Raw genomic sequence first — 144,179 nt, 5'->3', positions numbered from 1 at the left:
CCCTGGACCACCTCCCTCCAGGCTTCTCATTACTTGACAAAAGTGAAACGATTTATCAAACCACTAGTGTTTGAGTCCCTGTCATTAAAAGCCAAACAACTCCTAACTGACACAAAATTTGGTACCTGTAAGCAGAATGCTGCAGGTAAGAAGGGAAACTAAGTGTTCGGATAGAGGGCTTTAAAGACCCATCTGTTGGAGGCTGGAAAGATAGTGGTCCCTGTTTTGGCAAGGCATTTGATCAAACTGGCTCTGCTGTACCTTGCTTACTGTGCCTCATTTAGCACTATGATGGCAGACTAGGAAGAGAGAAGGGATCTTGTCCATTGGTAGTATTGCCAAGTCATTCTAGATGAGCTCTGCCACCTCCAGACTTCTTACTGGGTAAAAAGAATGATCCTTTATATTTTATTTGCATTTTACACTATAGAATCCATTCTAGTTAAGGCACATAAATGAGATGAACAACTCCAAGTACTTTGCATGGTGCTGGGTATATGAAAACTATTTCAGAGGAATTTGCTGAATAACTAAATGGAACAATCTTATCATCCTATTTTTGTCTCACTTCAGAATGTGCAAGGATAAGAATCTTGCTTTTGTCGGTTTTACTATTATCTGCTAATTTATTATCCTTGCTTCAGGAAAGTGAACAATTTACAGATTGAATAAATAACTAGATTGGAGGGGCACCTGGCTGGCTCAGTTGGTAGAGAATGTGACTCTTGATCTCAGCGTCATAAGTTTGAGCCCCACATTGGGCATAGAGTTTACTTTAAAAATACCTACCTACCTACCTACCTATATACATACATAACCTACACAAACTGGACTTTCTGATATCCATCCCTAATAAAACACTTTTTGAATACTGTCATGTGCCAGGCACTGTTCTAAGAACTTTAGTAACTGATTTATTCTTCACCACAATGCCATAACATAAGATTATTGATAAGTTAGTTCTGTCAGTGGAAACTATTATTATAATAGTTTTGTATGTACAGAGGGCACAGGTAAGCTAGGTATCTTGTCCAAGATCACATACTTAGAATGAGTGAGTAGCAGAGCCAGGATTAATCCAAGTGTGTTAGCTCTTGTATACCACACTTTAATGTTACATTAGTATTATTTTTCTTCATTCTTTGTCATCATTCTCATTTTGCCTTTGGCCTCTGTGCTAGTTGCTCTTGCCTTATGAATTTGGGCTTTTTAAAGTCTTTGCTTGATCATGCTATGTATTTCTTCTTCTATCCACCTGTGAGGAGGTGGTTCTTGGGTTCAGGCATCATGTCCCCCATGGAGGCAGGCTCTCTATACAAATGATTAATGTTTATACTTGATGCTTTAAAAAAAAAACAAAATTGTAAATTTGTTTTATTATAACAGTGAGGCAGAAACATTTGCTAATTACTATATGACTAGTGTAGCAGAGAATTCTAGGTGTTTCTGTCTACATTGTCCCCTTCTTCTAAAGTAATAGAATCCTAATATTAATATGGGTACATGGCCACCCTGAATGAAGACACTGTGCAGCCATCCTCACACTTAGATGAGGACACTGATTTCCGTTCAATGGGATGTTCAGAAAAGGAATGTATGCAACTTTTAGGATGCATCTCACTTCTTATAGCCTGGAATAGGAACATCGGGGCTTAATGGAATATGTAGACAAAGCAATTTCCTATAGATGGTGGAACCACCAGACAGATGGAGCCTGGAGCCTTGGTGACTATGGAGCAGAGCCACTCTGTCAGTCCAGTCATATACTTGAGAGAAAAATATATTCCTCTGTTGTTTAAGCCACTGGTATTTTGGACCTCTATTGTTGGCTAATAGAGCCAACAATAGAACCTATGTCATAATTAATACAACTGGGATATACAATTTAGACTTCAGAGCCAGACCTAAAGAAATACAAATGTTGGGGCGCCTGGGTGGCGCAGTCGGTTAAGCGTCCGACTTCAGCCAGGTCACGATCTCGCGGTCCGTGAGTTCGAGCCCCGCGTCGGGCTCTGGGCTGATGGCTCAGAGCCTGGAGCCTGTTTCCAATTCTGTGTCTCCCTCTCTCTCTGGCCCTCCCCCGTTCATGCTCTGTCTCTCTCTCTGTCCCAAAAATAAATAAACGTTGAAAAAAAAAATTTAAAAAAAAAAATAAAAAAAAAGAAATACAAATGTCAGTCATATCATGTTGGTATCCTGCATGATTTATCTGAGTTACCAATCTTTAACTGACATCATTGTTGTATAACTCTGGATTGCAGAGGAGAAACTCCACATTTTAACAAAAACAACTCTGAATCTTTCCTGGAATTAGACCCCTCCCTGATGACTTCTAGTCTCAGAGCCTCCAGACCCCTTTCTGTAGCTGTCAGGGACTCTGTTTAAACTATCGGAGAAATGATCTTGCCATTCCCCTTTGACTTTCTAGTTTTTTCTTGTTTGAGTCAGTGTTTGAATGTCTAGACTTGACAACTGGGGTGTGGTGTAAGGTGACAACCATCCCAGTTTGCCTGAGGTCTCCTGAGTTTTAGCACTGCAAGCACAGAAAAACCCTCATTCTTGAGCAAACCAGAATGGTTGGTGACACTAATTATGCTTAAAATATATTACTGTTACTTTTCCCAGAGCTTCTGAGTTTTTATCTATAACTACCTTTCTACTTTCTTTCTTCCTTTCATTCTCAACCAACATTTGTTGATTGTCCATCATAAGCCAAGTAGAATGTTAGGTGTTAGAGAAGTACAGAGAATAATAGGATAAGGACCTTCTCATCTACTAAAAGAAGCAGATGTGTAAATCTAATTACAATGCAGTGTAATAAATACAATTAAAGAGGGAGTGTGAAATACTTGGGGAGTACAGAGGAAGCAAAACTTGAAATACTGGTTGTGTTAGGAAAGGGCTTCATAAAGGAGGGGGCATTTGGTATGCATCTTAAAGATGGTTAGGTATTCACCAAGCAGGGAAATTGCTAAGAAGTTGCTTCTTACTACTTAGTCCTTCCTTTATAATGGAACTGTAATCTGAACAGAAGTTCAATACAAAACAAAACAAAAAAACAAAATAACAACCCTGGAAACGGATGCTGATTATTCATGATTTTGTGAAATTTTTGTCTGAATCTTTCTGCCGCTCAGAAACATGTTATAGTTGTTCTGGTTAAAGAAATGCAAACAGAAGTTGTTGGATGGATGCAAAGACTAATTGAGAGGGACATACAGTTGATTCAAGTCCTTTTGCCATTTCTCCTTTGCTTTCCTGGGATTCCGGGGTGTTGACTGGCACTCTTACAGCCATCTTGGACCATGAGGCAACTTTCAGAATGAGTGCACTAATGATGGCAGATTGGAAAAATAAGAGGAATCTGGCCCGTCATTACTATAGAGCAATCATAGGAGTCCTGGACTATCCACCTCAGGACGTTTACAAAAGAAAAAACTCATCTTTTGTGTATTCATACCATTGCTATTTAGGGGGTTGGGTTAAATGAAGTTAAACCTAATCACAAAGGATATAAGTAACTAGTCAAAATTTTAGTGATTACTGTAATAGCAAACACCCACCACTACTCTGACAGTTTGAGTAAGAATTCTCTGACATACTACAAAATATACAGACTTCATTGTAGATAATAGAAAAATATCAGACAACTTTTGGCCATATCCCACTTCACCCATCTCTTTTCAGATGCTGGGTCCCTCTCCTACCACTTTTCCTCTTCTCAGGATTAGCTCTTTTTTACCCACCATGTCAACCATTACATTCCTGTCCATTTATTTGGTAAATTAGTTCATCTATACTCCAGGTCTCAGTCTTGCTAAGTCCTGATGATCATGTACTTTCTATTCCCAAAAGATATTTTGCTTATTATAGACAATTTTTCTCCCCTAAAAAGAATACTGTATTAAACTAACATTTTCCCTCTACATGTATGTTATCTCAAAATCCCAAAGCTTCCTCAAACAACTTGTAGCTATTTCTTGCAGTTCTCTATAACTTAATATCCATGGAAAAGCTTGGTCCACAGAGGAAATTCCTAACCTAAGATGTATGGATTGAGTTTATCCTGTTAAAAGAGAAACTGAAGCATATTAAATTTTTAAGAGTTTTTGAGCAAAAATTGATTCCAGTCAGGCAGCACTAAACCAGAAGTGGTTAGAAATGCTCCACCAAAAGGAGTCAGGGAAAAGGCTTATAGAGAAGTTGTGGAAACAATGCAAGGAAATTATTTGATTGACTATAGCTTAAGCGGTTGCCTTATTTGGGAAAGCCTCGTTGGCTGTTTGTGATTGGTTGCTATCCTTAGGTTTTGATTTCTTTACCATGAGTAGTTTTCAGTCTTAGGATTTGGTTTGCTTAGTCAGGCCACGAAGGCATTAAAGCTACCTCAGTCTAATGGACTCCTTGTTTAATTAATTTAACAATCTAAAGCCCTGACAATTTCTTCATACTCCATCGGTGCAGTATAAATGGCTTTTCTAAATCTAAGGAGTGTGATCATTAATATTAAAGCTGTGTGTGTTTGTTTATACCCATCAGGTGAGTTAAACTGCAATCCTGTTCAGGTATCAGACTTACATTTTTGTGAGGAAACCTAGAGACAAAAATATTAGAATTTTAGACTGGTAGGGAGGTATTTTTGAGCAGGAAAGCCTCAGCACCCCTCAGTTTCCAATGAATAAGAAGCCCCCACTCCCAACCTTCAGCCTCTAAACAGAGCTGTCTTCGGCTTCCATGTACTGAAAGGTGAGGGGGGAAATGAGAGAGTCTTTAGTGGCATTGGAAAAAGGAGTATATCCCAGCAACAACCACAAATCCTGGGCCTTGGGAAATAGCATTAAGTAGGTTGGTATATCTGCAAAGTTGGGAAGAATCTAAATGGAGAGTTGTATAAACTTTCCTCTCCAAGGCTAAGTCAATTTCCTCCTCTTAACTCCCTGGGTTTACTTGACCTGTTTCTTTCCTCTTCTCTTGGCTTATTCCCCGCTTGCCAAAATCTGCCCTTCTCACTTTTGTTGTATACCTAATATTAATTATTATTTAAAGAAATGAAATATATTTCCAAACTGTGTTTGGGTGTATATCTATATCAATATCAATATAAATATTGATATCTTCTTATTGAAATCTACAAAGAATTATATAGGAGTAGGTGGTTGTAAAATTTGAGGATGAGTTTGGGAGATGTAGCTTAATTAGAAGAACAATGAGACTCTCCAGAATGTTAACATAATAGGAGCCTGTGTTTCAACAGTATATCCTGGGGTGCCTCGGGGCTCAGTCAGTTAAGTGACCAACTCTTGATTTCAGCTCAGGTCATGATCTCATGGTTTGTGGGATTGAGCCCTGCATCAGGCTCTGCACTGACAGTGTGGAACCTGCTTGGGATTCTCTCTCTCTCCCTCTCTCTCTGCCCCTCCTGCACTCATGCATGCTCTTTTTCAAAATAAATAAAAATAAAGTTATATATATATATATATATATATATATATATATATATATATATATTCATACATATATGATTCAAACCATGAAGAGAACAGGCCCTTTTGGGCCAAGCCAAGAATGGTATCCAACTAAATAAGGATCAAACAGAAATCAAGAAATGACCAGAAGGCAGAGAAACTCCCCCACACTCCATGTCCCCTCACCACACTCCCTCAATCCAAAAGAGAAAGCCACAACTGAGCACTAGGCTGATATAGTCTTTACATGGAAATCTGTGAGCAGTGGCAGAGATTGAAAGGACGGGGAATCCTTTGTGAAGAGCCTCTGAAAGCCATCCGTTCTGATTTTGGCAATGATGTAGAGAAAGAACACAGTTTGGCATTTAGACAGGTCTGTGGAATTCCAATTTAGCCCCTTACTAGAAGCTCTGTACCTTGGGCAGGTCTGTGTACTTCATTTTCATCTTCTGGAAAATGGGACTAACAGTATCCTCCTTGCAAAGCTAATGAAATGATTTTTAAAAATATAATGTATATGATATGAAAGTAGATTAGTTGAGAAAGGGCACAGTGATATTTTACTGAGCTTTCTGTTTATGTTCTGGGCACTTTTTTATATGTAAACATATTTGACTTTTGTTAAATTTGAAAGAAATGACATACATAAGGTCCTAGTACTGTGCCTAAGAGATTCTAGGGACTCAATGAGTGATAGTTGTTATTTGTTGTCCATTTTAGATGTGAAAACCTGCTGAATTATATGCGATTGAGAAATCAATAAGAATGAAGCCCGATTTTAAAGGTTCTGATTAGTTTGTGCAGAAGCATAACATGTCATTAACAACCCACATGGGAATTTGAGAAAAACTGTTATTAGCATTACAGAAGGAAGTAGCTGGAAGGTGTGGAAAACTACATTTCATATCATTGAAGAGGATCAATTTTATTGTTATATAGCACTTCACCTAGTTCCTATGTCCTATTAGAGATGCCCTAAAATCTTCCCCCCTCGTCTGATCCATCCACCATTTAGGCCCGCTTCTGTCCATTTTAAATGAAAAATCGGTTTCCACTAGTTAAACACGCAAATTTTGCTATCAAAAAACTGGGATGAGCTTTGATATAATCAAGGTGGTTGATCTAATCAGGCCTTGATTTAGTAGCCCTATTTATTATAACACTGACAGGAGAAGACATTTAAAATGAAATACTCATTTTCATAATTTTCTTTCACTATCACAATTTTCCAAACAGTTTGGATACAGGATTTTATTGATTTGAGTCTGCATTTATTTAGATGTCAGCAATAGGAGGACTCCATAAACCAGAGTAGGAAATAATAACCCAAATATATACTACCCCTTGACTCCTAACTGCCCTCTTGCCCCTACCCCACAATCCACGTTTCCCAGACTGACACCTTTTAGTGTGTCAGAATTAAACTAAAACATTAACTATTGACCAAAAAAAAAAAAAAAAAAAAAAAAAACAGTTATAGAGGAGCAAAAACATATCTTTAAACAAGATCTGGAAGTTCACTTATTTGGCTTAGCCCAGACCCCAGGGAAAATTAGGATCTGGTTGATGTTATCAGCTGAAAAGAACAGATCAACATGAGTTGCCAAGTTTAAATAAATGAACAGAGGTGATTAATAGGGAAAGGGGGCAGAGAAATTTAGCAGGAAGCAGCACTTCAGAGGTAAGGATTGTTATTCCCATTTTACAGAGGCAGAAACTGGTTTTTACTTACAGAATGTTACTAATTTGCTCAGCTGGTGAGTAGCATGAAGCCCCAACTGGATCAACTCACCATTTAACCCCCGTGTGGCAAAAAGGAAGGCCAAGGTATCAGCAGTTTTGGATGTAGTTCCTGCCTTAGGAGAAAAAGGATGGAGGGCCTCCCTCCTGACTCTGATGGCTCTTGGAAGACCCAGGGTTGACAACCAAGGCCCTAGAGGATCACTGGGACACTTTCTTTCACACACCATTTGTCTTCCACCTGTCGCCTAGCCCTAAGACCAAATTCCAGTGGGATGCACAGCAATTTCCGTATTATTGATGTCCACCAGTACTTAGATATCACTATAGGGAAGTGATCTGTCTGTGGCAGTTTTCTCATCCCACCTTCCCTTCACAACCCTGTCTGACTTTATCAAAAGAATGTAACCCACCTCAAGTATCTGCATATCTTTCTATGATACCCTGCAAAGAAGCAATTAAGAATGTTGGCATCAAAGCATAAGAGACTCTTAAAAACTGAGAACAAACTGAGGGTTGATGGGGGGTGGGAGGGAGGGGAGGGTGGGTGATGGGTATTGAGGAGGGCACCTTTTGGGATGAGCACTGGGTGTTGTATGGAAACCAATTTGACAATTTCATATATTGAAAAAAAAACCATAAAAAAAAAAAAGAATGTTGGCATCTGTATGGTGAGCGTGAGTAACTCTAATGACATGCAAGTTAAACAGTTCTCAATTATTTATCTTCCCCTAGTGTGTATTAGGAAAATATCAGAAAAATTTTTCACTGGCAAACATATATCCAATTCCCACAAACAGAATCTAAAGCCATGCCCAACATCCTTTGGGCCCACAGAGAAGATTCTTATCATTTTAATATTTTCCTCTGACCACAAGGAAATGATCATTTGGCAGCTATGGGTAGAAGAGTCCAGGCCAAAGTCTGACAGACCTAGATTCCAAATCTTAACTCTTCTCTATACCGTGTGACCTTGAGAAAATACTTAACCTCTCTGGGCTGCATTTTCCTCATTTGCAAAAAGGGAAAAGCTGTTATGAAAATAATGAATGGAAAAGACCTTGTTAATAATTGTTATAATGATTATAGCAAATAATTCTTTATTCTTTTTCTTCCTTAAAATCTTCCATTAGCTTTAAACAAAATAAGAGCAAGCCTTCATCTAAGAACAAAAAGCCTAACTGGTGTTTGTGTTGCTGCACCTGTCTGTTCACTTACACAGTGTCACCATTTTCCAAGAATCAATACAATTATTTGCCCCTGGACATAGTTTCCCAGCAACACACATCTTGAACCAATTCAGGTGAATTTCCTTTGTCATTTGTGATCACCTGGCTCCTGCATCAAGTGGCTCTTTGCAACCTTCCATGAATATTAGGATTATGCCTACTCAAGGGAAATGAGTTAATGTTATGTTTATACACTGTCTTTCTCTTGGGATTTTATGATACTGAGCAGTCATAGCGAGGCCACCATAGTCTCTTTGAAGGGAGTTTGGCAGGTATTTTTGTGCCATACAAACAGAGCAGGACAGATTTATTCCCAGGGTTTTCTGACTGGAAGGAAAGGCAGGAGTTTCAACAACTATTGATGATCAAGAGACACCCAGGAAATAATCTGATTTTCCTGCACAAGAGGCTACCCTGACATTTTCTCTCTTTCCACTGGGAGCAGGCTGGCAAGTACCTTGAAGGCAAAACAACAGTCAAGATATTGCCAAACCATTTAGCAAATAGTATATAAAATTTCCAGGTTTTAAGTGTAAATATCCTTCACTTTAATTTCCCTTTATTCCTTCCAAATCAAATTTTTTAAACTTTATGTTGTTTGAATTCCTGTAGGCAAGATGTTTACTTTGATATTCACTAAAGTGGTTTTTTGTGATTGCTAAGCAAATTAATCATACTTTTAAATAATAATGTACAGTTTTTATTTGAAAAATGATAATTATTTTTGATAGGGCTAAAATCCCGTATAATCTCAACACAATTGTCATCGATTTGCTGTATTTCTTTTTAATATTTTTAATTTCCTGCATACAAACGGTTATTTTTATTTCACATTGTTATATTCCATTGGCAACCTGCTTTTTTCTTTCACCTCTGTATTACATGAATTTTTCCATGTTACAACAAAATTTTTATAGATGCTTTAAAAACAAGTAGCTTACAAAAAAAAAGAAAGAAAAAGTAGGTTACTATCCAGTTAATTTGATAAATCTTTTATTAACAATAGAGTTCAGAGGCGCCTGGGTGGCTCAGTCAGTTAAGTGTCTGACTTCAGCTCAGGTTATGAGTCTGAGCCCTGCACTGTCCTCTCTGCTATCAGCATGGAACCCACTTTAGATCCTGTTTCCCTCTCTTTGCCTCTCTCTCTGCCCCTCCCCTGCTCACACTTTCTCTCTCTCAAAAAGTAAACATTAGGGGAAAAAAAACAATAGAATTCACTGTTATTGACTATCACTCAAGAACAATCATTCTCAGATGACCTTTGCCAGGGTCCTAAATTTGTACCAGGCATAGATAAACAAACTACTCTTTACTTTCAAGGTACTTGTCCTTATTCTGTACTTAGAAAAATCTAAAGTACAGGAATATTACAAGTGCTGTGTCCTTGCATAAGTTATTTATCCTCTAAACTCAGCCCTTTTGTCTGTAAAATGGGGATGATAATAGAACCCAGTTCAAGAACATGTGAAATCAATTCCTTTCATATGCTAAGCGATCATAAATGCTACTGATAAATGAAGTGTGTATTTGTTAAAAGATTCATTTCCAGGGGCGCCTGGGTGGCGCAGTCGGTTAAGCGTCCGACATCAGCCAGGTCACGATCTCGCGGTCCGTGAGTTCGAGCCCCGCGTCGGGCTCTGGGCTGATGGCTCGGAGCCTGGAGCCTGTTTCCGAGTCTGTGTCTCCCTCTCTCTCTGCCCCTCCCCCGTTCATGCTCTGTCTCTCTCTGTCCCAAAAATAAATAAAAAACGTTGAAAAAAAAAATTTAAAAAAAAAGATTCATTTCCAGTCAAAGTAAATGGAAAAGGAACTGTTGGACTTTTTTTGTTTTTTAAGTATATTTATTTTGAGAGAGAGAGCAACAGAGAGCAAGCTGGGGAGGGGAAGAGAGAGAGGGAGACAGAGGATCCAAAGCAAGCTCTGTGCTGACAGCAGACAGCCCAGTGCGGGGCTGGAATTCAGGAACCTTGAGATCATGACCTGAGCCAAAGTCAGACGCTTAACCAACTGAGCCACCCAGGCGCCCCAGGAACTGTTGGGCTTTTATTAACAGATATTAAATTAGGTTATGACCTTGCCCAAAGCGTAGGGGACAGCCTAGAGAAATATGTCACACAGTAAATGGAAAATGTTAACTCCTGATCCAGCAGTGCCGCGCTTGTCTTTGTGCGCTTGTCTTTGTCAGGCACTGCCAGGCTCCCTCTTTGGTCTGGTCTCAGACCACGACACAGCCACACAGCGGCTCTCTGCACTGGTCAGCTCAGTGCCTCCAGGCAAGCTAGGCCAAGCTCCTTTCAGTTGTCAAAGCAAATCTCAGAAACTCCACCAGACAACACAAGATTGCTCTCCTGCAAAGGGCAGGACATGTTATTTTTCTTTAGCCTTCAAATGTCTAGATGGTATTCTAAGCAAAATTTTATAATGGAGTCCACATTTGAAATTTACTATAAGATATTTTTCAAAGATTCTAAAATGCCTTGTATGGGGAAGAGGAAGAAAAACTATGATATTTTCAAATTTAAAAAAAATTATTTGGAAATAATTTTAAAGACAATTTGCAAAACGAGCACAAAAAATTCCCATAAACCCTTCTATGAAATCTCTAAAAAACATTTTTAAGTTTATTTATTTATTTTGAGAGAGAGAGGACATGTGTGCGAGCAGGGTAGGGGCAGAAAGGGAGGGAGAAAGAATCCCAAGCAGGCTGTCAGTCTGGAGCCCAACATGGGGCTCAAACCCATGAACCGTGAGATTATGACCTGAGCCGAAATCAAGAGTTGGAGGTTTAAATGACTGAAGTCAACCAGGCCCCCTGAGATCCCTAAATGTTAACATTTACCATGCTTGCTTCATCATATCTCTCTCACTATTTCAAGTCACTGAAAACTGTATGAGCTCAGTGTATTTTCTTTCTCTTTTTTTTTTTTTTAAGCAAGCTTTCTGCTCAATGTGGGTCACAAACTCATGACCTGGAGATCAAGAGTCACATGCTCTAGACTGAGCCAGCCAAGTGCCTCTCAATGTATTTTATTTATAATCATTTCCTTCATGTGAACTAGTACTTTTTTCCTATAATTTATAACTCAGCATATGCTTCTATATGTATACATACGTATACACACACAGACACACGCATTTATAGTTTATCAAAGCGATGAACACATATGGCCAAAAAATTAAATAGAAAAGATGACTTTATAATGGAAAGCCATAGGTCTTTTTTTTATTTTTTATTTTTTTAAGTTTATTTTTTTTGACAGAGACAGAGACAGAGTGAGTGGGGGAGGGATGGACAGAGAGGGAGAGAGAGAGAATCCCAAGCAGGCTCTGTCAGCATGGGGCTTGAACCCACAAACTATGAGATCATGACCTGAGCCAAAACCAAGAGTCAGATGCTCAACCGACTGAGTTACCCAGGTGCCCCATGCAAAGCTATAGTTCTACCCTCAGCTCTGCTCCTCAGAGGCAATATTTTAACCAATCCCTTTTGCCTTGGGTTCTCCCGAAACCTACACATCTCTAAATAATACACTTCTGCTATTTCTTACTGATCAACTGTGGACATTTTGTTTTAACTTCCTACCATGAAAAACAATTTAGCCCATTTACTCCCTCTCTCCCATAGAGATATAACTATTCTTGTTTTTCTGCTGGTCACCTCGGTATCCTCAACAAACATGCTAAGTCTCCACTTGTGTTCCAGCCACCATGGAAAGACAACTGGTCTGCCACTTTGTAGGTAAAGGATATTAATATTCTAATTCCTTACCCTCATCCCTTCATCTAAAGGCTGCCCCTTTTTTTACATTGTCAATTTATAACATTTTCATCCTGTTTTAAAACCACCACTCAAATGTCCATAATTTGTCTAAGTTCATCTTACAAGATGGAAAACTAATAAGAATTTACATTTCCATGATGATGTAAACATGAGTCACTGCAGATCAAGTACCATGTTAGGAGTTCTTTTCCACAGGGCCGGGCTCATGACCACCTGTCACTTAGTGGAGAATATTCCCCATGTCAAACTGAGATAGGGATTCTAACCTTTCACCTCCACTAAATCCCTTAATCGAATCTTCATCTTTTTCCAACTTCTCACTACTACCTGGTCAGTCATTGTCTGGGCATCTGATTTTGTCTCTTTGGCTTACTCCTCCTTTCTCAGGCTTGTGAGCACGCAGGAACCCCCTAAATGCCAGAATGTGCTGGCTCTGGTTCTCCATAAAAATTTGCTTACTTTCTTTAGAGCAGCCTTTCCTTTCAATTGGTTGCCAAGAATGAAACAAATTCAGTAGAATTCACATAAATTCTAGGTTTCTCTCTTCTATTGAAAAATTACCAGATTGGGTAACTGGACTCTGATTCTGCAGTAACGTGCAGCAGCCCAGCTTTCTTCCATTTATTTCCTTTACTCGTCTGACCCCCGTGGTAATGGGTGTTCAACCCTTGAAATACAGACTTGCACTTAATCTCCTTGGCTCCAGCCCCACGTCTCCTTCCTGCCTCTCTCAGGTTCCATGGGGCAGGCTGTGCCTCTCCTGAACAGTATTCTGTTCTCCTTATGCGTTCGTTCTCCTTATGTATTCTCCCTCCCTCAACATGTGGTCCACGAACCAGAACAGTCTCAGTGGCATCACCTGGGAGCTTGTTAGAGATGGGGAACTTTGTCACCTGCAGTTTAACAAGATCTCTTAGTGACTCCTAGGCAGATTGAGAAAAGAACGGGTCTAGACTATAGTTTCTTGCACTTGCTTCATTGGGCATCCCCCCCTTTTCTGTCTTCCTAAATATATTGAATTATGCATGGATGTTCCCCACCCTTTTCACTTCATCATTGATTCTTTTTAAGTTTATTTACTTATTTTGAGAGAGAGAGTACGAGAGAATCTCAAGCAGGCTCTGCACTGTTAGGGCAGAGCCAGACTTGGGCCTCAAACTCATGAACTGTGAGATCATGACCCAAGCCAAAATCGAGTCATATACTTAAACCAACTGAGCCATCCAGGTACCCATTGATTTTGTAGATTTATTTACTGTTTTAAAAAAATGTTTTAATGTTTATTTATTTTTGAGAGAGAAAGAGAGGGTGGGGGAGGGGCAGAGAGCGAGGGAGGCACAGAATCTGAAGCCGGCTCCAGGCTCCAAGCTCCAAGCTGTCAGCACAGAGCCTGATGCAGGGCTCGAACTCAGGAACTGTAAAATTCATGACTTGAGCCAAAGTCGGATGCTTAACCGACTGAGCCACCCAGGCGCCCCAATTTATTTGCTTTTTATTTTCATTTCTTTTCCATATTTCATAGGATCTCTAGAGACAAAGGAAAAAAGTTGTGTGGTTGGTAATTCAGCATTTTGACAGCCTTCAGACATAGGTCTTAAAACACTAGAGTAATAGAAAATTTTGCCATGTGCTGTTTTTGTTTTGTTTGCTTGCTTGTGGTTTTCAGCCATCCTCTCAACGAGAGCACAGATGTGAGAGGGGATGACAGATGTTTATGATCTTAGTGGAACAATTTCTCACGCAGGAGTCTCCTGATGCCCTCTGGTTGATTACTTTACACCTGGAAAACTGAGAGACTCTGCTGCCTGTAAGACTGGTGGCCACCATTCTGCCAGAAATTACAATAAAAACAAAAGGAATGGAACAGCTTAGCAGAGACATGCAAAACCATGTTTCTTTGTTGTTCTGGGTGTATTTTTATTTTTAGCATCACTACTGCGACTGTACATTTGTCCCAGCCCGTCATCCAAGTATTTGTGGAAATTAACTGCAATGTTATGAATGTTTCACAGATGGATGAACCAAAGCTGATGAGAAAACAAACTGGTTCTGATCTTTTCACCATTTTGGGGATCTGAGTTTTATCTGGCTGAAAATAGATGTTTTCAATCAGAAACTGTACCACGTAGATTTTTTTTTTCCTGCCAGAAACTGAATACCCTACTAAAGTAGCTTGAAGTAGTGTCTTTCAAAATTGGCTGCACATTGGAATTACCTGGGAAACCTGGCTTCCACCAGGCAAGGTCTGATCTCATTGGTCTGGGATGTGACCTAGGCATTGAGGGTGAGTCTCATGTACAGCCAAGGTTGAGAACCACGGGCTTACACAGAGCAGACACTTATTGTTTCACTTAACCACAAGTCTAGAGATGGCACTGTAGGCATGGCTCAGGGACTCACTATGTCATCAATGACTCAGGCTCTTCCCAACTTTCTCCTTAGTCATTCTTAGCATGTTGTTAGTGTCTCCACCCTGATACAGATGGCCGCTGTAGCTCTAAACATTAATGTGTTCAAACACAGCAGGAAAAGGGAGGACTTGTTCTTTGTCAGCAAGGAAAGCTTTCTAGGAACACGCCCCTCTCCCCCACCTCAGATTTCTTCTTATTTCATCGGCCAGAACACCCTCAGACCAACTACCCAATGACCAGTAAAGAAGAATGGCTTGTATCAGTTACCCTGCTGCCATTACAAAACAAAATGAGGGTTCCATTAAGCTAAGTAAAAAGAGGGGGATGACTGTTAGGTGGGCAATCAACAGTGTCTGTCTCTGCTATCCCAAACACATTAGCGACAATTCATCATTAACCTGTGGGATGCCATCAGGCTCAGTTGGACTTTGTATTAATTTTTATTTTCTTTTTAGTGCAGTTCTATTTGTAAGAAGTAATATTCCATGACTTTAATTCTTTCTTAGGGGTCTTCCAAAGAACAAAGAGAAATTTAATTTAAAAAGAAACAGAATAAAACTCATTCTGTTTTGGTGATTACCATATGGGTTCACTGACACTTTTGTAAATTTAAGTTACATTAGGGGATCTTATTGATCTGATTTTTCTTTATGTTTTGCCATTTCATCATTTAGGGAATTCTTTCTCATACTCTTCAATTTTTCTTAGCTATATTTTTTTAGAAGTTTATTTTGAGAGAGAGAGAGAGAGAGAGAGAGAGAGAGCCCATGCATGAGCAGGAGAGGGGCAGAGAGAGAGGAAGACAGAGAATCCCAAGCAGGCTCTGCATTGCCAGCACAGAGCCAGATGCAGGGCTCGAACCCACGAACTGTGAGATCACGACCTGAGCTGAATCAAGAATTGGACACTTGGGGCGCCTGGGTGGCGCAGTCGGTTAAGCGTCCGACTTCAGCCAGGTCACGATCTCGCGGTCCGTGAGTTCGAGCCCCGCGTCGGGCTCTGGGCTGATGGCTCAGAGCCTGGAGCCTGTTTCCGATTCTGTGTCTCCCTCTCTCTGCCCCTCCCCCGTTCATGCTCTGTCTCTCTCTGTCCCAAAAATAAATAAACGTTGAAAAAAAAAATTAAAAAAAAAAAAAAAAAAAGAATTGGACACTTAACCCACTGAGCCACCCAGGCGCCCCCTCACTATATTTTAAAAAGCAATTACATTTTAAGAAAATGGAAAAATGATAGATTCACCTAAAAGGCTGATACCATTGTAATGTTATCCTTCAGTTTTCTTTTTTTTTTTAATGTTTATTTATTTGAGTGAGAGAATGTGTGTGCGTGCACCACAAATGGGGGAGGAGCAGAGAGAGAGAGAGAGAGAGAGAGAGAGAGAGAGAGAATCCCAAACATGCGCTATCAGTACAGAGCCCGTCTGAGGGCTTGATCTCACAAACTGTGAGATCGTGACCTGAGCCAAGATCATGTGTTGGACAACTAAGCCACTGAGCCACCCAGGTGCCCCTATCCTTCGGTTTTCTTACTGCATTGCCCAAAGTATTGGATCAGTTTTCAAGAAGGAATAAAAGAAGACTGGAGGAACCATTTTATAGTTTGCTTTAACATTTCACAGAACAAGTTGAGATTTCAGAATTTTCCATTTTCCATCCATAGTAGCAAAGGAAAAGGAATTGACAAGGGGAAATGTTTCAAAATTATTAGATGAATCAGAAGATAAATGCAAAGACACAGATAGCAGCACTCTAGACTCTAATGATGGTGGAATTGATCAGATAAATGAAATCTCAGATGAGTTTTCAGATGATGATGTTTCAGATGAATTTTCCCAAACTCAAAAATCAATAAATGAACTATATATTTCTAAGGACAGAGAAGGAAATATGGTATTTTCATCCAGTTAATCATTCATTCGACAAGAAGCATGTTATTATTATACAATATTTTGTGACAAGAACCTGGACTATCTCGTTTTGCTAAAAGGATGTATGATAGTATTCTTTATATTTCTCTTATTGTTTGTACACCAGTATTTGAGTGGTTTGTTGTGTATAAATTCTTTTTTTTTCAATTAAAAAAAATTTTTTTAACGTTCACTTATTTTTTGACAGCAGAGACAGAGTGTGAGTGGAGAAGCATCAGAGAGAGAGGGAGTCATAGAATCTGAAGCAGACTCCAGGCTCTGAGCTGTCAGCACAGAGCCCAATGCAGGACTTGAACCTAAGAACTGCGAGATCATGACCTGAGCTGAAGTAGGACGCTTAACTGACTGAGCCACCCCGGTGCCCCTGTTATGTATAAATTCTTGTTAACTTTTCTAATAAAGTTTTTTTTTCTTACTATCCTTGTATATTTCTACAAATTAACCATAAAATGACTTTAAAATGGTAATAGGGGCACCTGGGTGGCTCAGCCGGTTGAGTGTCTGGCTTCGGCTCAGGTCATGATCTTGTGGTTTATGGGTTCGAGCCCCGCGTTGGGCTCTGTGCTGACAGCCTGGAGCCTGGAGTCTGCTTTGGATTCTGTCTCCCTCTCTCTCTGCCCTTCCCCCACTCACGCTCTGTCTCTGTCTCTGTCTCTCTCTCAAAAATAAACATTAAAAAAATAAATAAAAATAAAATGGTAATAAATATTGTTCTTGGTATATTGACAAAGATTACTCAGATTACCCAGTTGTGGGCTCAGAATCCTTTATCAGTGTCAATGAGGAAAACATACTGTTTAGGAGAGGCACTGTGCCAGGCTCTGAAGATATACAGAACAGGCCTGGTTTTGAAGGGCTTACAACCCTATTGGGAGTCAGGAATATAAATTTTTTCCCATTAGCTACAAATGTCATTGTCAATCGTAGGATATCGTCAGCTGTTTCCCCCCAGCTTCCTCCAATGTTAACTCCTTAAACAACTATAGTAGAGTATCAAAACCAAGAAGTTGACATTGGAACAATTCATGCAATTTATTCAGATTTTACCAGTACAGATTTATTTGTGTATGTGTGTGTGTGTATAACTCAATGCAACTTTAACAGATGTAAAGCCTTGTGAAACCACCCCCGTGATCAAGATACTCAACTGTACCATCACCACAGGACTTGCTCTTGTCACTCCTGTATAGCCATATCCCTCTCCTCCCCATCTTTAACTCTAGCAACCACTCATCGGTTCTCCAACTGTATATTATTTTATGAATATTATATAACTGCAATCATATAGTGCAATGGAAACAAAATATCCTTTCAGGCTGGCTTTTCTTAGCATGATTTCTTTGAGATTAATACAAACTGTTGTATGTATCAATATTTTATTCCTTTTTGTTGCTGAATTGTGTACCATGGGATGAACGTACCATAGTTTGTTTTACCAGTTAGCCATTGAGGGACATTTGGGTAGTTTCTAGTGTGAGGCTATTAAGAATAAAGCTGCTATGAACAGAGATGTACAAGTTCCCGTGTGAAGTAAATTTTCATTTCTCTGGGTAAAGTGCCTAAGAGGGCAATTGCTGGTCATATAGTAAGTTCATTTTAGTTTTGAAAGAAATTGCCAAATTATTTTCTAGAGTGGTGGTACCATTTTACATTCCCACAGCAATATGAGTGAGCCCGTTTCTCTGCATCCTCACCTACATTTGGTATTGTCAATATTGTGCATTTTAGCTGCTCTGATACGTGTGTAGTGTATCTCATTGTAGTCTTAATTTGAATTTCTCTAATGGCTAATGATATTGCACATCTTTTCATGTGTTTATTTGCCATCTGTATATCCTCTTAGTGAAGTGCATTTATGTCTTTTGCTCATTTTCTGATTGGACTGTATGTTTTATTTTTAATGCTGAGTTTAAGAGTTCTTTACATATATATTCTAGATACACCCAGTAACTATTTTTAATCAGCTGATATAGTGTTTAATTTGAGGGAGAAATGATGTCATGAAGAGTCTCTATCTCATTGAACCACACTGATACTCCTCCCTCTTTAGAAAAACCATCTATATCAATTCCAATCCAGCTGTCTTCATCAAGGAACACTCTTGGGGGTGGGGGTGGGGGCAGGTTCCAACCCTAGACAAAACTTTTTATTTGCCATTAATCTGCTTCACACTCTTCTTTAAAAATTAAAGTGCCAGCTCTTTATCCTTCTTTCTCTAGGGTTTTTGTTATCAGAGCCACAAAAGCAGCTGAGATAATGTGGACATGGCAATTTTTCTGTTTGTTTTAACATCTTCCCCCAACTTTTCCACTTTCACTAGATGGGCGTCTTCTTTTTTTTTTTTTTTTTTAATTTTTTTTTTCAACGTTTATTTATTTTTGGGACAGAGAGAGACAGAGCATGAACGGGGGAGGGGCAGAGAGAGAGGGAGACACAGAATCGGAAACAGGCTCCAGGCTCCGAGCCATCAGCCCAGAGCCCGACGCGGGGCTCGAACTCACGGACCGCGAGATCGTGACCTGGCTGAAGTCGGACGCTTAACCGACTGCGCCACCCAGGCGCCCCTAGATGGGCGTCTTCTGCCCACTCATTTCTCTGCTTCCCCACAACCTTAGTTTCCCTCTGCTGTGGTTATGGCACTCACTTCTACGTGCCTATGAAGCTCACTTCCTCTGGTTAACAGATTCTGCGTCTGTGTCCAAATTCCATGTTTCTGGGAGAGAGATTGGGTCCCTGAATATTGGGGGCAGTTGTGCATCTCCAGTGCAGCTGTGGCCTGGGGAAGTGCAGGCAAGTGGTATGGGGTAGGTGTCTGTTCTGGGGATCTGGCCTGTGCAGGTTTTCTGAAACTAAGGAGGTCTGAGTAGAAAATTACTGTCATTTTTATTACAAGGACCAGAGGGAAAAGAAAGTCAGAGAGGTTAAGTGGTTCCCAGAGCCATGTAGCTCCAGTAGAGGAAGTAGAGGCAGGACAGAAACCCTAAACCTATCAAGGCTCCAATGCTTGCACTGTGTCGACTATGCTAACCATCTACCAACATGGTTCCTGCCCTCGAAAACCTGGGTCTCTTAGTGAGACTAACAAGTATGCAGTTACAGTAGAAACACATGAATTCCAACACAGAAATATACCAGGAGAAAACAGAAAACAGAGATCTGTTAAATGAAATACAATTTATAATTAAAAGAACAATAGCATTATTCCTTTCTTAATGAGTTTTCTAGTAGTTTAACTCTATACTTATTTTATTATCCTCCTCATCAAAATACTTTACTGTGTTTATGAGCCCTTGGGTGATGTGGTTCACTGACATACAGAGTTAATTCCGTAAAGTGATAGAAAAAACCAGAATGGCACAAATCCCTGTAAATAAGATACATGCTTTTATGCAATTTTTGCCCTTTAATCAGCTTTAACTAACTTTCTAATGTTAAATCAATGCTATATTCTTAGGATTAAGTCAATAGGATAACTAAATTGTATCTTTTTTTTCTACACTATGGGATCCGGCCTACTAAAATTTTTAGGAGTTTTCATCCATGTTCATCAGTGAGATTTGGTTTATGATTTGCCTTCTAGAACTAACTTTGTCAGGTTTTGATATTAAGATTATGACAGCTGCTGTATTCAATAATTTCTATAAGATTGGAATTTTTGCTTGACTGTTGATAGAACTTGTTTCTAAATTCATCTAGCCTGGTAGTTTCTTTATAAGAAGAATTTTTAAATATTTTGAGAGAAAGAGAGAAAGCATGTGCAAGCAGGGGAAGGGCAGAGAGAGAGAGAGAGAGAGAGAGAGAGAGAGAATCCCAACCAGGTTCCACACTGTCAGCACAGAGCCCGACATGGGTCTTGAAACCACAAATGGTGAGATCGTGACCTGAGCTGAAATCAAGACTTGGATGCTAAACCAACTGAGCCACCCAGGCGCCCCAAATACAGCCTAAATTTCTAAAATTGGTTACAGACTATTCAGATATTCTTTTCTTCAAATCAGTTTTTTTTAAAATAACAACTTCATAGAGACATGCCATACAGTCACCCACTTAAAAGCATACAATTCAGTGGTTTCTAGTAAATCAGAGTTTTACAAACACTGCCACTATCCAATTCCAGAACATTTTCATCACTCCAAAAAGAAACCCTGCAACCATTAGCAGCCACTTACCCTTTCCTCTTAGTCCCCAACCCTAGGCAACCACCCAAACACTTTCTCTCCATAGAGAGAAACTGCCTATTCTGCACATTTCATATAAATGGAATCATATAGCATATGGTCTTTTGTGACTGGCTTCTTATAATATTTTCATGTTTCATCCATGTTGCAACATAAAGCAGTACTCCATTTTTTTTATTGCCAAAATTTTCATTGTATGGATATACCACCTTTGGTTTGTCCATGCATCACTTGATGGACATTTGAGATGTTTTTACTTTTTGGCTGTTGTAAGTAATAGTGCTCTGAGCGTTTATGTACAAGTTTTTGTGTGGACATATGTTTTCATTACTCTTGGGACTTATACCTAGTTGTGGAAATGCTGGGTCATAACTCTGTTTATAATTTTAGAGAGAGAGGGGCGCGTGGGTGGCTCAGTCTGTTAAGTGTCCGGCTTTGGCTCAGGTCATGATCTCACGGTTTGTGGGTTTAAGCCCTGTGTTGTGCTCTGTGCTGACAACTCAGAGCCTGGAACCTGCTTTGGATTCTCTGTCTCCCTCTCTCTGCCCCTCCCCTGCTCGCACTCTGTCTCTCTCTCAAAAATAAATAAACATTAAAAAATTTTTAAAAAATATAATTTGAGAGAGAGTGAGCGAGCAGGAGTGGGGCAGAGAGAGAGAGAGAATCCCAAGCAGACTCCAAGCTCAGCACAGAGCCTGTCATGGGGCTTGATCCCACAACACTGGGATCATGACCTGAGCCTAAATCAAGAGTCAAACACTCAGCTGACTGAACTGCCAAACTACCATTATATGTTCCTATGTTCCACTATCTGAGGGTTCCAATTTCCCCACATCCTCCTCACCAACACTTGTTATTGTACATCTTTTTCATTATAGCCATCTTAGTTGGGGGTGAAGTGATATCTCTCTTTGGTTTTTTCATTTTCCTGATGGCAAAAGATATTGAGCACCTTTTCATGTGTTATAGGCCATTTGTGTACTGTCTTTAGAGAAATGTCTGTTCGAGTCCTTTGACCATTTTTAAATTGGGTTGTCCTTTAATTATTGAGTTTTAAGAGTTGTTTACATATTCTCATTTTTTTAAATGTTTATTTGAGAGAGAGAGAGCGCGCATGAACTGGGGAGGGGCAGAGAGAAAGGGAGAAACAGAGTCTAAAGCAGGTTCCAGGCTCTGAGCTGTCAGCATAGAGCCGACGCAGGGCTTGAACTCAACCACGAACTGGAAGATCATGACCTGAGCAGAAGTCAGACGCTTAACCAAGTCACTGAGACATCCCAGAGTTGTTTATGTATTGTAGATGCAAGTCCCTTAGCAGATACGATTTGCAAAAAAAATTTCCCATTCTGTGGCTTTTTTCACGTTCTTGATAAGTGTTTTTGAAGCAGTTTTAATTTTGATGATGTTGCCTTCGTCTATTTTTGTTTGCTTGTTTCCTTATATTCAAATTCCAGTTAGCTAACATACAGTGTTATATTAGTTTCAGGTGTACAATATAGTGATTCAACACTTCCACACATCATCCACTGCTCATCACAAGTGCACTGCTTAATCCCCATCACCCATTTCACCTCCCCCCCCCCCGCCCACATATTTCTGTTGTTGCTTGTGTTCCTGGTTTATATCTAAGAAATCATTGTTTAATCCAAGGTCACAAAGATTTACACTTGTTTCCTTCTAAGAATTTTATAATTTTTAGCTCTTACATTTAGGTCTTGATCCATTTGGAATTAAATTTGTTTTAAGTTTATTTATTTTGAGAGGCAGGGAGGGGCAGAGAGAGGGGGAGAGAGAGAATCCCAAGCAAGTTCCATGCTCAGCCTGACGTGGGGCTCGATCTCACAACCATGAGATCATGACCTGGGCTGAAAACCAGAGTTGGATGCTTAACCAGTTGAGCCACTCAGGTGCCCTGGAATTAATTCTTTTTAATGGTTATTTATCTTTAAGAGAGAAAGCAAGTGAGAGAGGACAGAGAAAGGGGGACAGAGTATCAGAAGTGGGCTTCGAGCTGACAGAGAGCCTGACACAGGGCCTGAACCCACAAACCACAAGGTCATGACCCAAGCCGAAGTTAGACGCTCAACTGACTGAGTCACCCAGGTGCCCCTGGAATTAATTTTTTTATATGGTGTGAAATAGGGGTTCAATTTCATTCTTTTCAATTTCATCCAATTGTCCTAGCATCATTTATGGAAAAGACTATCCTTTTCCCATTGAATTGTCCTGGCAATCTTGTAAAAAATCAATTGACTATAAGTGTGAGAGTTTATTTTCTAGACCCTCAATTCCATTGCATTGATCTATAGGTCTATTCTTATGTCATGTTGTAGCTTTGTATTGTTTTGAAATTGTGAAGTGTGAATCCTCTTTTTTTTTTTTTTTCCCAAAATTATTTTGGCTATTTTGGGCTCCTTGAATTTCCATATGAATTTTAGGATCAGCTGGTCATTTTCTGCAAAAAAAGCCAGCTGGAATTTTGATAAGGAAAGCATTGAATCTGTAGATCATTTTGGGAGTATTGCTATTTTAATAATGCAATGTTAAATCTTTTGGCCCATAAACACAGGAGGTCTTTGCATTTATTTAGGTCTTCTCTTATGTCTTTCAACAATGTTTTGTAGGTTAGAGTATAAGTTTTGCACTTATTTGTTAAATTTATTCCTAAGTATTTTAGACTTTTGATGTCTTCAGTTTTAATAAGCTCCACTTTTGTAGGTATTCATTTCATCAAAATTTTCCAATTTATTGTCATAAAGTTATTTAGAATAGTCTTGAATTAGTGTTCAACCAGAGAAATAGAAGCAGCAGGAGAAATTAAAAGATTTATTGCAAGGAATTCATTCACACATTGTGGAGGCTGGAAGACAAAGTGTGAAACCCCAGATCCACAGGGTAGACCTCCAAGAAGGGCAGGCAAGAAATCTGGCTTGAGCCGAAACTGCTGTCTACAGGTATAACTTCTCCCTCAGGAAAGCCTCAGTTCTGCTTTTTAGTCTTTCAAATGATTGAATCAAGCCCGCCCATATTATCTTGGATCATCTTACTTCAAGTCACCAGATTATGGAATTTAATATAATCTATAATATACTTTCATAGGTTATACTAATATACTAACATAGGTTAGCGTTTCATTGAATAACTGGCAACTGTGGCTAAGCCAATTGACAAATAAAACTGATTGTGATAGGCCTATGAAAAATCTGTACCATCTGTAGTTAATAAATTCCTCTTCATTCCTAGTATCACTTATCTGTGCTTTTCATCATGATTAATCTTGCCAAGTATTTTTCTAACTTGCGTCTTTCAAAGAACCAACTTTTGGCTGATTCCATTATGTTTATTTTCAATTCCATCACTTTTTGCCTCTTATGATACAGTTCCAGAGAAGGGAGAAATTGGTATCAACCATTAGTCCATTCCAGCAAAAGGCCACACTTAAAATTTTAGGCTTAAGTTTTTTGTTTTTTTTTTTAAACACTTCTTGGGATCTATGTGAAAGAAAAGCACATGCACAGAAAAAAGCCTAATGACATATATCAAAATGTTAAGGGGTTATCTCTGGGTATTAGGATTGGGGATGATGTTTTTCCTCATTCTTCCTGTGTTTAATATGTACTTTTATAGTAATGTGTACATATGTATAATTGCTATGTTATACACCTGAAACTAATATAATACTGTGTCAGCTGTACTTCAACTAAAAAAGTATTATTTCTAATTAAATGTGATGCAGGACTATTTTATTTTTTAATGTAGGTTTCTTGATTGATCCTAGATTGGGGCGGGGGAGGCTAAATGGTACTTTGGGGGAAATTTTAATACGAAATGCATGTTAGGCAATAATATTCTTCTCTTAAATTTCTGTGGCATAATAATGATATTGTGGTTATGTAGAAGTATGTCTCTTTTTAGGGGACACATGTTGAGGTACTGAGGGGTAAAATGTCATGATGCATATTTCAAATGACTTGAGAAAAACACTATTTATAAAGCATGTATAGCAAAATGTCAACAATAAGTCAATCTAGATAAAGGGTGTATGTATGTTCACTATACTACTTGAAATTTTCCAAAATAAAAATGGGAGAAAATTATATACTTCTATAATAAAGCAGTTGGAGGACAACAAAGGCCCATAAGAAACCAGTCACTGATGAAGATACTTTCTACATGGATGGATCTCATCCTTTTGTCTCCAGGGATCTGTTCCATGTTAATGCTAGTGGCTCACCACAGGCTGCTGCACCGACCGGAGAGGCTGTAGAGTACCACAGCCCCCGGAGTTGGCAGGCCTAACTCAGTGCTCACTAACTTGCTCTCTAGAATAATCAGATGATGCCCTTTTGATGACTGTGCAGTATTAAAATTACCTCCTTTTTGAAAAGTCTTTACTACCAGTGAATGAAATTAAGCAAATGGCAATATTCAACAGCACAGAATAAGCTCAGAATAGGCAATATTACTGCCATCATGATGGTGGCTAATATATTCATTTATTTCTGTTTCCACTTTCCCACCATTAAGCACTAATTCTCTGGAAAAGCAGTTTTTTGGTTTTTTTTTTTAGGGTTTAATCATACACAGCAAAGGAATAAGGATAAGGTCTTGGTTTCAAAGTTCTGATTTATGAGTTAAACCAAGTCAATACAAAAATGTTCCTGTGCTTGCTATGGCATATACAAAAATGCTCCTTCAACCAAATAAAACTAGGGGACTAAAAACACTTTTTGCAAATCCGTGGTATTATCAGGTTCCTATAGATCTACAATATAACACTGAAGGATTATATCCTATGTACAATAAGCAAGTTGAGGAAATAACAATACATGTCTACTAACACCCTTTCCAAAGTATTATAAATAAACTTTTACTTCAGGATCTTGAAATAAAAATTCATACAGTATTCACAATGAAACCCAAAGATAAAGCAAGATGAAATAGTCAACAGCATGATTAAGAATGCTGACATTTGGGGCGCCTGGGTGGCTCAGTCGGTTGGGCGTCCGACTTTGGCTCAGGTCATGATATCGCGATTTGTCACGTGATTTGTGAGTTCGAGCCCCGCGTTGGGCTCTGTGCTGACAGGAGCCTGGAGCCTGATTCAGATTCTGTGTCTCCCCCTCTCTCTGCCCCTCCCATGCTCTTGCTCTGTGTTTCTCTATAATAAATAAACATTAAAAAAAAAAATAGCTGACATTTATAGAAAACATTACTATGTACCAGGAATTAAGTGCTTTTATCTCATTTAATTCTCATTAACAATGCTATGAAGTAAAATTATTAAAACCATTTTACAGATGAGTGGTCAAAGGCTAGAAATTTGCCCAAGGTTCATTCAGCTGGTACATACCATAGTGGGTCTTCAGACCCAAGTAGTTTGGCTTTGAAATCTGTGCTCCTAACCATTGTGCTATAATATCTCTCTATACCAGCCACTAATTAAAACATCAGAAATGTATTCCTTCCTAACCTTGGTCATCGTGAGATGAGTATCTTTGGCTTCTACATATCTAAATTTTCAACATATTATATTCCTTCCAACATATAAAACCATTCTCATCCTGAGCCAACTGATTTTATTTTATTACAACCCGCCCCTGACTCTGCCAAGCCCACTCCTGTATTCTGCCCTCATTAAGTGGCTGCATTTGCATTAAGCTCTGCCTAGAATAATAACAAAAAATGTATGAAATATTTAAATCTTATTTGTTCAAAATAAAAGGAGTTAAACACTTTCCCTCTTTACTCCCATATCAAGGCTTCGAAGACTTGCTCAGGAAAATACTGCTGATGTTGATAATCAGAGGATCTTACCAGGGGCACATTATGCCCCGGGATGAAAAACTTTCAAAAGTGTCCTCCATCTTCTCTTCTGTGTGTTATGATGTGTAGCAGGATGGGGGTGATGGTAGAAATTATGGTAATAAATGTAAACTATGTTTTCTAGAAACATTTTCATTTCATGGAAAAATGATAAGACCACAGCAAACTATGGGGTGCCTGGGTGGCTCAGTAGGTTAAGGCTCTGACTTTGGCTCAGGTCATGGTCTCACGGTTTGTGAGTTCAAGCCCCGCATCAGGCTCTGCGCTGACAGCGGAGAGCCAGGAGCCTATTTCAGATTCTGTGCCTCCCTATGTCTCTCTCTGCCCTCCCTCCCTTGCTCACACTCTGTCTCTCTCTCAAAAATAATAAACATTAAAAAAAAAAAAAAGACCACAGCAAACTAAATTTGGAAACGTGAAAGTCTTATTTTTTTAAAAACCAGGCTATACAAAGACAACTGAAAGCCATACATGAAGAAATTTCCAAAACAAACAAATGAAAAAAATCACACCTACAAAATTATTTACATGTTGAGGGCCCATATTAAAAAACATGGTCCCCAGTCCAATATAGACATAGAGAAACAGTCTACGGTAACACACCTGGAAGAGGATTTCTGTAGTACTTCCCAGTATACGACACAAACCAAATGAGGAAACCCCTTGAAGGTACTTCAATGTTCAGAGGTTTTAAGACCTTGGCTTTGATGATTTTGAAGGTAAGAAACAAAATCAAACTGGCTTCCACTGTGACATGCCAGTGGCTTCAAGTCAGTGCCTACAATCATAATGCTTCTGAATGGCCTTCTATTTGGGGGCAGAGCAATCTGTAGGCATGAAAGTTTTTACACACTCCCTGTTACTACATTACATTAATAAAGACAAAAAGTTGTCATTAAACTCTTTTAAAAATATGTAACGAATTTTCTAAAGATAACATTTTTTTTAAGTCCAGATTCATCAATGATGAGTAAAAAATCTATTACTTCCCTAAGGTCATTTCCTTAACTCTGTCTATTCCTGCTTAAATGCAAAAGCTGATAGTTTCTGATTGGTAGACAGATCTAAAGGTTTTTGCTTTTTTGGCAAATTCAGATTCTCCTTTGCTTTTTCTTTCTGGTTTTCAGTTTCATGACTTTCATCAATCACACGTTTTCGCTTCTTTGCTTCAGCTCCATCACTTGTAGTACCTCCTTTGGCCTTGGTAGCCCATGCCTTTGTAAAAATATGGGAGAAAAGATTTTTAGGCAATAACAAAGAACTAGGAAGGAAATGATTTCCTCACTTTTTTAGGTAACAATCCTGTATATAAAAAGCAGCATTAAAAAAAAAAAAAAGCAGGGGCGTCTGGGTGGCTCAGTCTCCACCACCTCATGCTCTGTCTCTCTCTCAAAAATAAACATTAAAAAAAATTTTTTTCATTAAAAAAAGCATAATTAGTACTTGAATTGTTAAGCTAATCATTAAGGATTCTCATTGTTAACAAATGTCTTATTAATTGCAGAGCAGGTTAAAAAATTTATGTCTACCTATGTAATATTTCAACCTAAACTCTGCTTATATTTAACCATATTAAGTGCAAAATATATAACTGCAGGTACTTTTTTTAAAAATGAAACTTTTTATTTTGAGATTTTTCATATGCAGTTGTAGGAAATAATACAGAAGGATCTCGTGTACTCTGTTCCCAGTTTCCCCCAATCATAGCATCTTCCAAAGCTAATATATCACAACCAGGGTACTGACATCAATACAATCCTCCCATTTTTACTTCTACTCATTTGTGTGTATGTGTGTATGCATATTTAATTCCCATGTAGGCTCCACATTCAAGATACAAAACAGTACCATCACCACAAGGATCCCTCATGTTGTTCCTCCAACCTACATTTCTCATCCAGGCCCCAACTCCTGGTAATTAGTTCTCTGTTCTTCATCCCTATCACTCTGTCACTTCAGGAATGACATTTCAGATACTCTTTTGGGGCTGGCTTTATTCAATAAGCACAAGAACCTTAAAAAGTTCAGTCATTTCCATCTGTCTCCTAAATCTTTTTTTTTTTTTTTTTTTTAATTAGAGAGAGAGAGAGCAAGAGTGTGTGCATGAGGTGGGGAGAGGGGCAGAGGGAGAGACACGGAATCTCAATCCCAATGCAGGGCTCGATCTCACAACCCTGGGATCATGACCTGAGCCAAGATAAATATTGGATGCTCAACTGACTGAGTCACTTAAATCTATTTTAATATGTAATAGTTCCTCTTTCTTTCACTTTATTTCCTTTCCATTTATTTACTATAGAAAAGAGACCCTTTGGAGCTGTAGAATTTCTCACATTAACAGACTGGATTAAGGTTTAACTTAAAAATACTGATTACATTTTCAAGTATTCAAAAACACAATCACATTTTTTACTGCATAAGATCATTTAGATACCATTTATCTAATTCTTTATTATCCTTTTATAAAGTCTTACAAAAAATGAGAAATACAAAGTTGCCAATGAGATTCTAAATAGGCTTGAGGTGGTTGGGCCAGTTTCTAGCTTCCTCATTTTGTAATAGCTTTATTCTTAAAATTCAGTTTATCAAGGCAAGTATCTATTTCACCAGGTGAATAGTGCATGCCCATGCCGCATACTGCATCCCTGGGGAAATGATATCTGAGGATTTAATTGATATACCACACACATTCCTTCCCCTTGCAACAGAAAGCTGCTCCTAGCCCTCCCTCATAATGCAGAAATTTATACAAGGGGCAATAAGGTACAAGCCATCTGTCCTAATTTCCACATCAAAGGCTAGAACAGAACACCAGGTCTTCCACTGCCCGAAAAGCAGTACTCTCACTTCGACTTTGTTTTTGTTTTTTTGTTTTTTAAAGTAAGCTCTATGCTCAATGTGGGCCTTGAACTCACAATCCTGAGATTAAGAGCCACATGCTCTATCGACTGAGCCAACCAGGTACCCCAGTATTCTCATTTTATATTCAATGTGGAAGTAAATAGCATTTTAAAAAATTCTGCTTTTTAAAGAAATTTTTTAAGTTTATTTATTTATTTTGAGAGAGAGGTAAAGAGAGAGAGTGAGTGCAAGCAGGGAAGGGGCAGAGAGAGAGAATCCCAAGTACCCTAAGGTAGTAGTCCAAACATGTATATTTAATTTCATTTTTACTTCTTAATTTTATTTGCTTTTGATTTGTAAGTAATGTACTTTTTCTTGGGGTATCCTCCTAACTTACAACATGCAGGAACTTATACAGATATAAACAGTACATATGCCCCAAATTTAACCATTAGCACTAATAACTATTACACATCCATATGTTTAGAACTAACATTTCAGTTATTTAATTTCCTCTCCACCAAGAGTTTACCAGAATATATGCAATTTCCAGAACAGAAAAAGGCATTTTCTATAAGAATTTTTAAGACCTAGGGGGCACCTGGGTGACTTAGTCGGTTAAGTGACCAACTTTCGGTTTTGGCTCAGATCATGATCTCATGGGTTCATGAGTTCAGGTCCACGTCAGGCTCTGCCCTGACAGTGCTGGGCCTCCTTGGGATTCTCTCTCTCTGCCCTTCCCTGCTTGTGCTCGCTCTCTCTCTTTCTCAAAATAAATAAACAAATTTGAAAAAAACAAAAACAAAACCCCTGGGAATTTACTAAGATCTCAATCTCAGCAAAATTATTCTTACCTTCCTTTCTTCAGGTGACAATACTCTAAATCGAATCATTCCTTCTTTTATTATGTCTGCTTCATCTGAAAAGTCAGGATTGTCAGACAAAATATTACTTCTGTTTTCTTCCAGCCACATCTGGAACCCAGTCTTTGGCCTAAAATAGCAATTATTGAAAAAATTTCATACTTAAGACACAGTTTAAAGTGCTTTATGATTTTTCAGGTTAGTAATTAACCATTAGTCTTTGCATACCTATATATACTAAGAAAGACACAAAAAAAAAAAAAAAAGAAAGACACAATTAATTACACTTGTTAATATTCATACTACATATTACCTAAAACTGCTTGAAGACCATGGAAATAATGAACTGAAAAACCCCTTGTAAGATCAATTCAAAGGGTTTACTCACATATGTATTTTCCAAGTGGAGCAACCATGAACTCTGCACTTTCAGCTCCTTTTTGGAATGCTGACAGGCTCAAGGTCTCCAGTTTCACTCAGCCCCTCTGGCCCAGTAAAATTCTTCCAATCCTTGGTGGGTTCTTTCTCCATTTCCAAAACCAGCTATCTTTAATTTTTACTTTTCTCAAGCTCCTATCCCATCCCCTCACCATTGCTCTCACAGATGACCTGGGCGTGTATGTCCTTTCTCATATAATTATTATGTAAAGCATACACACAGCATACTTATCAATTTCATTAGACTTGACTTTTTTTTTGTTTATTTATTTTTGAGAGACAGAGACAGACCCTGAGTGGAGGAGGGGCAGAGAGTGGGGGAGTCACAAAATCCAAAGCAGGCTCCAGGCTCTGAGCTGTCAGCACGAGCCCAATGTGGGCCTCAACTCACAAACTATGAGATCATGACCTGAGCCAAAGTCAGATGCCTAACTGACTGAGCCACTCAGATGCCCCTAGACTTTGCTTTTGACACAAATTATCTTTAGGTCACAAGTGAAGATTTAATGCAAACATTTAATATTTACTGAGCACTTACTATCTGCTAGGCATTGTTCTAAATACTTTGTGTGTATTACCTCATTTCATCTATCATAACCCTATGAGGGTAGGTGCAATTACTATCTCTATTCCATAGAGGAGGAAATCAAGGCTCAGAAATGTGAGATAACTTAGGGGCGCCTGGGTGGCTCAGTTGGTTAAGTGTCTGACTTCAGCTCAGGTCATGATTTCATGGTTCGTGGGTTTGAGCCCTGTGTTAGGCTCTGTGCTGACAGCTCAGAGCCTGGAGCCTGCTTTGGATTTTGTCTCCCTCTCTCTCTGCCCACCCCCGCTTGGGCTCCAACTCTCTCTCTCAAAAATGAATAAATATTAAACAAATTAAAAAAGAAAAGAAAAGAAATGTGAAATAACTTACTCTAGGTCACACAGATAGCCAAAGGCAGACCTGGGATTTAATACCTTGGCAGTTTGACTGCAGAGTCCCCATACTTCACACAGCAGCTGTACTGGCCCTTACTACACTGTAACCAAATGGATCTTGAATAACAAATTTAAATATACAGCAAAAATTAGTGGCAAAAATACCAGAGGAAAATGTTTATGATAAAATTTTATTTTACTTATTTTTAAACATTTATTTATAAAGTTTATTTTTGAGAGTGACAGAGTGCGAGCAGAGGAGGTGCAGAGAGAGGGAGACACAGAATCTGAAACAGGCTCCAAGCTCTGAGCTGTCAGCACACAGTCCCAGGCAGGGCTCGAACCCATGAGCAGCGAGATAATGACCTGAGCTGAAGTCGGACACTCAACCGACTGAGCCACCCAGGCACCCCTATGATAAAATTTTAAATGGAAACAAAACCACAGGTTGTTAACATTCCATCTCTGATGCAGAGCCCACTAAATGTAGAATCTTAATTTTTTTTTTTAAACATTTATTTATTTTTGAGACAGAGAGAGACAGAGCATGAATGGGGGGAGGGCCAGAGAGAGAGGGAGACACAGAATCTGAAGCAGGCTCCAGGCTCTGAGCTGTCGGCACAGAGCCTGATGCGGGGCTCGAACTCACGGACCGTGAGATCGTGACCTGAGCGAAGTCGGACGCTCAACCGACTGAGCCACCCAGGCGCCCCAAGAATCTTAATTTTAATAAAAAAGATTTAAAAAATTATCTTTATGAGTAATTGAGGGATTTTTGTCTAAATTTTTTAATTTTTAGAAAAACAAGCTATAAAAAATATTACTAGCATTGCCTAATTTGTGGAAATATACAAATTTCAAGTAATCTTAATATAATTCTGCTTCCAGAAAAATAATAGAACAAATCAAAACAAATGGTAAACAAAGTTTCTTGAATTTCCTGAAATTAATAAACATTCATTTTAATCAAACTTGAAGTAATGTCACAAATCTAGCTAACAGCAGGCAATCTCCCTGCCCCTAAACAGCTGTTTTTCTTTTTTTTAATTTTTATTTTTTAACGTTTTATTTATTTTTGAGACAGGGAGAGACAGAGCATGAACAGGGGAGGGTCAGAGAGAGGGCGACACAGAATCTGAAACAGGCTCCAGGCTCTGAGCTGTCAGCACAGAGCCCGACGCGGGGCTCGAACTCACGGACCGTGAGATCATGACCTGAGCTGAAGTCGGCCGCTCAACCAACTGAGCCACCCAGGCGCCCCTAAACAGCTATTTTTCAAAAGAAAAACAAAATTGAACATTTCTCTTCTGATTCAGTATATCAATACTCATGACAAAATATTTGGTTAAACAGTTATAACTCCTTAATGACATTCCAATTAAATAAGTTTTCTGTATTGAAAGTACAAAAAATTGAATCTTCTTAAATAAAACCTTCAAATGCTTAATACCTAATTTGAATTCAGGGCAAAACAGAAAAAATAAAAACCAAAGCTACCCCTCAAATTAAACTGGTTAACATGAGGGATGCCTGCTAGCTCAATCGGTAAAGCATATGGCTCTTGATATCGGGGCTAGGAGTTCGAGCCCCACGTTGGGTACAGAGATTACTTAAAAATAGACTCTTTAAAAAAGTAGATAGATAAATAAACTGGTTAACAGGAGATATTCAATGATAAAAATGAAATGGTGACTTTTTCTTTTTAACTGAGGCATTAAAGTTTTTTTTAAAAATGTTTATTTTTGAGAGAGAGAGTGCAAGTATGGGAGGGGCAGAGAGAGAGGGAGACACAGAATCCGAAGCAGGCTCCAGGCTCCAAACTGTCAGCACAGAGCCCAATGCGAGGCTCGAACCCATGAATGGTGAGATCATGACCTGAGCCAAAGTCTGATGCTTAACCTACTGAGCCACCCAGGCACTCCTTAACTGATGCATTTTAAATAAACCCAGCATTTAGAGAGATCACGAAATGTAACATATTGCACTGGCAAACAAATAGGATACAGGAAAATAGGAACTCATTGCTCGAGGTATAGAAAATGATACAAGATTAATGGAGAAAAATTTGGCAATGTCTATTGGAATTACAAGTGCACATTAACTTGAATCATACAGATATCCATCTTATGGCTATATGTATATGTGAGAAATGACACTCATATAAAGTAATTCATTGCAGTACTACTTGTACTATAGCAAAAGACCAGCAATCACCTTCTGTCCACCAGTAGAGAACTGAATAAATTATGGCATATCCATTCAATGGATATAAAAAGATTAAATAAACTGTGTAGTAATATGAGATGATCTGCAAAAGCTGCTATGTGAAAAAATAGTAATGTACAGAACAATGTGTATGCTACCATTTCTGTTAAAATAAACAGATAAATACAAGTGTTTGAACACTTACAGAACAATTCTGGAGGGCTATGTAAGAAATTTGTTGTAGTGACTATTTGTAAAGAGGGGAACTGAGTGGATATGGAAGATATTTATTCTTTATCAGACTTTCTTTTGTATCCTTTCACTGCTTCTCCCACTTAACTATATTTATTTTAAAACAAAAGAAGAATTATAAAATATATGTTTTAAATTTTAATTTAAAACAATTTAAAGCACAATACAATTTATTTTATTTTATTTTTAAAATTTTTTTTACGTTTATTTTGAGAGACAGAGTGAGATAGAGCATGAGCATGGGAGGGGCAGAGGGAAGAGGAGACACAGACTCTGAAGCAGGCTTCAGGCTCCGAGCTATCAGCACAGAGCCCGATGCGGGGCTCGAACCCACCAACTGTGAGATCATGACCTGAGCCGAAGTAGAACGCCCAACCGACTGAGCCACCCAGGCGCCCCGTAAAACATAGTACAATTTAAAACACATATATAACTTATCAGAGCATACTTAAGTATTAAGTAGACATTAACCAATATTTATGGTCTCCTTAAAGTTATGTATTCAGGGATGCCTGGGTGGCTCAGTCAGTTAAGCATCCAACTCTTGATCTCAGTTCAAGTCATGATCTCATGGTTATGAGATTGAGCCCCGTGTTGGGCTCTGTGCTGGGCAAGAAGCCCGCTTAAGATTCTCCCTCCCTCAGGGCACCTGGGTGGCTCAGTTGGTTAAGCATCAGATTTCAGCTCAGATCATGATTTCACACTTTCTGAGTTCAAGCCCTGCATCGGGCTCTGTGCTGAGAGCTCAGAACCTGGAGCCTGCTCTGGATTCTGTGTCTCCCTTTCTCTCTCTGTCCCTCCCCTGTTCTCTTGCATGCTCTCTCTCTCTCTCCCAAAAATAAATAAATATTTTAAAAAATTAAAAAAAAAGTATTCTCCCTCCCTCCCTCTCTCTGCCCTTCCCATGCTCTCTCTCAAAATAAATAAATATTAAAAAGAAAGTTATGTGTTCAGAATGTCCACCACCAGTGCCAATGTATTATTTGTAACAGTGAACAAGACAGTTGCATAATTTTGTATTGCTGTTTCTGTATGTCTTTTATTGGAATACTGAATCTTGAGAATAATAAATTTATGTACTAACCTTTGACTTTCAGTGTTTTGAGGACATGGAGCTGGGGTTTCAGATGATGAATTTTTAGGATTTTCTTCATTCGCATCCTCATTCTTATCAGCTTGGGAAGTTCTTTTCTGGAAATAGGATGCTGCAGATGCCTGTAAAAACAAACATAATGAATACTGCAACAAAAATCTAGTACAATTTTATACACTACAATCAAGTTTTGAAAAATGTGGAAAAATATTTATAATTATTTAGTATTCTTATACCAACATGTGAAGTCCTGAAGTTCTCAGTTGAATATAAACATGCCTATAGACATAAAACCCAAAAAAACTATTACTTCAAATTCCATGTTTTCTAAATGAATAAAATTATATAAAATGGAAAAGATAAAAGATCTATTATACTAATGACAAATGTGAGGTGAAATACAAAATCTGGGATGAAATCTAGAAGGCAAAATCAGAATACGGAAGAAGGAAAGATTGGGGCCGGCATCATCATTAAAAAAAAGATATGCGGGGGGCGCCTGGGTGGCGCAGTCGGTTAAGCGTCCGACTTCAGCCAGGTCACGATCTCGCGGTCAATGAGTTCGAGCCCCGCGTCGGGCTCTGGGCTGATGGCTCAGAGCCTGGAGCCTGTTTCCGATTCTGTGTCTCCCTCTCTCTCTGCCCCTCCCCCGTTCATGCTCTGTCTCTCTCTGTCCCAAAAATAAATAAACGTTGAAAAAAAAAAAAAAAATTTAAAAAAAAGATATGCGTCAGAATCATCTGGGAAATTTTTTTAAAAGCCAGACAGATGCCTGAGTCTTTGGGGCCTGAGTATACACAGTAAAACCTTGGATTGTGAGTAACTTGTTCTCCAAATGTTTCACAAAATTAGCACACATTTCTAACAAATTTTAACTTGATAAATAAGCAATGTCTTGCAATACAAGTAGTATGTTACACCATGATCACAACTGAGCCAATGTTTTTCTCTCTCTCACTGGCTGCAAGATTGTGTGTGATCATCTTGCGTGCTCAGATGCTCAGTCTCAGGCTGCAGTGTTTGGCAGAAATCAGTGATTTTTCAGAACATAGGAAGGTGCCCACAACTGGCACTAGTTTATTTTTTGTCACTTCAAAGCACCTGTGGACAGTCCTCCGCTTTTCCATACAAGAGTAAGCTTGGGAATGCTTTGTTTCATTCTAGGCAGGCTGCCTGCAGATATAGACCCTTTCCCCTGCTGCCTTATTGATAGTTACATTAAATACAGTGTATGACAAAACTTTATTAATACTGTATGGTAGTCAACATTGTGCAAACGTATACAATGGCCCCCATGAAGAAAGAGATTCCACTGAGCCAACAGATAGCAGTGATTCCATTAATGATAGTGATAGCCGTCCTACACAATAACCCTCTACTCGTCTCCCTCACACCAGCCATGAAGGTTTTCAAAGGTAAGTGCAGGTTAATTTATTTTTCTTTATACTTTGTATTTTATTTATTATTTTGTATTACAGTAATCATTTTTATGTGAATGTTTTTGGGTTGTGGAATGAATCATCGGAGTTTCCATTATTTCTTATGGGGGAAATTCGCTTTCATATACAAGTACTTTGGATTACAAGCATGTTTCCAGAACAAATTATGCTTACAAACCAAGGTTTTACTGTATATATTTTAAAAAGTGATTCTGAAGCAAAATCAGATTTGAGAACCACTACACTCCCTAGGCAATCAATGATAAACAACTGGAGCCTCCTGCCCCATACCTGAAAGAGTGAACAAAAACTAAAGCAAGACAAACAGATCATGTGCTACTTGTTGCTGATGTGGGTAGTTGAAATAGTACCTGCTTAGACTTTGGCTTTGGAACTAGAGGCTTTATAACTGGAGACTTTTCATTATTTGTAGCTCGACTGAGTGCAGATTTCTTGGATGATTTGTTCATATTGTCTAAAATATTAGTAGAACGTGCTGAATTCACTGAAATGGCTGGCTCTTTGGAATTGGCTGATACCTAAAGAGCAAACTACTATTAGCATTTTATGTTTAAAGAAGAAAAACCCCAAGAGATTCATTTTTCCTCTAAATTTCTGTTAAGTCTAGGGGCGCCTGGGTAGCTCAGTTGGTTGAGTGTCCAACTTTGGCTTAGGTCATGATCTCATGGCTCATGGGTCAAGTCCCATGTTGGACTCCCTAGTGTCAGCACAGAGCCCGCTTCAGGTCCTCTGTCCTCTCTCTCTCTGCCCCTCCCCAACTCATGCGCTCTCTCTCCCTCTCTCTCAAAAATAAACAAACATTAAAAAATGTATATTTAAGTGTCTTTTAAGTCTATATTGTGTCACATTTGTAATTGAATACATTTTGTATAATCCATATTAAGACTGACACACATATTAAATATAACACATCCCTAAGAAAAACAGGGACTATCATTCAAAACCATAGGTATTCAGAAGATAAGTCTTAGCCCAAGCATGAACTAGTGCTGCTTTCAACTGTTTTCACAAAGATCTGTTTCAATCTTTAATGTTTCCAAGTCTGAGGAGGGTCATCTGGTGGTTTGGAAATATTTCTCTGTATAAAAATGTACTTAAAAACATGTTAAGTATCACTGGAAAGAGTTTACCTTGAAGGGGTTTACTCGTCCTTGGTTGCTAGAGATAACTGCACCTTTCATAAGAAAGAAACCCTCACTTAATAGTGGTAAAACATAGAAGACTTCTGACTTCTGTAATAATAGGTCATTTTAATCTGTATTATATAAAAACAAATGTGCTTTGCAACTTTAGAATTAACAACTCTATATGACCTCCTATCTATTTTCCAAGACAAAATAAAAGTAAAAGCTATTAAATGGAAACTATCCCAACTTCTCACTATGAAATATATAAACCTGTATAGATCTATCCTTTTCTCCTATTACCATGGAAGAATGGTGCCTTATTTTAGCTAAGGTTAATAATTCATCTACTTGTGCTCTAGATCCTATCCACTCCTGCTTTGTCAAGAAACTTGTCTTATCAACGGCTATTCCATCTTTGGACTTTGCACTCTTCATTGACTACTCAAGTTTCCTAACAAACAAAAACAAACCCTCTCAATTTCACATCACCTCTAGCCACCATTTATTTCTCCCTCGTCTATACAGTCAAATTCTCAAGAGTTGTCTACATGGTTATTCCCAGTTCCTCACTGCCCCTACATTCCAACATCCACAATTATACAGCTTCCAGCCCTACTACCCTATAGAATTTGTTCTTGCTAAGGACTCAATAAACTCCATTTGGCCAAATCTGGTGGATAGTTTTCAGTCATCATCTTATTTGACCCCCTCAAAAGCATTCTACATAGCTAAGTGTTCTTTTCTTCTTGACACTGTCTCCTCCCCTTGACTTCTGAGATTCCCCATTCCCACCTCGTTCCTCTTTGATCTCATTCCCTTTTGATGGTTCCTCCTCCTTAACCTCCTGGGCCTAATGTTTAAATGTTGGGGATTCCCTCCCCTAACTGCAATTCTTTAATCTCAAATAAACTCTCATTTGACTCTCAAAAAAAAAAAAAGAAAAAATGTTGGGGATTCCCTACGCCTAACCTCACTTTTCTTCTCACTTTATATCCTCATCTATGCCCAGGGTTTAAATTGCTATGGTTATGCCAATAATTTTCACTTTACATCTCCCTCCCAGACTACTTTTCTAAGCTCCTAACCAAAATATCCAATAGTAATTCATCATCATCTTATCAAAATCTGCATTTCCCTAGTGTTTTCTGACTCAGTAAGTGGTTCCATCATTCACTCATGTATTTAAGCAGGAAACTGAGTCTTTCTTTACACCCTAAACTTCCATACTCTCTACATCTTTTTCAGAAACACCTCTTCAATTCTTCTCATTCTTTCATTGGTCACCACCACCCTATCCAAGCCACTATTCAACGTCACTTTTGGAATTCCTCAGTAGTCTCCTTATTTGTATTCCTCCTCTGCCAGTGTGACGTGCTATGCCTGCTTAAAGCCTACAACAGCCTCCCAGAGACCTTAGAATAAAGATCAAAAATCTTTACTGTGGCCTACATGGATCTGCATTATTTAGCTCTTGCCCATCACTCCCAAACCACTCAGCACCTCTTTCTCTCTGCCTGTGCTCTTCACACCACTCTTACAATCTTAGCACATGCTGTTCCTTAAGTCATACACTTTTCCTCTGCTTCTGCTCTCACCCACTTTTGCCTAGCTGACTCTTAATCATCCTGCAGGTCTCTGCTTTAAACATTTCATGAGGCCTCCCTTGGGGTTCCCACCTATCTATCACCACTGACTAGATTAAAGCAAACTATTATATACTCCTCTGTACATGTTTTTACAGGTAAATTTTAAAAATCAAAGTAATTTATATACATGGTTTAAAAAGTTGGGGAGTGCCTGGGTGGCTCAGTCGGTTTTAAGTGTCTGACTCTTGATTTTGGCTCAAGTCATGATCTTATGGCTCATGGATTCGAACCCCATGTCTGGCTCTGTGCTAACAGCACAGAACCTACCTGGGATTCTCTCTCTCTCTGTGCTAACAGCATAGAACCTGCCTGGGATTTTCTGTCTCTCTCTCTCTCTCTCTCTCTCCAAAATAAATAAATAAACTTAAAAAAAAAAAAAAGTCAGTTGGTACTATATAAGATTTATGCAGGAATCAACCATGCATGTCTACTTGACTTTTGGTATCTCCCACCTAGTCAAAGATAATAGGCATTTAATAAATATTTGTAAAATGACCAGCTTCACAAATTTCTGATAAAAACAAACTTAGGATGGCAGAGTATGTGTGTGGGGTGGTTTAAGTACATATATCACTTTAAAAGACTACTTGAACAATTTTCCTGATATTACAAAATCACAAATATTTCTTACCTGACTTAACAGCTGGCACATCAGAGGAGTTTGCATTTTTGGAAAATGGATTCTGTCCTATAAAATAATTAAGATAAAACAATGCAGTGTAAAAGGGGAGATAAAGTTCCTCTCTATAATCAACAATCAGCAAAGGTGTCTTGACACAGTACAGGTATTCAGTTTTCCTCAGCCAAGCAAAATGAGGAAAGCCACAAAATATTGCATTTCTCATCTTTAAATTGCTTTAAAAATGTATCTTACCATACTTATGTATTTCTGGTTTTTCTTCTTTATCATCAGCTTCTCCAGTATCCTCTTCATCTTCTTCAACTTGGTTTCTGAGCCTTAGCTGGCTCCACTCTGTAGCAGTATTACTGTAACTAAAAGACAATAATATTGTTCAATTAAGAGCTATGCAAAGACCAATTAAATTTTCAGAATAGTAAAGAATAATTTAAACAACTGATTATTTCTTACCCAGCATTCAGCCCTTTTCTGAAATCTTCTTCTTCTTCTTCTTCCACCTGGGTTGCTGCCAATTCTGCTGCCTTTTCCACAGCCAGTTCACTAAGTCTTTGGGCCAATATTAATCTCCGGGAACGAGAAGCATATTTAATGGCTAAATTCACAGCATTTTGAGTCATTAAATCAGCAAGTTCCACACAACGAAATTCCCGCTCCAGTTTACAAGAAAGCTAACCCAAAATGGAAAAAAAAAAAAAAAATCACATCAAGCAAAACTTTTAAAAAATAAGAGAATGATACTACTAGTATCTGAGAAAATACTGGTTTTCTAGATAATGTATCTCACTGATTCTAAGATGCAGTTTTTACTCAGTTTAGCATCTCTGAAAGTAGGAAGCATCTTACAATTTATGGTGGGTCAGAGTTTGCGGCATTTTTTTGGCTTATATAAATAAAATAATGGTGCATTTTACAATCACTAGTAGCTTAGATTCAATGAAATAAGGCAGGTGATTTCAAGCTATTAATTACAAAGGAAGTAAGATTTTCCTTTAAAATTCAAATGTGGTTTTCTTAAACTCATTTTGCTGCCCACCCACCCTCATCCTGCCCTCATCAAATAGGGTAGCAAATTCAAAGAAGGAATAAATTATAAATGATTAATTAGTTATTATTTTTCCCAGAACTGGCACACAAATACTACAAGTGAATCGGGGGGGGGGGGGGAGGCGGGAGGAGTAGATTTATCCACTCATTTTTAAGTGTGATTGTCTATGATTTCCAATTACCAGAAATAGTTATACAACTTAACAAATAAACAACTTCCTTTTTCTTGCTGTATTTTAATAAAAATTTCAATAAAAAACAAAGGGCATTCATTAAATATCTTTGAAAACACTTGATTACTTTTTTTTTGTTTATTTTTTTTTAGTTTCATTTTTTGTTTATTTTTTAATTTACATCCAAGTTAGTTAGCATATGGTACAACAATGACTTCAGGAGTAGATTCCTTAACGTCCCTTACCTGTTTAGCCCATCCTCCCTCCCACAACCCCTCCAGCAACCTCTGTTTGTTCTCCATATTTAAGAGTCTCTTATGTTTGGGGCGCCTGGGTGGCTCAGTCGGTTGAGTGTCCGACTTCAGCTCAGGTCATGATCTCGCAGTCTGTGAGTTCGAGCCCTGCATCAGGCTCTGTCCTGACAGCTCAGAGCCTGGAACCTGCTTTGGATTCTGCGTCTCCCTCTCTCTCTCTGCCCCTCCCCCGCTCATGCTCTGTCTGTCTGTCAAAAATAAACAAACATTAAAAAAAATTAAAAAAAAAAAAAGAGTCTCTTATGTTTGGTCCTCCTCCCTGTTTTTATATTATTTTTGCTTCCCTTCCCTTATGTTCATCTGTTTTGTATCTTAAAGTCCTCATATGAGTGAAGTCATAAGATTTTTGTCTTTCTCTGACTAATTTCCCTTAGCATAATACCCTCTAGTTCCAACCATGTAGTTGCAAATGGCAAGATTTCATTCTTTTTTATTGCCGAGTAATACTCTATTGTATATCTAGACTACATCTTCTTTATCCATTCATCCATCAATGGACATTTGGGCTCTTTCCATACTTTGGCCATTGCATATAGTGCTGCTATAAACATGGGGGTGCATGTGTCCCTTTGAAACAGCACACCTGTATCCCTTGGATAAATACCTAGCAGTGCAAATGCTGGGTCAGAAGGTAGTTCTATTTTTACTTTTTTGAGGAACCTCCATACTGTTTTCCATAGTGGCTGCACCAGTTTGCATTCCCACCAGCAGTGCAAAAGAGATCCTCTTTCTCTGCATCGTCGCCAACATCTGTTGTTGCTGGAGTTGTTAATGTTAGCCATTCTGAAATGTGGTATCTCATTGTAGTTTTGATTTGTATTTCCTTGATGCTGAACATTTTTTCACGTGTCGGTTAGCCATCTGGATGTCTTCTTTGGAGAAGTGTCTATTCATGTCTTTTGCCCTGGGTTATTTCTTTCTTCACTGGGTTATTTGCCAGTGATTATACCCTTTCTTCACTGGGTTATTTTTTGGGTGTTGAGTTTCGTAAGTTCTCTATAGATTTTGGATACTAACCCTTTACCTGATATGTTGTTTGCAAGTATCTTCTCCCATTCCGTCAGTTGCCTTTTAGTTTTGCTGATTGTTTCCTTTGTTTTGGAGAAGGTTTTTATTTTGATGAGGTCACAATAGTTCATTTTTGCTTTGGTTACCCTTGCCTCAGGAGACATATTGAGTAAGAAGTTGCTGCGGCCAAGGCCAAAGAGGTCTTTGCCTGCTTTCTCCTCTAGGATTTTGATGGCTTTCTGTCTTACGTTTAGGTCTTTAATCCATTTTGCATTTATTTTTGTGTATGGTGTAAGAAAGTGGTCCAGGTTCGTTTTTCTGCATGTCGCTGTCCAATTTTACCTTGCTGAAGAGACTGTCTTTGTTCCATTGGATATTCTTTCCTGCTTTGTCAAATATCAGTTGGCCATACCAACAAACATTTCTGGGTCCATTGCTGGGTTCTCTATTCTATTCCATTGATCTGAGTGTCTGTTTTTGTGCCATTGATTATTTTCCTTTTGGTATGCATTCTGACAACTCAAAGTGAGGCAACTCAAGTACAATGTAAGGAAAATTAGTACTTCAAAGACTAAGGGTCTCATAATTCATAGAGTAGAAGGATTATTTTGTTACTCAGACATCCCACATCTGATGGGTCAGCACAGAAGCTTTAGATAGTCACCTGCATGTCCTTTTCAAGTTTTCTACTATCACTATTGTATAAACAATACCTCTTAATCAGGGTAGTACTCTGCCTCGGAGGGTGTTTGGAAATGAAAAGAAGTAGTATGGTTCTCATAGTAACAAGGTTAAACTTCAGGCATTTGCCAGGGGGACAGGAATGCTAAAGAAATGACCAGTCCTCAAGCTACTGATACCCTACTAATAACACTGTCCCAGAGGAAAAGCTCCTCTAATGATAAATGGGAAATAAACCAAACATATTTTCTTTTTTTTTTTTTTTTTTTTTTTTTTTTTTTTTTTTTTTTTTTAGAGGAAAAGGATCTAGTTAGTTCTTTTTTTTTTTTTTTAATTTTTTTTTTTTCAACGTTTATTTATTTTTGGGACAGAGAGAGACAGAGCATGAACGGGGGAGGGGCAGAGAGAGAGGGAGACACAGAATGGGAAACAGGCTCCAGGCTCTGAGCCATCAGCCCAGAGCCCGACGCGGGGCTCGAACTCACGGACCGCGAGATCGTGACCTGGTTGAAGTCGGACGCTTAACCGACTGCGCCACCCAGGCGCCCCAACCAAACATATTTTCTTACATATGTTGTACAAAGAGAAAACGTTACTAGTTACACAAATGACATTTTAACTTTTTTTTTTAATGTTTATTTTTGAGACAATGAGAGAGACAGAGTGCAAGCGGTGGAGGGGCAGACAGAGGGAGACACAGAATCTGAAGTAGGCTCCAGGCTCTGAGCTGTCAGCACAGAGCCCAATGCGGGGCTTGAACTCACAAATCATGAGATCATGACCTGAGCCGAAATTGGACACTTAACTGACTAAGCCACTCGGGTGCCCCTACAAATGACATTTTATAAAAGAAACAAAACTTACTTTACAATAAACTAAATTTCTTTAATACTAAACTCAAGGAAGTGTTGCATAGTGGTGACAGTAGTGCATACCACCTTTTGGAAACTGGAGTTATAATTAGCTCTGTGGTCTTAGATACCACTTTTCCCTCAGAATCTTTTTTCCTCAACTTTGAAATGAAAAGTATGGACCATTTACTCTCTCAAGAAATACTGAAGTCTATTATGTATTACACACCATATAAGCACCCAGCATACAGTGGTAAAGGAGACGTGATCACTGTCCTTAAGGGGCTGGTGCAAAATGAACAAAGAAATTAGGTTATACTCCTCACCATAAACCAACCTCAAGTGAGGACACGAAACATATGCACTTTATATTTTAACTATATTTATATATCAAATATATATACATTTATCTCTAGAGATAAATAGACTTAAAATATCCAGGGCATGAAACCTGGTTACTGGCTATAGACAAACTTTCATCACACGATTGCTTAAGAGATGACAAAAGGCAAGCATATCTATAATTCTTATCAAACAAAGTTCTTAAGATTACTCAGCCCTGGCTGGAGGTCTAAAAGCCCACACTCAAACTTTATTTTGTTGTAGGAGCTATAGCCAGTTCACAAATTTTATTAAACATCAGAATACCTGGAGTGCCTGTGAAAACATAGACAAGTGACCAAAAGCAAAAAGGGAGATAGCACCAGAACAGTTTATTTCTGCCTATGATCTTAGTTATAGGTAATGTTTCAAATATGTTAACTGCAATATCAACTTGGAAACAGAACTTTCAAGGAAGAAAAACACTACTGGATGCAACTTAAGAATTGGAGGTTGTGCCCTGTTGGTGGGAATGCAAACTGGTGCAGCCACTGTGGAAAACAGTATGAAGGTTCCTCAAAAAATTAAAAACAGAGGGGCGCCTGGGTGGCGCAGTCGGTTAAGCGTCCGACTTCAGCCAGGTCACGATCTCGCGGTCCACGAGTTCGAGCCCCGCGTCGGGCTCTGGGCTGATGGCTCAGAGCCTGGAGCCTGTTTCCGATTCTGTGTCTCCCTCTCTCTCTGCCCCTCCCCCGTTCATGCTCTGTCTCTCTCTGTCCCAAAAATAAATAAACGTTGAAAAAAAAAAAAAATTAAAAAAAAAAAAATTAAAAACAGAATTGCCATATAATCCAGTAATTCCACTATTGGGTATTTACCCAAAGAATAAAAAAGCAATAATTCTATAGAAATTTTCTTTTTTTTAATTTTGAGGATGGGCGGGGCAGATAGAGAGAGAGAATCCCCACCAGGCTCTGCACTGTCAGCACAGAACCCAATGCGGGGCTCAATCCCATGAATCATGAGATCATGACCTGAGCCGAAATCAGAAGCCATATGCTTAACTGAGTGAGCCACCCAGTTGCCCCCCAAAAGCACTAATTCTAAAAGACATATGCACCCTTATGTTTACTACTGCATTATTTCTAATAGCCAAATTATGGAAGTAACCCAAGTGTCCATCCATAGATGAATGGATGAACATGTGGAATATATATACACAATGGAGTATTACTCAGCCATAATAAAGAATGAAATCTTATCATTTGCAATAACATGGATGGATCTAGAGAGTATAACGCTAAGTGAAATAAGTCAGTCAGAGAAAGATAAATACCATATGATTTCACTCATATGTAGAATTTAAGAAACAAAACAAACAGGGGTGCATGGGTGGCTCAGTTGGTTAAGCATCCGACTTCAGCTCAGGTCATGATCTCGCAGTTGGTGAGTTCGAGCCCTGTGTTGGGCTCTCTGCTGTCAGCACACAACCTGCTTCAGATCCTCTATCTCCCTCTCTCTCGGCCCTTCCCCTGCTTGCTCTCTCTCAAAAATAAATAAACATTGGGGCGCCTGGGTGGCGCAGTCGGTTAAGCGTCCGACTTCAGCCAGGTCACGATCTCGCGGTCCGTGAGTTCGAGCCCCGCGTCGGGCTCTGGGCTGATGGCTCAGAGCCTGGAGCCTGTTTCCGATTCTGTGTCTCCCTCTCTCTCTGCCCCTCCCCCGTTCATGCTCTGTCTCTCTCTGTCCCCCAAAAAAATAAACGTTGAAAAAAAAAATAAACATTAAAAAAAAAAAAAGAAACAAACAGGAAAAAGAGACAAACACACTTTTGGGGCATGTGGGCGGTTCACAGTCGGTTAAGCACCTGACTTTTGCTCAGGTCATGATCTCACAGTTTTTGAGTTAGACCTCCACATCAGGCTCACTGCTGACAATGCAGAGCCTGCTTGGGATTCTCTCTCTCCCTCTTTCTCTGCCTCTTCCCACCCCCATTCACATGCATGTGTTCTCTCTTAAAAATAAACATTAAAACAAACAAACAAACGAACAGACTCTTAACTGTAGAGAACAAACTGATGGTTACCAGAGGGGCTGTGAGAAGGGAGAAGGGTGAAATAGGTGAAGGGGATTAAAAGCACACTTATCTGCTTATGATCTTAGTTACAAGGTAATGTTTTAAATATTTTAACTGCAATATCAACTGGGAAACAGAACTGAGTAGAGAACTGTTGAATCATTGTACTATAACCTGAAACTAATATAACACTGTTAATTATATCTAATTTCAAATTTTTTTTTAAGTAAAAAAAAAAAAGATTTTGAGGTTGTGGAACTTGGTGCTAACTCACATACTTTTAGGAAATACAATCTATAGAAAAGTGTAACTTTAATTTTTCCAGTATATTTATTTTACTCACCGCAAGCATTTTCATTAAAAGTTCCTGTTGTTCTTTTATTGCTTGATTTTTACTACTTTCTTCATATTCATAACCATTTTTAGCTAAATAATCAAGGTGATTGTGAAATATAACGGAACGCCAAAATTGTTCCTACAAAAGGGAAAAAACTGCTTAGAGAAAACTATCAGCTTAATGCCAGGCAATTGTTAAATATTTATCTTAAGATAACAGTTTCTGAATAAAATATTTTTTGAAATATTCTTTCTATAGTTTATTTTATAATTCAAATTTTAATGTGATACCAAAGTTTGACTTTATCTTCTATCCTTAAAAAAAAAGGGAATATAGTATTTTAAACAGTTTCTTAGCTATCATAGTTAATGCTCAGAGAACTTGTTAAACTATTTTTTAAGAGACCAATTTGCTTCTTGGTTAGAGAAACTAATTGCAAGGTTTCAAATGACTTGAGGGCACAAGGCTAGGACCATAGTGGGGCAAGCCTGGTGCCTAAGACACAAAATTTATGGAGGCCCACTCTCTCAGGCACTCAGCCCAACTCTGACAGTGAATGCCTTGCCCTAGTGAGGCCCTGATGATCATACTCATTTATCTCATAGACAAAATCCCTGGAAGTAGTGATGGCAATCAGTTACCCTGGTGGTAATAAGCAGTCCTCCCTCCCTGCTACAACTAATTATTTAATTATAAAGTAATGAGTAGTCAACAATGGTCATCAGGGTAATTTTTAAATGTCTACATCATAAGCAATGTATTATCAAATTCAGAGTGTCAAGGCAAGATTTCCACATACCTCCATTTGTCCTTTCTCTGTTGCAGTCTGACAATAAGGAAGCTTAAAGGATAATATAGCTACAGCAGGGCGTGGAAGGGTGGGAGGAAACCGAGAACCTTTACAAGGAATGCACCTGTCAGTAAAGAAAAAGTCTCACCACAAAAATTTCCTCCAACATCATAAAAACTGTTAAAATATAAATTTTCCAAAAGTCAGTAACTTGGAATATTATTCCAATAGCTAGCTTAATAATAAACAATAAATTACTCTTTTTTTTTTTTTAAAGTACTTTAGGGGTACCTGGGTGGCTCAGTTGGTTAAGTGTCCAACCACTGGTTTTGGCTCAGGTCATCATCTCGCAGTTTGGGAGCTCGAGCCCCGCATCCAGCTCCGCGCTGACAGCACGAAGCTGGCATTCTCTCCTTCTCCCCCCACACTTGTTCTCTCTTTCTCAAAATAAAAAAACTTAAAAAGTAAAGTACTTCAGGCCTGATTAGGTATAAAAATTAATCCCTCCCTATGCATTTCAAAAATCCCTCTTTATATCAGCTTTATTAAACTACCACTTAAAGTGAAACAGGCCTGGGGCACCGGGGTGATTCAGTGGGTTAAGCATCCAACTCTTGATTCTGGCTCAGGTCATGATCTTGCAGTTTGTGAGTTTGAGCCCCACACTGGGCTTTGCACTGACAGTGTGAAGCCTGCTTGGGATTCTCTCCTTCTCTCTCTGCCCCTGCCTCACTCTCTCTCTCTCAAAATAAGTGAATGAACCTTAAAAAAAAAGAAAGTGAAATAGGTTCTCATCAGCTTTTCCTTAGCAAACTGCCCACTTTTAAAATACAAAAGCTGTGCCATAAATAGCTGTCATGGGATTCACATTATAAAACAGATCACCCAAGATAAGATACTGATGAAGCATATTCACTTTTGTCAGTCTTTTTACTGCTGGTAAAAAGTGTCAAACAAGAGAAAAAGATGGTGAAATGTCCAATACAGATGAGTGTCTATTACTAGATATTGGTGAGAGTGAAGCAGAAAGTCCAGTATCATTTAAAAGGTTATGCTATATACCTGCTCTGCTAAATCAAAGGTTGCCTTACATGGTAATAAATAGCTTAGTGGGCAAGAACACTGTCTAAACCTTTTCTGACTAGGACATGTAAAGTATTTAAAGATGCCCCTCAGCATTAATACTAATGGAATTTATTAATTAAAAAGCATTCATTAATCACAGAATGATATATGCACATAGAATACTCTTTTAACTTATGTATTCCAAGTTATTTTAAGGAAACCATTGGAAAACCATACCTACACACTGTAAGTACCTTAGGCAAACTTTCTAATTTTTATAGTCACTTTAAAATACAGTACAATGTCCAGTGCTTACTAATAACCACCCACTTGATTTATAGTACAGCCTTTTGGTCATGGCTTAAAGTCATGCCTTTGTTAAAGGGAAATACTATGTAGGTTTAAATTTTTTTTTCAAAAGTATCTTCTCGTATTATCAAATGCCCACTAGAGTAGTTAAAAATTAAATAATGGCAGTACACAGGAATCTTTTTCAAACTACCCAGGTCCCCTTCCTAGTGAGATTTGAACACACCTTTCTGTTTTTGTGACCATACAATAAAAATACAAACGTTTTTAGAGTTCCAGTATTTTTGTTTATTTTATTTTGTTTTTTATTTTTTTTAAGTTTTTATTTATTTTTGAGAAATAGAGAGACAGAGCATGAGCTGGGGAGGAACAGAGAGACAGGGAGACCCAGAATTTGAAGCAAGCTCTAGGCTCAGTCAGCACAGAGCCCAATTAAACTTGTGAACTGTGAGATCATGACCTGAGCCAAAGTCGTATGCTCACCCGACTGAGCCACCCAGGTGCCCCCCCCCAATATTTTGAACATACAATCTCATTTCTTCTTCTTCCTCCCCTTTTATGAGCTCATATAAATCAGTGGTTTTCACCACACAATATGAGGTGGCAGTGTGAATACCTACAGTTTGAAAAATCTCTTGTGGCAATTCTGTCATTCACAAAAGCCAGTGGTTTATTAGTCATGCAAGATGAAAAAGGGCATGTGCATTCAGAAAAGGACAAGTCCAATTACATACACATATACATATATTAACAAAACCAGAAAGAACATTGGGAGTAATCTTAATGCCTTAACATTATTTTTTCTGTAAAAAGACATACTCTCTTGTGTAAAAACATTTTATAGCTCAAATACTTTACTGATTTAGTCATAGTAAGCAATTATCACTATAAAAACCTAGGATTTTATTAATAGTTTTTTAAAGCCACATTTATATCAAAGCAGAATACTAATTCACATTTCTTATCCTTTTAGACTTGAAGTAAAAAGACCTGTTATCCATTAAGTGTCCCTTTCACGGATGAAGAGGAAAAACAAACTCATTTGACTGCTAATTTGGTGGTTTTTGCCTACAATGAATGAGCTTCCTGGAAACTATGTGGCTAAACCAGCTGGAGAAGATGTGAAAAAATAAACTACGGTTTACTAAGACAAAATTACTTTAATTCTTTTTCAAATAAACCATAAAACTTGTTCTCGTGTTAAAGAAAGAGTTGAAAATATATCAAACTGGAGACGCTTGGGCCAATATCCAGACTAAGCTTCCCCTCAGCAATGAGTTTTGCTTTGTGTTCTCGGTTGCATGGAGGAGACTTTGTTCACAACTTGTTTTGAGCGTTTACTCAGGAGCTGATAATGATTTTACTAGCCAACACTTCCTGGCTACTGACCTTATTTACCTTTGTGTAATATAGCACATATAGTCAGTACTATAACAAATGCTTGTTAAATGAACAAAACAAAAAAAAATTTTGTCTTTAAGCATGCCAAATAACTCTTAAGAGCTTTTAAAAAGAAAAAAAAGATGTTTATAGAGAGCAAATTAGTACCACACAAAATTAGTAACCTCTCAGTTATACGTTAACCAGTAGTGATCATGGAAAAAAAAAAAATCTTCAGTGGAAACAATAAAGACAATTTTTGCTAAAAAATTTGCTAGAACAGAGGTAGGAGTGATATTTCTACAGATTAGTAATTACTCATATTCATAATTAAAGGCAGGTGTTTTGTACTGATTCAAATGACATGTTTTTAATTCTTTTAATTATATCCCTAGGAGTTGAACAACTAGGTCATATAGTAACTCTGTATTTAACCGTTTGAGGAACTGCCAAACTGTACCAGTTTATATCCCACCTAGCAATGTTTAGGGTTCCAATTTCTCCACATGCTCAACAGAACTTTCCAACTTTTGGGTGATAATCATTCTAGTGGGTATAAAGTGGAATCTTTGTGGTTTTGATTTGCATTTCCATAATAACTTACGATGCTAAATATGTTTTTATATGCTTATTAGCCATATGTGTATTTTCTTTTGAGAAGCGTCTATTCAAACACTTTACCTATTTTTTAATTGAGTTGTCTTTTGAGTTACAAGAGTTCTTTATATACTCTGATACATAACTCTTATCACATAAATGATTTGCTTCACTGTTTAAAAAAATCTACATAGTATTAATTTTTTTAAATGTTTATTTATTTTTGAAAGAGAGAGAGCGAGCATGAGCAGGAGAGGGGCAGAAAAAAGAGGGCAACAGAGAATTTGAAGCAGGCTCCAGGCTCTGAGCTGTCAGCACAAAGTCCAATGCAGGGCTCAGACTCACGAAGCCTGAGATCATGACTTGAGCCAAAGTTGGACACTTAACCAACTGAGCCACCCAGGCGCCCCTATATAGTATTCTAATGTATAGTTGTATATAATATTATTTCCCTATTCTTCTAGTAATGGAAATTTAGGGTTCCAATCTTTTCTCAGTATCAACAATCTTACAATGTAGAAAATCTTTCACATGTATCATCATTCCCACATGTGCTAGCAGCAGTACTTCCTAAACTTTAATGTACACACGAATCACCTGAAGATCTTGTTAAAATGCAGGTTCTGATTCAGTAGGTCTGAAAGTGATGCCTGAGATTCAGCATTTCTAATAACTAAGCTCTCTGGTGATGCTGATGCTGCTGGTCCATGGATCACACTTTAAATAACAAGTACCAGTATGTCTGTAGGACAAATCCTAAGGCAGAATTATTGGATCAAAGAGCATATGCATTTCTAATTCTGGTAGTTCTTGACAAATTGCCTTCCATAGGGATTGTAACCAATTTATACTCCCATCAGCAATTACAACGTGATTATTCCCCCATAGCCTCACCAAGAGTGTTATCAAATTTTCAGATTTTCCTCATTTGATAAGAAGAGAATTTTAGTTTTGATTTGTATTTATCTTATTTTGATATCATCTTTTTATATATTCAAGAGCCATTTTTATTTCCCTGATTACTTCCTTTCTTGGAAGTCTCCAATTACAGCTTCTATGATATGACCCTCAAGTGATTTTTCTCTTACTTGCTTAGCTAATAGTCCTCTTCCTCATTCAAAAGCTACGTGTTCCAATATCTGACCTCTAAATGTTGGAATTTTTTTTTTTAATGTTTATTTATTTTGATAGAAAACTCGTGCATAAGTGAGGGAGGGGTAGAGAGAGCCCAAGCAGGCTCCATGCTCAGGGGTGAGATATGGAGCTTGATCTCACAACCATGAGATCATGAACTGAGCCGAAATCAAGAGTTGGATGCTTAACCAATTGAGCCACCCAGATGCCCCTCTAAATGTTGAAATTTCTAAGTGTTGGATTCTGTGACCTTTTTTTGTTACTCTTTCTTCTATGTGATCTCACTTATTACTATGACTTTAAATACCTTCTATATTCTGGTGATTCCCAAATTTATATCTTAGAATCATGTATCTTCTTGATATCTCCATTTGGACATTTTGCAGGCAATTCAAACTTAATACAGCCAAGAAAGAAATTGTTTTTATCTCTCTTATTTCTATAAATGGTATGACTATCCGTCTAGTTGCTTTAATTGGAAACATGGGTGTCATTATTGAGTCTTCTCCATCACTACCAACCCCCAACCTACCAGAAAATCCTGTTTCTTTTTCAAGTTTACTTACTTGTTTTGAGAGAGAGAGAGTGTGCAAGCAGGGAAGGGGGAGAGAGAGAGAGAGAGAGAGAGAGAGAGAGAGAGAGAGAGATAATCCCAAGCGGGTTCTGCACTGTCAGCATGGAGCCCTACTCGGGGCCTGAACTCACAAACCGTAAGATCATCACCTGAGCCAAAATCAAGAGTCAGACACTTAACTGACTGAGCCATCCAGGCGCCCCAGTCCTACTGTTTCTATCTCAAATCTGGTTCCCATAATTTCTGCTGCCCCCACACTAGTTCCAGCCGTACTTATAGCTCACTTAGATGACTGCAAAATCCTCCTTAGTGTTTCTCAGTGAAGGCACTGATAGCATTTGGGAATGACAATCTGTAGTTGAGCAGGACCATTCTGCACACTGCAAGATGTTTGACAGTGCTGGCCCCAGTTCTCTAAATGCCAGGGTAACCCCAAATCATTGTGACAGCTATAAATAATACCCCACATTTCTTTTTTTTTTTTTTTAATTTTTTTTTAATGTTTATTTATTTTGGGGACAGAGAGAGACAGAGCATGAACGGGGGAGGGGCAGAGAGAGAGGGAGACACAGAATCGGAAGCAGGCTCCAGGCTCTGAGCCATCAGCCCAGAGCCTGACACGGGGCTCGAACTCACGGACCGCGAGATCGTGACCCGAGCTGAAGTCGGACGCTTAACCGACTGAGCCACCCAGGCGCCCCAATACCCCACATTTCTCACATCTCCAAACATCCCCACAGAAAGCAGGATAAATCCCCTGGGTGAAAACTTGTCTCCCTACTTTCAATCTTACCTCTGCCAATCCATTTGCCACATATAGTTTCTTTTTATAGTATAAATCAGATTACATCATTCCCCAGATAAAACCCTTGAATGGCTTCATGACACAACTTCAAATAAAATATTAACTTCTCTGTATGGTCTATAATGCAGCCTGGTCTAACTTTCTGAGATCATGCCTCTCACCAATCCTTGCTTCTTGTATGCTATTCACATTTACATTCTTTAATTCTTTAAACATACCTAGTTCTTTCCGATCTGTGGTCCTTTATACATGCTGTCTATTCTGCAATGATCATTTGTCACTTCACTCTTTCCAAACAGACTTCCTGGCCTCGAGTCTCATTTTATTTTTTTTTTTATTTTTTTATTTTTATTTTTTTAATTTTTTTTTTTTCAACGTTTATTTATTTTTGGGACAGAGAGAGACAGAGCATGAACGGGGGAGGGGCAGAGAGAGAGGGAGACACAGAATCGGAAACAGGCTCCAGGCTCTGAGCCATCAGCCCAGAGCCTGACGCGGGGCTCGAACTCCCGGACCGCGAGATCGTGACCTGGCTGAAGTCGGACGCTTAACCGACTGCGCCACCCAGGCGCCCCTCGAGTCTCATTTTAAATACTACCTCTATTAAGAGTCTTATGTGATGATGCTACCTAGAATGTGTCCTTCTGTTATTCTCCACCATGGGTCTGCTCAGATTAATTTATGGTATTTATCTCAAGGAGTAATTAACATTTACTTGTTTCTGTTATCTGTCTCCCCAATCAGTCTATAAGCTCCATGAAAGCAGAGATCTCTTTGTTCACCAAGTACCTACTCAATGTCCCTGCCAGTTGTTGAGACCAAAAAGACATCAGGTTTCAAAAGAGAGAAAAGTACCTAATACAATACTGAATAGGGACGACACGGATTGAGAGTTTTACACTACGAGTCAACTACTACATTTCTACTAGCCCTCTGCCTGGTGACAAAAATTGAGCCTTATAAAAAATCTCAAAAAGCCACTAAATTATTCAATTCTAAATCACAGTTTAAAGTTAAAGGCAGAGGGGCACCTGGGTGGCTCAGCTGGTTGAGCATCCAACTTCAGCTCAAGTTATGATGTCACAGTTTTTGTGAATTCCAGACCCATATCTGGCTTCGTGCTGGATAGTGCAAAGCCTGCTTCTGATTCTCTGTCACCCCTTTCTTCACCCCTCCCTCGCTGTGTGTGCTGTCTCAAATAAACATTAACAAAAAAAAATAAAATAAAATAAAATAAAAGGCTGCAGTAAAAGATGAAATGCCACATTTAACCAGAACTGTCTCCCCCATCTGGCTGAAATAATACTACAGTCACACTAATATGCTTAATTTCTATTTAGTTTAAGTCCAGCAATCAGTTGCAAACTTCAAAATGAATATAAACCAATTTCGAATTTAGTGAATATGGAAAGCAAATAAATGAACTAAGGTGAAAGAGCAAAAAAAAAAAAAAAAAATTAAATACCTTTAAAGAGTACAAAACAAAAAATTTCAAAGTACTTTTTAAAAAAGAATCAACTAAGCATTTTGTAATAGCCCACCTCAGTTGCTGGGGGTTTTCATGGATACCAACCACCCAGTAGTGATCAGATTTTCCTTTACAGTGTTCTCTTGTGTTACATACAGGAGTCCATGTATTACCAAGCCCTCTGTTAAGCATTCGAACAGTGCCTTCTGAATCCACATAACAGGGGGTACCTATACACCAAAAGAAAAAGAAATCACTTGGAGACACAGCTACATGTTTGTTAAATAAATCCTATTTCAAAAATACATACCAATGATTCAACTTTCAGTTCAAAAGCAAAAAACAAAACAAGGCAAATAATTCAAGATTATTTCCCACAAAATGTAATTAGCCGCACAGAATAAGCTCTAACTCAATAGAAGAAAAAAACCTGCCTGTGATAGGACTAAAATTTACTCAAGAGAATAAGCTGATAGTTTCAGTGAGAACTATGCCACCTGCTGGAATATAGCAATATTTTTAAAAGCCAATTTCAATAAAAACGTTAAATTCTGAATCTGAAGTTTTGCTGGTTATGAAAGACTAGAAAAACAACCAGAACCTAATGTACCATGATGATGTAGAGAAATTTGCCTTTAGTACTCTTCTTCCTCTTGCTCTTTCTTGGCCTTGTCATTGTGTTCCCCAACTCCTAGGTAAGCTATTCTGTTTCCCACTTATTCTGCCCCCATCTCAGGAAGTGCATAGCATTATTCCCTAATTATCCCTTGTATCTGTGACTTCACACACCTCTCACTCTGCAAGCAGCAGTTATCCTTAAGTCTAGATCTGATTAGTAATTGGCGGAAAAAAATAAAGACATATAAATGGAAGTTACAAATGGTCACATGATTAGAACATAAATGACCAATAATATCCCACTAGAAAACACATCCAGAAATGGTTGATTTTTAATATAATTTACTGTCAAATTTGCTGGCATACAGTGTAGTGTGTACAGTGTGCTCTTGGTTTTGGGAGTAGATTCCCATGATTCATCACTTAACATACAACACCCAGTGCTCATCCCAACAACTGCCCTCCTCAATGTCCATCACCTATCTTCCCCTCTCCCCTACCCCTCCCTCAACCCTCAGTTTGTTCTCTGTGTCCAAGAGTCTCATCGTTTGCCTCCCTCCCTCTCTGTTCAGAAATGTAAAAGACAAACTGGAGTTTCCAATAATATAAGTGAAGGGCAAGAATCTCCAATAGAAATAATATTTTAGCTAGGAGACAGGGCTAAATAAGGTATTTCAAATCATCATCAGTTATAAGCCACTAATAAATGAATCTATAAATGTAATTTTTAATTTCTTAGTGCTACATGAGGAAATGGAAAAAGTGAATTTTAAGAACATATTTTATTAAACCCAATATATCCAAAATATTATCATTTTAACATGTAATCAATGTAAAAGAATTATTGAAATTTTTTACTTTCTTTTTTTAAACTAAGTCTTCAAAATTCTGAGAGTATTTTATACTTATAGCACATCTCAGTTTAGATTAGCCACATGTGACTGGGTTACTGTAGTGGATAGTGCAGCTATAGAAATTTCCAATTTTCTGTGTAGAATCTTCAGGAAAAGCCACAACTTCACCACTGATTTGTATCTCCTCCTTGGTACCCATAACAAACTTTTAGAGAAATATATTTCTCTCTTTGTAAGTTTTCTAACCAGAATTCACATGAAGAACAGATCTTATACATAAAATAATGGCTACCTTGCCTAACAATTCCAGTTTCCCACTGCCAACGTAATTAAGAAATTTAAACATATAATATAGACGTTTATCTTTAAAAATTAATTAGGAGTAAAACAATGGAACAATTTCTACTGGAAAAATGTTTTTAATATAAACAAATGGGTTTATCTTGCCTTCAGCTGAAAATCCAACCCACACTATGTAGGATTTCCTCGTAAGAGGAAGAGGATCACCATGTAAAATTTGCTTTTTCTTTTTCCCCAGCTCTAGCAGTTGAACTCCAAGGCACTGATCACCATCAAATCCTGTACCTAGTGAGAAAATATAAATATAAATCAGGTATCAAAGGTTATTTAGCTATAATGCAGTCTAAAGTAATTTCTGTGACTTGAAATGATTTTGTGATAAATTCTTAGATTAACTAGCACTACTTTTTATGGATAACCCACCTGACTGACATATCATTCAGGTATTAGAATACTATATTACATGGACTACTTATATAAAGTGATATTAAGAGGTAATTCATTCACTCAAATATTTACAAGAGCTTATATATGCCGGGTATTGGGGCTACAATGGTAAAGAAAATGAAGTCACACTGTTCTCATGAAATTCATATTCAGGTAAAAGAAGACTAATTTTTAAAAAGAAAAAAATGCTAAGTGTCTCCAAAGAGTTAAAATAATAATATGATACAGAGCGTTACACTGAATGGTTACCTTAGATTAGACAAAGGTGGCCTCTTTGAGAAAGTGAAATTTAGCTGAGACATAAATTGCAAGTTGGAGGGGTGCCTGGGTGGTTCAGTCGGTTAAGCGTCCAGCTCAGGTCATGTTCTCATGGTTTGAGTCTGAACCCTGCCTTGGGTTCTGTGCTGACAGCTTAGAGCCCGGAGCCTGCTTCAGATTCGGTGTCTCTCTCTCTCTCTCTCTCTCTGCCCCTCCCCTGCTCGTGCTCTGTCTGTCTCTCTCTTAAGAATAAATAAGCATTTAAAAAAATGCATGCTGAAGCCAGCCATCCAAAGGTCAGGGGGAGGAGCACTATAGTAAACAGAAGGAACAGCTAATGAAAAGGTCCTAAGATAGGGACAAGCTTGGTAAATTTGAAGAATACAAAGAAGCTAGTATTGCTAGAATGAGTAACAAGAAAAAGTGGCAACAGATGAGGTTCAAGAGGCAAGCAAAGGTCAGATCATGTAGGACCCTGCTGGCTGTGATGAAAAGCTTGATTTTTATTCTAAAGCAATGGAAAGTCACAAAAACTTGAGAAGGATGTGTTCTGACTTTATGTTTTTAAAAAATCACTTAGGTTGCCAGGTGGAGAATGGATTGTGGAAGGCAAGGATTGAACCTGACAAGCTAGTTACGGGACAACTACAATAGTCCAAGAGAAGACATCTGGGTTGAACTGGGGTTTCAGTGGAGGAGATGAAAACAGAGGGTTTGGAATGTGTTATTTCATAGAACTGACATGATGGGGTTGACATGGGGAGTAAGGGAAAGAGAAAACTCCATGATAACTCTTACATTTCTGCCTTGAGTGGCTGGATTAATAGTATGGTATTTACTCAGATGGAGAAAACTAAGTGAAAGGCAAGGTGGAAGGGAAAAAAAACCCAAAGGTTTTATTGTGACCAAGTTTGAAATGCATATCAAAACTCTACCAAGAGATTTCAAGTAGCCACTGGATATGTAAGTCTGTAGACACAAGGAGAGGACAGGGCTGGTGATATTAATTTATAAGTCATGGACATACAGATGTATTTAAAGACATAGGCCTTGAGGACATAACCCAGGGTAGTTTCTCAAACTGCATTTTTGAGCCACGAGTCATGAAATCAGTTTAAAGTTGCAAATAGCATTTAAAGAAAACTGAAATCAGAGAGTACATATTGTCCATGAGACTTCTGTAGTTACATTTACTGATATGTATAAATTAGCAAAATAGAGCATATTTCTTACTAGGGCTAAGCAGTCAAAAGACTGAAAGCTCCTCATCTAGAGAGGTACTAGAGAAGAGGGATTGTGACAGAGTCCTGGAGCACTCCAGCTAAGAGGATGGCATAGGAGGAGCAGCTAGTGGAAGAGCTGAAGGAGTTATCAGTAAGAAAAACATCAGAGTGATGTCACAGAATCCAAGAAAATAAAGTGTTGGGTGGGGAATGGGTAAAATAGGTGATGGGGATTAAGAAGTACATTTCTCATGATGAGTACTGGGTGATGTATGGAATTACTGAATTACTATATTGTACACCCAAAACTAATAAAACACTATTTTAACTATACTGGAATTACAATATTTAAGAAAAGAAAGCGTTTCTTTTTTAAAAAATTTTTTTTTTCAACGTTTATTTATTTTTGGGACAGAGAGAGACAGAGCATGAACGGGGGAGGGGCAGAGAGAGAAGGAGACACAGAATCGGAAACAGGCTCCAGGCTCTGAGCCATCAGCCCAGAGCCTGACGCGGGGCTCGAACTCCCAGATCGCGAGATCGTGACCTGGCTGAAGTCGGACGCTTAACCGACTGCGCCACCCAGGCGCCCCGAAAAGAAAGCTTTTCTGATGGAATTACCAAAAAATAAGCATAAAAAGATTATTGGTAATCTTTTTTTTTTTTTTTTTTAAGTAAGCTCTGGACCCAACATGGGGCTTCAACTCAAGGCCCTGAGACCAAGGTCCCATGCTCTACCTACTGAACCAACCAGCTGCCCCATATCAATAACCTTGAAAAAATCAGTCTTCAAACAGTGGTGGGGACTAAGGACACAGTATAAGGTGAGGAAAAGGAAGCAGCAACTTTTTAGTCATATTCAAACTGTCTTGGTCTTGCACACTGGAAGTTACTTTATTTTTTTTTGAGGTATTTAAATGCTGAAAATTCTTATGAGATATAGACATGGAAGTAACTAGCCAAGTTCTACCTTGGAATTCTTTCTAGAATATAGTTTTTCTATAAATAAAATATTTTCATTCCTACTAGTGAATACAACAAAATTCTGTACATTCATAGATTACACAGATTCAAATGCTAAAATGAATGCAAAAGGATGTATATAATCCAAAACAAAGTATGAGAAAGACAAAGAAAGCTCAAGTAATTTTCATTTTACTTCAAGTCATGGCAAGATCATAAAAGACTAGAAAAAAAATCTACCTCTATGATAAACAATGAAAAGCTGTTCTCCATGTCCTGCCATTGATACTACAGGCCCAGGAAGACTGAAGACCTCTTTTTGAACACCTCCAATAGTGAACAATCGAAGGAGCAAGGCACTAGTGGCAGCAGCTGCCCATCCCAGACCAAGACATATGGCTTCAATATCTTCATTCTGAGGCATGTCTACTATCCACTCTTTGCTTGAGTCCCAAGAACTAAAGTGCAGGCAGTGAAGCTTGCTATAAATTAAAATAAGACAGAAACAATCAAACATTCCTATTTGATGTGTTATATATATGAAGCTAATCATGATACCCAGTGACAAAAACCAAATAATTTTTCTTTTAAACATAAATGGTACAAAAATAGCTTTGAAATATTTATGAAATATCCTTAAAATGGAATGTATTAAAACCATTAACAGTCATGTTACTGAAGAATACTTAAAAATACAGGAAAATGCTCACAACATAATGTTAAATGAAAACAGGCAGACTAAAATCTGCAGAGTATGATCGATCCTAGGTTGCAAATACACAGACAAATCACAACTAAATTTTTAAAAAGGGAAGAAACATCAAAATGTTAGTTCTTTCACTGTAAAAAAAATTTAATACAGGAAAACAAAGGATGAAAGGAAATACAATCACATATAATCCCACCAGCTAGATCACCAACCACTGCTAACAATCTGATGTTTCCAGTCTTTCTTATTTACATTTATTTATATTTATACACACACACACACACACACACACACACACACACACACACACGAAAGTTATTAAGGTTAAACTTGGGAATGCAGATATTACAGTATTTAGAACCAGAGGCAGTACTGATTTACTGAAGAGTAATTTTAAATTCAATTTTAAAATGAAAAGTAACATTGTATTCAGCTGTGAAATAATATACCCAGGAAAACAAAGAAAAAGATATCTGGAAAAAAACTGTACATGGAAATAAATGTTCTATTTATGTAAGATTCTGAGTCAGAGACATGGAGTCAACAGTGGTTTCTATTAGTAAACTGATTTAATTCAATAATGAAGTATAGAGTGGATTTTACAATGTATAAATTAGGAAACCAATTAAAATGTATTTGTTAGACTCTAATGCATACTCAATCACCCATGGATCTCATTAAAATGCAGATTCTGATTTAGAAAGTCTGGGGTGGGGTCTGAAATTCTGTTTTCAATAAGCTTCCAGGTGACCCATGCCCCTAATTTGTGAACTACACTTTGAGCAGCAAGAAGCTAATGTATCCAATCAGAAAGATTTTAATTTCAAATCACCTCAGAGTCGGTAAAAATCTACGATCAAGTGTATAAACACTACAATCTGCTGAAGAAGAGAGATCAGGAGAGGGTAATCTGGCTGAAATAACAGAAAGTTAAGTAAAAATGTTTTTTCTTCTTTAAAAAAAAAAAGGATTCAGCCTCTACTGCTTCTCCACCATAATTTTTTTGTCATTTTTCCAAATATCATTCTCCCCCCTTCTTTTTTTAAAGAAGTTTCAAGGGGTGCCTGGGTGGCTCAGTCCATTAGGCGTCTGACTTCGGCTCAGGTCATGATCTCACAGCTGGTGAGTTGGAGCCCCGCGTCGGGCTCTGTGCTGACAGCTCAGAGCCTGGAGCCTGCTTTGGATTCTGTGTCTCCCTCTCTCTCTGCCCCTCCCCTGCTTGTGCTCTGTCTCTCTCTGTCTCTCAGAAATGAATAAATGTAAAAAAAAAATAATAATAAATAAATAAATAAAAACCCCCAAAATAGCGAAGTTTCTAATCTAATTATAGTGACAAAAAATCCCAAAACCAACAAACAAAAAACCCAGGTGACAAAAAACTTGTCCAAGGAAAGTACTGGATTAACTGTCTAGGGATACAAGAATATTTTGGGTGATAAAAAATAATTTTGAGGGACGCCTGGCTGTCTCAGTTGATATAGCGTATGACACTTGGTCTTGGGTTGTGGGTTCAAGCACTACACTGGGTATAGGGAATTCCTTAAAAATAAAATCTTAAAAGAAAAACTTTTTTTGATTGAGACAGTGGTTATCTGAATATATACACATTCGTTAAACTCATCAAATTGTACACCTAAAATGGGTGCATTTTATCGTACATAAATTATACTAATAAAGTAAATTTAAAAAGGACAGGGATTTATACAAAAAGAAATCTAGAAGGATACACATCAAACTGTTAACAGTGGTTATGTCTGACAGAATTCTGGGGGGACTTTTTCTTCCTAAAAATTCTGTACTGCTTAAGAATGTTTGTTTATAATTCATATGTATTATTCTTGTAATACTAATGAAACACAGTAACAATATAAAAAATAGCCCCATTTCTCTTGCAATTACAAACTGTCATATCTTCATTTGTAGTTAGAGAATGTAAGTGAGGGGACAATTAGGCAAAAACAGACATGTTCTGAAGTCTTATGTATGAAACACTTCTATATCTAACAACTCAGCAGTGACGAATTCTTCCTAATAATCTTGAATTTACCTTGCTAGTTCATCCGAGCTTTCACATGCCAACAAAATAGCTTCATGAGAAAGATCTGCTATTGTGTAATTCAAAGTGTTTGATAAATGTGTTGCATGGTGTATGGAGGTATCATGGAACTCCACATCTATGGCATTGTCTTGTTCATCATTATAGCAGCGAATAATTCCAATAGAGTTCCACACCTACAAGCATTAAGGTTAAATACAAGCTTGAGAAAAATTAAAAGGTCCTAGGATCAGTAGACTAAACTACAAATTAACAAATACTATAATTCAGTCTGTATCGAAATTTAAGTTATGGGAACAACCACAGCTCATCTACCTTTAAATAGTTTCAAGTAAGAGTAGTGACATCAGGACTACAATTATTATCTACTCTTTTCATGAGAAGAAGGCACATACTTATTTATTAGCAAATGGAGTATTCCATTTAATATTTTAAAAATTATACTACTGCCATAAAAAAATACAATTTTGTACAACCAAACCATTAAATTCCCCGAAAGAAATATTTCAAAACTGTATTTACTTATAAATACAGACATAAATGACAGCATATTTTCCTGTTCCAACTAACTGGCTTAAATTATAAGAATAAATATATACATTTTAAAGCAACATAAATTGATACCATTTAGAAAACTTATCTTCCATCTATGTACACTACAGGTTCACACTAGGCCCTAGTGTTTCCTTTCCTCTACCACAAATAACTATACATAAAACAATTGACAATAAAAAATTAAGACCTATTACTTGATGATGATTACTGACAGCAACAAAAAGTCTTATTAAAATAAAACATCAATTTAATATTTACCTACAAATTTATGCCAGGTGGATACCAGGCAAAGTCCTCATGAGGTGGAAAACCTCAAATAACCAACAAATAAAAATATTAAACTTTTTAACTCTCAAGCTTAAAATAAAAAGCTAATATATTCACTTATCCATTTTAGAAATATATTTTTTTTTAATTTCTTATTTTTTATTTTTTTTAATTTTTGAGACAGAGAGAGACAGAGCATGAGCAGGGGAGGGGCAGAGAGAGAGGGAGACACAGAATCTGAAGCAGGCTCCAGGCTCTGACCTGTCAGCACAGAGCCCAACACAGGGCTCAAACTCACAGACTGTGAGATCATGACTTGAGCTGAAGGCGGACGCTTAACCAACTGAGCCACCCAGGCACCCCTAGAAATATATTCTTAATGCCTACTGTGCCATACCTTGCTCTTTTTTTAAGTTTATTTATTTTTGAGAGAGAGAGAAAGTGCGAGTTGAAGAGGGGCAGAGAGAGAGAGGAAAAGAGAGAGAATCCCAAGCAGGCTTCCACATTGTCAGCATAGAGCCCAACGTGGGGCTCGAACCCACAAATAGAACCGTGAGATGTGACCTGAGCCAAAGTTGGATGCTTAACCGACTGACCCACCCAGGCGCCCCATACCTTGTTCTAAGTGCTATCAATAAACAAAACAGAAACATCTCTTATCCTTCAGAGTTTACATTCCAATGGGGTGGATGGGGAAAAAAGGCAGAGAGTTTTTTTTTCCATAGCACTTATCACTTTCTAATATATCATACTAAGAGTTGTCTTCTAAAAAACATCTTCTCACTAGTGTTTTGGAATCAGTATAAACTATTATATAAAAATTAATATGAGAAATAAAGTTTGGAAGTATAACCAAGAGGTACTGCAAGATATAGTCACATTAACTTTATGTTCATTTTGTCACTCTGCAAAGCAGAATTTTATTTAACATAATAAGGTTGAAATAAGATTAAAACTGAATTAACCATAAAAAAATAAACCACAAAATTCTGTACCAAAGTGCTGTAGGCCAGTTAATCAAGGTTTTTAAAAATATTTTTTACCAAACAGAATTAACTATATTGAGAAAAAATTCTTAAAGGTAAAAGAATATATAATATAATATAATATAATATAATATAATATAATATAATATATAACATAAAACTATTTTGAAGTTAAGTGTAGATCCAAAGCTTACCATGAATCTATGAGTGAGATGCACGGGTGTAGAACCTGACTGGAATGGCTTTTGCCGGGGAGTTGGCATCGGCCCATCATAAAATGGCCTTTGGGATGTTACAAGTGGTAGATTATGAATGCTGTCTGCCTGATCATCTTCCTCCTCCTCCTTGAGAAGATTAGAACCAGTTTTTAACATTGTAACATCTAGAAAACAAAGAATTATAATTAGAGAATCATAAATACCAATGACCTAAAAAAAAAAAAAGCATTATAAAATCCAAATAACATTTTCCATTCATACTTAATAATACTAACATGCTATCGGCCTCCTCCACTGTGTTAATGTTTTACAGCAATGGTGCAAAAACAGTAGAGGGTAAAACTGTTGGTGCTGTGACATAAATCCAGGCAGCGGCACCCATCTGTATTAGCAGTCGACTCACTGTTAACCACCACTCAATTGCAGTAAAAATATCAATTCTGTTAAACCCTAATCTTTGCACAGATTTTTAAAAAATGTTCTCTGTGCTAAAATGAGAAGTGTGCATGAAGACGTGTGATGTCTGCCTCAGAAAAAAAGAAACCATTTGTACAAATGAGTTGTAAGCTGAACTGTTGATTTTCTCATGAAACACCATTTTTACTTGAAAGAATGCCAGATAAAGTATGATTATGCTGACTTTGGTATTTTGGTCAACATTTTCTTGAAAATAACGAAGTAGGCTGGTCATTTAAGAAAAATAACTGACATAATCTGTTGCCAATGATAAAATTTGAGTTTTCAAGCAAGAATCAGAAAACTTTTACCTGCCACCATGAGCTTGACTGCTTCCTAATATTTAAAAACTTCTGACAAGATTGGTGATGATACTAACAAATACAATCCTAGATAATGTATCAGTATTACAAAGGCCTTTAAACCTCAGTGAACCAGTATTTTCTAAATTACCAATGCATGTATTTCAAAATCAAACATGGTAAACTAAAAGATCCATTCAAGTCAGACCAATGGATCTTAATATAATATAGTTGGAAAGTTCACTGGAGAGTTTTCAGATTCCACACTGCAAATAATCTTTATGAAATGATCACTTGTTGAGTTTTGGTACAGTAGCAAAGGATATCCACAATTATTTCAATAGGCTATTGAAATACTTCCTTTTCAAATTACATGTTTGTGTTGAGCCTGAATATTCTTCACATACTTTAAGCAATTAAGCAAAACAACACGTATGTCAGTAGAATGAATTCTGAAGCATGAAAGAATTCAGTTATCTTCTATTCCAGACATGGAATAAATTTTCAAAAGAGTAAAATAATGCCACTTTTCTTATTAAGTTTTTCATTTGAAATGTTACTTATGTTTACATACATACATACATACGTAATAAATAAAAATTTAAAAAGTAAATAAATATATTTAAATTTTGTTTTAATTTCTAACATGGTAAATAACAGTATATAAATTCCATAAATAATTCTCTTTGGGGTCCACAAAAGTTTTTAAGAATGTAATAAACTCGGGGCGCCTGGGTGGCGCAGTCGGTTAAGCGTCCGACTTCAGCCAGGTCACGATCTCGCGGTCCGTGAGTTCGAGCCCCGCGTCAGGCTCTGGGCTGATGGCTCGGAGCCTGGAGCCTGTTTCCGATTCTGTGTCTCCCTCTCTCTCTGCCCCTCCCCCGTTCATGCTCTGTCTCTCTCTGTCCCAAAAATAAAATAAACGTTGAAAAAAAAAAATTTAAAAATAAAAAAAAAAAAGAATGTAATAAACTCTGGAGACCAAATATTTAAGGACTCCAGTCCTATAAAACCCTATATGATTTAAATGTAGCAAAATTTACCGCCATAAAATGTATTTGGCATTTTACTTGACAATGTTCAAATGTGCTATTTTAGCAGTTTATTTGAAGGTTTTTTTACTGTAACATCAATTTCCTTAACAGACACTATTATTCGTATTACTTTTTATTAAAAAATTTTTTTAATGTTTATCTTTGAGAAAGAGAGCAAACACGCAAATGGGAGAGAAGCAGAGGGGAGGGGAGACAGAGGATCTGAAGGGGGCTCTGTGCTGATAGCGGAGAGCCCAATGGGCTGATCTCGTGAACTGTGAGATCATACATGACCTGAGCCAAAGTTGGACACATAACGGACTGAGCCAACCAGGTGCCCCTATTTCTTCTTGAGTTAGCTTGGTAGCTTATGTCTTTCAAAGAATTTGTCCATTTTATCTAAGTTGTTGTATTTATGGGCACAAAGTTGGTCATACTATTGTTATTATTTTGTTATTAATAGCAGTGCTATCTCACAGAAATAGGAGTTATATATATAATTTAAAAATTTTTAGTAACCATATTTTAAATAGTAAAAAAAGGTTTAATTTTAATATTATACTGTATTAAAGTATTATAATTTTGACATGTATTCAATGTTAAAAAACGACTAAAATATTTTACATTCTTTTTTTCATACTGTCTTCAAAGTCTGGTTGCATTCTATACTTATAACACATCTCATTTTGAACTAGCCACATCTCAAGTGCTCAAAAGCCACAGCTGGACAGTACATATCTATACAATCTATGGTGACAGCCCCCTTTCATTACTTGTATTAGTCATTTATGCCTTCTCTTTCTTTCTGATCAGTCACGATAAAGGTTTAAAAATGTTACTGATCTTTTCAAAGAACTAGCTTTTGGTTTCACTGACTTTCTTTACAGCTTTTGGTTGTCAATATCATTGAATTGTTTTTTATTTCCTTCCTTCTGCTAGTTTGGAGTTTAATCTCTTCTTCTGTTTCTAATTTGCTAAAGCAGAAGCTTAGATAATTGATTTGAAATCTTCTTTAACATAAGTACTTAATACTACATACTTCCCTCTACCCACTACGTTAGCTACATTCTACAAACTTAATAATGACTTCAAATAATAGTTTTAATAAAAAAATTGTAAAATATCAATTGACAGGATGAATCATCACATCCACAAAGTCAATACATACCAACTGAGTTTTCATCATCTTCTAGAATGTGACTTCGCTGTCTAGGACGACCTGAAGCCAGCATGAGGTCGTCATCTTCTTCCTCATCATTTATAATTCTTTTTGAAAAAGAAGGGGTCTCCACTGCATTGTCATTTAGAAAATCACCAGCATTATTTGCATCATCTCCATCAAAAAGATCACTGTAATCTTTTTCTACTCTGCTAGAGACCTTGAACAAATTAACACAAATTACAAAGATTAGTGAACTATTTAAATAAATGCAATTACTCAAAAGCCAATTCTGTAATGTGCACCTATATATTCTACCAAGTAAGTAAATTCCCTGACAAGAATTAATTAATAAATGTATTTATAAGAATTATATTTCTGTGAGACTTAGTCCATATTTTAATTTTTTTTTTAACATTTATTCATTTTTGAGAGTGAGAGAGACAGAGCATGAGCAGGGGAGGGGCAAAGAGAGAGGGAGACATAGAATCCGAAGCAGGCTCCAGGCTCTGAGCTGTCAGCACAGGGTCCGACGTGGAGCTTGAACTCACAAACTGCAAGTTCATGACCTGAGCTGAAGTCGGACGCTTAACAGACTGAGCCACCCAGGCACCGCCCCCCCCATCCTTATTTTAAATGCCTTACAGTATTTATGGATGGGACAGGAGTGTACAACAGACATATAAAAAAAATACTGTATATACCCAAATACAAGGCAAGGTTTTACTCCTCAAAAGTCATTCTCCAGAGAAGTGACCTATAAGTTCCTACAAAGTCTCTCATTAGTCATTCATTTATTTTATTTTTAAAAAAAAATTTTAATGTTTATTTTTGAGAGAGAGACAGAGTGTGAGTGGGGGAGGAGCAGAGAGAGAGGGAGACACAGAATCTGAAGCAGGCTCCAGACTGTGAGCTGTCAGCACAGGGTCCAACGTGGAGCTTGAACTCACAAACTGCAAGTTCATGACCTGAGCTGAAGTCGGACGCTTAACAGACTGAGCCACTCAGGCACCCCATTCATTTACTTTTATTTTAAACTTATTTTGTTTTATTTTGCTTAGGTAGGATATGTTTGCTTTCAATTATCTCAGTTAAAGCTAGTTTTTTGTGGGTTTTTTTTTTTTTTGATGCTTATAAAAGTAAATGGATAGAACCAATAAAAAAATAAAGGAGGCAAGGAAATTCAACATTAATCCTTCATTCCTAGGAATATGAACATACCATTGCAAACACTAGATGTCACTGTAAATGATATTTTAGATCACTTTATTTATTTATTTGTTAGGTAATCTCCACATCCAATGTGGGACTCAAACTCATGACCCTGACATCAGGAGTTGCAATGCTCTACTAGACTAAGCCAGCCAGGTGCCCCATAAGATCACTCTGAAAAACAAATAGTTTCTCCACATCCTCTCCAGCATCTATAGTCTCCTGATTTGTTCATTTTAGCCACTCGGACTGGCGTGAGGTGGTATCTCAGTGTGGTTTTGATTTGTATTTCCCTGATGAGGAGTGACGTTGAGCATCTTTTCATGTACCTGTTGGCCATCTGGATGCCTTCTTTAGAGAAGTGTCTATTCATGTCTTCAGCCTATTTCTTCACTGGATTGTTTTTCAGGTGTGGAGTTTGATGAGTTCTTTATAGATTTTGGATACTAGCCCTTCGTCCAGTATGTCATTTGCAAATATCTTTTCCCATTCTGTCGGCTGCCTTTTAGTTTTCTTGATTGTTTTCTTTGCAGTGCAGAAGATTTTTACCTTGATGAGGTCCCAATAGTTCATTTTTGCTTTTAATTCCCTTGCCTTTGGAGATGTGTCAATTAAGAAATTGCTGCGGCTGAGGTCAGAGAGGTTTTTTCCTGCTTTCTCCTCTAGGGTTTTGATGGTTTCCTGTCTCACATTCAGGACCTTCATCCATTTTGAGTTTATTTTTGTGAATGGTGTAAGAAAGTGGTCTAGTTTCATTCTTCTGCATGTTGCTGTCCAGTTCTCCCAGCACCATTTGTTAAAGAGACTGTCTTTTTTCCATTGGATATTCTTTCTTGCTTTGTCAAAGATTAGTTGGCCATACATTTGTGGGTCCAATTCTGGAGTCTCTATTCTATTCCCTTGGTTGACGTGTCTGTTTTTGTGCCAATACCATTCTGTCTTGATGATTACAGCTTTGTAGTAAAGACTAAAGTATGGGATTGTGATGCCTCCCACTTTGGTTTTCTTCTTCAATATTACTTTGGCTATTTGGGGTCTTTTGTGATTCCTTACAAATTTTAGGATTGCTTGTTCTAGCTTCGAGAATGCTGGTGCAATTTTGATTGGGATTGCATTGAATGTGTAGATTGCTTTGGGTAGTATTAACATCTTAACAATATTTATTCTTCCAATCCATGAACACGGAATGTTTTTCCATTTCTTTGTATGTTCTTTAATTTCCTTCATAAGCTTTCTATAGTTTTCAGCATACAGATCTTTTACATCTTTGGTTAGGTTTATTCCTAGGTATTTTATGAAACAGGAACCCTCTTGCACTGTTGGTGGGAATGCAAACTGATGCAGCCACTCTGGAAAAGTGTGGAGATTCCTCAAAAAATTAAAAATAGATCTACCCTATGACCCAGCAATAGCACTGCTAGGAATTTACCCAAGGGATACAGGAGTGCTGATGCAGAGGGGCACTTGTACCCCAATGTTTATAGCAGCACTTTCAACAATAGCCAAATTATGGGAAGAGCCTAAATGTCCATCAACTGATGAATGGATAAAGAAGTTGTGGTTTATATACACAATGGAATACTACTTGGCAATGAGAAAGAATGAAATGTGGCCTTTTGTAGCAACGTGGATGGAACTGGAGAGTGTTATGCTAAGTGAAATAAGTCCTATAGGGAAAGACAGATACCATGTTTTCACTCTTATGTGGATCCTGAGAAACTTAACAGAAGACCATGGCGGAGGGGAAGGGGGGAAAAAAAAGTTACAGAGAGGGAAGGAGGCAAACCATAAGAGACTCTTAAAAACTGAGAATAAACTGGAGCGCCTGGGTGGCTCAGTCGGTTAAGCGGCTGACTTCAGCTCAGGTCATGATCTCGCGGTCCGTTGAGTTTGAGCCCTGGGTCGGGCTCTGTGCTGACAGCTCAGAGCCTGGAGCCTGTTTCAGATTGTGTCTCCCTCTCTCTGACCCTCCTCTGTTCATGCTCTGTCTCTCCCTGTCTCAAAAATAAATAAAACGTTAAAAATTTTTTTTTAATAAAAAATAAAAAAAAACTGAGAATAAACTGAGGGTTGATGGGGGGTGGGAGACAGGAGAAAGTGGGTAATGGGCATTGAGGAGGGCACCTTTTGGGATGAGCACTGGGTGTTGTATGGAAACCAATTTGACAATGAATTTCATATTAAAAAAAAAAAGTGAATAGTAAGCAGATACACTGTAGAGCTCACAAGTGACTCCTATAGCATGAATGAAAACTGTACAAATGTTAATTAAGACAATGAAAACTTGTGGTATAAAATTATTTTTTTACTTTTTTTTAATTTTGAGAGAGCAAGTGAGTGTGAGTGGGGGAAGGGCAGAGAGAGAGGGGGGTGGGGGAGAGAGAAAATCCCAAGCAGGCTCCACACTGCCAGCACAGAGCCTGATGTGAGGCTCAGTCTCACAAACTGTGAGATCATGACCTGAGCTGAAACCAAGAGTCTGACTGAGCCATCTAGGCACCCCAAGTATGGTGTAAAATTCTAATGATAGCACCATTAAGATTCAAAAGGAACTGGGGTGCCTGGGTGGCTCAGTTGGTTGAGCATCCAACTCCTGGTTTCAGCTTGGGTCATGATCTCGCAGTTCTTGAGTTCAAGCTTCGCATCAGGCTCTGTGCCGACAGCTCAGAGTCTGAAGCCTGCTTGAAATTCTGGGTCTCCCTCTCTGTCCCTCCCCCACTCACGGTCTGCCTTTCTCTCAAAAAATAAACATTAAAAAAAATTTAAAAAGATTGAAAAGGAACTTTATCACAAATATTTTAGATTGAGTACATAAGATTGTGTTCTAGAAAACTAATGTTTAATGAAATAAGAGAACAGAAAACAAATGCTTCTAAACTCCTACATTTAGACATATGACACAATAGTGTTTCAGTTTTAATCATTATCTATTTAATTGATCCTATTAACTTCCCTATATTAGGAAAGATGAAGATTTGTTATAATTCTCAACCACCCCTACTCTTATATTTATGTATATCCTCCCAATATAGATAAATTCTCATTTTGGTTGGATCAATATGCAGGAATTAGATTATTATGACCATTTAAATGCTATTCCTAGTCGAATAAAGATAATAGCAACACTTATAAACTGTGCTAGAGACTGTTCTAATTCTATACATAACTGATATAATCCTCACAATAAAATCCTAGGTAGTAGGCATTATTCCTATCCTCATTTTATAAATGTGGTATATAATGATCACTTTTCCCCTCTTTTACAACTTTTTTCCTGGAGTTAAAAATCTTCTCTCTCTTTAGGTCTTTTTTCTTGGATAGATTCCCCAAAGACGATTCTTCCAGTCTCTTGCCTGAAAAACCTAAGACTGACTGACAACGCTCTAGGAGTCAAGGATGAAAAATAAGCTGAGAATTTTAACATTCAAGTATATACACTTTCATTTAATCCTTTTCAGTACAGTATTCCTCTTTTGCCCAGTGCCGTTCAACTGTACCCAGTGTTCTGACCAAAGGCCTTCTCTGTTTTACCTTTTCCAGAGATCTAATCTCCAGCATCCTGCCAGAATATACATGGCGGTGAAGGAAGGCAGTTACCTAGCTATGCACACCAATGTTGAGACTGGAGACATCTACTTGTTCATTAAACCAACCCTCCTATTTTTAGCCTCACTTCTAGAAGTAACTAGTGCTACCAAACTCTGAATCATTGAGGATTCAGTCAGGCAAGCTGAACTGCATCCCAGCTTTCCCCCAACTGCAGTCTTCGGAATCAATTTTTTGACTTTTTGAGAAGCTAAACTTAGTTTCCAATCATGCTTCTGTTTTTCAGCCTCCAAAATTTTGTTACTATCACCACTTCAACTGTCTTCTTTAACTTTATCAGATTATGCATTTAAAAAGAGCTATTTAGTGTAATTTTAGTGGGGGTTCCAAATATCAGGTTGTCTGAGCAGACATAAATGGATGTATTAAGTCCACGATCTTTAACTGGAACTCTAAACCAAGACTTAAGTTTGACTGGGTATATTTGCCAGGCAGGGGGAATAATGAACAAAACCAAGGACTTGTATAAAACAAGATGGCCTATTTAAAGCAATTTAGTTAGTAAGGCTGGATGGCTAAGCATTAAGAGATATAAGGATAGCTCTAAGAATTAAAGTGAATTCAGAGCTGAAAAGGTTGATAGGCTACACTAAGTTATAATTATTAACTCTAATTTTATCTATATTTACTGAAATAACAATCCCCAGAACATCAGGATACTAAAATAGTACTTCACAAAGGTATTCCTTATAAAGCCAAGGAATATTAGTAGGCATTATATTGAGGGGAAAAAGTTTCTCAGTAAAATATATTTGGGAAATATTACGTTAAACAAGTTTAAACAGTTTTCTTTATGATAAATCATTAGTGAGCCTCTAATAATAATAACGAATTATAACTTTCCAAGAAAGTAATGTTTTTTGTGATGTTTTCCAAATCCATATGACCACAAAAGACTGAAGAAACTATTCTACCACATATTACTTATTACCTTACTACTTGATGTCTTTCCGTTGGGTTCACAAACATTTTCCAGGAGCCCTAGATTTCCTTCTGCATCAGTGTAAGCTATTCGACCAGAAGTAGGATGCCATGCCAGGCCACAAATTGCATAACCTTTTTCATGTTTCACCCTAAAAATTAAAAAGTGAGTTCTTAAAACGCTACCAAAAAATATATAAACTATACATTTCTTTAGGAAAATTTTAGTTAGAAAACGTCAAATGATTTCTAACAAACTATTAACTATGTTCATATTTTGACAATAATAATTGTAAATTTGTAATGTTTCAAAATAAAACAAACCAAAATCTAATAGGAAAAAAAAAAAGCAAAAGAGGGGTGCCTGGCTGGTTCAGTCTGGCGGTTCAGTCAGTAAAGCATACAACTCTTGATCTTGGGGCCATGAGTTCAAGCCCCACACTGGGTGTACAGATTACTTTTAAAAATAAATAAACAAACAAACAAATAAATAAGTTGAATCATACCTTTCCATGCAACCTTTGGTTTCCACATTCCAAACTATAATTAAACCATTAATACTCCCTGCAGCTAAATATTGCCCACAGGGAGACCAGGTTACTATATTCAGGGCCTATAGGAAAAACAATAAATAACAATTTGCATAATTTGAAAATAAACACTTATTGCCAAATTCAAATTTTTATAACCCATATTTTGTGTAACTTCTAATTAAATCAATTCACAAATGGCAAGACAGTTTGCTTATTCAACTTTCTTTTTCTATAATTCAACTATCACTAAGCGGTTATTACTTTGTTTACCATGAGAAAATTATGCTGGCACAATTTTAAAAGCAAAAGCTAAAAACTGTTATTATCCTAGAGAGATAACAAAAGGTATCCTCTTAGCAGTCATCACCAAGATGAAGAGAACTGGTAAGTGAAGTGAACTGTACTAAGCCACTGCTGACCTACTGGGCCTCTTGTTTCCTTACGTGCCGAATGGGTGTGTGTAAGAGGAGACAGAGAATATAGAGCAACAACCTTTCCTGCTCTAAAATTCCAGAGTCCATGATCATAAGTCTCAATAAAACTCATTTAACAATAAAGGCTAATTACTGATCATGTGAAAATAACATGTTCTAATACTATGTTAGAGTTAAATTTGACTTCTTATAAATTAAGAAATTTTCTTACCGACTTCACAAAGAGAAAGCTCAGACAAGACCTAGCAAAGACCTATCTACTGTCCAGTTACTGGCTAAATGAAGACAGGTTGAGGGACAAAAGACATGAACAACAATCTGGCATTGTTCTCCATTTCCAACAACACTTAACTGCGATTATATTTAGTCCAAGTATACCTGAAATATTCCTGTTAGCTAATTCAAAGTGTCACTTATAAAACTTACCTGAGAGATGAAATTATCTGAAAGATCAAACTGATTATTCCAAGTTTCTCTTCTATATAGCTTAACAGATTTTTCCACAGGAACTGCCAGTAACTATTAGGAAAGAAAAATGATTTAAACAAAAATTTACAATAAATTAAATTTGAGAGGGAAAAAAAAGGCAAAAAGTTCATCAAAATAAGCCTAGAAAACATAAAAGCAAATTTGTATTTTAATTGGCAACTAAAAACTCAGAAAACTACTTGAAATTTTAATAAGCAAAGAATGAATGATCACTCTATTTGCTTGCACTGAAAACCAGAGTACTTATAGTTATGTATTTTTAATACTGCTTTTCAGGAATCTAAGCCCTTTGGATCTAAAAATTCATCTCATTTGCTAAAAGGAAAGAAATAGATCCAGAATGCTTTAAACATCTTAAAAGGAAACTTATCGACTTACATATTCTTCCAAGCAAATAGAAAAAATAAAATCAGTATATTCTATGTTTATCACAAAAAGAAAAAAGTATTATTTATGAACAGAAAAACTATGTTAACTGTATTGATTTTTAAATTAATTAATGTTTCATAAGCAAAGAAAAATAAATCCTAAATTCTACAACTATCACTTAAACGCAGAATGTAATCTTAAGAGTTCACATGATATAGGGGCATCTGGAAGGCTCAGTCAGTTAGGCATCCGACTCTTGATTTCAGCCCAGGTCATGATCTCATGGTTTCGTGGGTTTGAGTCCAGTGTCTGGCTCCGCACTGATGGTATGGAGCCTGCTCAGGATTCTCTCTCTCTCTGCCCCTCCCACGAGTGTTATTCCTCTCTGTCTCTCAAAATAAATAAATAAACTTAAAAAAAAAAAAAGTTGATGATACAAAGGACATAGGTTAAATAAAGTCTCCCTCCCATCTCTAAATCCTATTTCTACTTCCCAAAGGTACACATAAGCATAGACTCTACAAGAACACATAGAGGGGTGACTTTCATTCCTGATTTCTGCTCAGGTCATGATCTCACAGTTCATGGGTTCCAGCCCCACGTCGGTCTCTGTGTTGACAGCTCGGAGCCTAGAGACTGTTTTGGATTCTGTCTCCCTCTCTCTCTGCCCCACCCTCAATTGCACTGTCTCTCTCTCAAAAACTAGTGTTAAAAAAAATTTTTTTTTCTTAATTCCTAAGAATGGAATATATTTTTTTAAGTCTTCTTTTACTGCTCTTGATAGCAAGTTAAAATTTTTATAGCTCTTTCACATTTTTGGTAAGTTTATCCCTAGTTATTTCATCTTTTTTGATTTCACAGTAAATGCATCATTTTTTTCCACACCATGTTTTCTAAATGGCTATTATTTATATATGATTGCTAGTGGTTTTGTGTATTAGTTTGTTTCTAGCTACCTTATTGAATTTTCTTATTAGTAATATTTTTCCCTCCATTGATTTCTTAAGATCTCCTTATATTCAAGCATTTCATTCTCTTTCCTCTCTTCAAGCAGGTCCTATCTTTCTACCATCAGTTACTACCTCCAAAATGTGAAATGGTAGTAGAAAGAGCAGACATAACAAGACTGTTTCCAGAGTTGTTCCATTAAATACAATGTAAAGAATATGACATTAATTCATTCAAAATGTACTCTTCAGAAAAAACCTTTATGAAGTTAAAACGTTTCTTAAAACATTTCAGAATTAATTAGTTGGCTTGGGGCACTAAAACTTATAACCTACATAGAATAGCTAAAACTTAAAAAACGAATTCTACTATTCTCACATTCAAAGTTGACAAGAACTAGAAGAAATAACAAAAACAAAGGTTGAAAGATAAGAGTCACTTACCTTCCCACCTTTTGGCTGCCAAGCAAGTCTGCAGATTGATTTTGCATTTATCACATCATTGCATTTTTGTAGCAGTGGCCAACTAATAGCACATGTCTGATTTTTAAAAAAGAAATTTATTTCTCTTTATTAAATTTCTTCCAAAAAGATATGCAGAATAGAATAAATTTAATAGGTGATTTCTTCAAACTGATATATGGCTAAGAGAAAAGCAACTTAATTCACTTTCATCTAATTATGATGAAATTACTAAATTACTTTAATTCACAGGTATAAAGAGCAAAAGTCTTAAATAATTAAATTAGAGTATTTCCTGTGTAGAATAAGCGAACAATATACTCTGAATAAAGGTACACACACACACACACAAACCCCAATACATTAAAATATTAAAGTGTCTACAAAAATAAATTTAAGAGATCTCCTAGAAAATGTTAAGGTGTCAAAGACAACCCTTCTGAACAGTTCAAACATGAGGGGAAGAAACTGTGCCTATTGAGGAGGCATACCTGTGGGGGATATTTTTCTCATCAGCCACATGATCTCTAGAATGCCTCAGGAAGAATTAATTGTTCCCTGTGCCAATCTAGAGAGCACTTTCTTGATATCTCCTTCAAAACTTTTAACAGGTTGGTTAGAATAAGTCATTTATGTGATTCTCCAAATAAAGTGTGGCCAATGTCTTTGTTTTTGTATCCCCAACATCAAGGTCCCTACACATGGTAGTTCATTTGTAAATATACATTGACTGAATTTTCCCCACTGATTTATAAAACCTAAAAATGAAATATAAATCTATTGCTTCCCTTGTGATTGAGTACAAAAGCAATTAGTCTTCAACACACTTTTGCATTAGATTATCATAGGATTTGATCACAGAAACAGTATTCAATGCTACTCAAAAGAAAAAAACAAAAAAGAAAAAGAATTAATTTAGCCCAATGATATGTAACACCCCATATATGACAGAAATGAGCAAAAAGTTTTAAATTCAAGTTGAGAAGTTACCTGATCTGAAATCTGCCACACTTTGACAGATCCATCACAACTAGCTGATGCCTGCAGAAATAAAACAATAAATTTCTCTATAGTTACAACCATAATACTATATGGAAACTGGTTCAACTGATAAATCAAACAGCCTTTTTATCAACTGTGTGAAATATTCTAATTCTCTTATAATTTTAAACATACTGAAGAAAAACAAACAAACAAACAAACAAACAAAGGGGAAAAAATGATTACCAGAAAGATGTCCTTAGGATCAAAAGAAAGACTTAAAATAGGGGCATCATGTCCTCGAAATGTTTTCTGTTGGCTGCAATCCATCACATCCACAACTTTGACTAGAAAATCACTGTGAACAGTAAGAGTAATGTATAACAGGCATTAATATAAATGTCAATACAAAGCCTCTCCTAAAACCTGACTCAAATATTTCAAGAGTAAATGCCGTAATTTTTTTATAGCAATTTGTAAAGTTTGGCATCAAAATTTAAGGACTTACCTTTTAATTTTGCTCTGTAAAAATACCATAAACACGATTCAAGATTTCCCATTAAAATACAAATACTTTCTGGGGCTCCTGGATGGCTCAGTCATTAAGTGTCTGATTTCCACTCAGGTCACGATCTCACAGTTCGTTGAGTTTGACCCCTGGTCAGGCTCTCTGCTGTCAGCTCAGAGCCCACTTCAGATCCTCTGCCTCCCTCTCTCTCTGCCCCTCTCCTGCTTGCACTCTCTTTCCTTGTCTCTCAAAATTAAATAAAAACGTTAAAAAATAATAAAAATTTAAAAAAAATTAAAAATAGAAATACTTCCTAAGTGACTTCCTCAGTTACATCTTAAGCTTCTATTATTTACCAATTAATTAAAGTCACGACCATTTTTTAAAGTCTCAATAATATTTATTTAATTTTTTTTTTTTTCAACGTTTATTTATTTTTGGGACAGAGAGAGACAGAGCATGAACGGGGGAGGGGCAGAGAGAGAGGGAGACACAGAATCGGAAACAGGCTCCAGGCTCTGAGCCATCAGCCCAGAGCCCGACGCGGGGCTCGAACTCACGGACCGCGAGATCGTGACCTGGCTGAAGTCGGACGCTTAACCGACTGCGCCACCCAGGCGCCCCAATATTTATTTAATTTTTAAAAGTTTACCCATTTATTTTGAGAGAGAAGGAAAGAGGAAGAGCGGGAAAGAGGCAGAGAGAGAGAAAGAATCTCAAACAGGCTCCGCATTGTCAGCATAGAGCCTCATGCAGGGCTTGAACCCACAAACCGTGAGATCATGACCTGAACCAAAATCAAGAGTCAGATGCTTAACCAACTAAGCCACCCAGGCACTCCTCAACCATATTTAAAAGTACTATGCCTTTTACTCCACCTCAGCAATTTAATTGTTTTTTTTCCTGTGACAAATAAGCATCAAGAGAAACAATAAAAATCCTACAGTACAGTCCACATTCTACCCTAATGATTTTTGAAATTTTGTATCAAACTATCTTGTTTCCCTAATCTGTTTCAGCATTTACTGAACAGGTTGTCTGCAAAGCAATGTATCTCAATTCACAAAGAGTAGGTTGTCCTCAAAAACCTTTACTGAACACTTGAATATAAAAATTAACAACAACAAAAAAAGAGCAAAGTCCTGAAAATGCTACCCTGAAACCAACACATGACCATTCTGTTCTAGTATTACTTCCTTTTCTGGTATCAAAGAGCCTCACCTAGATCCGGCAGCAATTTTTACACCATCTCCATTAAAGACCACATGGTTTGCATTCGTGGTAAAGCGAGTCAATATACCATCTGGAACTCCTTCAGGAAATGTGTGGACTTGAATAGTATTGTTAGATACCGCAGTGACCAATTTCCCATTCTAAAAGAAAAATAAAAGAAATATTACAAAAAAAAAATCCAAATCAATTGAGAGTCTCTTCACACTTAACAATCCTATAAAAAAATCTTATAAATGTAGTTAATGTCAAGAGAAAAATCATCACTCAGTATACAACTTTCCTGAATGTCTATTAGCAAGAAAAATTTATTTACTACCTTTATATAATTTAATTCCCCCTTCACCAGCCAAATTTTTAGCCTCTGGATTTTCTTTTTTTAATGGTGGTTCTTGGGGCTTTTTTATTTTATTTTTTTTTAATGTTTATTTATTTTTGACAGAGAGAGAAAGAGACAGACAGACAGAGAGCATGAGCAGAAGAGGGGCGGAGAAAGGGAGACACAGAATCCAAAGCAGGCTCCAGGCTCTGAGCTGTCAGCACAGAGCCCATTGCGGGGCTCGAACTCATGAACTGCAATGTCATGACTAGAACCGAAGTCAGATGTTTAACAGGCTGAGTCACCCAGGTGCCCCAGAAAGGTGGTTTTTGTTAATGTTTATTTATTTTGAGAGAGAGAGAGAGAGAGACAGAGACAGAACGCAAGTGGGAAAGGGGTAGAGACAGAGGGACAGAGTGTCCCAAGCAGGCTCCACGCTGCCAAAACAGAGCCCAACATGGGGCTCGATCCCATGAACTGCAAGATCATGACCTGAACGGAAATTAAGAGTCGGACACTCAACCAAGTTGTCCAGGTGCCCCTTAAAACACTAGACAGAAAGATGGTGGAGTAGGAGGATCCTAAACAGAGTATACTTAGAATGATGAGCAACGAATAATGTATAGAATTGTTGAATTACTATATCATACACCTGAAACTAATATAACACTATACGTTAATTATACTGGAGTTAAAAATATAAATAATTTTTTTAAATAATAAAATTAAATTAGGGGTGGCTGGGTGGCTCACTTAGTTAAGCATCTGACTCTTGATTTTGGCTCAGGTCATGATCTCATGGTGGTGAGGATGAGCCCCACAATGGGCTCCATACTGGGCATGGAGCCTGCTTAAGATTCTCTCTCTTCCAGGGTGCCTGGGTGGCTCAGTCAGTTGAGTGTTTGACTCTTGATTTTGGCTCAGGTCACGATCTCATGGTTAGTAGTTCAAGCCCCAAGTTGGGCTCTGTGCAGATAGTGCAGAGCCTGCTTGGAATTCTCGCCTTCCTCCTCTCTCCCTGTTCTTCCCCAGCTCATGCTCTCTCGCTCTCTCGCTCTCTCTCTCTCTCTCTCTCTCTCAAAAAAAAAAAAAAAAAAAAGATTCTCTCTCTTCGTCTCCCTCTGCCCTCCTGTGCTCGCACATGCACTCTAATAATAAACATTAAATAATAAAATTAAGTTTAAAAATTAAGAACACTAAATAAATGGAAAATTTTAGGATATGAAAATGATCAGCAGAGACCATTGCTTTGCAGAGATTTTAGCTAAGAATCATAAAAGGTAAAGTATCTGCCCTGGAAACTTAATTTTATTACTTCTCTAGGAGGGGCTCTGATAAATCATATGGTCAATTTATTAATTTAGATTAAATGGTAACTGCCAAAAAACCAAATACTCAAGTTTGTTAATGAATATCCTATAGCAACAGATCTCAGCCATATTTGCACATGTAAGACCCTCTGTCTATCTATAGCACCTGCTCTCACTCCAGTGGAAAAAGAACTTAGTAATACAGTGACATGTTACTATACAGAAAAATTTGGGAAGATGTATACATCTGTTCAAGTAACAGTACAGATGATTCAGATTTGAACTACAATATATACTTATCTTCAAATACTGGAAAACTGGTAAAAAGTACTGTTTATGCCTACATTGTAACTACTGGATGTAATTAAACAATCCACAAAAGACTACATCTATAATGTTGAAGCTAACAATAATTTAATGTGAAAACAAGAGAATCAAGGAAAAACTATAACCAACTCAAGACAACACTGATGATGCTACATATTCTTTGGCAAAACTGCAGAAACACCCACTATCTGTGTGCATATACAGGAATTATGCAACCCGGCTGTGCTTTACTTGACAGACAGATCTCTCAGTAAAATCAACGAAGCACCCTCAGCTCTAATAAACAATTTCGGTAATTTTTAAATAACACATTAACTAGCCCTCTATTCATATGAAAATATTAAAGTATATCTATACTTCCTCACCCAGGAGACCTGAACAAAGGACTTGTTTTGAAATCAATTTCCAACCAATCTACTGAGAAATCAAATCACTATCAGTACTTTGTCAACTAGTAAAATTGAAAAAAAGAAAAACAAAAAAGAAAACACCCAAAAGATCAGGGCTCTGGTCAGATCACTCTTCTCCCTGGTGGACTGACAGGAATGGATCCCAGCACCGGCTGACTTGAGCTCTAGTCCACGGTGTTCCTTACCAACTGTGTCATTTGACCTTCCTCAGAGCTTTGACTTTCCCATGAATAAAACAGAGGTAATTCCACATACTTCTCTATAACTTTGTTAAAAGGCCTTGACAACGTAAAATACCATGCAGACGTTAACTATTACTTAACCAATTGATTAATTTCAGTTTCACTATTTTAGAGTGATATTTTCTCCATTTTGTTATCCAATAAAACATCTAACTGTACTTTCCTGTACCACTGACTCCAAAACCATAAACAATAATGTTTTAAATGAAATGTGTTGTAAAGCTGTCAACTTTACATGGTTATTTGGTAATGTCATTTCAATGAAGTACCATCACCTTTATTTCTAAAGCCAAAGAAAACATTTTAGCACAGATTATCAGATTTCTAGTGGACTGAATAATGACCCCCGAAAGGCATGCCTAAATCCTAAACCTAGGTACCTGTGAATGTGATCTTATTTGGAAAGAGCATCTTTGGCCAATATAGTAAATTAAGGATGTAAATCCAATGATTGGTGTCCTTATAAGAAAAAGGAGAGGAGATTTGAGACACAAAGACACAGAGAAAAAGGCAATGGGAACACGGGAGGCACAGATCGATGTTTCTTCCAACCAAGCAACACTGAGGATTACTGACAACGACCAGAAGCTAGGAGAGAGGCATAGAACAGACTCCCTCAGAGCCTCTAAAGGAGCTAACCGTGCCAACACCTTGGTTTCAGGCTTCTTGCCTTCTGAACCATGAGACAACAATTTTCTGTTGTTTTAAGCCACCAAGGGTTTGACAATTTGTTCCAGCTTCCCTAGGAAACTACTACAAGACCACTTTTTTTCCTTCTTTACAGTCTTCATATATAAATGTAGTGTATACTTACTCTAGAAGAAAAATAACAACATGAAAGTGTTCTGGGCAAAGAGTGAGTTTCCCTACTCTTATGAAGTAATCTCTGTTAACATTTTGAGTTAAATCTTTCTAACTTTCTTACACACATATGCAAATTTCAAGTATATATATGTCTGTGTATCCTTAATTTTAACAAACATAAGACTACACAATACAGGCTGCTGTGCAACTTTTTAATTTTTCAACTCACTGTAAACATCTTTGCTGATAGATATATAGCCACACCCTCATTTTTTTTTTGTATCTGCATAGTATTACATTACAGGGCTCTACCAATTTACAAAACAAATTCTCTTTTGAAGAACAATTGGTTCTAATTTTTGCTATTATAAAAAGTAGTTTTACTAATATATCCTTGTCCACATAAATATGAAAGTATGTATTTCCTCAGGGTAAATAGCCAGAAATGACTATATGCATTCTAAGTTTGATGTATGGTATCAATTTACTTTTTAAAAAGCTCCCCAGTTACACTTCCAGCAACTGTTGTACAATACTGTAAAATAATAGAAAATAGATATTAGCCTTTACCTCCCATTCCTGGCAGAGTTCTAAAACCCTTGAAACTTCCTAAGTGATAAGACTACTAGGAACAGCTTTTGTTCTAATATTTGGTCTTTGACCCTGGTTCCTGACACAAAGCTCTTAAATCTCTTGGGATTTCATCGCTGATAGAAATGTCTTTTGTCCTAAGGAGGCAATTCTTGGCAGACTCCTGGATAACTTCAGAATGAGGGCTCATGATTAGAAAAATCAAACCATGGGGCGCCTGGGTGGCTCAGTTGGTTGGGTATCCAACTTCAGCTCAGGTCATGAACTCACAGTTTGTGAGTTCAAGCCCCACATCAGGCTGTATGCTGACAGCGCAGAGCCTGGAGCCTGCTTTGGATTCTGTGTCTGTCTCTGCCCCTCCCCACCTTCTCAAAAATAAATAAACATTTAAAAAAAAAAATCAAAATTAGAGGCTTGGAACTTTTAGCCCTACCCCACTTCATCCAGGAAAGGGAGAAGAGCTAGAAATGGAATTAATAAACAACCATGTCAATGTAATGAAGCCTTCATAAAAATCCCAATAGCATGAGGTTCAAGGAGTTTCCAGGTTGGTGAATATATTCACGTACCAGGAGGATGTTCAGACCCCAACTCCATGGGGGAAAAAATACCCTCCCAGACCTCATACTATGTATCTCTTCATCTGCCTGTTTACCTGTACCTTTATCTATACTTCATTATATAATGAACTGGTACCAGTGTTTCCACCTGAATTCTGTGAGCTATTTGTAGCAAATGACTGAAACCATTTCATTTTCGGGGGGGGGGGGGGGGGCGGTGCATGGGAACCTCTGATTTGTAGCCAAGTAGGACAGATGCTGTGGGTAAGCTGGGGACTTACTACTTTCAACTTGTATCTAAAGTGGGGAGCAGTCTTGTGGCACTGAGCCCCTAACCTGTGAGGTCTGTGCTAACTCTGTGCTAGTGTCAGAATTGAACTGAACTACAGGACACCCAGCTAATATTACAGAAATTTGTTTGGTGTGGGGGAAAAATCCACACATCCAGTGGTTGAGGTGTTAGGAGCATGGTAGTAGTGTGAGTGTAACAGAAAACCACAAGTGAGTCTTTTTTCATTTACAAATACTTCTCCAAATCCTCACTATTGTTGGAATTAGTGATATTTTTCATCCTTGCCAATCTAATGGAAAAAAAAAATTCCAGTTGTTTAATTTGTACTTCTTTGCTTATTAGTGAGATTTAACTTGTATCTAATGTATGTTAGTCTTTTGTATTTTTCCTTCTGGGAATATATTTTCTCTTATATGTGACCATTTAAAAAAGAATATCTAATATCTAAAGACCATCTCATTCAGGGGTGCCTGGGTGGCTCAGTCAGTTAAGCATTACATCTGACTTTGGCTCAGGTCACAATCTCACGGTTCATGAGTTCGAGCCCCACGTCAGGCTCTGTGCTGACAGCTCAGAGCCTGGAGCCTGCTTCAGATTCTGTGTCTCCTTTCTCTCTGCCCCTCCCGTTTGCCCTGTTTCTCTCTCTTTAAATAAACATTAAAAAAAATAATAAAATAAAGACCATCTCATTAATTTACTTTAATGAGCCTGAGTTTGAAAATATGTATTTCTGTGAAAAGATTTTTTTCTACCCAAATACAATACACTCAACTTAAAATTCATCACAAATTAAAAGTTTAGTGGTTTTTAAATATTTAGATTGCCAAGTCCTTCTGAAAAATGTGTCTCCATTCTCCAAATGACCTACATCTCATTTCCAGACTTACCTTACATAAAACATCAGAAACATGAAACACATAAATATCTTGAAAAGCTAGAATATTCCTCTTTTCTAGTGTGATTCTTCAAGTTATCTAAATTAGTGAACTAAAAACCTGAAAATGCCATGGAGTTTTCTCTCAAAGAGAAAAGGGAACATTTAAATCTCAAAAGAAAACATGTAATTTCTTGCATATATTTTAACTGGTTTACCATTAACACATTAATCATCTTTAATAAAACATCCAGATTTAAAAAATTTTAAATATTTATTTTTGAAAAGAGAGAAAGCAAGTGGGGGAGAAGCAGAGAGAGGGAGACACAGAATCTGAAGCAGGCTCCAGGCTCTGAGCTGTCAGCACAGAGCCCGATGTGGAGTTCAAACTCACAAACGTTGATATCATGACCTATGCTGAAGTCAGATGATTAATGGACTGAGCCACCCAGGTACCCTAAACCATTCAGATTTTAATGCCATTCAGATTTAGGTTTTACCTGTAAAAATTTATGGCATTATACATATTTGAATATTACTATTTCATAAGAGAAACAAAAAATACCTCTACATTCAAAACTTCAACAAAAATATTCTTCACCCTTGCATAAAAATCACACAGCAGTATCACTTCTCATTGTTAGCTGTAACTGTTTTCAATACCTTCAAAGCACATGAATATGCCTTTTCTCCAACGTTAATAGATTTAGGATCATCATCATCCAAATCTTCCCAAATCCTCACATCACCATCACTTCCACAAGTCACAATACAACTGTGGAGGAAACACAGTCATTAAAAGGTCACCCAGTTTCAGCCTTATTAATTTTTTTAGAATACTACTTTATCTTTTTTTCCAATAAAATCAAGGTGTTAATCAATGTTTTCTTATTTTACATACCTAAACTTCAATAACGAGGACTGCTAATCTCCTATTCTATAAAATGAAAGGTGAATTTAATGTTCCCTACAGTTCCTCCCTGGCATAAAATTCTTTGTAACAATGTAAGAAAGATGAGTGTGTAATCTAACAACAGGGACTAGGTCAACCTTGCTCACCATTGTGCCCCCGGCACAAAGCAATCTCTGACAAATAGAAGCCTTGATAAATGTTTGTAAAATGAGTAAGTGGACGGATACAAGAACTCAATTATCCAAAGCTGATTATTCAAATGGCTGTAACTCTCAAATCTTGTTTTAAACCTCGTTTCCTGGTGCTTTATTCATTTGGTATGTGTCCTATCTGTAGGTGTTGTGACACATACAAAAGGAAACAAAACACAAAAATAACATGGTCAATGGCAAAGAGAAGCCATATAAAGAACTATAGAGGTTCAGAAGAAAAGGATTAATTCCCACCTGGAAAATCAGAGGGATTCAAAAGAAAGAAGACACTGGGAAGTCAAAGGGCAAGTAGGGCAAGTAGAATTAGATATGCTGAGATTGGTGAAAAGAGCAGCTCCAAACAGAGGAAACCAAATGAACAAAACACGATGTTAGTAAAGAATGGGGAGGGGCGCCTGGGTGGCTCAGTCGGTTGAGCGGCCAACTTCGGTTCAGGTCATGATCTCGCGGTCCGTGAGTTCGAGCCCCGCGTCGGGCTCTGTGCTGACAGCTTGGAGCCTGGAGCCTGTTTCAGATTCTGTGTTTCCCTCTCTCTCTGACCCTCCCCCGTTCGTGCTCTGTCTCTGTCTCAAAAATAAATAAACGTTAAAAAAAAAAAATTAAAAAAAAAAAAAAAGAATGGGGAGTTTACTTAGCAGACAGTACAGGAAATTGAGGAAAAAAAATGTAGATTGGGAGTCATCCTATTCACAATGATCTTAATGTCAGAGTAAGGAGCTTGGACTCCCTTCTATAGGAAGTAAATAGGAGGACCGTTAGTCTGTTTGCCCAGGACTTTCCTGATTTATGCATCCTGCTAGTTTGTAATCTGTCCTTGATTTTTCACTTTAAAACATATTAGTATCAGCACACCTGGCTGACTCAGAAGAGCATGTGACTCTTGATCTCCATGTTGGGTGTAGAGATTACCAAGGAAATGTATAAACTTTAAAAAATAAATAAATAAAATGTAGTATCTTAAAAAAAATATATTAGTATTACATGCATCCAAATTTGTTGGGTGGGTTTGACAGACCTCTTCTTTGCACTTCGCTTCTGGCATGGTCTTGTTTAGTAGTGTAACATGTACAATGAACAGAGTTCTCACTTTATCACATGGGTAAATCTGAAAGGCAACCAGTGACAACCCATCTCCCCATTCCAATCCTTTCTTTATGCAACATAATACCACCCTTCACAGACAACAGGTGTTAACAGTTGGTTCACTTTGATTAAAACCAAAGTGAAAACAGTCAGGAGGCCCTAGAGAGAACGATTTCTTTCAGTCTTCAATGGTGATGGGATAAGTATTTCATATTGCTTTCCCTACTATTTGCTGCAACCAGCTAGCCAGCAAAGGAGATGTAGAAAGTTGCAGGTGTCAGTTGGTGGTACCATTAGAATATTAGAGTGAAATGTGGTGGAATTAATGAGAAATATATGCAAAAAATAGCTCAACAGTCCCCTGAAGAACTTTTAGAGTAGTCTGAATATTCTTCTGACACTGTTTTTGTCACTTACTATAGGAATAAAACATTCATTTTATTATTGATTATGCCTTTTAATGAAACACCTTTCAGTAGCAACAAACTAAAAAAAAAAGATATCAAGTACACGTTTAACAAAATATTAAACACTAAATTTCTGCTTCTCAAGAAGCTGATAATAAAAATGTTAACATGAACAAAATGTTAGTGGACATTTGCTACAGGGGCTGTTGTGATAATACCAAACACAGGAAAGACAGAAGACACAGAACTCCTGAAGAAACTTGAGCATCTACTTTGTAAGCTAGTAGTTATCTTGAAACTTCCTGAAAACCATGTTTCTGCAGCTGCAGAAAGTGAGTTGGCATCTTGTCAGGCATGACTTTTCATAATAATTCAGTACTGTCCAATAGAACTTTCTGAGAGGATGGAAATTGTTTGGCTCCTGAGCAATTAAAATGTGGTTTCAAATGGGGCTAGTGTGACTTGAGGACCTGAATGTTAAATTTAGTTAACTTTAATTAATTCAAATCTAAATAGCCACATGTGGCTAGGCTATTGTACTGAACAGCTCAGCACTAGAACAAACAACAGTGGTTCTAAATTAATTTTGTTCATTTTTCATTTTTTCTAGTGCAAGTAGGAAGTAAAGTTATAGCTGTTAATATGCAGTCACCATTAGTAAGAGAACTTTTCGGCGCGCCTGGGTGGCTCAGTCGGTTAAGCGTCCAACTTCAGCTCAGGTCATGATCTCGCGGTCCTTGAGTTCAAGCCCCACATCAGGCTCTGTACTGACAGCTCAGAGCCTGGAGCCTGCTTTGGACTCTGTGTCTCCCTCTCTCTCTGACCCTCCCCCGCTCATGCTCTGTCTCTCACTCTCAAAAATGAATAAATGTTAATGTTAAAAAAAAAAAAACCTTTTTTTTTTTAAAGAACTTTTCAAACAGTTAAATGATACTGGTTTTATCACAACGTCATTACAACGTTTAAATAGAAAATCAGTCAGATTGATTCCAATAATGGTTTAGTTTTCTCTCCAGTTCACAGAAACAAAGTAAAGCTTCTGAAAGTTTATTCTGTGGAAGTAAAACATCTAACATTATTGGGAATTCTAACATCATTTGCAAAGTTTAATGCTAAAGATAAAATTCTTAATTTTCACAGTAATACCCATTTTGGTAGAGCACAGCAGTGTGGTAAAAACAATGCACTTACTAAATTAAGAAATCTATGAAACACAAATGTAGTTGGAATTGAAACTATAATTCATAACCAAATGAACTATAAAAATGTATGAATCAAAACAGAAGCCACAGTAGTTGAATTTTGAGATAATTTAGTTTATACCCACAATGACTGAACAAAATTTTCAAAACAAACTGATATTAGATACACGAAAATACTTCAGCATTGCATGAGATGGTTTCTCTCCTGCCCATCAATTAGATTTTTAAAATATATGAGTCTTTGAAGAGTGACTTTATAAAACCTAAGTGTCCTATAATGATGGTGTTATTATCATCATCATCACCACCACCACCACCACTATTGGAAACACGTTCCCTAAGTCTTAGTTGCATTTTGTTGAAAATCAGTTAACGATCTTTAAGCATTCAACTCAAGCGTTTGAAGCTTTTGGTGAAAGGCAGTTAATGAAAACAAAGCTTATGGACAGGAAGACACTAAAATTTATCCCTACAAAAGCAAATTAAGAATTGAACAACTTGTACATTAAAAGCTGAAAGAGTGAATGATATCATTTTGAAATTCTCTCATTGTACTCTGGAATATCTTGACTTGTAAGAAGAATCTTCTGAGGGAACCCCTCTTTTTAGCTATATAAATTTATATTCTGTGCCAAAATAAAATGAAACTGAGTAGGCTTAAAATTTGTGAAACATTCAAAGAAACCAGAAAACTTACTTGATGAATTAAAGAAAAAAAAATACATATATAAAATATAAAAAAATAAAAAGTAAAAAATATTGAAGAACTTACTATTGAAAAAGGGTACTCTGAATGAAGGTAAAAAGACAGAACCCATAAAAATACTGAAAGTAAAAGATTTACCCATTTCAATTAAAACAGATTTTTAAAAATTGAAGACTCTTCCAGTTAGTAGAATTTTCTGAGCTTACCAGGTATGTGAGAACCTAAAGAAAGTTATTTTCTTATACTGAAAAATATTATGACCCTAGGGCACTTGGGTGGCTGAGTCGGTTAAGCGTCTGGCTCTTGATTTCAGCTCAGGTCATGATCTCACAGTTCATGGGATGGAGCCTGCTTGGGATTCTCTCTTTCTGCCCCTGTGCTGGGGCTCACTCTCAAAAACAAATAAATAAGCATAAAAAAAAAGAAGAAGAAAAAATATTATGGTCTTAAAAAAAGAGTTAACTCATCTCACTTCAAGGTCTCAGCATAAATGCAACTCTGAGGATGACTGCAGCCAATTTTATAAGAAAAATAAAAATAAAAATAAGACTATATTGAAAAAAACATATTTTTCAGAAAAATGCCATGTTAGAGACAGGCTAAAAGAACTGACTAAAGTAGATGAGTATATACCAAGAATATTCTACTTATGTAAATGTTTATATGTTTAATATTTAGAAAATCAATGTAAATTTTTTAAATGTTTTAATATCATAAATATGTCTTTAGGAAAAATATTTTAAAACAGGTTTTTGTGTTGTTGTTTTGTTTATTTTAGAGAGAGAGAGAGCACGTGAGTGAGCATGAAAGCAAGGGAGAGGGGCAGTGGGAGAGGGAGAGAGGCAGTGGGAGAGGGAGGGAGAGGGAGAGAGAGGGGGAGAGAGGGGGAGAGAGAGGGGGAGAGAGGGGGAGAGAGAGAGAACCTCAGACAGGCTCCATGCTCAGCACAGAGCCTAACTGGGAGCTTACTCTCACAACCGGGAGATCATGACCTGAGCCGAAATCAGGAAATCAGATGCTTAACCAACTGAGCCACCTAGGTGCCCAAAACACTTTTTGAACAGAAATGTTATAGCTCTATCAAAACAGAATAATTTGCTAATCAATAAATAATTTTAAAAATTATAATTTTAATTCTTTTGAAATCCTTCTCCCCATTCCCAAAGGTGTCCCGGTTTAGATGATAAGAAAACCACTGTAAGTTTCTGAGTATAAGGACTAATTATATCATGCCTTTATCCTCTTTGTGACATAACTACAAGAAGCCAATGATTACCAAGGCATTTCTCACCATCTAGATTCTCCATCCTCACTGAACAATGTTCTTTTCCTAATCTGACCACCTCTCCCAAACCCTTCCATCGTGCCTCATGAAATTCATGGTTAGGCACCAGACTATCCTCAGCTTTTTTCCTGAACACTTCTTCTGAGAACACAGATTCCTCTTCAATCCTCTTAAAAGGTGGTTGATTTCTGGGGTGCCTGGGAGGCTCAGTCAGTTAAGTGTCCAACTTCAGCTCAGGTCATGATCTTGCAGTTTGTGAGTTCAAGCCCCGCGTCAGGCTCTGTGCTGACAGCTCAGAGCCTGGAGCTTGCTTCAGATTCTGTGTCTGCCCCTACCATGCTCATGCTCTCTCTCTCAATAATAAATAAACGTTAAAAGAAATTTTTAAAGGTGGTTGATTTCTCTTCTACATTCCCTTGGGGCCTGTCAGTGGGCCTTCGTTCCATTTCATTACCACTTCCATTCTATTGCTACACCCCACTCTCTTTAAAAAAAGGAGGGGGGGGGCAAAAACTGCTATGAGACCACCTACAAATTCCTAAAGAGAAATCTCCCATATTCCCTAAGGATTTTTAGCACAAGGTTCATTGTCATTCCCTAACAACACTATGCCTTTTAAAAAAAATGTTTATTTGTGAATTTTGAGAGAGAGAGAGAGAGAGAATGAGCAGGGGAGGGGTAGAGAGAGAGAGAGATAGAGAAAATCCCAAGCAAGCTCCACACTAGCAGCTCAGAGCCTGACTCGGGGCTCTATCTCCTAACTGTGAGATCATGACTTGAGAGCTGGATGCTTAACCCACTGAGCCACCCAGGTGCTCTGAACAACACTATTCCTATCATAATTCTTAGTATTTGTAATATCCATATACACGAAGCCTTCTTATACTAAGTCTTGTCCTTCACTTCATCTCAGACTCCCATTGTCATAGAGTAGATTTTGTCTTTACCAATATTGCAAATTCTTCATAATTTCAATTTCAATCATCCTAATCACTTATCTTTTTACCTTATACCCTTAATATCCTAACTTCAACCATTTTTTACTTCTATTAGGATCTACAATCTATTGAAACTAACTTCTCACTATCTCTCACTCCCTCACAAATTCTCACATTCCTCCCAATCTGGCTTAGATTCCACAACCTGTTCTTAAAATCACTTCTTTGCATCATCCTCAAACCCCCTCCCTTTGTCATACTTACCTGACAAAACCCCAACCCTGGTTAAATCCAACTCTATGCCCATTGGTAAGTAACATTTGCAGCTAAACGTGGCTAGCAAAAAACACATAACTAGGTTGTCTAATCTCACTTTAAATTCATGATCACTAACCTAAAGTAGACCATTAGTGTTGCCCACTATTCCAACTAACTATATTTCCCTAGGTCCTTCTTTTCTTTTTTTTTTTTTTTTTAATTTTTTTTTAATGTTTATTTATTTTTGAGACAGAGAGAGATAGAGCATGAATGGGGGAGGGTCAGAGAGAGAGAGGGAGACACAGAATCTGAAACAGGCTCCAAGCTCTGAGCTGTCAGTACAGAGGCCGACGCAGGGCTTGAACTCACGAACTGCGAGATCATGACCTGAGCCGAAGTCGGACGCTTAACTGACTGAGCCACCCAGGCGCCCCTAGGTCCTTCTTTTCTAATCATCTATCTCATATCTACTCCTCTTTCTTCAAACCCCCACAGCCTCCCCACTCTCAGCTAAAAACTTTGCTTCCTATTTTACTCAGAAAACTGAAGCAGTCTGTAGAAATTAGCCTCATATTCTCACTATCCCTCCTAGGTGCTCCTTCCCTCCACTTGTGAATTTGACCACGTTCCTACCTTTGGCCACTTTCTCTCCCTTGTGCACTATATTGTAACCCCTCTTACCTACTCAAGGCCATCACTCCTGCAATTCTCCCTCTTCCTACCATAACATCAACTTATCCCTCCCTGGGATATGGATCATCTCCATTCATACATATACTGCATCTCTCACTTTAAAACAAAAACCTTCCCAGGGTGCCTGGGTGGCTCAGTCAGTTAAGCGGCCGACTTCAGCTCAGGTCATCTCTCTGTCTGTGGATTTGAGCCCCGCGCCAGGCTCTGTGCTGACAGCTCAGAGCCTGGAGCCTCCTTCCAATTCTGTGTCTCCCTCTCTCTCTGCCCCTCCCCTGCTTGCTCTCTCTTTCTTTCTCTCTCAAAAATAATAAACATTAGAACAAAAACCTTTCCTGACCTCACAGCCCTATCCAACTACCCTTACTCTTTGAGTGCCATCCTCGCGACTCTAATTCCTCCCTTTCCAGTTTTATGAATACACTGCAACAAGGTTTTCATTCTCACCACTCCATAACAAAAGCTAGATCACCCATATTACCAAATCTAATGGTAAATTCTCAGTCCTCAACTTGACCCACCAGCAGCATTTGACATCGTTTATTATTTCCTCCTCCTTAAAATGCTTACTTCATTTGGCTTCTAGACATCATTCTTGTCTCTTGGTTTTCTACTTTTCTAGCCAGCCCGTCTTAAGTCTCCTTAGCTGGGTCTTCCTTCTTTAATTGGATCTCTAAATATTTTGGAGTGTCCGAGGGCTTAGCCCTTAAACTTTTTTTCTCAACTACATTTACTCCCTTTCTAGGTGATTTCACCCAAGTTCATAGCATTAAATATCTATTTATTAACTTCCACATCTAGATTTCCAGTCAAGACCTCAATCCTTAACTCCAGGAGACATCAGCAAAAGATACAGATTTCTATTTCTAGCTCACATTTCTTAGCTTTAGACCCATATATCTAACTGTCTACACCTCTAGTTGAATATCTCAAAGAAATATTCCAAATGTTCAAATGTAAACTCATAATCTCCACTCTTCTTCTACCTCTGAAATAAGCTCCTCTCCAACCATTTCAGGTATCTGTGAATGGCACTGTCATCTCCCCAAATGTAACACCCAGAGACATAGATGTGATCCCAGACATCTCCATCTCCTTCATCATTAATGTCTGATCTATCCTGTTGATTCTACCTTTTAAATATTTCCTGAAGGGGCGCCTGGGTGGCGCAGTCGGTTAAGCGTCCGACTTCAGCCAGGTCACGATCTCGCGGTCCGTGAGTTCGAGCCCCGCGTCGGGCTCTGGGCTGATGGCTCAGAGCCTGGAGCCTGTTTCCGATTCTGTGTCTCCCTCTCTCTCTGCCCCTCCCCCGTTCATGCTCTGTCTCTCTCTGTCCCAAAAATAAATAAAAACGTTGAAAAAGAAAAAAAAATTTAAAAAAAAAAATAAATAAATATTTCCTGAATGCATCCTCCTTTTTCCATGTCATGTCTTCTCTAGTCCAAGCTTCCATCACACTCCACAAGACTAATGCAGGTACCTCCTCAGTCTTTCTGCATCCACTTCTACTTTTCCACTTCATCTTCCACATAACTTCTCAAAAACAAGAGTCTGGGGATGCCTGGGTGGCTCAGTCGGTTAAGTGTCCGACTTCAGCTCAGGTCAGGATCTCACAGTTCATGAGTTCAAACCCCACGTGGGGATCTATGCTGACAGCTCAGAGCCTGGAGCCTGCCTAGGGTTCTGTGTCTCCCTCTCTCTGCCCCTCCCCTGCTCGCATTCTGTCTGTCTCTCTCTCAAAAATAAACAAACACTAAAAAAAAAAAGTCTGATCACATCTCTCTGCTTCAAGTTTTTAATACCTTCCTATGGCTTTTAAAATGAAAACAAGATTCCTCAATAAAGCCCAGAAGGTCTTGGATAGGATGCCCATTGCTTACCATCACAGATTTCATCTCTCATCAACCTCTGCATCACACTCTACATTTTGGCATCACTAGCTTTCTTTCTGTCCTTTGAGCATACCATGGTCCCTACCCCACTGGAATTTTTCAGGGTTCCCTCTGCCTGGAATGCCAACACCACCACCCCACTGCCACCCCCCATCTCTTTATACTCCCTAACACCTACTCAATCTTCAGATCTCATCTCAAGAAACACTTCTTCTGAGAAACCTTCCCCACCTTCCAAACTGTATCAACGTTCCTTCATATATGCTTATCATTATACCTATCATTTAATATTGCTAAGTATAATTCTAAACGTACATTCACTGTGGTGATTAATCTGTGCAGAATGTCGGTCAATCTAAAAAGACTCTAAGGTCAATGAAGAGACTTGTTTGTACTACTGTATCTCTAGCCTCCACCAGAGTTGACACGCAAATATTTTTTCAATAAATCAATCAATATAGGAGTAACAGTGGAAGCCACGAAACTGGATAGTACTGCAGAGTAATGAGATTTAGAAAGATAAAAAAGAGACCAGAATAACCCTGGGAAAAGATCACAATCAATTAAGCAAAGGAAGTAAGCTGGGGGGAAAAAAGTCAAAAGTTAGAAACAGTAAAAAAGGAAATAGTATCACAAAAGCCAAGGAAAGACACAACACCAAAACGACAGAAAGGGCCACTGAATTTGAGAAAGAGGCAGCTAGCCATCTGACAAAATAATCACGCGGGATGCAGAGGACAAGTGAACAAAAGATAAATATGGGAGAAAGCTCACATCTTTCCAACTCCTCTGGAAGTAAGATTTTACACTCGTTAACTTTTTAGACATACTAAAACTACAAGGACGGCCCGAATCGAACAATAAACCTAAGGAAAATACATGTGCCATTTTAGACTTCAGTCTTTTTTCTGTCTGGTTGTGTCATTTTAGGCTGCTTATCTGACGCAGAACAATAAATTTTGTAATATTTACACCTCAAACGTTCTTTTTCGTTTCTCAAAGTACCTTACCTCCCCAAATCATCAAAACAGACATCTGTGTGTCCCTCGGTATGTCCAAATCTCATCGGCTTCTGGGTGGCAGGCATCTTTCCTTCTACCCACCTAAAAATGTTTTTATCAAAACTAGTATTAGTTTAAAGGGGAGGAAAAGCCGGTGGCTGACGAAGAAGCAGGGAAGTTAGTCTCCCGGTGGCCCCCTTTCCCCCACCCGAGTGGCACAAACAAGACAGAGCAGAGGGTCTGCCAGACAATTAGCCGGGAAGGGGACACGTTTCCCTTCGGTGCGCTGTAAGGACACTGGCAGCGCAAGGGGGTACTCACCGAGAGAACCGAGCTACGCCGGTGAGGAAAAGTGTGGAACAAACGCCCGCGCCGGGCCGCTTCCCGCGCTCTGGCGTGCTCGCTACCACTGCGCCTGCGCCGGCCCGCCCGACCGCCCACGCCCGGCGCAGAGCAAGACCCAAGTCGCCGGGTGGTGGCGTCAGCTACGCGCCGCCTGCAAAGGAAAAAGCCGGTTGCTGGGGGAGTGAGGAAGAAAGGGAGGGTGCCGAACACGGAAGTGATGGCAGCGCCTTGGGAGCAGGTGGAGGCGGTGACCGCATCCTCTGAGACCAGAACCCAGCGCCGAGGGGTGTCAGCTTGCAGAAAGGCATCCGCCTTATAGGACCTACAGGAGGTGCAGGAGTGACTGGGCCTCCCTTCACCTTAGCGAGTACCCAGAGTGATGGCGATGGTGATGGCGGCAGTTACTCGGACAGCCCCAGTTAAGCTGCGCTCTGAGAGGTGAGTGGGGGAAGGGTGGTTGCTGCCTGGCCTTGTCGATTGGGGTCTGCTACCGCTTTCCAGGCTCTCCTAACATGCAACCATATCCGAGTTCCTGAACTTGTCCAGCCCCTCCGTGGGGCCCTGCTAAAGAATGAGGTATTTGAGCATCTTCTCCCCGGGAGAGCAAGACTCTTCCCAAACCTTTCATCTTGGCATCCTTCGCGCCCTCACCTTGTCGTTTCTATGGAGATAAAGAAGGGAAGACTTTAATCTTAGTTCTCAGTCTCTGGAGGTATGGCCCGTACGTTAATGCTTATTTGGGGGGCACTCTTTACATATATATATAACCCAGAAGAAGAAAGTAACTTGGGTTTCCCCGTTTAGACCCGACCTGAAGTTCACTGGAGTGAGTACTTAGATCTAAAAGAAGAGCCAGAACTAAAATATATTGTTGAATACTTCGCTCCTTGCAGTCTGCGCGAAGGTCTTGGCCATTAAGTTTATGGTTTAGATTGTGTCCCCATGTTGGTGGACCAGTCTCTGGTGAATACCTTCACAATTGCATATTTTTGTGGTACCCACCTTGTAGTCTCCATCGGACACTAGTTTATGACATAAATGAGACTTTTTTTGTTATAGAGATTTCCCCATTGTTTTTTAATCTAGTCCCATTGTGAAAAGTTGCACAGTTACACAAACTTGCTATTGTTCTTAAGGTCTTGGCATTGTGTGAAGAGTTGTTTTGAGTACTAGCGCTCCCAGTAGGCTTCCTAGATACTTAAGTTTGGTATATGAATGAAGAGGAAGAATGATGAGCCGAAAATGAGCTTGGGATTTATGGGAAAATAGCCAACCTATTGTTGATTTCCCACAACAGCCAAAGATACCTGAGATGATTCTTTCTGAGTGACTTAATTTTATTTGGATATCATTCGTTAGTTTTAACATAGACTGATTTGTGATTTTTTTATCCAAGTGAATATAACTGGATAAACTATGGGATTAAAGATGAACTCTGATAATATTTGTCTCTATACTGAGTATATCATGATGAGATTTCAAGGTAGTAATATTCAGACCTCAGCCTAAGAAGAATCTATAAATTGGACCAACAGTTATAGGTATAAAATAACCTAACTATGATATCTATAACACCATGTAACTTTAAACTCTGAATGGTGTCTGTACTTCTCTCCCTTCACTCTGTCTTAGCAATCAGGCCCTGTGATTCATAGGTTAAAGAAAAATTTCCTTTACAAATTTCACATGTTTGACAAGAACTTGGGCCCTAGAGTTGAACAACTGTAGGTTTTAATTTTCACTCTGTCAGTTACTCATTGTATGACCTTGAATATGCTTTACTTTTTCTGAATGTCATATTCCTCATCTCTAAAATGGAGACATTACTTCCATTGATTGTTATAGTATATAGGAGATACTCATGGATGTATAAAACTAATTGTTACTAATGTCTGGTGTTATTAACAGGGTGCTTGGGTGGGTACTTAATGTTTTTATTCAAATTGGAATTTATTTTTGTTTAAATCATTAAGCAAAATTTTTAAAATAGTTTTCAAACATTAAAAGATGTATTCTTACTTTTGCGAGTATAATATTTTCACAAGTCCCATTTCTCGTTCAAAAGCCTGCAAATTTTAATGTCAATGAGTTCATGGCCTTGTTGATGGAAACTGACATTCAAACAACATGTATTAGACAGTGTAGTAATGAAATGCATGTAACTTAAATGTTTGCAAAATTGTTTGGTTATTTAGGATAACATAGCTTTTTTAAAAAATCCATTGTAGCTGTCACTGATCTGGCTGTCAAAATTTTCCAAATGGATTTATTTATCATTCATAGTACGTGTCTCACAGGAGTGGGTAGCTGAATGAACTCACTGAAAATGATCCCAAGGTCACAGTTTCAATGCAATGAAGATTAGCTTTGCTCTCTTGCAACCACTTTTAGGACCCTTAGGTTCACAAATACTGTTCTCAAGGGCAATAGGGTGAGAGAATACGAATATATATTATCATTCTGCTGATGGTGATGAGTGTTATCTATATCATATACTCAGAGAGACTCAGTTTATCTGAGAAGTATATCGGTATTAACTTATGGAAGGAGTTTAAAAAATGCCTTTTCAATACAATATGTACTCGATGTAAAAATCACTAATTATGTGAAAGAAGGCTGGAAGAGAAGGTTAAAATAACTGAAGGGAACAGAGTATTGAAAAAAATAACAATGAAGACAGTTTAGAAATCTGATTTGTGTATCTCTGAAGGTGTCCTGAAACTTACCAGCTATTTAATTTTTGGAGTAAATATTACTTGGCATATGTATAAACTTCCTAAGGTATAAAAGGCAATATAGTAAAAGTTCTATTTCCAGCTATCCAGTTCCTGTGGCTAAAGACAGCCATACTATTTGATTATGTTGTTAACATGGATAGTGGATCCTTACACAGCAAGACAAATATAATCACTCTTTTATTGATGAAGAAACCAAGATTTGGAAAGATTGTGGTTTGTCCAAAGTCATACTCCTACCAAATGTCGGAACTAGAAGTAGAGCACATGTCTTTTTTTTTTTTTTAGAGCACAGATCTTTTTCCTTCTGGTTCAAGGTAGTCTACTATACTGCCTCTCCAAATCATAACTGTTGCCATAAAACTTAGAATTTAATAAAACATATCAGGACACTAAAGCATTTTATTTAAATGAATCATCTTAAAACAATCATCTTATAGTAGTTTGTTAACAACTAGCATAGGTAAAACGTCACCCAGGCTAAAATGTAAGCATATGTAATTATTGTAAAACAGTGGAAAGAGTAATTTATAATTAGGTAAAAAAAAAACCTACCTACTATTTCTGTTGAAATCTATATATTTACTAAGTTAGCTTGCAAGAAACTACAGTGTCTTTAATAATTAAAAGTTTGGTTATTTATACCCATAATATTTTTATAAAGAATTTATAAAGTTTTATAACTTTCTAAAAAGACACTGTTTAATATCAGGAATAACATAAAGTGTTTTATGATATTTCAGATGCTGAAGCCTCCTCCATCTCAGATTTTCGAGGTATATTTTTGTGTAGATTTTCTAGCCTTATAGATGGCCTGTTTCCTCTTGTTACTTTTTAAAAATTTTGCAACTTTCCAACCTCTCGTTTTTAGAAATTAACTTCTACGTGAAAAGTTCTGAATAATAATAGAAGGTAGCAAATATGTATTTTCATTAAGCTCAATGCTATGCTATTTTCATATGCCTTAATCCTGGCAGTAAAAACAGGAGACAACTTGCGTTATCCAGATTTTACAATGTGAAAACTGAAGCTAAATTAGATTTTAAAAATCAGGTGACATAACTAGTAAGTGACAAATTCTGAATTTTAGCCCATGTTTGATGATTTAGACCCTTATGCTATTTCATCTGTACCATGCTTCACTTTTTTTTTAAGTTTATTTATTCATTTTGAGAGAACGAGAGAGAGAGTGACTGCAAGCATGTGCACCAGCAGAGGATGGGCAGAGAGAGAGGGAAAGAGAGAGAATCCCAAGCAGGCTCCACACTTGTCATTGCAAAGCCCAATGTGGGGCTCAAACTCAAAAACGATGAAATCATGACTGGAGCCAAACTCACCAGTCGGACTCCTAATCAGCTGAGCCACCCAGGCACCCCACCATGCTTCATTTTTAATTAAATATAGTGTAGTGAAAAAGTGCAGATTATTAATTTTTTATAGATCTTTAAAACATTAAAATTTTCTCTTTAGACTAAATTTCTTTCATAGGAAAAAAGATTGCAAGGAAATAAGCCAAAATGTCTAAACTGATTGTCTCTAGGTAATTGAATTATAGTTTTTTCCTCCTTTTTAAACTTGTCTGAATGTTCCATATATTTTATACTGAGCATATATTGTTTTTATATTTAAAAATTACAAATTGGAAAGAAAAAATACATCCGTTCAATCTAGTTTATTCCCTAAAGAGTTGCAATCCTCTATCTTAAAGGTTCTGGTTTCTGAGATTCTTTTAAGGTCCTTCCACTTTTAAAAGTCTAGGTACTGCCAGCTTAGTTTTCTGCTCTCTTTACTCATCTTCTTCAGTAACAGGTTCCCAGACATTTCTTTTTGGCTCAGGGAATGTACAATCATTTAAATATTAGACCAAGTTAATGTTTCCCCTAAAATGTGCTCTAGGAGGATTTCTGTAAGCTAAGTATAGGAAACTAGGGCTTAACCAGGCTTCTTAGCTGAAGGACCTCTCAGAACTTTTACGAAATATGCAACATGATCTTTCAGAGGGGAAGCCATTCCTAAACTTGTTTGTCAAAAAAACCCCTATTTCTCTGGAAATTGTATTAACATCTTTTAGAACTAGTGTCCACAAAAGTAGATTGGGGGACAGTGACGTAAGCAAACTATAATTGGGAAAGTAAATGGAGAGTGGGGAGAAGAGGAGAATGTAGTGGTACTAATCAATAATTCCTTTTGCTTGTTTTGTTTTGTTTTTTTAATCGGATTAAGTCTCGTGAGCCCTTCCTTGGTAGCATGAATAAAAGAGACACTAAAAATATTTACTGAAAAATGAACCTGTATTGCTTTTGTAATGAGAAAAAAATGTATTTTAGTTTGGAGATTTTTTCATATGAACAAATTTATTTTTCACATTTTTTTCTTAACATTTCAAGGAATTCATCTGTCATCTACTATCCAGTGTATTCCATTTGTGGGCCCTAAATGTGCCACAGAATCCTCCTTAAGTATCAGACTATGATCAAATGTTAAAGACTATGACCCACAGAATCTAATTCAAATATCACAGACTATGATCAGAATGCTTTCAGGGAGTTTTGGGCCACATAATGGCAAGTAAACTTTGGAATCATGAATTTGGTAAGGAAATTCCAGGTCTGAATTACTACCAGAGTAATAATTTATTTTTAAATTCTTAATGTAGTGTAATAAATAATTCTATTAGGATCAAATTTATTTTAATTTAGTATTCACATGAATTCTGGTCTTAGATATGTATCAGCATTATAAATAAAGTACTTGTTCAATGAATAATTAATATATACAATAATGCTCTGGTATCCAACATTATAGAGAATACAATGAGTTTTCCAGATTGATGAAGTTTAACCTTTTAATTACTGGCTTTTTAACAGTTTTCTGTAGAAATCTTGAATTAAAATCACCTATCTGGCCTTATTCAGTAGAACTAACTAAATGTTATTTAAAGCTTTTGCTTGTAGAATGTTCATGTTGGATTTCATTTTCATTTCACCATCCTTGCAACTGGTGGTAGTATTTGGGATCAAATGGTTACTGAATCTGGGAACTTGCTTTCTTGAAAATGACTTTTATATAAATTTGCTTTTTAGATATTTGCTTCTTGCTTATTGAGAAATAATTTTTTGGGGGGCGCCTAGGTGGCTCAGTTGGTTGAGAGACTGACTTCGACTCAGGTCATGATCTCATGGTTTGTGAGTACGAGCCCCGCGTCGGTCTCTGTGCTGGCAGCTCAGAGCCTGGAGCCTGCTTCTGATTCTGTGTCTCCCTCTCTCTCTGCCCCTCCCTCACTCATGCTCTGTCTCTCTCTGTCTCAGAAATAAGTAAACATTAAAAAAAAAATTTTTTTTTAAAAAGAAATAATTTTTTTGAAAGATGTCACTGTGTGCTCCCCAGAGCAATGTAATTTAGCTGCCTTCATAAAAAATTAATTATTGAATCAAAAGCCAAAGCAACTTTCTCCCAAGTGATTTTTTTTCACCCTCTTAAAACAAAACAAAACAAAACAAAAACACCTCTGCAGTTACCAACAAAGATCTTTGATTTGTCAGCACGTTTTAAAATATCATCTTTGATTTCTATACTACATTAAAATGGTAGTAAAGCTACTTTCTTAGGAATTTGTGTCTCTTCTGCTTCGTTTATGCAAAGTCCATAAAATTCCAAGAATTAATGATAGGTTATTTGAAAGGATTTGACAGATTTAGAACCCTACAGTTTTTTTTTACATTCAGATTTTACCTGTATAGGCAAGACACCAAAGCACTTCTCCAAAATTCATCTTTAGTCTTGAAAAATATAACAATAAAAATAATTTTGTTGTCACTAAAAATTAATGTTATTTTTATTGGTAACAGTGTGATTTAATTTTTTTACTTTTAAGAATTTTAAGGTTTAATGAAACTTGTGGAAGAGATTAGAAAATTATTTTTCCATGCATCTTAAGTGTAAAGATGTGAGAGTTTATATACATGATGCATTTTTATCATTTTTGTAAAAAAAATCATGTAATAGGGAAATTTGAATATCTTTTTTATAAAAAGATTTCTCCATAGCATGTTTTCTTTAAGCAGTTACTTTCATAGTAATTAAGATGTTACCTATACCATGAAATGACCACTTAGATATTTTGTTTTGCCTTTCTTTCTTCATATATCTGCTAAACAGCTGCCGAGAGCAACTTATCCCAGTAAATAAAGATCATCAATTTTAGAACACCTGTCATTTTGTGAAAGAAAAATGCATAACTCATCTTCAATTTCAACAACTTAAGTACTTTGCTCTGAGGTAGCTAGCAAACCTAGTATGTTATAAAATTTCCATCATTGTGTCTATTTACAAAGTATTGTGAAGATTTACTTATTTAAGGTAATATAATCCATAAATCTTTTCCAGTAACATGGAAGCAGGTGCAATCCATAAAGGTGAACAAAGAATTGGAGAGGACTGGCATCAGGTCCTCAACTTTTTGGAACTCCTATTCTTCTCCCAGGAACAGCACACCATCCAGCACGTAACCATCTGACAACAAGTGATGGGAACATTGCCAACCATGTATTCAATATTAATAAATTTTAATTTTTCTATTATTTATACAAATATAAATAGAAGTTAAATTTTCTTACTACCTTGAAGATTACAACATTAAATGACATTCTAGCCCATATACATATATTGATATGGTACGTTTTACCAAATCAAATTTTTGCAATAATTTATAAAAGTGGGATGAACTTCTGAAGATGAATTCAATTTTCTAGCAAAAGGGGCGCCTGGGTGGGGCAGTCGGTTATGCGTCCAACTTCAGCCAGGTCACGATCTCGCGGTCCGTGAGTTCGAGCCCCGCGTCAGGCTCTGGGCTGATGGCCTGTTTCCGATTCTGTCTCCCTCTCTCTCTGCCCCTCCCCCATTCATGCTCTGTCTCTCTGTCCCAAAAATAAATAAACGTTGAAAAAAAAATTTTTTCTAGCAAAAGAATAGCTATGTGAAATTTATATAAGGCTATAGTTCTGAGATACTTTTGAAAATAAGTCAAGATTTTCTGTGCACAAACTCAAAGTACAGATAAATGTATGGAAAATTCATCTAGGGCAATGGTATTTCATTTTATTCTGTGGACACCTACAGCATTTACACACATAAGAACAGTTAACCTAAAATCCGGAGATACTTAACTGATAGGTACCTAGCATATACAAGTTGGTAAGCCTTGCCGAAGTAAACCTGTTATGTTGGCAGGTAAACTTTATTAAGGCTGGAAACTAGTTCTCTGGGGGAAAATGTCAAATTATTCTCTAGCTTCGTGGTCTGTTGAGTTTCAGCTATATCTGGCATATTGATCCCTTTTCACTTTGAAACATTTTGTTATCCTCCTGAAAATTATATTTGCTCATAAACTTTGTAGTTAGAATTCGGCTAGAGACAGAAGTATTCTTGTGATTTTTGTCATTATAAACTATTTCTATTAAACTGGCTTACGTGCCTTAATAAAACAATATATCTAATATCTTTCTTTAAAAAAAATTTATTGAGTGCTTAATACATTTAGGATCTGGCTGAGTATTTAACATACATTATTCCATTTAATCCCCAACAGCTCAATGAAATAGATGGCATTAATATCTCCATTTTTCAGATGGAAAAAACTGAGGTTTCAGGTGATATGGCTAGTATAAAATAAACTGGACTCAAACCATATTACTAATGCCCATTGTCATTGTGCTGTGGAACTGCATCCTTGTCATATACATGCATAGAGATATTGAAAATGTTAAAATGGTTACTGCTGGGTGATAAGATTATGGATAATTTTGGGTTTTTCCTCATAACTTGAAGCTTAGTTTGAATTTGTCCCAGTGAGTATGAATTATTATTCTTTCTATCAAAACGATATATGTGCCTAGGTTAAAATTTAAACTAAACTGGAAGTTTAGATAAGCTAAGAAATGCTGCAATTGAACCCATCCCAGAGGCATCTACTTTCAATCTCTGTTTTTCTGATATTTACCTTTATATTTCTAAATCATATGCTTATACTTCTTTTTCTTGGTTCATCAGTTACCAGACATCAGTTGAGTTTCTCTCATGATAGATGAGGATTTAACTCTTTTAGTTTCCTTCTTTTCATTTTGTTTTCTCAATTATATCAGAGTTTTGGTGAATATGTAAATATCATTCATGGCTGAGTCAGGTGTTTTACAATTCTGTTTTCTTTTTTTTCATTTTTTTAATGTTTATTTTTGAGAGAGAGGGAGAGAGACAGAGCACAAGCAGGGGACGGGCAGAGAGAAAGGGAGACACGGAATCCAAAGCAGGCTCCAGGCTCTGAGCTGTCAGCGCAGAACCTGATGCGGGGCTCGAACCCATGAACCACGAGATCATGACCTGAGCTGAAGTCAGATCCTCAACTAACTAAGCCACCCAGGCACCCCTTTCTTTTTTTTCTTCTTCTTCTTTTTTTTAATGTCTATTTATTTTGAGAGAGAGCACAAGCAGGGGAAAGTCAATTCTATTTTGTTTTTTTTTTTCCTCAAGATCCTCCACCTTGGAGCCTATGGCCTTGTGTAGTTTTATCAGCTAGTTGCTCTGGATACCCTGTTGTCTAGAGACTTTCCTTCTTCATCACCCTAAGAATTCAGATTTCCTTTCTGCTATGTTAAATGTCTTATTTCCTGTGTTATATCTTTTGATGTGTTGTACGACTCTAATTTTAGAAGACTATCTTCCAGTATGAGGTAAAATTGTTGATGTTTTGCATGTCTGGAAATTTGTTGTTTTTTTTTTATGCTTATTTGTTTTTGAGAGAGAGTGCGCAAGCCGGGAGGGGGGAGTAGAAAGAGGGGTCAGAGGATCCAAAGCAGGCTCCATGCCAACAGCAATGAGCCTGATGTGGGACTCGAACTCATCAACTGTGAGATCATGACCTGAGCCAAAGTTGAGCACTCACTCATCTGAGCCACCCAGGTGCCCCTCTTTTCCTGATACTTGATTGATAATTTGACTGGTTGTCTCTTCAAAGTTGGAAACTAGCTTCTAGATTCCAAAACTAGCCTCTAGCTCCTAATATTACTATTGAGAAACAGATGCCGTTTTATTTACATTCCTTTGTGACTTTTTTTCCCACAAGAAGACTGTTTTTTATTTTTTTAATTTTTTTTTTTTTTTGGCTTAGACTTGTTTATTTAACTACGGTAAGAATGCTTAACGTTGAGATCTACTCTCTTAACTATATTATGTGTTCATCTCTAGGGTTGTAAAATTTTAGAATAATGTAGCCCATTGTGTATTTTGCCCCAATGTGCTGGGTACTGAAAGCTCTTTCATTATGGAGGCTCATGTACTTTGGTTCTAGGAAATCTCCTAATGTGGTTTCTTGTATAGTTTCTCCCCCTTTATTTTGTTATTTGGTATGAAATGTATGAATGTATGTATTGTTCCTCTAGTTTTCTTATCTCTTCTAATTAACCATTTTTTCCTACTTCCTAGTATTTCCTCAATTTATCCTCCAATTTTCCTATTGAATATTTTATTTCTGTAATCATATTTTTAATTCCCAAAGCTTTCTTAAGTATGATTGTCCCATACTTCTCTTGCTCATTCATAGATGTGTAATATCTTCTCTTAACTTGGAAGAAATCAGTTTTGTTTTCTGCTCTTTTTATAGGTATTGTTTTCTTTCAGTTCTTAATGTTTTTTTAGTTTCTGTTAGAGACTTTCCTCAAAAGTCTGATGACCTATGACTATTCATTCATATTCCAGAGTGAATGAAGGACAACAATGCTGCCTGACAGCTGGGAGTAGGTGGGGCTTATGGACTAGCAAGCTTCTCTGTATGCTTGGTTGGCCTTCCAGCTTTTTATTGAAGGAGTCCCAGGTGTCAGCATCTAGAGGTCTTTTCTCCTTGTCCATTCCATTCTTTGGCAAAGTCTCTTTTAATTCCCTATTAGGAGATACGAGTCTGGATGCTGGAGTTCTGGAAGCTAGATTGAAGAAGGAGGCAGGAACTTTCATTCTGATTTTAATCCCAACCTCCCTTCTACCTCTGTGTCTGGTATCCAAAGCCCTGAGCCTCTCTGGTTCAGTTTCTCCAAATGATAAATATCCCATCTCCTCTAAGTGTAGGAGTAAGAACCAGAGCTGTACATCTGCTGGAAGTACGTACCTCTCCATTTTCCACCCTGTTCTCCACCCACATTTTCTATAGTACCTGGTGCCTCTGGGTCCTGGACTTCGCCCACTCTGTTGGCTTGCTTCTCATTCATGTCACTTCTGTGCCTACTGTTACCTACCTCTCTGTTGGTACCTCTTCTGTTGCTGAGTCAGATATTGGTCCTCCATTCATATTCTGTCCTCATATTTTGTGATTCAGGTGATAGATATCTGCTAGTCTCATTGAAGATAAAAGCTTTGTATTTTAATTTCTGATTTTTCCTTGTTTTGGGCTAACTTCTGAGAAAAGGATGAAGTGAAAAGATTTTCACTTGGCCATTTTATTTATTTATATTCTCTTATTCTCTTATTGAGAGAATTCTTATTCTCTTGAGAGAATAAGAGATAACATGAGTGGGGGAGAGGAGCGGAGTGGGGGGGAGAGAGGGAGGGAGGGAGGGAGGGGGGAGGGAGGGAGAGGATCTTAAGCAGGCTCCACACTCAGTGCAGAGCCTGATGCAAGGTTCAATCCCATGACCCTAGGATGGTGACCTGATTTGCAACCAAGAGGTGGATCGTCAACCAGTTAAGTCACCCAGGTGCCCCCACTTGGCCATTTCAAGCCGGACAATTATTTATTTTATAATCAGAAAAAAACAAAAAGCTACTTTCATTTTGAGAGGAAATGAGGTTATACTACTCACTAAGATATTTAGTAATAGAAAGCAGCAGGTATAGTAGCTAAAGAAGCATTATAATCACTAAAGGATTTTATAGGAGACTTGGTTATTGAAGACAGAACTTGAGAGAAACTGAAACAGGCCCTGGTAAAGGTGGGAATGTCGTCAAGAACAGAGAGAGAGTTTATCTCTGATAATAGGAACAGTACAATGTAGGGGTAACAGGGAGGCAAGATGAAGGAGCTCTTATCCAGTGTAGTCGAGTTGGTCACAGAGTTTAATAAACTGCTATATTGATTTTTTTAGTAAATCACCAGGCATTTCAAATCTTACATATTTTTCACAACTGAGTAAAAAAAGTAGAAACTGGGGCACCTAGGTGGCTCAGTCGATTAAACATCTGACTTCAGCTTAGGTCATGATCTCACAGTTTGTGAGTTTGAGCCCCGTGTTGGGCTCTGTGCTGATAGCTCAGAGCCTGGAGCCTGCCTCAGATTCTGTGTCTCTCTCTCTCTCTCTCTCTCTCTCTCTCTCTCTCTCTGCCCTTCCCCCACTTGCACTCTGTCTCTCTCTCTCTCTCAAAAATAAAAATAAACATAAAAAGAAAAAAAGTAGAAACTATGTTGTATTAATGAAAAATATCTGCTTGGGACTCCCTTATTACTTTTTTATCTTGAAAAATGTGTGCAGTCTCTTAGTAACAAGTGTCTCTTCTAATCCATGACTCTTCATATTCTTCAGCCTACTTTGTTTCTTCTCCTTGTTTATTTTTGCTCAATGGAATTTAGTCAATAAACAGCCAGAGCATACTGTTGAATATAATTTTGGCATACTAAGTGATGATGTATCTTCCAAAATTATAATTAAAAATATTTTCCCTATAGATTTTAAATGACTATATACTAGTGAGCCCACTAAATAAAAATAATCAGTATAATCACCAGGTGCCATTCAGTGTTTAGCAATGGAGTACTTTATTTGGCAAGTCTGACTCATTAGTTCACAGTTTTAGGTACTTGCTTAAGTATTTACTACAGATGTTTGTTTCAAATCATATTGCTTTGAAAATACATTCAAGTGGCTATAAACATTTACTTGACTGTCAGGATTGTAATGTTCCTCTGACATAATCAAAAACTTAATCATAATTAGTGTGCTGAGTGAGACTGATTTTCTCAGTTTCCAAATTCAACTTTGATCTGTAAGATATTTGAGATTATAGAATCCTTACCCCCAATTCTGGGTTTAAATCTTATTCCACCTAAGAAGAGTTAATTTAATCCCATCTATGACCAATCATTACTATTTGTCTTAATAAAATTCAGTATTTCACATTGTAAATTCTACTATATCTAGCCAATTTCATGGGAAAGTCATTGCCCTATAGAAATTTATACCTGTTTCTCAGAATTACCAAGAAAAATACAAGGGTGTGTATGTGTGTATGTAAAATAACAAATTTTTACTCTATTCCATATTTTCTAAGAATTGCCTAGACTAATAGTGAAATTGAGCAATTACTGAAATGAGTTGACAGAATTGAATTGCAAATGCTTGCATGGCATTCATACTGTTCAGTGGTGATTATTTAATAAATTTTTAAGAGATTTTATAACTTAAAAGTTCATATTTTCAATCAATAGGAAATAAAACAAGGAGAGGGAAGTAAAGGAACTATAGGGTAGTGGTTCTCAAACACCAAGTCATAGATTTCTCACTGTCTCTTACAAACAATTCACTGACTGGTTTGCTGTGAAATAAAAATAAGGGGAGGAAATATTGGCATAAGCTGTATCTCAAGACTAGAAATTATTCACATTTTGAGCATACAGTTTGGCTAAGAGAGGAAGCTTCAGTTTTTCTAATCTATATTGAGAATTAGGTGTGGGAAAAGAACTCAGGTTCTTGACTCCCTGGCCCTATGAAATTATTAGTATATAGTAAAGCAGATTATTTAAATGAGAACAAAATATCTTGGAAATGCCTTCCAATATATCCAGTACTCTTATCTTGTACCTGTACTAATTTTCGTTTTTCATCTTCTGTCGGGGGTTAATATATAAACTGTATACAAAATGAATGACAAATGACTAATGATTTTTTTTTTCTTTAGATACATCCAGAGAGTGCCCAGAAGAAACTCCCTCCTGGAAAAACTAAAAAAGCAGTATTTATAACACTGGAATTTGTGGATAATTTATCAAAATGGCAGAAAGTAGTGAAAATAATAGCAAAAATGTAGATGTAAGGCCCAAAACTAGTCGAAGTAGAAGTGCTGACAGAAAGGACGGGTATGTGTGGAGTGGAAAGAAATTATCTTGGTCAAAAAAGAGTGAAAGTTGTTCAGATGCTGAAACAGTGAATGCTATAGAGAAAACTGAAGTTCCTTTAAGGAGCCAAGAAAGGAAGCACAGCTGTTCATCCATCGAGTTGGATTTAGATCACTCCTGTGGGCATAGATTTTTAGGCCGATCTCTTAAACAGAAACTGCAAGATGCCGTGGGGCAGTGTTTCCCAATAAAGAATTGTAGTGGTCGACACTCTTCGGGGCTTCCATCTAAAAGGAAAATTCATATCAGTGAACTCATGTTAGATAAGTGTCCTTTTCCACCTCGATCAGATTTAGCCTTTAGGTGGCATTTTATTAAACGACACACTGCTCCTATAAATCCCAAATCCAGTGAGTGGGTAAGCACAGACTTGGCTCAGAGTGAATTGAGGGATGGTCAGCTAAAACAAAGAAGAAATGTGGAAGAAGAGGTGAACTGCTTCTCACATACTGATGTTCAGCCCTGTGTCATAACCACCAACAATGCTTCATGTAGAGGTGGTCCTGTGACTGGCTCTGTGATGAACCTGGTTTCAAATAACAGTATAGAAGATAGTGATATGGATTCAGATGATGAAATTATTACACTTTGCACAAGTTCCAGAAAAAGAAACAAACCCAAATGGGAAATGGATGAAGAAATCCTGCAGCTGGAAACACCTCCTAAGTACCATACCCAGATTGATTACGTCCACTGTCTTGTACCAGACCTCCTTCAGATCAATAACAATCCATGTTACTGGGGAGTTATGGATAAATATGCAGCTGAAGCTCTACTAGAGGGAAAACCAGAGGGTACCTTTTTACTTCGAGACTCAGCACAGGAAGACTATTTATTCTCTGTTAGTTTTAGACGCTATAGTCGTTCTCTTCACGCTAGAATTGAACAGTGGAATCACAATTTTAGCTTTGATGCACATGATCCTTGTGTCTTCCATTCTCCTGACATTACTGGGCTCCTAGAACATTATAAGGACCCAAGTGCCTGTATGTTCTTTGAACCACTTTTATCCACTCCTTTAATTCGGACTTTCCCTTTTTCCTTGCAACATATATGCAGAACAGTTATTTGTAACTGTACAACTTACGATGGCATTGATGCCCTTCCAATTCCTTCTTCTATGAAATTATATCTGAAGGAATATCACTATAAATCAAAAGTTAGAGTACTCAGGATTGATGCACCAGAACAACAGTGCTAGGAAAAGTGTAGGTATATGAGAATGATTATATACATATTTTCATTTAATATTTTATTTTTCTTATACCACTTTGAATTTTTCTACAAGGGCAGTTGAAATCCAAAATAAATCTCTGCCCTAAATTTTACTTCCAGATCAGTTTATTTTTCTTATGATAACAATAATTGTTTAAAGTTACACAGTAGGGGTTAATGAATATTTTTGACCACGTGTTTGGTTTTTGTTTTTACCAAATAGATTGTAAGATTTTTTTTCTTAATTGTAATTTGCTTATGATCCAGGGATATTTGGAATTTGGTAGGCAATGCAAATACAGTTAAGTAATCGGTATTTTGTATGTTTCTTTAAAAATAATCTTATGTTCTTTCCTAATGTAAATTCCTTGTTAACCTATGCCATTGGCATTCCTATACATAAAATATAGTTTCCCTGTCCCCCTTTCAGAGTTGTTTTAAAATTCTTCAGTAAAGCTGAGTGTTATAATTCACAATCTATACCAATGTAATTGAGTTTTGTAATTTAATAATAGGAATGCTGAAGGTAACAAAATGGTTTAAAATTAAACTTGAAGTGTTTCACTTTAAATATTAACTACTACTAAATTTGATCGATTGGGAAGAATCAAATGAGAACATGACTGGAGGTGAATTTATTTTCTACACTGTGGCGTGGTCATTTGTTATTTTTGAATAGGTCTTTTCACTCAACTTAGATGAGTTGCTCTTTTCAGAACATGAATATTGTTCCTTTCTCACTGGAAGCTTAAAAAGTAATGATAACACTATCAGTAACTAGTAGTTACTAACATATTTAAGCAACTATGGGGTTTTTCTGTATTTACTTATGAACTGTTGCTTCTAATTAGCCTTTTTATAGAAACTCTGAGCCTGTTACTTTGGGGAAATGCCACAATATTATAAACAGCTACAAATTGCCATTGATAACCAAAGAGGACCTAAGTAGTCTTCATTATTTTAAATTGAGCTTGACTAAAGATTTAAGAAGTAAACATGGAGCTCAGTTTTTAAGAAGCTTGATATTGGTTTTGATTTTCAGGTTTCAAATACTCCTGTTTTCAGAATTAACATGTCTTTACTGTGGCTTCAACAAAGGGAAAACATTTTGAGAGCTACATGGCTTATGCCATACTGAACAGTACTGGGCACTGGGACTAATATTTTAAATTTACTGTCTCGATAGGGAAGTATATTTAGAAACATCATTATCCCAGTATAATAAAGGTAAATGGAGTGATAGCCTATCTAACTCCTCTTTTTTTTAATAGTCAGTGCATAATTTCCTAGATAGTAGTTTCTTCTGGTGAGCTGTCTAGCCCTTTGTACAAAGTGGCATTTTTAATATCATAGTAATTGATTTCTCAATGCTAATTTAGGTCCAGTAGTAAGCTACTTCTACCTGGATTGAAAGAAATTTGACTCAACTTTCCAACTCAGAACAGGTGTTTCATAGGTATCATTGCTTTTATGTTGAAGTAGCATTTTGCTTTCCTGCAGTTCTGTTAACATAAAGATGGTATTTTTCAGTAATAGCTTTAAAATAAATTTTTAGCCATTACCACAAAATTGAACCAGGAAAATCTCTGTTACCATTATCTTCTATCATTTTTTTTTCTCAGTGATCTCAAAATTGTCTTGGTTACAGTGAGGGGTAACTACTAAGTATGGCACCTGTCTATGGAGTAATGAGGCTCAGGATATCATTAACACCGATACTAGGATAAATATCTCTTCTAAAGATGATATTTCCCTTTTACAAAAGTAGAGAAGTCTCATACTACCTCATCTTTTATTGTGACGCTTTTGTAGATCACTGAGAAGCTTGTCTTGTTTACCAACAGAACACTTCCTAAATATCCATTTTTGGTGAAAGAACATTAATAGTATAGTAAGAATCTACCCGTGATTATAGTTTTTTATCAGAATTTGATAATGAGACTTTCTGTTTCTGTGAAACAATTATTGTTTTAAATATTTTTCTTTTAAAAATAACTTTTTATCAGTACAGAAAAACCTAAGGGATGACTAGCTAACAAGTATTCTGTTAAAGAGTAATTTTATAAAGAAAAATGAAATATAATTATGTTGTCTTTTATAATGGTAAAAATTAATGTTTATATGAAAATCAAGATCTAAGTAGCTTTTCATATATTCAAACTGGTTGCTTGTGATATATTTTCTCTGGCTTTCTTATTTTTCCAACTTCAAGGTATTAATAGCTGTTAACATTTTCAAAATACTGCCATATATATAGCCTTGAAGTAGATCTAATAAATGAGAGCAGGGAAGAGACTTATTTACTCTGAAATGGTTTGTATTTTTCCTTTGGTGTTTGCTACAGTGAAAAGAAATCTGGGAAGTAGAAATATAAAGACTGGAGAAGGGAATTGTTTACCATGAAGGAAAAAGAAGAGTAATAATAAATTAATTTTTAAAGCATTAAAGAATTGAAATTTAGAAAGGTTAATTTCTTTCTCAGTGACTTTGTGAGGACACATTTGGAAGAGCATCCAGTATTCACAAACTAAATTTAAAAATGTGAAATATGTAATTATTGGAATATATAACTAAAATGATTAAGTTTTGAGAGGAACACGAGGAAAAATACAAATATATCTAAATATAAATTTTGTAACTAAGTTTGTTGGCATTTGAAAAGTGTAAATTCCAGAGTTGAGAAAGCATTCAGCATGGTGGAAATGTGTAGAGTTATTGGTGAGAAAGGATGGAGCTAAAAGAAACAAGATAAAATATTAAAATTAAGAATTTAGGCATCACCTCAGGGAAGAGCCTTGACAGTGAAAGGGAACTACTTAATCACTAATAGCTGGTCTGGACCAGACACTTAACTGCCCTTTGGGAATCATCCTGCACTAATCAGGAAATAAACTTGACTTTTCTATTTCTCAAGCTTTTCAGGACACCACCGTCACCACCACCACTGCCACCACCGTGCATCTTCTTTTTTTTAAGCTACACAGCATCTTGATTCATACTATAATTCCTGAAATATGCTGAATGGATATGTTTTTAGGTTCCTTGAGCATTTTTGTATAAAGAATCATATGTGATCTTTCTATAGCCATGCCATTCACTTAAATAATTCATACAGGGAATGGCTTAATTTAGAGGAAGACCTAATAGGAAGAAGATTAAAGGAAGCTTTTAGTCAGCCTGTGGCTAGATTTATTGATTTGGTGAACCGAACTGTTTTCTTTCCTGAAATTCAGCTAATGGTCAAAGAATGGCTTTCAGTTAAAGTTTTGACTTATTATAAATAATATAAAGAATGTCTTAGCAATTAGAAATCCTTTAAAAAGTAGAGCAAATGTGGCAAATAGGACTCATACAAATTCCATTTCTTTTGATAAGAAAAACACAAACCATTATCATTTATTCATGAGCCAAAGCCATTAAGAAGACAAATCAAGTTATCAGCTTCCTGTCTCTCTGAAGTTTGGATCATTTTATAGACCCACATAATAGGTTTCTTCCTATGAAACAAAAACCTTAAAACCTAACTCTTATAAATATACTCTTAGCTTTCATTTATAATCTTTTTTGTCACTTTTAGATATGATTATAGCTAAAATCTGTGTAATCAATAGGTTATACATTGATTTTAGTAGACAGACTTCACAGGAAAATAGACATAATTATTTCTTGAGACAACACAGGGAGAACAATGTTTAAATGTAAACCTGTGTGTTAAGTAATTTAATACCCAAAGGAATAAAAGATTTTAAGTCATGCAGATTATTGTTTCTAATTTGGAAAAAATTCTTCACAATTTTGGTTTTAACCATAATCAGTTTTACGGTTATTATTTCTAAAAAATGAATGCAAAGCACAAAGGTTTTTTTTTTTTTTCCTTTTTTTAATGGCATACTAGAAGTGAGCAGTGCTACAAGAGTCTGTACTAATACGTTAATAATGTTGGACACATAATGGAGGTAACTTTTCAAATGGATTGGCTTCTAGGTAGAAATATAGACTAATGGATATAACCCAATGGGAAGGGACTTGGGGCACATGAATCCTATTTCAAATAAAACCAGAATCTATTTTTTGTTTACTTTTTATTTTCAAATAGATTACTCAATCCTAAATTTTTACCTTCATCTAGCATACAAAATGTAGGTAAATAATACTTGTCACTTGACTTGCTGAAGGTTAGTTCTTCATTTAAGAGGTGACTCTTGGAGCATACTTGAAAATAATTTCTGTAATTTCTTGAAAGTAATGTGATGATAGATTTTCAAAGTATCCCTTAGTGGACCCTGCAAATTCACATTCACTTCTAGTCTGTAATAGGCTTTCTTGGCTTGGTTTGACAATAGAGATAACAGTACAATATGGATTTATGATTTAGACTCAGGAATTGGATGAACAGTTCCAATTTCCTCCTACCCTTAATAAGGTTTATGTAAAATTGATGTTTGCCTAAGTTATTTTAAAAGTTGATTACATCTGCAGGAAGTAAAGATAATCACTTTTGTTGTGGTTGTAATCAAATCTAAGCTTTCAGGCTTAAAGTAAAACTTGAGAGGAGGTTTACTTAAATTTTGTTGACTTTGCTAGGATTGAATAAATTCTGTGTAAACCAAGTATGAACTTGATATATACTTGAATATACAGAGTTTAAGTAGTAACTTCGCAAAGCTGTTAGTACTCTTGTCAATCAGGCTTGTGTGATCTTCCCCGTACCCAAAAAGAAGTAGACTGTTTACATTTTTATTTCTAATCCTGGAGTTGAATGTTTCTTCTTCGGTGTGAGTTCAAATAAATTGACCTGAATAAATTTTCACTTCTTAATTAAACTTCATATATAAAATACAAAGGCTTTGTGTCTTGTTTTTAAAACATTGTATATCCTGACTTAGCACATTCAACTTAAAATCTGAAAAAAATTTAAAAATCTATATTACACATTTTCTAATTTATAATACACTTTCCATCTTTGGTGTGTCAGTTTGGGTCTTCCAAGAGCAGATGCCAAGATATCATTAAAGGTGCAAGATTTATTGGGGAAAACACCTATGAAGAAAAAGTGTGGAAGTCTTCATACCACTTTGCAAGTCTGACATACATAAAAGAAATTCGAAGGTTGGGTAGGGTGGGCTTCAGACTGCAGGACAGTTGTGAAAAAGCTAAATGGGGATTTAGTTTCTCAGCAAAGGGTGCCTGTGGGAGCCCACATGGGACAGGAACGGTCTAGCTCTAGAACTCTCACTATGCTGTTATTGGCTGGGAGCATGGGAAAACGAGGCTGTCACTGATATGTGACCTGGACCAAGGTGAGATGAGGCACTCGAGTTGGGCACAAAAATTTTCTGACCAAAAATCTCAGTAATGAAAAGCAGTATTTCAATGCAACATTTTTAAATCAGTTTTTCAAAAAATTCTAATGAAAAAAAGTTAAAATTTTAAATAAAGTAGTTTTGCTGACTTCCTACTGACTCAGACTTCCTTATAGCTCCATAAGGCACTTAATTTACTGACTCCTGAGGGCAGGGCAAGTGGTTCACGCTAATACCATTTTACATAGACCATTTTCCCTGTTTAAAAATAAGTCTTCCCTAGGCTTAGGTATTTGCATTTTCTCTATTACTCGTTTTTCAGTATGAGAAGTGTGTGTACTGGTGGAGCATACTCAAGAAACCTTAGTTTAGGTAGTTTCTAGTAAAGTGCCCCTCCCCAGTGACCCACTATGGGGTTACACAAAGCAAAATGTTGTAAAGACGTTGCACACTTCCAATATGTTTTGATATATGTATTATATATACATATTATATATACTGCATACTATATAATTATGGCATCTTCATTACTCGCTAGCAGTTTCCTTGATGGCTGGGGAAATGTGTCAATCATCCTTCAGACGTGACAGTAAATAGGTAAAAGGTTTATTCAGAGATGAACATGTGGCGAGGAGAGCCATTGATCAGGAAGAAGCTGCAAAGACAGCTGGTCTTTTAGTTAATATCAATTGTCAAGCCATTTGTAAACGTCTTCTCTTTCCTGTTTTGTTCCTTTAGCTCTCCCCAATTTTGGCCCCTGGGCCGGTATCCCCTAATTGGGCTGCATCCACACCCAGCCAGCTTCGAGGCCCGACTGTATAAATCTAAGCATAGGAAACCCAGAATCTGACCTCAAGCCACTCCAGGAAACAAGTTAGCAATTTCCGCCACGCTACTCAAAACGTCACTGGCTACAGAAATTTCCACCGAGTGCTCAGAATTCCGGAAAACCAGGGAGCTTTCCTCCCGCCCACCAAAAGAAAGCTGCACCGCCCCGCCGGGCAGGCTGCAATGCCGCAGGGAGCCTGCGGGAGGCGCGCGAGGCCCGGCCCGGCCCGGCCCAGCCCCGGTAGGAGGGGAGAGCGCGAGCGGGGGCGGCGCGCTCGCCGCTTCCTGTTCCGGCGCCAGGAGGAGCTGCGCGCTGTTAGTGCTGCCGCTGCTGCTGCCGCTGCCGCCACTGCCGTCAGTCAGTTCGCGCTCGGTTCTTCCGCACCCGGTTCGCTCGGACCCATCGCCGCTTGTAGACTTTACTGCGGTGTCGGATCTTGCTGGGTGAGGCTGCTTCGGCGCTAGGGGGATCATTGAGGGGAGCAAGGGAGCTCGCTCAAGCGAGAGGCGGGCGTGGTAACAGAGGTACCTCGAGTCGCCTCTTCGGGGGCTGGGAGTCAGCGTCTGCCCGCGCCATCTTCCTACGGGCTGCCGATTGCCCCCCAAAACCCCCCAGGGAGAAGGCGTCGGAGGCAGGTCACGTCGCGCCCGACGGGTTTCTCCGCTCTTGACGTCAGGATCGGTTTGGGGGCGGGGCGGCGAGCGGGCCCGGCCCCTCCCCCACCCCTTCCCTGGCGGCGCGACCCGCTCGGAGGCCGGTTCGCTCCGGTTGATCCCGGACTCCCTTTGTTCGTTTGGTCCTAAAGGGCTCCGGGCTCTCACCTCTTGGGCCCGACCCCCACCCCGATTCTTTAGTGTCTAATAAAACGGGAGAGATAGGCCTGAATAGAGTCTTGGAGGAATCTGGCACTTGTTTAAGATTATCCGCAATGTGACAACGTTCTGGTCATTACCAAAGGGCTTGATGGCAAATACATTCGATGAACACACAGGACAGAAGCCGTGAGAAGTGCTGAGTTCTGTGATACTGTTTTTTAGGATTTAGGAGCTTATGTTACGCTTGGAAGCTTGTATATAGCTAAAACCATTTCCTCTTTGAAAATCAAGAGCAGTGCTTTTACTGGATAAAATTTTTAACGTTGACGCTTCACACCATACTAACCTGCCCGAAAAAAACTTTTCGTGGCATTACTGCTAAAGAAATAGCACCCTTACACCTGATGATTGTAAAGGCCTGTCTTGAACACGAACCTTCACTACAGGCCAAGGTAGCCTTCAGAAGTCTTTGGGAAGTTCTTTGTTCGGCTGTATTCATTGGGCTGGAAGAACAGAAATTTTCCTTGGTACTGGTGTCTCTGAACCTCCCATTCAAAACTAGTTTGTCTTCAAAACTTGAGTTGGGTTGTGTATGTTAGAACGTTCTTTTCCTCTCTCCAGGAGGAACGGAGACCCATTCCTTAACTACAATCCTTGGGGCCAGTGTGTTTTGGAATTGAGAAATCTTTGGATTTTCTCTTCAGATCTTAGAGAATAAGGTGCATAGACAAGAGATCTCACCCCCGCAAAGTCGGGGCAGCATCCCTAATCCAAATTAATATTTGTGTAGCTATAGGTGTGCTACACTTTATGGAAACTATAAATATCAAGTCCGGTTTTGCCACCAAGTAAGTTTTATGCCAAACTTGGGAATGTTTCTTTTATTTTCGTAAGTTTCTGACTTGAGAAGCGCAGATAAAGGTTTGCGGACCTAGAGTAGCGAGCGTAAAAGCTAACGTTTGTTGAGTTTTCCTTGTGTGCCAGAAAGTGACCGGGAGATTTATTATGTAAGTCCCAGGGCAGGTCTGTGAGGTTGATATTATTCCTGCTTTTACCTCTGACGTTTGGAGAGGTCAAGCTGTGTAGAGCCAGCCAGTGAAGAGCTGCAGTTATATGTAGGCATTTGTAACTCTTTTAACCTGTGCTAAGGTATATGCCTATGTACGCAGGAAGAGGAGGTGGCCACCCACTATTTTTCGAGCGCTGTTATTATAGGCACTTGATTTATGAGTCCCGTTTAGTCTTTCACATCACTGGCCCGTTCTTTATAGTTGAAGAAACGGAGGGTCACTCAGGTGAGCTGAATGTGACTGAGACATTCAGACCTCAGACTAAAGGCCCTCTAAGACTTCTGTTCCTCCCCTTTCTGTATTCCAACCAGTCTGAACTGCTTACACTTCCCAGGGTGTACTCTTCAGCTTTTCCGCAGTTGGCTCTTCTCCTAGGGCCTGTCCCACCATTCCCTACACCCAGCTCTTTCTTCATTGTTCTTCCAGGCTGCAAAGGAACTGCCTCTCAGGATTCTTCCCCTGAGACTCCCTTCCTTGATTCCTTTAGGAGCTCTTTGAGGTTCTCTCGGTGCCCTGTGCTTACCTGAGGTAAGGTAGTTACTGTTTAAAGGGTAGTTCTCCACCACACTGTGAATTCCTTAAGCATTTATTCCACACAGTACTATTCACTTCCCCAAAGCCCAACAAAGTGCTTGGTATGTATGTTCCAGACAGAAGTATCCAAGGAAATGTAGAAAATATGGCTGACATAAGGACCCAGTTCCTTGAGTTGCCAAATGTAAAATAGAATGTATCTGATAAAAAGACCAATACTAAAAACAATGATGTATTTTAACTCAAAATTTGTATTTTCGGTATATTACTGTCATCTCCCCCCGTACGAAACAAATCAGTGCAAAAGTCCTGATTTTTCTTAGTTTCTTCTCATTTTCATTTTACATGTCTGTAGTACTTCATAGATTATTAAATATGCTACTTTTTTTTAAGTTTATTCATTTATTTTGAAAGAAAGAGAATGTGAGTGGGGGAGGGTCAGAGAGAATTCCAAGCATGCTCCCTCAGCACAGAGCCTGATGTGGGGCTCAGACCCGTGAGGTGTTTGTGAAATCAAGACCAGAATCAGCAGCTTAACTGACTGAGCCACCCCGGCACCCCTAAATATGTTACTTTTAATTATCTGTGAAGTAGTCAGGATTTAACAACTGTTTTGTGGATGATAAATGGTCTCTGGTTAAAGTTTGCCTTAGTCAAAAGACTTATTCAAAAGGATTGACGTCTAGGTTTCATAACTGTCTACTCCTATACTCTTTATCACTACATCACAGTTTGATGGCCCTTTGAAATATTCCTTGTTGAGTAGTCACTAGTAAGTAATTTATGGAGTTCCAACTTTTTAAAACCTTGTGATTGGACTGCCATTTTACTCTAAAAGCCATGAGTTACAGAAATATTTTACTCTTCTAGTATATGTCAAAAGAAGTTTTGTACTGTTTTAAAATTACTAATCTCAGGATGCCAAGGTGGCTCAGTCAGTTAAGCATGTGACTTCAGCTCAGGTCATGATCTCACGGTTCGTGAGTTCAAGCCCTGTGTCTGGCTCTGTGCTGACAGCTCAGAGCCTGGAGCCTGCCTCATAGTCTGTGTCTCCCTCTCTCTTGGCTTCTCCCCACCCTCTCAAAAATAAATAAACATTTTTTAAAAATTTGTTTAATAAAATTATAAATCTTGGGGCCCCTATGTGGCTAAGTCACTTAAGCATCTGACTCTTGAACTTAGCTCAGGTCATGATCTCACGTTTCTTGAGTTCGAGTCCCTCGCTTTCAGTGTGGAACCTGCTTGGGATTCTCTCTCTCTCTACCCCTCCCCTGCTCATTCTCTCTCTCTCAATCTCAAAATAAATAAACCTCGAAAATAAAATTACTATTCTTGCTGCTTCGAAAATAAAATTAGTATTTTTCAGGTGATGCATAGATCCTGCCATAAAGTAGTAATGGAAAGTTTTAGAAGTAATAACTTTAGAGTAATCCCAAAAGAGAAAGAGTGGAAATCTTTCTTGATTATAAACTTTTGGGGAGGAGTAGGAAGGCCACTTCAAGGTTACATTGGCCTCATCTTAATAATTAGCATAATCCAGGTATTTGGGAATAGATTTTTAGAAAATCTAGATTTTTAACAATGATGTAACTCTTCTCACATTCAAACACTAATGTCCAACTCTATTTCTTACGTTTTTACAATGAAAGTATTCTCCAAAGAGTAAATTAGGCTGTTTCCCATTAATATGAACACTGCAGGGGAGCCTGAGTAGCTTAGTCAGTTGATTCTGACTCTTGGTTTTGGCTCAGGTCATGAACTCACAGGTCATGGGTTTGAGTCCCTCATTGGGGTTCGTTACTTTAATCACAAGATTTGAGAACCTACAGGATGCCTGGGTGGCTCAGTTGGTTGAGCCTCTGACTCTGGATTTTTGTTCTGATCCTGATCCCAGGGTCTTGGGATCAAGCCCATGTTGGGCTCCACATGGATCCTCTCTCTCTTACATATAAGAATATAAGATTCTTATATGTATTCTCTAAAAATATACATACATATATAAAGATTCTTGGAGCGCCTGAGTAGCTCAGTAGGTTAAGCTTCCAACTCTTAATTTCGGTTCAGGTCATGATCTCACGGTTCATGGGTTCGAGCCCCACGTCAGCTCTGCGCTGGCAGGGCAGAGCCTGTTTGGGATTTTCCCTCTCCCTCTTTTTCTGCCCTTTCCCTGCTTGTGTGCACTTAACTCTCTCTCAAAATAAATAAACATAAAAAAAATTAGTTTTTAAAGCTTAATAATTAAAAAAAAAAAAAGATTCCAGTACCTCCTTTATCTTCCAGGGTTTAATTTTTAACTTCAAATTTGGAAAGCCAGAGTTGCTGGGAAAGGAGTAATTCTGAAGACCCATATAGCAAGACCACATGAAAATGAGTGGATTGCTTTGTTCCCCTCTCCAGAATTAATGTGAACTTTGATACAGAACCATTTTGTTTCAGAAAGGCTCATCCTATTTAAAAAGTGTGTTAGTCTTATATAGACTAAACTTTTCATGCAATGAAAAGTTTCTTCAGGTGTTAGTCCTAAGAATTTACTATTGTGTGATGTGCTATTTTAGTATAAAACAAACCTTAACATGGGAGTGAATGGATAATTGTATTTGCTCTACGTTCAAGATGTGTTTTTTGACATTCTGGATAAATAGCAAGGTTATAGCAGTTCTGACTTAGGCTTCATATACTTTTTATCATTCCTCACAACTAATAATACTAAAAAAACAAAACTCTCAGAATGCAAGGATGGCTCAATATTAAGCAATTTTTATATGTAATTAACTAAGTTGATGGCTTAAAGGAGAAAAACTGAAATCAACTCATTAGATGTCAAAAAGATCTGAGGAAATTCAGTGTCTTCCCTAAATGTTTTTTTCTCCAGCAAAATGGAAATAAATCTAGCAACATAGGCATAGACTTCTTTAATTTTTTCAAATCTCAAACTAAAATTGGGAATTTTACTTAAACATTAGAGGCGTTTTGAGAAGAGTTGGGAACAAGACGACCACTGTGCTCACTATCACTATTTAACATTTCATTGTGAAGTTTAGCTAACACAAAGGAGAAAAGAAGTTAGTTTGGAAAGACAATGTAAAATTATTCTTTTGCAAATGGCATAATTCTTTACCTGAAATCCCAGAGAATCAGCCGAGTCAGGAATAAAATAATTTAGTAATATCACCACTTACAAAATTAATACACTAAAATTTAAAAAGTCTTAAATAGGGGCGCCTGGCTGCCTCAGTAAAGCATGCAACTCTTGATACTGGAGGTGTGAGTTTGAGCCCTACATTAATTAAAAAACATAAAAACAAAAAAACAAGCTTAAAAAACTATTGACAAATGACAATGATGGGAACTAGGAAGACATACCTTGTTCTTGAATGAAAAGTTTTGATGTTTTGAATATATTGCATGTTCCCTATATTAATCTGTAAATTTAATGCAATTCCAACCAAAACAGCAGCGAATTCTTCTTATTTATTTTTCTAAATGATCTGGAAAAAATAAACAATATTCAGGAAAATCTGGGGTGGGGAGTGAACAGTAACAACAGGTCAACTTACATTAAAAATTTGTTAAAAATATAAAGGTACTGAAATTAAGATGGAATATTATGGTGCAGATCAGTAGAAAATATCAGATTTCACATTATCTTTGGGAAATAATGGAGGCTCTATAGCCTAGTGGTTAAAAGCCTTGGCTCTGGAATCAGACTGTACTGGAGTTTGAACCCCTTTCTACCTGCCACTAGCTCTGTACCTTTAAGCAAGTTAACTTGATGAGCTTCCTTTTCTGAAGCTGTAAACTGGGCAAAAGAATTTTGCATCTATTCAATGAGATCACCTATGTAAAACACTTTTAGCAGAGATCATGGTAAACACTGTGCAGGTATTTGTTGTTAGGAAGTATTTGTTGCTCATAGTGGCAGTAGAATGTATTAAGGGTAACTGTCATATCCATTGAGAAGAGATAGATTATACAGCAATTATTGCTTGAAAGAAAAAAAGATTTTTTAAATTTCTTTTTAAATATGAAATTTATTGTCAAATTGGTTTCCATACAACACCCAGTGCTCATTCCAACAGGTACCCTCCTCAATACCCATCACCCACCCTCCCCTCCCTCCCACCACCCATCAACCCTCAGTTTGTTCTCAGTTTTTAAGAGTCTCTTATGTTTTGGCTCCCTCCCTCTCTAACCTCTTTTTTTTTTTCTTCCCCCCTTCATGGTCTTCTCTTAAGTTTCTCAGGATCCACATAAGAGTGAAAACATATGGTATCTGTCTTTCTCTGTATGACTTATTTCACTTAACTCCATCTACGTTGCTACAAAAGGCCATATTTCATTCTTTCTCATTGCCATGTAGTATTGCACTGTGTATATAAACCACGATTTCCTTATCCATTCATCCGTTGATGGACATTTAGGCTCAGAAAAAAAGATTTTAAATGAAACCATATTACTACTGTTACGAAGCACAGGTAAATTTTTTGTCTCACGTTTCAGAGCTAATTTCCTTACAGTTTAACAAAGCGTTAAAAAGATTTACTACTAAGTTGTAAAATTATCAAAGGCAAAAAGAGTACATACTGTCTTACTCTGTTCATTGTGAAGTTAAAGAATAGGCAAAAACTAAGAAAATGATTGCTGAGTGGAAGGAGGAGTTGATTGGAAAGTTAGCATGAGTAAATCTGTAGTGAAGGAAAATGTCTGTATCTTTCTTGGTTAATGGGGCATGTATAGTTGTCAGCTTGTTGACCTGAACACCTCACATCCCATGCATCTTATTGGGTATTAATTGTACTTCCCTTTTAGAAATTGACAAAAGTGGCCCAAGGACATGAGCAAATTCACAAAATAAATTTATTCTGATTTGGGCATGAAATTTAAAAGCAGCTCTACTTTCCACTTAATTTTAAAGATGTAAGTTGAAACAACAAGGTGGCAGTTATTAACTTGCCCTAATTAAAAACTGTTTACAATTTAAAAAATATCCCGGGCGCCTCAGTGGCTCAGTTGGTTGCACGTCCGACTTCAACTCAAGTCATGATCTTGCAGTTTGTGAGTTCGAGCCTTGTGTCGGGCTCTGTGCTGAGAGCTCAGAGCCTGGAGCTTACTTCGGATTCTGTGTCTCCCCCTCTCTCTGCCCCTCCCATGCTCATGCTCTGTCTCTCTGTCTCTCAATAATAAATAAATGTTAAAAAAAAATTTTTTTTAAATATCCAGTGGTGAAGAGAAGTTTAAAAAGATAGTGTAAATTTGCAAAGGACTCTAAAGTGTCATGACCTTTATAAAAGATGGATTTTAGATAGCCTTACCTGCTGACTATAAATTTCACTTCTAGTACTTTTTCCTGGTGACAGATTCACAAGGATATGTGTTCAGAAGTGTTCACTGTATCATCGTTTTAAACCGCTCAAAATGCAAATGACCTAAACCACCACCAAAATGAGAGTGCAGATCACTTTTTTATATTGGGGATCACTTTTATATGACGTGCAGCCAGTAAACAGGGACGACATTTGTAAAACCACACGAAGTGCTATGGAAGTTTTCCCTATTAAAAAAAAAAGAAAAAAGACATTATATACATGATTAAGTAAAAGTGGTATATGCAGAGAAAGTTCCTCACAGGATATACAAGAAGTGGTAAGCACTGGTTTTGAAGTATTCTTTTTTTTTTCTTTCTTTAGGAAAATGTCTGATGAATTTTCGGTAAGTTGATACATTTATCCTTCATAAGGTTTTTGACTCTTGAAAAAATGACATAGTTCTAACTATGGACCTCAAGTCTTTTAATTTGAAAGAGATGCTTTGTGTGATTCTTGCTGGGGGCAGGAGGCACATGTGATTTTAATAGATGATTTGCCTTTATTGAGTTAGATATAATATGTTTGAAAATTTGTATGTCTCTTTATGAATCCTTAAATTAAAAAATTTAAGAAGTGTTGTTACTTGTGTTCTCTAGTAACTTGGCAATGTTAATAATAGCATTTATTGGATATTATGTACACCAGACACTGTGTTAAGGATATTACATGAACTATCTTATTTAAGCCTCAAGTTAATGCTAAAGTTTTTTGTTTGTTTGTTTGTTTTTAATGAGGAAACTGAAGCTCAGAGAGGGTATGTAACTTGTTTGCTGTAAAGCCAGGATTCAAACCCACGGTATTTTGATTTATCATATTTAGAAAATTTGATCTTCTCTAAGGAATTTGCATTGTGAAGTTGGGTTTATATTAAATGAATTGTTTTTAAACTGAGCAGCCTGCCTTTTGAAGATGTTCTACAGGTTTATAATCCCTGATTCTGTAGCTTACTGTCCTTTATGGGTATATAATCATGTTTGACATGGCTCATCCCTGAAGAAGATTGATAAGACATGCCTGTTTTGTATTCCAGTTGGCAGATGCGCTACCTGAACACTCCCCTGCCAAAACCTCTGCTGTGAGCAATACAAAACCTGGCCAACCTCCTCAAGGCTGGCCAAGTTCCAACCCTTGGAATAACCCAAGTGCTCCACCTTCTGTGCCATCTGGACTCCCACCAAGTGCAACACCCTCCACTGTGCCTTTTGGACCAGCACCAACAGGAATGTATCCCTCTGTGCCTCCCACCGGACCACCTCCAGGACCCCCAGCACCCTTTCCTCCTTCTGGACCATCATGTCCCCCACCTGGTGGTCCTTATCCAGCCCCAACTGTGCCAGGCCCTGGCCCCACGGGGCCATATCCTACACCAAATATGCCCTTTCCGGAGCTTCCAAGACCATATGGTGCACCCACAGATCCAGCTGCTGCTGGTCCTTTAGGTCCATGGGGATCCATGTCTTCTGGACCTTGGGCACCAGGAATGGGTGGGCAGTATCCTACCCCTAATATGCCATATCCATCTCCAGGGCCATATCCCGCACCTCCTCCCCAAGCACCAGGGGCAGCACCACCTGTTCCGTGGGGCACTGTTCCACCAGGAGCCTGGGGACCACCAGCACCATATCCTGCCCCTGCAGGATCATATCCCACACCAGGACTCTATCCCACTCCCAACAATCCTTTTCAAGTGCCTTCAGGACCTTCTGGTGCTCCACCGATGCCTGGTGGCCCCCATGTGAGTTAAATTTATTACTTAAAATGCACTAATAGTCACATAAACACAACTGAAAGATTACTTGCCTCCAGTTTGAATAGATTAGAAAGCTTATAAAACTTTTTAAGAGAAGGGGTGTGTGTATATGAGATAAGAGTACATTTCAAGCTTGAGATAAAGCATTGAAAAGAATAAAACCTACGTATTCTTGGTACTGAAATTAGGACAATTTCCCAAAGATCCCCAAAGACTTTGTAATGTAGTAAGCAATGTCCTTAACATCTTTGAGGTAAACTCAGGTGCATTTCATTGGACTTCTTTTTTTTTTTAAACATTTCTCAATCATGTTTTATAGCATCACCACAAAGTACAGTTCAGTAAAAACAATCTTGGTCTGACTTGATACAGAGAGCGATTTTTAGAGAATCTAAGGCAGTGAATATATAACGTTGCCTGTTCTTCCTGTAACTCTCCATAGTGTTTCTCAGCCAGAGTTTTGTTAGGTCCTCGGCAGCATTGAGATCGATATTATATCACTATTCTGCATTGTCAGTTACAGGTAATGCTTCATGCTTTACTGTCAGCCAAGCCAGAGTAGTAGGGTTGACATCTTAGTTGGAGAACCTGTCTTAGGCATATGACCAAATAGAAAAGCAGCCCACTTCCTCCCGGAAGGAAGCCAAGTGAATCTTCAGAGTCCTGATTCTCATTAGGGGAAAAAAGTCAACTTACTCTTAACAAAATAATCAGATCTCCAACTAGATTAATCAAATATCCACCTCAACTGTAAAGGAAAAAGAATCTTTTTTCTTTTTTATAATTTTTTAAAGTTTATTTATGAGACACACTCACACACATGAGTGGGGGAGGGGCAGAGTGAGAGAGAAGACACAGAATCTGAAGGAGGCTCCAGGCTCTGAACTGTCAGCCCAGAGCCTAACACAGGGCTTGAACTCCCAAACCATGAGATCATGACCTGAGCTGAAGTCAGACTCTTAACCAACCGAGCCACCCAGGTGCCCCAGAAAAAGAGTCTTAATAAAATGCTCCCAAAACTCACTTTCATTAGTATAAATTCTTGCTATATGTATTTTCTTTAAAATTTTTTTTGCAAATTGTAGCCAAAATAAATGAGATGACTTGCTGTTTGGATTTATTAAGCAATACGTTTATTTTAAGCCACAGCAAGGAGTTGTTAAATTCCACTTACAAAATCTAGAGGTTTACTTTTTCTTTTTTCTATTGCAGTCTTACCATTAAGTTAATGGATGAAGAGAGGACGCTTTGCTTTTTGAAGTACATATGTATGCACATGAATGCATACATAAAAATTGGTGGTTTCACTGTTCTTAGAGGGCATTCATGAAAGAACAACTCTTGCACCTCTCAGAGAAGATATCTGCCTCTTGTAACTTGGATGTATAGTACATCTGATGGATACAATCAGATAAAAATGTAAAAGTAAATCATTCAAATGTGATTTTTATTTGGTTTTTATGGAACGCTAAAGTGATGAAGTATATTGAATAGCTCTTTGATACAATTTGTCTAAAACAAGTTTTTGATTTGTTTAAATTATGAAACCACACACTTAAAACTCTAAGATGATGTGGATTATTGTTAGAATCTGCAACCTCATTGGCAAATTATTTCAAATATTTTTCTATAATCACTTTTTCCCCTAAATAAACACACTTTGAAAACAATCACATTGTCATAATTTAAACAAATGATGCCTCTCAACATCTTGAGCTGCCCTGTCTACAGGATGACCAAATCTGGTCCTCTTGAGGTTGTAGTTTGGATGTATGTTTTAAAGCTATTGGTAATTATTGTCTGATGTTGAGTTCATTAGCCAGGCAGTGTTCGCTTTTATCCTTGATCTTTTAGTAAAAACTTGTCTTTCATTTTGAGTTCCACCTGATTTGCTTCATTGTTAACCAGATGGGTCACACATGTCTAAAATCTGCCATGTATGAAAACTTTTTTCTTTTTAATGCAGGCCAACATGTGTGTAAATTATTATTAGAGAATTAGCGATCTCTGTATTACTTTGGAATAGATTTTGAGATGTCAATATTGCTTTGGAAAGAACTCAAAGAAGGAAATAATTCTCTCTGTCTTGAACCTCAAGCCAGAGGAAGCCCTGGAAATTGCTTCATAGTGACAAGTAACTTGCATTCCCACAAAACGCTCTTCTACCCAGACCCTTCCAGGAAGATGGCTCTCCCTCAGTTCTTGAAGGAGCACATCCCTTAGTTTCTCTCTGATTCGGAAAACTGGCACACTCTAAGGGTCTAGTGTAAACACGTAAAGCAGTTACGTTTCAAGAACTTCAGTCATTTAGACATGACTGTTCTCTTTGTACAAGCGTGATCAAAATGTGTCTGTGTCTTTCGGAGTCTGGTTAAGCCGGGTCATGGTCTCTTGCATAGTTTCCTGCATCTGTCTGTAAAGTGCTTAAGGCTAATTGGTCAGTTCTGTATTTGTTGACAGGTAAACAGGTAGAATTGAGTGCCATCCTTCACAACTGTCCTCTAGTTCTAACACTGAAAATAATAAGTGTAGATCTCTGCAGTTGAGTTGAAAGCAGTGTGACTGTTGCTTAAATAAGTGTAACCACCAAAATAGCCTAAGTAGTTTTTTGGCACCTTATCTTTAAATCAGATTCTTAGATTCTTAGAACTGACTATGTTATTTGTCAGATAACATTTTGAAACTTTGAATGTATCCGTCAGGTTACTAAAATATGTTGTGAATTTCTTGACTAGTATAGGAGAGATTTATGTTAGAGCTCTTGTTTTTGCTTAGAAATGAGATATTTAGTAGTTTGTTTCTCTTATAGTTGAAATGTCAAGAATGCCAAATGCTGCCAATTTAATGGTTTGATAGCTACCTCCTTTTAAGAAAGCAAGATGGTCATCTTTGAGAAGAACATTCAGTGTTTAAGCTCCTTTTTAAGTAGATGATAGAGTCAAGCTTTCAGAATTGAAACTGAATTGTTTAGATATTTTCAGACTGGGGAATGTCGTTAGACAGCTCTTACATAGTGGCACAAGCGGTCTTTTTTTTCTTCCCCTTGCAAGGCAATCTGCGACTATCTACAACACTGTTGGAATCTTTTGTCAAAGTAGCCTCCCATTTACAAGGCAGGAGCCTTAGGAGGTATTTTAGCTTAGGGATCAGGCAACATCCTGTCAGCTAACTGGAGGAATAAGACGGGAAAAGTGAGATAGCAAAAATCTCCTTGTGGTTATTTTGGTTGTGCTACATTGGGGTAAGTTGACAGCTCTGGCTTTAGATACAATATTTAACACTAGAGGATGATGTTTGACTGAAACAAGTGGCAGCATGTTTGGGAATCTGTCATTGCGGAGTCTGTTTATTAGAGGAGAAAATCTGCTAAAGGATTGGGAAGGACCAGGAGCCTGAGATTTGGAATTACTACCCCCAATAAGTATATACATTTGGCTAGTAACCCATACTGCCCATTGTGGCCATGACACAACACCTTTTCTTTGCTTTTCGAGGACTTTCCAACTAGTAGTTGGGAAATTTTTTTTTAACATAAGAATGGGAATGAAAGGGACTAGAATTTACTTTTATACTCCTTTTAGCTTTTTAGAGCATTATTTCTCAACTTGGGAGAGTCTTCATTCTTGTGGGCACTCTGGGACAAAAACGTATTTTTAGGTTCAGGGTAAAGTTAAAAGCAGAAGTTATTTCAGTGGAGGAATGGGGGAAAGGTTGCGAGGAAGGTTTTTTTTCTTTACAGGGGAATAATGTTGCTTTCGAAACAAGTGCTAGGCTGGCATCCGTTTAGGGAGGAGACCGTTTCTTAGAAAAGTTTGCCTGGTCTTTGAAGGGAATACATGGTGTGGGATATGCTGGCACTTGGACTGTCTCAGAGCAAGAACTTTAAGACAAATTTGATGGAGATCATTGAGATGTGTTGAGGAATAGTGCTTCTGGAGTTGGAATCTTAGATTTTGAAATGTCGAACCTAAAAATGACAACAAAAAATGAAAATAAAGACCTTAGGTCCTTATCACACGTGCAGTTTCTCAAGAATCAAGGTTCCTTAAACGAGTGTGTGAACTACCTTGGCTTGTCCATACTGGACTTAGCCTGACACCTTTTCATGCTTTTGAAGATGGCTGTTTACAAGTCTGACTCCACAGCCCTGTTTTGTATAAAGTAATGCATCGATTATTCAGGAGTAGACAATACATTTGTTTTAGTTACCCCAGGGCCTCCTTCTTTCTGCCTTGTTTTTAGTGTTTATTGTTTTCAGTAGAGAATAGTAAAAGGGGAGAGAAGAAAGGGGGTGACTTTTTGGCCTTGGTCTGGCACACCACTACAACAGAATATTGGCATAGAAGTCAGTTTTGCCCATAAAATTTTACCTCACAAATAATTCGCTACATATCGTACTCAAACGTACAGCTTTTGAAACTATTGGTATAGATGAACGAAGCCCTACTCAAGTCTCAATTACAATACTGTGCCTGGTTTGCATATCAATTAGTTGCCTATACTTCTAAGTGATGAGTGCCAATGTCTTCCTTCCTCACCCTGAATAAGCTAGTGCTAGATTTATAAAATGCCAGGGTTATAAACCCTGGAAATTAAAGCTAAGCACAGACCTGCAGGTGTTGGTTTTTGAAAAACAAGGTTAGAATCAGATGAATCACACTGATATATGTACTATGCATAGAAAGTAAAGGGTGACTTTCAGGGAAGACTATAATTTAATCTTAAGCAATATTTAGTATTGAAGACAGACCCTTTTTATTTTCAGAATTCTGCCAAGTGAAAGAAAAATTGTCAATAAAATAATCAGTATTAAAGAAATGCCATGCAAGCTTCTGGCTATAGAAAACACTGAGAACTGCATTCATTTAAGAGACACTTCAGTGTCTGTTCCCGGTGCTTTGCCAGATTCCAGAGATACAGAGATGAAAGAGAATGCCTGTCCTGCAGAGGCTTACAGTCTAGGGGTGGCATTGGAAAATTCAGTAGTGCACCCATTTTTGGTTTACCTAGATAAACATTTTAATTTGCCACTGGTGGAAATTATAGAACAGCCTTTGGACATTTTAAAGAGCAAAGTATGGTATACCTTTTTTTTTTAAGTAAGAAATTAATGTTTTTCAAGATCGTAGTGTTTGTCAGTGCAGCTATTCATGTGTGAAAAGTAACGGGACGTTTTTCCTCTTCAATTCCTCCCTGGATGAAGGCACTTAAACTGCCTGTCCCTGGTTAGCAGATACTGATTTGTTGCCATTAAGTAAACTTGACTTCTTATGCGTGCTCTATAAAAAGGTTTTTTTTTTGTATTTTTTCTTAATATTGTGATTTTTTTTTAAGTTGACTTAATAATGACAAATTTAATGTATGTAATTGTCTATGCATTTTAAGTTAAACTGCCTACAATGTGATTTGAGACCTAGACATTTGTTTGTATTATGAACTGTAAGCAATCTGTTTGAAACGTTAGGTTTATCACCTGCTGCTGTATTTGTAAACAAAGACATATGTTGCTTTAAGAAGTAATTATAATTAGGAATAGTCTATGGATGTGATACTTGATATTTTTTAAGATAAACTTGTTTGCTTTTGTGTATTATACCAGAAAACTTTTTTAAAAAATGTATTTTCATGGTTTCATAGTTTTTCCATGTATCTTATTCTGCAGCCCAGTTCTGGGCTTCCCTGAGAAGTCCTTAGTCTAATTAACTGCAAAATTGTTGTCAGAAAGAAAGAAAGAAAGAAAAAAAGAAGAAAGAAAGAAAGAAAGAAAGAGAGAAAGAAAGAAAGAAAGGGCGGGTCTGAGACGCTCCTCTGTGTGTGACCTGCATTCACGAAGGCATTTAAATAGGCTGCCTGGGAACAACCCTCCACAAACCCACTTTCAGCAACATGGTGTCCATTGTGTGGGTTTCTTCTTCTCCCTTCAAGGCTATGTCATTCTTTGTAACCAGGTTATCTGTATAATCAGAGTTTCTCTGCCCCAGCTGCCACCACCCCCACTTTCTTTTATGAAAGATTGTTCTATTCTTGTCATAACTACTGTGCCTGTGGTGAGGGCCACATTAATAAACTTGGTACAGTTCACCATTCCCTTTCCACAGGGGGGTTTGTTAGCCTGCCTTGAACCCCAGTGTGGTTGGGGCTATAAACGAGTCACTTGTACTATATTATGCTTTTGAAAGAGCCTTCTGCTTTTTGCCTTATAATTGGACACCGTGCAACTGTAAATTTTTTTAAGTTGCATTTGATGTCTTACTTCCTATCTCCTAAAGGTAGGCTAGGGTTCCTTCCCATCATGAGATGCCAGTGTTTCAGCCAACACCTTCTTCCCTGGAGACCTGACCCAAGCAGGTTCTCTTTTTACCACCATATTAAAACTTAGCACCAATCCTTTTGCAGCAGGTTTCTAAAGCAAAATAGAATCCTATTCGCTTACTTATTTTCAGTAAGACAATGCAATACACAATTCTAATACCAGAAGAGAATTTGGGCCATCCCTCAGTTTGTTCCTATGGCATGTAAACATGATTCTCCTCGTGTGGGCATTGAACAGTTCCATTTTTACTCTTATTTTGTGGTGGCCTGCGCTTCCGGGGATGAGGAGAAGGTAGAGCTTAGTCCCTCCCTACTCTGTGCTTTCACTAAAGCAATTCCACTCTTCCACTTTATCATTTTACTTACTGTATTAGCTTGGGCTGCCATAACAAAACATCACAGATTGGGTGGCTTAGCCAACAGAGATTTATTTCTTAAAGTTCTGGAGGACAGGAAGTCCTCCCATCAAGGTGCTGGTCCTGCTCAGTTCCCAGTAAGGACTCTGTGGCTTGTAGATGGCCATCTTCTCACTGTGTCCTCATAGTGGAGAGAGAAGAAGCAAGCTCTGTTGTCTCTTATAAGGACACTAATCCCATCTGGGCACCCTACCCTTGTAACCTCATCTAAATGAATTACTCCCAAAGGCTCCATCCTCGAGTACCATCACATCCAGGGTTAGGACTTTGATGTGAATTTGGGGGGACACAAGTTGGTTCATAGCACTTACAGATAAGTTGCTTGGGGGAACAGATGTTTTGCTGCTTTTAAATTTCAGAAATGGTTGTAGATGATGGTTTCTTTGTTGAGGTTTGCTGAAATCACAATTCTAGATTCACAAGTATAATAGAATCTCAGGCCACCTAGAATTCTAAGCTATGCTTACGAGTGTTAGTATCATCTAAGAGGAAATGTAACACTTTGGTCAGTTTTTGCTGTGGTCCTTATTTTATGTTAAGCCTCTTTTTTAAACCGCCATTTAGACCAGCATTCCTTAAAGTTAGGTAGACAGATTAAAAAGAATCCTTTTTTAGAGATAAGGAAACCTTAAAAAGGTTATTTAAGTAAATTCCCAAAGTCATAGTAATAAAGGACGGCGCCAACTCTGTCACCAGGGCTTAGGGTTTGTCTACTTTTTGTTCAGGCATCCAGTACCCTTTTTATGCAGTTGCTTGCTTACCAGTCTAGACCATTGCCTTTTCTCTTCCACTTGTTCTTGTTCCCTTAAGCTGCCACTGGTAGGTTCCAAAGCTGTGGGAAAACTCCCAAAATAACTGGTTAACTTTTTAGACAAAGAGATCAAGTTAAATAGAGCTTCATATATTGTCCTACTTAATGGCTTCGTTTACTGGGGGCTAATGATAGCTTCTATGCACATTTTACATACGTTAGCTCATTTGATTCTTAACACCTCTGCTTTTGAGATAATACACAATCTAGGAGGAGACGAAAACAAGTAGTTGACACTACTAAACATTTTATGTGCACTATCTCAGTTAAGCCTCCCAGCAAACCTCTAAGACAAGGACAGTTCTCATCCCCATTTTATAGATGATGCAACTAAGGCTAAGAGGTTATAGAGATCACACAGTTCCTATGTAAAGAACTGAGATTAGAATCCTAGGTGTGACTGATAGCAAAGCTTTTCGTGTATACCACTGTACTACAGAATGCTGCTACTAAGAACATCTTACATGTGCCTATCCTGGTTGCTTTAGTGCTGTAGTTCTGCTTCCAAAATTGTATACCTAGAAAGTCCAATCCATCTAACATTGAACATTACGCAGCTGGCCTTTTACACGTTTTGTCAACTGAATCAGTTTCATTGGATATTCACTTTAAAGAGCTAGGGTTTGTGTTTGAAATGCATATTCTTATAGTTGATGGATAAGCACAATTCTTAAACTACTTAGAACTTAGTTATATCTTCATAAACAAAGGCAAATTATGTTCAAAGGCGTAGCAGTTAAGAGTAGGTTTAAGATCTGGATATAAAGTTGTTAACGAAAGGTAATGGGTGATCAAACCCCTAGTTGCAGTCCTACCAATTATTGAACACACTGGGTATCTAGCTGCCCCTCGGTGAGAAAGGCTTGGACAAGGCTGTCAGAGTGGCCGAGACAGAAGAGGTCTCTGTTAGCAGTGGAGGAACAGCCAAGATGTACAGGAGAACTGTACAGAGGGTGGGAGAGTCCAAGGAAGGTTCTGCCAAGTATGGCTTGACAGTTCTTTTTTTAAACTTGCTAGTACAGGACATGCTAAGTTAAAACATCTGAACTGTTGCCTAGTTACTGCAACACACAAAAATCCCAAGGACTAAACTTAATGAATACCTGGATCCCTTCTTGAATGCCCAAAGAAATCTCTACAAAAAAAAGACCCAACTACATGACTAATGATTAGGAAGAACTAGCACCCACGCTTTTTGTAGAAGTGGGATGAAGAGGATTAATGTGAACTCTACAAACTTCACCAGATTTCTTATCTGAAAAGTAGTAATAAGTCTCCACCTCTGGTGAATCTGCAATAGAAATCTGATCAAATTCTAGAAGGCATCCATTCATGGTTCAGTGAACAGCACAACTGCTGGGAACTCCAGGGAACAGAGTTTTTAGCTTTGAGCTCAGCTCAGCAGTGCGATTTGCTGCAATTGACTAGCTTCCTGTGCTCACTCACTTACCTTACGATAAAACAGATCATAATGCTCAAAATATCCAAAGTACACAAGGGGGAAAATGGAACACTCTTCCCTCTAGCCAAAGGGATGTATTTGGTGCAGTAGCATAACTAAAAGATGACACCTCTAGTATATAATACCTATATTAATATTCCTCTTTCAAATTAGGTTGTCCTAGAGCGCCTAAGTGGCTTAGTTAAGTGTCTGACTCTTGATTTTGGCTCAGGTCATGATCTCACAGTTTGTGAGGTCACCCCCTGTGTCTTCTTGGGATTCTCTCTTCGTTTCTGCCTCTCCCCCCACTCTCTTGCTCTCTCTCTCAAAATAAACTTAAAAAATTAGATTATCATGCTTGGGGCCTAAACGCTACATAATGTGATAAAACATTTATTGAACACCAAGGTTGTACTATAAGTGTTCATACATCTCAGTTTGCCTGGAACAATTCTGGTTTATGTTGTCCAGGTGTAATTATTAATAGCACCCTCCTTGTATTCTCAAGTGTCCTGGTTTTGAGGATAAATTATTATATGGCTATCCTAACTATAACAAAAAAGAATGCAAGTGAAGATTTTCTGTATGTTTCCTGAGATATAAAAATTCATCCTGGGGTGCCTGGATGGCTCAGTTGGTTAAGCATCTGACTCTTAATCTCAGCTCAGGTCTTGATCTCAGGGCTGTGAATTCAAGCCCCATGTTGGGCTCCATGCTGGGCGTGAAGCCTACTTAAATAAAAAACACCTCATCCTAAAGAACATGGTTCACATATCAATTAGGCTGCCACTTAATACAGCATCTTTTTCTTTTTTTCAACGTTTATTCATTTTTGAGAGACAGAGGGTGTGAGCAGGGGAGGGGCAGAGGGAGACAATCTGAAGTAGGCTCTAGGCTCTGAGCTGTCAGCGTAGCCCCACGCGGGGCTCAAACCCATGAACTGTGAGATCATGACCTAAGCCAAAGTCAGATGCTTAACCAACTGAACCACTCAGGCACCCATATACTTCATCTTAAAGGTGAAGAAAGTTACCCAAGTCACTCAATTGCAGCCATATCATCTTCAGCAAGTCCTACAGGCAAGAAGCACACATTCTAGTTCTAGAATAGGAAGTCATGCCTTTTTTAGGGGAGAGGAGATGGATAGAGAAGGATTGATGGGAATACTACTTTTCTGGGCATCTCTCCAAGGGTTTCTGCCTCATGGCCTCAAATGTGTCCCCTACCCCCCCTCCAAGTTCTGAAAGCAATTTTCCTTAAAGTTCCAAGTTTCTTTGTTGTTGTTTTTAACTTAATCTTCTCACAAACTGAATAGCACTGAAAATTATGTCCAGTTTTTTGGATCTTTTAGCCGCTGCATACAGACATTACCAAATCTGTGGTAGAATTGCATTGCATTTCCTCCAGCCCTGGGCAGACATGAGTGTTTCTAATTCATTAGTGGTGGGACGGAACAGACAGTGAAATTATTTCAAAGGGTACATTAGTGGCAGGGAATAAATAATGAAAACTTGTTAAACCACTTCACAAATATCTGCTGGCTGGAGTAATGGTTCTCACTTTTATGGTCCTTGAGACACATTTTTTTTTAATGTTTATTTGAGAGAGAGCACCTGCAAGTGGGGGAGGGGCAGAGAGAGGGAGAGAGAGAGAATCCCAAGTAAACTCTGCACTGTTAGCGCAGAGCCTGACGCAGGGTTCCATCCCATGAACCGTGAGATCATGACCTGAGCCAAAATCAAGAGTCAACGCTTAACTGAGCCACCCAGGCACCCCTGAGACACCTTTCTTAGTACTGGAACTGGTGGCTCTCCTGGAAGGAGTGGACACTTCAGGGACAGGCACACGATATCCCACTAGCATTCCTGTTTGAGTAGAATGCCTATGGCCACGACCAAATTCTCTCGCAAGTTTTCTCACGTAGTTTCACAGCAAAGTTCTTGCCTATCAGAAACCATTTTTCTTGGACACTGGCTCACTGGTATTCTCCACCTTTCCTCCTGCTGTTTGAATTCTGCTTTTCACCATCTGCAACACTGCTCAGCTTAATATTCTAATGGCCGTTGCCATAAAAGTACGTGTCCCCAACTGTGGCAAAAATTAATTTTTCACATTGACCACAATTTACTGACACATCTGTTCTCAGTACACTATTGTGCTGCAGTGGTTGTGAAGTCAGAATCAGAAACAGCTCTCCGGAAACATCAGTTTGAATAGAATGTGAAACCGCAGAATACTCCCAAGTTTGCTGCTAGCATCTTTCACACAAAGTACCTGGAAATCACATCTGACTTACTCATCCAGAAAGTATTGCTCTCAAACAACTCCTACTCTTTGTATAATGAAAAGCATATTGGCATTACTGGGGGAGGGTTGGGGGAGGGGTACGCAGAGGACTGGGTGGAATCCGATAATATTCTATTGAGAGGGATGATGGCTATATTATTTATTTAACTCCAAAGATATATAATATTCTTGTATATACGATTTGCATGTTTTTTTAAACCACATGGGGCGTGGGCATCTGTTCTTGAAAGGAAACCCCAGTTTCACCCAGACTCTCTCTGAGAAAGGTGGACAGGCAAACCTTGGTGTTAACTGATGCCCCAGGCATGTACCAGTAGTGTGAGGCTGTGCCCAGAGTCAATGTTTTTCCTTTATGCTAATAACTGAAGATTTCAATTGCTTTAGGAAACAGATGGTTGTCATTAAGAACACAAAAGGATAAAAGGTCTGCCCAGTGATCCACTCGGTCTAGTATCCAGTCAGACAATGGAACCAAGAGATGCTTTGTGAAAGAGCATAATTGGTACATAAACTTAGTATGCCAAACCCAGCACTAGACAAATGGAGAAGCAATTGTAGAGCATGCTATTACATGAGGCATTGTGAGGCATTAGCACAAAGAGAATCACAGAATAGTTTTAGCCCCATAAGTACAGACAGAGACAATAGGGATGATACGTTCCACGGTGTAGGTGGAGAAAAATGAGGAAAACCTAAGAAGAATGAGGATTGAGGCAGTGCAATGCAGTGGTAAAGAGCACAGGTTCTGGAACCCCACGTACTGTATTTAAATACTGTCTCCACCACTTACTAGATACATCACAATGGGTGAGTTACTTAAACCACTTGGTGCTTCCATATCTTCAGCTATAAATACTATAAAACAGTAATTCCTAACTCTAGGGTTTTGAGAATTAAAGCATTTAGTGTTTGACATCATAAGCACTCAACGAATGTGAGCTAATCATGGGATCTGGAATGCATTGTTTTAGGTTTGGGCCTACAAGGATGTTACAGTCTAGTAGAGAAAAGAGAAAAGTGAACGAGCCATTTCCATCCAGTGTCATGTTACTGAAGCAGGAGACACAGAATCCTCTGAGAATATCCAATGAACACCTAATAGTTAAATGGCTACCATGTTTTGAGCACTAACAATGTGCAATCTGGTCTCCTAAGGGCTTTAATCACATTATCTCATTGAGTTTTTACAACAACTCAAAGCAAGGGGTAAAATTCAGCTCTGTCCAGTGCAGAGCTATGTTCCTTCCCCTTTGGGATGCAGGTCTTCATTAGTGCTTCAAGGAAGTTTGCACCTCAGAAAAAGTCCTGTCTCAAGAGAAAGCGCAAGAGGGAGACTGTCCTCACCTCCAGCCACTTTGCCTCCAGCCATATTTGCCTAATCACGTCCATCCATTTGAAAGCAGGTGACTTTGGGGTGGGCAAGGGAAATTTCAAGCCCCAGGCATGGGTGTGAGAGTGAAATCCGAGAGGTGAGAGGCAGGCAAGTACCCTGAGGAGGAACTGATTGAAGCAGGTCTAGTATAACTGTTCTACCGCTAAGGAGCTGTGTTCCCAACATTGCAGAGAACGTGCCCACCCTGGAACAGCTTTCCATGCATTCTTCCCAGCAACACCAGCAGCATAATTGCAAACACAACTTGCTTCATGGCTCTCCACAGACACACCAGTCCTTCATGCCAGGTTTTGGGAGAACATACAAGCTATTCACTGCAGTCTCAAGCTCACTGGGAACTCTGAACACCTCATACTTAGAAAGAAAACGTTGCTTTTCCAAAGCTCCTTTGCTCTAGATTACGTGAGAGATGTTAGCCTGTATATGCTGATGTCAAACTCTTCTCTGATAAGGGAATAGATAAGAGAGGCATTTCTTGGAATGAGTATCTAAAAAGAATCTGAGGAGAATCTAAGCCTTGAAGAAAGGGAATTGAGAAGACTTTGACCTAAGGCAAGGGAAGACAAAACTGCCCTAAATTCATTGCAAAATACATCAGCACCTTTATTGTTTTCAATCATTCAACTGGACTTATTAACCACTTACTCTGTGCCTTGTGCTGGTGATTCAGTAGTGAAGTAGCCAATGCAGTTTCCACTCTCACACATCTCACAACCTCATAGAAGAGACAATCATTAAGTAATTAACACTTGTGATAAGTGATAGGAAAAAAAGCATAACCTAGTAGGTAGGAGTTGAGTAGAGCTCACCAGAGGAAACAATTTGAAGGATGAGCAGGATTTACACAGGTAGAGATTGGGAGAAGGGTGCCAGGAAGAGAATACAAGAGTGTCAAGAAGAAGGCCGCTTTGTGTGCAGAAGAGAGGGAGGGGCCAGAAGTGGGAGTACTTGCCTGCACGTTGGTGTTGGGGGGCAGAGGCTATGAAATGGAGCAAAACAGGGTAGAAGACCTATGATCGGCTCTATTTTTCCTGTGTTGTCTACTAAATGAAACATGCTATCTTCCCATTGATACATTCTCCAATAAACTCAGTTTCAAGTCTTTAGAATCCCTTGACCATCCAGGATAATCATGTATAGAGATCTGGGTTCCCTGAAGTCCTGTTAGGCATATTTTCCCAGCATTGTGGAAAAGGAAGTGTCCTTTGTATAATCTTAATACCTTTCAAAGCACCTGCCTATGCAGCAGTCTATAAGCCATTTGTGAAAGAATATTGTCAGCACTGTGCTGATTGGGGAATGGGGCACCGTCCCTGGATTTATTCCAAAGGGTAAATTAGAGAAACCCTTGAATGAATAATTTGGTCAGTTCACTCCCTGAGTAACTTCAATTTCCCTATCTTGCTTCTTGTCATAATTTTCTTTCTAACCCAGAAAAGCAGAATGTTTATAAAGTACACAAGGTATACTGCTTGGCCTACACCTGCTGTAGTAAACATCTACATTTCCCAGCCCTCTTTAAGGCCTTGCACAGAGCAATTCCCAAGGTAGCATCTCCTAAGATGTGTTCTGTGATGCACCTGGAGTAAAGTGGTCCATCAGTCAATAGGTTGAGGACAGTACATGTGATATCCACTCACAGAAAGGTACCACTCACAGAAAGGTTAGTGCATTAGGGCACTAACAAGGCCTATAGTAAAGAAACCCAGTATTTCCCATATGTATTTAATTGCAGGAACTCTTTGTTTGAGTAAGTATGTTTCTATGGCAATACTAGCTGAGGGTATTGCTTATTTTTTATTTAACACTTGTTCAGTGGGTGGTATGTGTAAAGTAGGTGACTATGTCACAGAAAGAAGGGATAGATAATAGGGGGAGGGTTTAGTGCATTCAATGTACAGTTTCAAAATATTCAATTCTATAGAGGATAAGAAAAGAAATGGGTGGATGAACTCATAAGATACATCAAGTATAGATCAGTAATTAGTAAGTAGAGCATGTATGGATTAAACATCAATGAAAAGGGCTACAAGATCCAAGAGTACATGAGGTAATAACATACCTGCAGGGCACCTGGGCACTAAATATTCAATGATACATTATATATCAATATTCATGAGTCCTTAATTCGACCACCCACTAGTGTTACCTACTAGCGTTCCACGTGCCGTCCATGGCTGTTCAACAGACTATATGACAAGCTACAATTCTGACTAATTGCACCTCTCTAACGGAGCAAGTATCATTGACCCAGGATCCACTTGTTTGAACCTCAACTCTAGTCTTCATGTCTGCAGCAGGAAAAGCTGATGCAGCTGAGATAGAATACATATAACATAGTATGCCCCAGGATAGTCCTATCGATGCCACTTGTTCCCTATCCTAAGTGTTTAACTTGACCATTCTCCCCCCCTTGCTTCTCACAGTGCTGTACACTGATTTAATAAAAAGTGTGATCCATGCGTTTCAATTGGGTATGTGAGCCTTTATATTTCATGAACTCTAGGATAGCCTGCCTACTGGTGTACTTGGAGCCTACTCAATTTTCCACATGACAGAGTGACACACACAAAGATTTTTAAAATATCTAATATACATAGTCAATAACATTGATAAACGTAGGTTACATTGATCAGGAAAACCCCCCACAAATTATCAATAGTAAGAATGAGAGATGACATTACTACACATTATAAAGACACTAAAAGAACACTAAGGAAATATTAACAACTTTATGCTGATAAATTCAACAACTGATGAAAGGGACAAATTCCTTGGAAGGCATAAACTACCAATACTCACTCAAGAAGAAATAAATAATCTAAATAGCCTTATCTGTTAAATTGAACCTTCTCACAATAGTACAACCACTTTGGGAAACAGTGGGGCAATTCCCTAAAGGATGAAACAGACTGACTTATATGACCCAGAAATTCTATTCCTAGGTATATACTCAAGAGCAATGAAAACATATGTTGACACCAACACTTGTAACAAATGTTCACAGCAGCGTTATTCATAATAGCTAAAAAGTGGAAACAAATAAAATGCCCATTAACTGACGAATGGTTAAACAAAATGTGGTATATCCTCACAGTAGAATATTATTTAGCCATAAAAATGAATGGAATACTGATACATGCCATAACATAGACGAACCTTGAAAACATTATGCCAAGTGAAAGAAGCCATTCACAAATGACCACATTGAATATGATTCCATTTATATTAAAGTGCAGAATAGGCAAATCCATACAGGTTGCCAGGACCTGGGGAGAGTGGGGGAAATGGGGACTGACTCCTGATAGGAACAGAGTTTCCCTTTAGGATAATGAAATGTTATGGGATTTGGTTGTGGTGATAGATGCATAATTCTGCAAATATAGTAAAATCCACTGAATTGTACACTCTAAAAGGGTGAACTTTATGCTCTGTGAATTGTATCTCAATAAAGCTATGATTAAATCAATCTTTGTAATTTACCATATTAAAGACAAAAAAGAATCATATGAATAGATGCAGAAAAATATGTGACAAAATCCAACATCAATTCTCGGTTTAAAAAAAAAAAAACACCTTAGCCAACTAGGAATAGAAGGAAACTTCCTCAACCGGTTATAGGGCATCTACAGCTAACATTATACTAAATGGTAAAAAAACTGCATTCTTTCTAAAATTAGAAACAAGGCAAAGATTTCTACTCTCACCATTTCTATTCAACACTGTACTGGTTCCAGCCAGTGCAATAAGGTAAGAAAAAGAAATAAAAGATGATTAGATTGGAAAGGAAGTAACAAAACTGTCTATTCATAAATGACATAACTGTCTATGCAGAAAATCTTATGGAGTCTACAAAAATCGGTATTAAAAATAATAAGTGAGCTTTAGCAAGTTTTCTGGATATAAGTTCAATATATAAAAATAGTGTATTTTTATATACTAGCAAATAATTGGAAATTGAAATTAAAAACAATACTGTTTACCCTACTACCAAATATATCAAATGCATAGCAATAAATTGACCAAAATATGTATGTCCTATACTCTGAAAACTATAAAATATAGTTGAGATAAATTAATACCTCAATAAATAAAGAAATATTCTATACTCATGGACCAGAAGACTTAATACTGTGAAGACAGTTCTCCCTAAATTTATTCAACGCTATCCTAGTCAAAACTCTAACAGTTTTTTTCATGTAAAAATTGACAAGCTAATTCTAAAATTTATTTGGAGGGGCTCATGGGTGGCTCAGTTGGTTGGGTGTCCAACTCTTGATTTTGGCTCAGGTCATGATCCCAGAGTCCTGGGATTGAGCTCTGTGTTGGACTCTGTGCTGAGCATGGAGTTTGCTTGAGATTCTCTCTCACTCCCTCTGCTCCTCCCCCATTCTCTCTCTCCAAAAAAAAAAAAAAAATTTTTTTTTAGTAAAATTCATTTGGAAATGAAAAAGACATAAAATAGCTAGACAAATTTGGAAAGCTAAGTAATCAAGATAGCATGGTATTGGCATGAAAACAGATCACTGGAGAACAGAGTGTGGAAATAGACCAACATATATATGGTAAATTGATTTCCAGTGAACATGTAAAAGTGATTTAGTAGAGAAAGGATCCTTGGATTAGAATACCAAAAGCACAATCCATAAAACAAAAAATTGATAAATTGTACTTCTTTACAATTAATAACTTCTTTTCTTTGAGACACTATTAAGAGAATAATAAGACTAGTTACGGACTTAAAGAAAATATTTGTAAACCATATGTAGGACTTGTATATAGAATATATCAAAAAGTTTCAAAACTCAACAATAAGAAAAGCAAACACCCTAATTAAAAATAGGCAAATGATTTGAACAGACAGTTCATCAAAAAGATACATGGGTGGCAAAAACACATTTACAATGTCATTAGGGAAACTCAAATTATAATCACAAAGAGGTATCATTACACATCTATTAGAATATCTAAAACTAAAAAGACTAACCATACCAACTCTTGTCA

The 144,179-nt window shown here is 37.8% G+C and overlaps 3 protein-coding genes across 5 annotated transcripts; 2 read left to right on the top strand and 1 right to left on the bottom strand.

The window, feature by feature from the left end:
• Window positions 1-26,972: 26,972 nt before the first annotated feature.
• Window positions 26,973-95,780, bottom strand: WDHD1 (WD repeat and HMG-box DNA binding protein 1). Its single transcript, XM_047079625.1, has 26 exons — window positions 95,706-95,780; window positions 95,394-95,486; window positions 85,461-85,572; window positions 79,060-79,211; window positions 77,577-77,688; window positions 77,340-77,390; window positions 76,332-76,427; window positions 74,509-74,601; window positions 73,622-73,728; window positions 73,126-73,267; window positions 67,386-67,596; window positions 64,402-64,589; window positions 62,391-62,575; window positions 59,875-60,116; window positions 56,891-57,028; window positions 55,045-55,201; window positions 47,649-47,763; window positions 46,856-46,987; window positions 40,494-40,711; window positions 40,278-40,396; window positions 40,035-40,091; window positions 37,761-37,804; window positions 36,981-37,148; window positions 35,162-35,292; window positions 30,253-30,391; window positions 26,973-27,772 (listed from the first exon to the last, which is right to left on the bottom strand). Exons 2-26 carry the CDS (start codon window positions 95,468-95,470, stop codon window positions 27,572-27,574), a joined length of 3,387 nt encoding a protein of 1,128 aa, XP_046935581.1. The 5' UTR covers window positions 95,471-95,486; window positions 95,706-95,780; the 3' UTR covers window positions 26,973-27,571.
• A 131-nt stretch (window positions 95,781-95,911) lies between these two features.
• SOCS4 (suppressor of cytokine signaling 4) lies at window positions 95,912-115,667 on the top strand. 2 transcript variants are annotated; one of them, XM_047079622.1, is made up of 3 exons: window positions 95,912-96,167; window positions 99,208-99,240; window positions 109,397-115,667. In XM_047079622.1, the coding sequence occupies exon 3, from the start codon at window positions 109,489-109,491 to the stop codon at window positions 110,812-110,814; it is 1,326 nt and encodes a 441-aa protein (XP_046935578.1). In that variant the 5' UTR covers window positions 95,912-96,167; window positions 99,208-99,240; window positions 109,397-109,488; the 3' UTR covers window positions 110,815-115,667. The 2 variants fall into 2 exon arrangements, with proteins under 2 accessions (XP_046935578.1, XP_046935577.1); XM_047079621.1 differs by lacking the exon at window positions 99,208-99,240.
• A 1,648-nt stretch (window positions 115,668-117,315) lies between these two features.
• On the top strand, window positions 117,316-132,088 carry MAPK1IP1L (mitogen-activated protein kinase 1 interacting protein 1 like). Of its 2 annotated transcripts, XM_047079624.1 has the most exons (5): window positions 117,316-117,403; window positions 119,272-119,373; window positions 125,067-125,088; window positions 125,776-126,480; window positions 127,708-132,088. In XM_047079624.1, the coding sequence occupies exons 3-5, from the start codon at window positions 125,071-125,073 to the stop codon at window positions 127,717-127,719; spliced, it is 735 nt and encodes a 244-aa protein (XP_046935580.1). In that variant the 5' UTR covers window positions 117,316-117,403; window positions 119,272-119,373; window positions 125,067-125,070; the 3' UTR covers window positions 127,720-132,088. The 2 variants fall into 2 exon arrangements, with proteins under 2 accessions (XP_046935580.1, XP_046935579.1); XM_047079623.1 differs by lacking the exon at window positions 119,272-119,373 and having other exon boundaries at window positions 117,322-117,403.
• Window positions 132,089-144,179: the final 12,091 nt, after the last annotated feature.

This window comes from Lynx rufus, unplaced genomic scaffold (assembly GCF_022079265.1).
Source record: "Lynx rufus isolate CCGP_SWC_20201006 ecotype Redwood Valley unplaced genomic scaffold, mLynRuf1.p SCAF_17, whole genome shotgun sequence".
NCBI classification, from domain to species: Eukaryota; Metazoa; Chordata; class Mammalia; order Carnivora; family Felidae; genus Lynx; species Lynx rufus.
Note: the sequence above shows the minus strand (reverse complement) of the source record. Positions and strands in the feature narration are given on the sequence as shown.

Bases quoted from the DNA above. Each gene is read 5' to 3' on its own strand.
- WDHD1 (XM_047079625.1), bottom strand. From the start codon at position 95,470: ATGCCTGCCACCCAGAAGCCGATGAGATTTGGACATACCGAGGGACAC. The intron at 60,117-62,390 runs GTAAATTCAAGA...TTTAATTTATAG, and splicing joins AGCTCGGATGAACTAGCAAG to CAAGCTTCACTGCCTGCACT. The intron at 40,712-46,855 runs GTGAGTAAAATA...ATTTTGGGTTAG, and splicing joins TTTTAATGAAAATGCTTGCG to CTTTCTTGTAAACTGGAGCG.
- SOCS4 (XM_047079621.1), top strand. From the start codon at position 109,489: ATGGCAGAAAGTAGTGAAAATAATAGCAAAAATGTAGATGTAAGGCCC.